General features: G+C 38.5%; 4 protein-coding genes across 7 annotated transcripts; 2 read left to right on the forward strand and 2 right to left on the reverse strand.

Annotated features, from left to right (window-relative positions):
* Positions 1 to 7,763: 7,763 nt before the first annotated feature.
* CHST10 (carbohydrate sulfotransferase 10) lies at positions 7,764 to 27,335 on the reverse strand. Of its 3 annotated transcripts, XM_032226549.1 has the most exons (7): positions 26,616 to 27,335; positions 20,567 to 20,705; positions 18,900 to 18,991; positions 16,153 to 16,387; positions 14,141 to 14,246; positions 11,499 to 11,896; positions 7,764 to 11,124 (listed from the first exon to the last, which is right to left on the reverse strand). In XM_032226549.1, exons 2-7 carry the CDS (start codon positions 20,664 to 20,666, stop codon positions 11,099 to 11,101), a joined length of 957 nt encoding a protein of 318 aa, XP_032082440.1. In that variant the 5' UTR covers positions 20,667 to 20,705; positions 26,616 to 27,335; the 3' UTR covers positions 7,764 to 11,098. The 3 variants fall into 3 exon arrangements, with proteins under 3 accessions (XP_032082440.1, XP_032082439.1, XP_032082438.1); XM_032226548.1 differs by having other exon boundaries at positions 11,054 to 11,896; positions 20,567 to 20,702; XM_032226547.1 differs by having other exon boundaries at positions 11,054 to 11,896.
* NMS (neuromedin S) lies at positions 27,309 to 37,182 on the forward strand. Of its 2 annotated transcripts, XM_032226551.1 has the most exons (11): positions 27,309 to 27,390; positions 30,429 to 30,484; positions 30,754 to 30,804; positions 31,796 to 31,855; positions 31,948 to 31,974; positions 32,058 to 32,111; positions 32,950 to 33,024; positions 33,789 to 33,824; positions 34,477 to 34,518; positions 35,220 to 35,269; positions 36,829 to 37,182. In XM_032226551.1, exons 1-10 carry the CDS (start codon positions 27,366 to 27,368, stop codon positions 35,256 to 35,258), a joined length of 465 nt encoding a protein of 154 aa, XP_032082442.1. In that variant the 5' UTR covers positions 27,309 to 27,365; the 3' UTR covers positions 35,259 to 35,269; positions 36,829 to 37,182. The 2 variants fall into 2 exon arrangements, with proteins under 2 accessions (XP_032082442.1, XP_032082443.1); XM_032226552.1 differs by lacking the exon at positions 32,950 to 33,024.
* An 8,486-nt stretch (positions 37,183 to 45,668) lies between these two features.
* On the reverse strand, positions 45,669 to 49,092 carry LOC116514513 (histone H2A, sperm-like). Its single transcript, XM_032226079.1, has 2 exons — positions 47,612 to 49,092; positions 45,669 to 46,740 (listed from the first exon to the last, which is right to left on the reverse strand). The coding sequence occupies exon 2, from the start codon at positions 46,731 to 46,733 to the stop codon at positions 46,320 to 46,322; it is 414 nt and encodes a 137-aa protein (XP_032081970.1). The 5' UTR covers positions 46,734 to 46,740; positions 47,612 to 49,092; the 3' UTR covers positions 45,669 to 46,319.
* A 185-nt stretch (positions 49,093 to 49,277) lies between these two features.
* Positions 49,278 to 62,191, forward strand: PDCL3 (phosducin like 3). The gene is made up of 6 exons (XM_032226779.1): positions 49,278 to 49,387; positions 51,510 to 51,642; positions 54,776 to 54,866; positions 59,117 to 59,260; positions 60,303 to 60,511; positions 61,692 to 62,191. The coding sequence occupies exons 1-6, from the start codon at positions 49,382 to 49,384 to the stop codon at positions 61,835 to 61,837; spliced, it is 729 nt and encodes a 242-aa protein (XP_032082670.1). The 5' UTR covers positions 49,278 to 49,381; the 3' UTR covers positions 61,838 to 62,191.
* Positions 62,192 to 127,575: the final 65,384 nt, after the last annotated feature.

Raw genomic sequence — 127,575 nt, forward strand, 5'->3', positions numbered from 1 at the left:
CTTCTCACTAACCTTTACTATCTGCGTATTTTATGATTTGAGATTTCCATTACATCAATACTTTTGAAGTAGTTCATTCATACCCCTTATAACACATTTATCAAGTCTGATATGTATCCCTAAGCCGGAAAAAAAAAACCATTTAACAGTGAAAACATGGAATTTTGAATTCAGGTCACTAGAAAGATAGTGGACTGTTGGAGTTAGGCCGGCGGTTTTGCTTCTTTGCTTGGAATTGAACTTCAATCACCTGTCTTATTTCTGCATCATGAGTGGAAAACAGTGGCAACATGCATTGTTGATCTGCCTTTCCAAATGGCTTAGGCAACACCTGTCTTCCTGAAGCAGAATAGCTGTGTGGGCATCTAGTTGGAGGAAGCTGCACTTATGACTAAATTGCTTGTTTGTCTCTTCAGTGACTTATTTATCTGCTCTGCAAAGGTAAACACTTTGTAATTAGTCAGCAAATAATGCAGTCCCAGGACACTCCTACATGTAGCAAATCAAAATGTGAATCCAAAATGTTCTTGGTTTTTTAATAAATGGAATGAAATACTTTTCCCTTTTTTGATTAAAATTTTGGGTTGCAACAGTGATTTTTTTATTTAATATATTTTGGTTCAAAATATGAACCATGAAGTAATGACTCTTAATATTCAGCATAATTTCAAGACAAATCTCATAGCAAGTTTCACATACCTCCAGAGAAGGCAAGTTTTTTTTTAAATCAACTGGAATTTGAAATGGAGAGTTGGTGGTAAAAAAAAAACCCACAAGGATCAAGGGTCAGAAAAGAGATATTCAATGTTCAGCTCACTATTTGTTAAATTTTGAGTTATTTTTAGCATTAATATGTGTGTTCAAGACTTAACACACTTGTCATATTTAGTTTTCTGTATATAATTAATAAGCAATCATGCCATTATGTTAGGTTATTTGATGTATTTTTTTTGAAAACCCAGAATTGGCATTCAACCAGGAGCTGCCCATCTCTGATTTGCCAGGTGATGATAGAGAGATGATAGCAGAGACCACTTTTAGTTGATTGTGATTAAAATACATACTGGGCAGAAATTACTAAGAAATGTATCTAGTTATAGGGAACTATGAAGTAAATGCTTGCAAATTATAGCCATACCGGTTTGCCTTCTGAGAGCATACATAGATCCGATATCAATGATCTTTATTGGAGAGGTAATCCTTAATAAGACCAGAGGGACCACTGAGAAAGCAAATATTTCATTTCACTTGGAGCTTCTTTTCCCTCACAAAAATATGTGAAGGGTAGATTTGTACAGAGAGCAGGAGTTCCTTATATTCTGATGTAGCTGTCTTTGTGAAAACAGAAAATATTTCAATATAATCAGAGAATTAGCTTGGTTTTGTTGTTCATAGCTGCATATTAGAAATTGCTTCAAATAATTGAGAGCTGTCTATTTATAATGGAATCTACCCTAATCACCCTCTGGTTATCACTGTGGCTAAAACAACTGTATTGCCACTGTGCTGCATCCTTTTCTGAGAACAAAGAAGAGACTCCCTGTAAATTACAATATATTTAAGGATGTCTGAGCCAGCTACAATTGCTACAATTCTGAAGCTAACAATAATTATGATGCATTAATGTTGTATGCCTTAAGGCTAGTTTACTTGTTAAAATGTAGAGTTCCTTTCCATAGGGCAAGGCTGGGCAGGTGTAACAAGATAGGCAAGCAAGTTGGGGAAATAGGGCAGAAGGCAGAGTAACAAAACAAGAAGGTGTCGGACTATTGCTATTATGAAATCAATAATTCCATTTTGGGAAACCAAAGTCATGAAACAGATTGTACCAGATTCCACTGTATTACATAAGGTAAAGATAGTAGCCAAAGCCTAGAAAAACTCAGCGACAAACAATCTTGGGAAATCAAATTCATTTAAATGTGACAGAAAAAGTCAATGAAATCAAGTGTAAACATTTAAAATCGTGTGTTACGTTGACTTAACCTTGATTAGCAACAAAAAATTGGTCCTGATTATGATCGTAAGTTGAGGATTACCTGTAATGTGGTCCAACAGTTCTTGCCAAATACGCAGTTCAGCATGGTACCGGTATTCCCTGCTAGAATTTATCTTTGTTATATTACAATCAACTTTGCAAGGATCTCAGAAATACTTGGCTCCTAAGGTATACTGTATGTAATTTGCTGATCCCACTTTTGATCACCCATGGCAGCAGGATTGGCATAATTAAATGACATAAGAAGTACCATCAAAGGCAATAGGCCCAGAACTCTGGAATTGGAATGATATTATTTGTGCTCCAGTTTCACCAGTATCTGTCATAATTTAAATAAAACAAGCTTGCTTATTTATAAAAGGATTGACTTTTAAATATTCAGTTTACCTTGATGTAATCACTTCATTTAGCTTAGATCAGTTTAGCCTTCTGTGAGAACTAGCATAGCATCCATTTGTGTTTACCCTCTAGAAGCATGATTCATATGCTGAAGAATCTTTTTTTCTTAATGTGATGCTGTCATTTAGAATTTCTTTTCACTTCCTTAAAGCTAAAATGTGATCTCTTGCTCACACGCTGCTGTTCAGTTTGGAAGGCTAATTTGGAATTGACTCATAGGGTGGAAAATAAGTAGCAATTTCACTTGTCGAAGGAATCCGTCAGATGCAGCAGTTAATTTTGGTGATTCGTCAACCTATATAGCATCGGGCAATTGTCCAATGATGCATTCTAGCTGGCAATGTGCTACAAGCAAAAACAGATTGATTTTTCCTATCCCTGCCGATTTGAAGGAACACTCTTTCAGCTGCTAACTGCCTTATATCTCAATCTATGACACATAAACATACAAAGGAGGCTAAAGTATTTTTGGCTATATTCATCATTTTGTAATTCTTCAGAAATGTCAAGAATATTGTTTCTTGCATTGCCCATTAGAGTTAGATTTGGTTAACATCCATATAATCTAGTGATTTTCAATATACATAATACTGTTTCAAAATGCTTTACTATAGTTAATTAAGAATCCAAACAGAAAAATATTTTGCATGATAAACACTAGACTTTTTTTTTACCTGTACACAACTCAGAGTCCCTCTGTACCTAAACCTGATAAATAAGCACACTATTTTTATAGCTTTCTAAAAATATATTAGTCCCAAATTTACCATCAGCAGGGATTAATTTTGCTACTCCCTTCAATTTATTACAAAGATGTGTTTAAAGAAATATTAAATGGGTTTAAAACATATAGTTTCCTTGGGTCAGCAAGCTATGGATCTCCCTTCCTGAATTTTATCTCAGTTAGTCAGCTGTTCAGAAGAATCCCTTTATCTTTAGTGGAGCTTTTAAGGAAGATCATGTATGTTATAGCAGTGGTTCACAAACTTGGCAACTTTAAGACTTGTGGACTTCAACTCCCAGAATTCTCCAGCCAGCAGAACAGAGCTGGCTGGAGAATTCTGGGAGTTGAAGTCCACAAGTCTTAAAGTTGCCAAGTTTGGGAACCACTGTGTTATAGAGAAAGATCTCAGAGTACCTAGTTTGGTAATAATTCAGTTCTAGAGGGCATTATATCTTCTGTTTTTTTACTTTTGGGATTTGGGGATCTAAATTCTGTGCTTTCACATTGTTCTTATTTCTACTTTGGACCCTTGAGATTGCTACTGTTATAATCCACATGCCATAAACTTGCAATTGGCATTTCAGAACATTCTAGGCAAAAATGTTGCCATCATGATTGGGTCTGATATTGTCAAGTGGTATTCTAATGAGTTCCAATTCTTAAATGGGTATTGTTTTTTTTTTCTTTTGAAGAAAGAACAGATAAAATTAATGAAATAATCCTAATTCTTTTAGGTTCAGCTTGTGCCTCCTTTAGGAAATATGTATCTTTAAATGTTGCTGCTACCTCATATCTAGGAAAACAATACTTGGGCAAAATTGGAGATAATTGTTCTTTAAAGTTCCCATCAGCATTTGCATATCTTCAGATTTCTCCCTCTTTTCTCATGTTTAGTGGACTTCCTATCAATACATTTCTCTTTTCCATTTCTGCAGTAATCCTCTTAATAGGGAACCTTACCCATAGCTTCTTTCACTTCAACATTCCACTATTTTTTCTTACCTTCCATTAGGATAATTCTGGAAACTTCTGTTGCATTCCATAGCACTCTTTTTATTGTGTTTCCAATAGTTTCCACATCATCTTCTTTTGGAGATTCTTTTTTTTTTCCTCGTTCATTCTCTTGGCAATAGCTTGTACTTTTTCACACAAGACATACTTTCTCTTCTTGTAGTTTACTTTTTTCATTTTTCCTTTTTCCCAAAGTTCTACTTTTGACACTACTTAGTCTTTCTCACATTCCGAACTTACTCATCCTTGAATTGATCAGTGCTTTCTAACAGAACAAGCTTTTAGATTTATGCTAATTTCATTAAATAAATGGACATGCTTAAAGTTCATATTTGAAACAAACAAACGTGATATTGTACAAAGTAATTATTCATTCTTCAGTGTCTAAATCAGGAGTGTCAAACTGGCAGTGTCACGTCACGTGACTTATTAGGACTTTCCCCCCGTTTGCTAAACCGGGCGTGAGTGTGGTCAGCATGTGACACATCCAGCCCGTGGACCATGGTGACAGTTCTGTTCTAAATGATCAAGACTTTTTAAAAAATTCTTCCATTAATTCTCATCCAACTATTCATATCATTTAACAGAATATTTTTCCCTGAACTACATTCATTCAGAATACGAACAGTGTTTCTCCAAATTCATCCCTAATTTCTCCATTATCACTGTTTGCTGGATTATAACATGCAGCCCGATAGATTCCTATTTTTGTATACGACCACAACTGAGATGATACATTGTTCTTTCCAACGTAAATGTTAGCCTTTTCACTTACAATTAGTTTTATAATTTCAGTTCCTAGCATTTATTCATTAACTCCATAAGATCAGATCACCTTCATGAAGATATTTAGCTGATGCTTTAGCAATACAATTCATCACACAAGTCTGCGTTTAAGGTCCCATAAATATTGTCTTCCCTTGCCCAACATGATGAGCTTGAGACTTTCACATATTTGGGTCAGAATAATAAAGATGTAAATTGAATTATCAGCTTTAGCGGTGTCTGTGGCACATACAGTATTTCCTGCTAACAGTCAGGGGGGGCTTAAATGGGGCTTTTGTTGTGCTTATGGGATACTGCTCAAAATGGTCAATCATTTTGAGCAGTATCCCATAAGCACAACAAAAGCCCCATTTAACCTCAACTAGCATGGTAGCACATGCTAATTAGGATCTCTAACATAACACAAATACCAGTCAAAGAACAAAATGTCTCATCCTTAGATTGTTAAAATAATTTAGTAAGCAAATCCATAAAATCTAACAACTCACAATGGGTTTATATTTTATGAGCTGACATGCAAACTGTAGTCAAGTTATGATCACAATGAAGCCTGCCCATTATGGTTGCATGATGGTGATGACCATTAAGCAAGATGACCTCACTTAATGACCTCCACCCTCCTTTTTCTCTGACGCAGCCATTAAATGCATGAGTTTTTAAGCAGACCATGGAGTACCTCAGGAGTGCCTGCCCTAGGCTGCCCAAGGCTTCGCCTATTCCCTGAGGCATCCATGCTCCACTTCTTGCTTTTTGGGATCCCTGCAGTCCTTCTTAGCCAGTGACTTAGAGGAGATCAGGTTGGTTGGAGTTTAAACCCTCCAGTGACCAAAAAGAGATCAGGCCATCTGCAGCTTGCAATCCTCCTGCTTGTTTCCTTCCCATCCAGAGACTTACAGGTCTTGGCCTTCTCCAGGGCCCAGCAGCATCTACTGTAACTTACATTTCTGTTTTTTGCAGCTTCTTAGAGAAGCGCCCAGCCCAATACAAGATCAGCTTTTTTACATCCTTATGGCACATCAGATATTATTCTCATGAACCTATAGGGGATTCCCTTTTTGAAGAGGCTCCACAAACTAATGAAGTCTCCTTAAAAAAATGAGCCATCTCCAGGATTCTGAGAATAGCACTTGTTTTAGAATAGCCTAAGTTGCAAACTCCAGCTGGCCTGATCTCCTCTTAGTCATTGGGAGGGAAGGAAGCCAGAAGCTTTCAAGATACAGCTGATTCACATGAAGTATAGTTTGCCTGATCTTTGGCTGTATAAGTGGATGCAGGGACCTGGAAGGGGGGGAGGGGGCTGCAAGGTCCTTGAAGTCAGTCGTAAGGGCAGATGACTGAGATTGCTGCAGTGGCCATAACTTTGAAACTGGGTCATAAGTAGCTTTTTTTTGGGGGGGGGGAATGTGTCATAATTTGAAATGATTGCTACATAATAAGCCAATGGCAATCTATATAACATAATCCTATATAGCAATAATGGCTAACGTTTTTGTCCTCGCGTGCCGAAATCGCATGCACAATAGCGTGCACAGACATGCCCATACCCACAATGCAATGTGCCTTAACCCCTGTGCATGCACGCATGATGCCCTGCACTCCCATCCCCTGTGCATGCGCATGAGCCTCTGTGCCCCATTTTGGGCCTAGGAGGCCTCCCTGAAGCCCCCCCTGGGATCAAAAATGGGCTGGGTAGGCACATCAACCCCTCTGCTCTCCCACCCCCTACCTATGCACGCGCATCTCCATATGCAGCAAAGACCCAAAAATCAACTGGCTGATAGGAGGTGCACGACCATGCACTGTGGAGCTGAGCTGGGCGAAGGCTCACATGTCCACAGAGAGGGATTCGCATGCCACCTGTGGCACGCATGCCATAGATTCGCCATCATGGCTATATAATAGTCATTCAGTTTTAATAGGACTCGAGAAAGTCTGATCTGAAATTGTAATCTTAAGTTATTCATCAAAATTAGAAAGCAAGAAGTATCTTGCCCAATTTATAAAAGCTTTGAAAGGTAGGTGATTTTCTTTCTTGGAATAGCCAATCATGTATTTGATCATTACAAAGGCATGGAAAAGGAGAAACAGACCCAACAGGACATAATGGAAACTATCCATAGACACATGAAGCGCACTTCACATAGTTGCATTATTGTGTGCAATTAGGCATTTCCAAATCCACAAAATGCTTGAAAGGGTTGAACACAGATTACATTATTATGTTAAGTAAATCTATCAAGGCTTACTGATCCCAATTGATCTACTCTAAGTATAATTACAACTGATTCTATCCTACAGTTCACTGAAATGTTGCTGCTCATTAGAAGAGTTTCTCTTGCTAATTTTTCTTTTGAGAATTTTTTGTGGTTTGGTTCATTAACAAGAAATTAATTGACCATTACTAGTATTAAAACTCAGGCAGCATCATTGGTTTTAAAAGTAGAGAAAGCACTTGATAACATTGTAGCCTTAAGCAAATCAGCTCTTTTAAGTGCCTGCTCTGGAAAGACAGCCTCTTCACTACAAGGCAAACTGCTACTATGATAAGCATGGCTATAATTCTGGTTGTGGTCACAATAGGCAGAGAGCCTTAAGCAGTTACAGCAAATGACAATAGGGTGAGATAGATAATTAGGCCAGCATATGTTATGGTAATTAAATTACCTAATATGGCATAAGACAGGATGAAAGCATTAAGGAAAAGGCACATCAAAAATATATATATATTCTGGTTTCATCAATACTTGGAATAGTTATTCCATTGTAGACACTGATATAAAAACCTTTAGTTATAACAAAGCATGTGAAATTGATAATCCTTCACATTTAACTTTCCTTTGCTGATCATCTATGAATATAGGATGAGCAAGATCTGGTCTTTTGAAATGTATTGAATGTAAGTTCTAGCAACCTCAAAAACTTGGCATATAGTATGAGGGCCTTGTTGGTGAGCTACATTTGAAGTGTCATGCTTTGCCCATTGGAGTAGTAATATGTAGATTGCAAAGAAATTCACTGCCTATGAATCTGCTCCTGGGTGGTTCTGTCTGTAACATTCTTTAGGATATGACACCTGTTCCAACCCCAATTGGTCCAACTTCATCTACATCATCTAGAAAAAACCCTACTCCTCCACACTGGGAACTAAAGAGAGTTGAAACAAGGAGGTGCTGCTTTTCAGTAGTTGCAGTAATCTTCTAAAGCAGTTTCCTTGTAAATATCAGGTAGGTGCTATCCCAGAGTCCCTTCTTTTAAGATAATGATGTTCCAGAGAACTTTTTAACCAATTTGGAACCATACTTTTCTTCTTTTTAAATTTTTTGCTTAATGTTCATTTTAAATTTAGTTTCTGTGTAAGCCATTGATGGATGAATTCATTGTAGCAGGACACAAATATAATACAAATAAAATAGAATATAAATCTGAAACTGGTCAAATGATTTAAGGCTGCTTTGAGTCTTAACAGCTGAATATTTAGGAATATATAAAATTGGTTAAATGTCATTGAATGAGGGCTGTGCTCATATATATGATTTATATATTTAAGAGACATATGCTGATTTTTAGGAAAAAGTAGGCAAAACAAAACCAATAATTGATTTCATTGACTGAGTACAAAGTGATGTCATGGAGTGGCAAGGGATGCCATCCGTAAACCAACTGTGATATGCATCTTTCTCATTCTTGAGGCAGAGAAATATATTATTTTGAAAGGTGCCCGTATCTTTTATGAGGTAAAAAAAGTCACCACAAAAAATAGATTTGCAGCATAAATACAATCACCTGTATTTTATTTCATATTTATTTTGAGAACAGAGACATGGCTCAATATATTCTGGGCAATTAGAAGGGAAGATTCACTTTTTTATTAGAACTAATTTTTAAGGCCTTAATTTGCTACACATTTCTCACATTATTACATTTTAATTCAGCAGAGACATAACTTGCTCAGCTCATTAATCTTGAAATAAACATATTTTCTCCTACCACTTCATATAAAAATAACTTAAATCTTACTATGTCAGAGATCTTATTAATATCCTTTCTTTAGAAGGACAAGATTGAAGTTTTGTTATTTTCTTGCTAATAGTAAGGGCAGCTTCATATAGAATAATTTTTATAGAGAGATTACTTTTTTAAAGGAAAGCTGTAAGTACATACGCAAGTGGCAGTGTGCACACACAAGCTTTCCACTCATGCACACAACAATGTAATGTGTAATTTTCCTACACAGAATAGGAATCTGTCAGGAAAAAGTCTACATAAAAAATATCCCATAATTCACAATACATAAATTTAAACCATTCTACACATTGCAAAATAAAAATAGCAGTAATCTATGTGGGGGTTATTTTATATGCTTTCTCTAATCACATAGGAAGTGCTAATTTATTGTGATTAAAGGCACCAGGTTAGAGACCAGGAGACTGTGAGTTCTAATCCTGCCTTTGGCATGAAAGCAACCCTCAGCCTTAGGCAGAAGGCAAAGGGAAATCATTCCTGAAAAATGTTGCCAAAGACTTCTCCATCGAATCACCAGGAGTCCAGACTAACTTAAAGGCACCAAAAAAATAAAAAATCCCACAAAAGTTTTGAAGTTTTCTCCAGATTTGCTACAGTTGAGATGGAACGATTGTAAAACAGAACCATTTGTTAATAAATATAATACTGTCTACAGGCCCAGGTATTCCACCTCACCAAATTTGCTTTGTAGGACTTGGGAGAGCACTTATTTACTGTATGTCTTATTGTATTCCTTATTTACATGCAGGGGAGTAGAAAGGACCAAGCAGTTGTACAAACCCACCCCTGCTCATCCACTGTTACATTATGAATTTGATTACCGTTGTTTCTATATTGTGTAGAATGGCTCAGTTTTTAGGAATCTTTCTGAAATTAGCCCTCACTAGTATGGTCTTTATTTCACAGAAAGGAACAGTTTTGGCACTGATTTTTTTTTAAGGTTTACAAATACAAAAGTTAAGAATTATAATCAGTTTAATAGATTTTCTCTTCATTTCCACCATTCTAGCCAAGGTCATTAAGACCTTATTACAGCATTGTAATAGTATTGCTCCAAATTTACTTTTTGATGTACTGCTAACTAAAATTTAATTGGTTTGTTCCTCCTGAAAAACCAAGGGAACAAAGGCATCAACTTTAAGATATTATTGCTGGTGAACTTAAAAGTTTTCTTCATCTAAAAGAAATAACACGCACGTATTATGCTTTTACAATCCTGGGCATTTACATTTTATATTAATATTTCCATTGTTATGCACACAGACATCAATATTTTGGATTAAGCTGGCTGTTTTGATAATTTTATATGGCAAATTCTGCAGTGAAAGTATGAAAAAAAACTCATTTGGAAAAATTGAGTACTTTGGGAGGAAGGATAATTTATTAATTTTATGAACCTGAAATAAATAAACCTAGTGGCCAGTTGTGAAACGTCCACATAAATTATTGGCCATAGGGATGGAATTATGCCTCATTAAGAGTAGAATGCAACATGGCACATGTTTATACCAATAGGCACCTGCTTCTAAATTTTGTAATCCATTTTATAATATCAAGATTTGAGAGATCAAAAATTACTTACATAACATATTACACATGAAATAAATATACCTTATGGCAGCTTGCTGCCTCATCTATATGTATGGTTATTTCTTAAACTAAGAAACCCCAAAAATAAGATGCTAGGTTTCAATAGAACATTGATCTCATTCATTATGGCAACTTTATAATAGCACCACTGTGGGATAGGATTAGCAGACCGTATCAAAATGCATAGACTTAATGATCCCAGTAAATTATGCAGTCAATACTGTACTGGTATTTATTTAAGGTTACAAAGCAAATGAAAAATCATTTTTAGTGTTCTCTAAAATTTCTTCAATGGGATCCATAGCTTATCTGGTTAAAGATTTTTCACCTCATAATAACTCAAGAGTTTACAAATTAAAATTTGTGCAACTATTATTTCTTGAATGAATAACAGTAAGCAACCATCATAAGGCTTTCAGATTGATTCCATGGTCTGGAATCTTTTCCTTAAGTTACACAATACTTACCAATCTGTTTGGCCTCCATAGATTTGTAAGACCATTGACATAAGTGTTATTTCCTGCTCTTTCTAAATGTTTTGTATTCATATCAAGTTTCTTTACAGGTTACTGGTCCATTGATTCTCTATTGGCTAAGGAAAAAAGGAATGTCTGACATTTACTATCTTAGTAATTTTTGCACTGCTTTATCAGTGTCATGTAGTAATACTTTTTTTAGTGACTAATTGGCAGTCCTTTGTGGCTCCTATTGCAAATATTCAACAAATGCAAAGAACATCTAGAAACATTGCAATAATATGAGCCTCAGTTACCCAGTATATGTTTACAGTTAAGATTTAGATTCATTTGCCCAGAATTTCTAGATACTAGTTTAGTAGAAAATCTGGTTCTTGATAGCCAAAAAGGTTAAAATCTCCTTCAAAGCGGGCATAAAGGCGCTTTATGTCTCTCTTGCTTACGCCTGAAAAATAGTGTTCCACTTTTGTTTTGTTATATATCGTTATACCTGGAGGAATTGTAGGATAAGATACCAGATGATCAATTCCTGCTTCCTTTAAGATGTATGGTGCATCTTCCTCCAAAGTTTCATGATGTCCAATTATGCTGTATGTTATTTCACAGGGGGCACATAATTCAACATAGGTTATCCAATGAATTATATGATCTCCAAATTGTATATCTAACCATCGATGATTTGGATCACCTAGGTAGCGCACGAAGTCCTCAAACTGCAGTCCTTTAGTCTCTGTGCGATTTTTTCTATATTTTCGAATAATTCCAGGAGCAATTTCATGTCTATACCAAGGTTCAAATCTAGGATTGTGGACAAATTTATCCTTAAATGCAGAAATAAGCCTCTCAAAAGGATCTCTTACGATGAAAAATTTGAAATACAGTTTCAATCTAAATGGAAAACATAAGCAAAAATAATTGTGGATGTATTTTAGTATTTTAAAATTTACTAAAAATTCAGTTTACAACAGTGCTGATTTGCCATATTAATGACTATAGTAGCAAATGATGTACACTTGAGGCATCACATAGTTAAAGACTTTATAAACAGGTTAAATGTACTTGTTGTGGAAATTTTAAAAGAATATTTTTATTTTGCCGGTAAGCATTTTTGCACATTATTCAACTGAGAAATCTGCAAAAATTAGGATCTTTGATTGCTTCCAGCTACGTTCATCTAATGGCAGAATAGTATTATAGAACAGATGGTCCTCCCTTAATGATGTAATTGGGACAGGCAACTCATGACCATGTTGACTTAAAAAGCACAGTTCCAGCAGTTCCAACTGCTATCATTAGATGACTCCCACTCGGTTGCAGCATCCTGAGGCCATTTGCAGCTTCCTGCCAGCTTCTCCATTGACTTTCCTTGGTGGAAGTTAGCAATGAAAGTTACAAATGCTGTGATCATTGGAATTGCAAGCTGATTGCCAAGTGATCATGATCACATGATCGTGGGACACTCTGACAACCATGAGTGTGACGAACAGTTGTAAATCGCTTTGTTTATCATTACCATAACTTTGAATGGTTGCTGAAAAAAGACTATTGTAATTGGTTCCTAGACTGATAAAAACTGCTAGCTTCTCCATTTTAAGTAAAAGATCTACCTCCTTGCTGGATTATAGAAAGGCTCTTAGAAAGAAAATTGAGACGTTTGTGTCTATCATGCAGGTATCCAATGCTACTAAATGCAGAATGTTGAAATTCTTACAACACTATCCTTTTCTTCTCAATCTTGTTAAGCTCCTTGAGAATATTATTTGGAAAGAATCAAGGCACTGTTAGTTAGGCAATTGCCAAAGAACCTGATAGCAATCTGTCAATAGGATTTACTCAGTGTTGTATGTCTTGTAAATCTGTTCCAAGAAGTGCACAATCAACTTCTGTCCCTGAACAGAAATCTGTTCACTTAATGTGGAATGTACCTGCTAAAATAGCTGACTATTTTAAAAAAGCAAAAAATAAAGATAGAGATTAAATTAAGTCAAATTATACAAAGAGTCCTTAAAAGTCTATTTAAAGAGAAGACAATGTCAACATGTTTTTTTCTTCTTCGCCTGCTCCTAGGACTATACAGGTAATTCTTGCTTAGTGACCCCCTCAGTTAGCAACTTTTTACAATTATGACAGTGATGAAGAAGTAACTTTATGATCAATCCTGACATTTATGGTTTTACTAGTCCCAAATGTAGCAACTAAACAAAGATTTGCCGCACTCAAATTATTTTTTCATAGTTATATCTTATTTTTAAAGATGCAAATGCTATCAAGGCCACTTATGAATGCCATTTATTATCAAGATTAAGAATTATTTTTAAAAAATGACATAATAACTGTAACCATTACTCTGTTTTCACAGAACTATTGCTTGTAAAAAGGTCTCTGTTTTTGTATGTAGGCAGTCAACTCCGTCCTTGCTTCCACATGATTTCTTAGAAATCCCAAAGCAGTACTTTATAGCTATACTCTCTTCTAAAGCCACGATGTGACATGCAAAAATAACAAAAATTGGATTTTATGGCAAACTGATCTTTACTACAATTTTAATGCTTCTCATATAACTGTGAGCCTATACGGAGAAAAGACAGATCATCATCCAAAGCTATAATACAGGTAGACCTAGATTTACAACAGTATTGAAAAAAGTGACTTATGACAATTTTTCATACTTATGATCCTTGCAGCATTCCCATGGTCACATGATTTACATTCAGATGCTTGGCAACTGGTTTCATATTTATGATGGTTATGGTGTCTTGGGATCATATGGTCTCCTTTTGCAACTTTCTGCTAAGCAAAGTTAATGGGGAAGCCAAATTCACTTAATAACTGTGTTACTAACTTAACAACTTCAATGATTCACTTAACAACTGTGGCAAGAAAAATTGTAAAATGGGGCACAACTCACTTCACAAATTTCTCACTTAGCAACATAAATTCTGGACTCAAATTGTGGTTATAAGTCGACGACTACCTGTAAAACCCTTTCTGATTATTGCCTCTATTTAAGAGTCTATGGGAGTGGGCAGCTATAATACAATTTAAATAAATAATCATAAGCTGCACAAATGATCAAAAATGAGATTTTCATAATGGAAAGAGTTTTCAAAGACACATTAAAATACTACTTACCTTTTTTCAATTTCAGAATCACTGAAAGAAGATAAGCGTGGAAGACCATTCTTCTCATGGTCATGCACAATGTTTTCAGGGATCTCGTCGATGGAAGGAAAAGCTCCTGAGGAAATAAGTTAGAACTTGCTCTTACAATAGCACCTTTCATTCCATTCCCATTATGATCTACACTAGTGGCTATTATGATTATTTATTTGTTATTAAGTAAAAAGATAAAGACAAATCAGGCTTTGGTGACTTCATGAAAATGTCCTTCAAATAGTTTGCTGCTGCCTATTTATAGAATACTTTTCTACTTTACGGTCCAGTCTCCATGTCCTGATATTGCTATTAAGTTTCTCATCTTCCTACAATTCAGTCCTGAACCCCAAATTACTCTTTAAAAAATGGAAAGTTCAATGAATTATTTTCATCACAAGTCTCCATGTAACAGCATGTTGTGACAATCTAAGGTTTCTATTCAAAGATCTTGGAATCTGCATATTGGAGTAATTAATGTCAGCATGCCAGATTATAACATTCTATACGTGGATATTTTATCCCAAGTCGGACCAATTGCTGAATCTGGAACTGCAATGGCTGGATCCAAAAATACAGTGGGTCAGTTGTACTAGTTTTTTTTAGAGATGGGCAGAAAGTCAGATTCCTAATTCTGACATGTGTTTAGCCAATTCCCTGATTTCATACTACCTAGACTTATGTGTAGGCCTTACATAAGGCCATTACAGCCTTATGCCTGAAAAGGATATAAGATAGAATATAACCATACAGGTAGTTAGCAAGTTTGGCCTGTCCTTAAGCCAAAGTCTAATATTGTAGAAATCTGTTTATACACTAGAACTTCTTTTTCCTTTACTTGTAATAACAGATCTCTTGTCATCCTATCTCCTCCAAAGGGTCTCGAATTTTTAAGAAAGACTCTTGAGTGTACCTATTTAGGTCCTATTTAGGTCCCTTGTTAGAAGGAATTCCATCAACAGAAGACCTTAATTACAATATTTTAATCAAATTGTTCCCAAAGTCAAATTGTTCAAAGCAATATTGTCTTTCACATAATATCCAAATGGAATTGATCTGATTTTATAATGTAGTAGAGTTAAATCTGTCTCACTGCCTTATGTTAAAATCAAAGGTGCTACTAAAATAAATTAAAATTTTATTACTCTGTTTTATATGTTTCTTGGTGTTTGTTATTTTTACAAATTATTTTAATTTTTTAATTAAATTTGCCCTGAACTAAATGTTACCAATGTTTCAAAATGGATTCAATGAAAATGTGATAACAGATAAAGCATTATCTGTTCCTTCTAAGTAGGATAGGCTGTCAGGCACCCATCTGTCTGAGATAGATGTGGTGCTACTGCTCATGTGATTTAAAATAAAACTGAACAAACATTCTACCAAAAAAACCTGTATATATTCCCTAAATATCGTGTTAGGTTCAAGTAATAATTGATTGCTATATTCTAAAAAAAAAAAAATGGATATACACATTTAAACTATTGACTTGTATTAATTCCAGCCATGGAAACCATCATTTTCCAGTAGAGATTAAAATATGGAAATACATTGCAAACATTTTTGCAATCATCCTTTTCTTTCTCCCTTCTCCAAGCTGCATTTTGATCAAATTTTATGTTGTGAAGAATCCTGGGATCTTGAGAGCTTTAAATTAAACCTTTAAATTCAAGGTACCTGTGATACCTTAGTTGCCTAACTTTAAAAGGTTAGCATAATTTCTCTTTTATTAATCCCAGCACACAATCATTTCACAAAATAACCAGGACAGGAAGTCTATTATATATGTTTTCTTTAGGTGGGCAGTAACACATCTAAGCAGAAGAGCTAGAACCCGGCTAGGATACTCGAAGCAGCTTTCAAGCAAAATATAAAATGCCAAAAACAAAAATGTGTTCCACTAAATCATATTATTTTTATATTTTGCTTTTTGAAATTTTTGAAATCTTTTTTTGTCTAAGCAAACACACATTTGAAATTTAAATAAATACCATTTAAAACAATCAAGACTTTTTTCCACTGAGTATTGCCAACTTTTGGAGTTTGACAGAAGAGGATCTTGTGCTTGTCACATACAAAAATTCGGTCCAAAACAAACTTGGAAACAGGAGTATGGGTGAGGTTTTTCAGAGATGCATCTTGGCAGACATTCCTGAGTAGTTCAAGCCTCTCTATATGGACCAGGCCTTCATGTACAAGGTCTTCAGATAGACCTTTTCCTATTGTCTTGATATAAAAATGGATTGGGATGGCAGAAGAGAAAGACAAAAATTATTTTGCATTTCAACGTTCAACTCATACAAGAAATCTAGCATTTCAAACACATTCAGGTAGTCCTTGACTTACATCCATTTGTTTAATGACCTTTCAAAATTACAACGGTACTGATAAAAGTGACTTAGGACCATTTTCATATGACCATTGTAGCATCTTCATGGTCACATGATTTAAAATTCAGATGCTTGGCAACTGGCATGTATTTATGACAGTTGCAATGTCCCAGGGTCATGTGATCACATTTTGCAACCATCTGACAAGCAAAGTCAATTAGAAACTCAGATTAATTTAACAACTGTTACTGACGTAACCATAGCAGTAATTCACTTAACTGTAGCAAGAAAGGTTGCAAAATGGGGCAAAACTTAATTGTTTTGCTTAGACCTTTTGGGCTCAATTGTGGTCTTAAGTTGAGGACTATATGTATAAGGTTTCTAAAGGTATCGGTATCGCAGTATTACTAAGGTGACCAGACGTCCCGATTTTGGTGGGACAGTCACGATTTATAACAATTTGTCCCGTGTCCCGGGGCATTTTAAAAAAGTCCCGATTTTCTGGCTTCATGTTGAAAGCCCAGTGGATTTGCTTAAGAAATCCTAACCGGGACAAAACAAAAAACACTCTGTCTAAACCCTCTCTCTGTCTCAGTACTTTCATTGAAGATATTAAAACATTAAAACAAGAAAACAGACACCCCCCGCGCCCCTTTTACCTCATTTTATAAGATGACCCAGTACCATAGAGCTGCAGGAAATACTTGGCTAGAGAAGTCGTGAGTGTTCCTTCCTGGATTTCCCAGAGGGGAGGGGCACGGAAGTTGGAAGTCGGCTCGTGTGGAAAAAATGGTGGCAAAGTTTCTTTGAAAAATATTTCCCTGACTAATTTCACCATTTTAATTTGCTCAGTTCTTTGTATTAACATCTACATCATTCTGGATTGACTTGGAGTGCTCACTTGTGCCTGCTGGTAAGTGAGCTGGGGTTTTCTTCTTTTATTTTTTTAATGTATTTTAAAATAATATTTTATTTATTGTGCATAGGATTTTTTAAAATAGTTTTATTCTGTGTGTATTCTTTTTTAAAATTGTCTTAGACTATTTAAAAAAAGATTCTATCCAAAATAAATTGAAGTGAAACCATTTTTAAAAATTCTATGCACAATACTTTGAAATATATTGTGCATAGAATTTTTAAAAATAGTTTTACTTCAATTTATCCTGTGTGGAATAGTTTGAAATGTTTTACTTCAATTTATTCTGTGTGGATTCTTTTTTTAAATTGTCTTAAGACTATTTTAAAAAAGATTCTATCCAAAATACAAAATACCAGCTGCAGTTATTCACTTAAGAACTTTGGCAAGAAAGGTGGTATAGTGACCAAAGTTACAATGGCATTGAAAAAAGTGACTGATGACCATTTTTCACACTTAGCAACCATTTTCACACTTAGCGACCGTTGCAGCATCCTCATGGTCACGTGATTAAAATTTTGATGTTTGGCAACAGTTACAATTTATATTTGTAAATTGTAGTTATGTTGAAATAAAAAAACATTACAATACTATTTTTGCGTTGTATGAAAATTTTTGTTGCTCCGTATAAAATTTTTAATCAAGCCCCCCCCCCCCCGCCCCCGGTCAAAGGTGTCCCTCTTTACCAATCTGAAAATCTGGTCACCTTAAGTATTACTGTCTTCTGAATTAACTATTTCTGTCAAGCTGATACAAAGTAATTTGATTTCAGCAGTAAGGAAACAAAATTTTAGAAACTGAATTACAACTAAATGGGGAACACAAACCAAACAATATTCTAAATGTGAACTAAAATGATTGAATATTTTTTTCTGACCACAGAAATAAAAGGGAAGATGATTTTCACTTTACATCAGCTTCCGTTGCAAACTTTGGATGGTTCTGTATAAACTATACTGATTAAAAATAAAAATTATGCAAAAATGTTGCACAGTAGTTGTGTTAATTTTTTTAATTTAAATGAAAAACTCAAGTAGAATTTAGAAACGTATAGAGCTTCTAGATGTGTTCTAAAAGCTGTTGCAGAAAGTGGTTCTCCAGATTATTGTTGTTATAATCTGTTATTATGTTCAACAGATTCCTAGATAAGCATGTTTAGGAATGTATCCCCAATTATATACACAAATATAAAATACTGTGTTTTAAAAAATGAATATAACCCAATTATGTAACAAAATTTTAATTCATAAAACAATACCAAAGTAGTTTTCAAAACTAAAACTTTTCAATTCCTGGGCAATAAAGCAAGGGAAAATTGCTTTTGAACAGAAGGCAATACAGATGGCTACAGTGATGCTTTGCTCATAAATCTCTATACTATTTGGCTGACTGATTCTAAGAACCAGTTACAATCTAACATAATGAAATATGACATAGAGAACTCTGCAACCATACCATTTATTTAGCCTTTCAACCTGTCCCTTTTATATACCTGGAATTGCCCCGGAAGTCTCTTCTCTTTTGTTATGTGATCTTTTCCTACTTCAGTTATAGTTGTTGGTATTACTGGCTTGGCACCATGAACTAGATGAAGAAAACAGAGCAGCTAAAGAAAAGCAAACTTTTTTTCCCCTTCATACTGCATAAATGATTTGATTGATCACAACTTATACTCACAAGATTATAATTAAATTAGCTGGATACCCATGCTCCGCTACGAAACTATGTGATTGGGTTTGATAAATGGACACTTACAGCTTGAAAATTAATGAGATGATCGGCCTCTCCTCTCCCCTTCTCTCCCTCAGGTTTGCCCCACAGAAGCCTCTCTTCTTCTCTCCCTCAGGCTTGTCCCATAGAGGCCTCTCCTATCTTATCCCTTTCTCTCCCTCAAGCTGATCTCATTATCTAAACTCCAAGCCCGCAAGCCAGATGAGTCATGCACTGGCCACCGCATGCCCAAGTGGCAGTTGGAACAGAATTTTTTACAGATGGGGAGGGGGAGAAGAACGTCTAACTCATTAGCATCAGTGTGTGAGATCTCTCTCTCTCTCTCTCTCTCTTTCTCTTACACACACACACACACACACAGATAATGTATAAGAAATATTAATGATCTGATGGTCATTTTGAAAAACCCTTTCTTAGCAAGTACCTAGAAGCCAAGAGAAACATATGTGCCAAATTTCAAGTTTGTAGGCTTTACAGTTCTGAGATTTCGTGATGAGTGAGTGGATTTGGTGTGTGTGTGTGTGTGTATGTGTGTGTGTGTGTGTGTGTGTATACACTTCAAATCAGGCTGTAATTCAAAGTTTTAAATAGAATGCAAATTATTTAAAAAACAAATTTCATGATTTGGAAACCCTTAGTAGAATAACCTCTGTAAACCAGATTCTCCAAACTTGTCACCTACATGCATTGAGACAATACAGTACTCCCATCTTCTGAGACCGTTATGTTTGTGCTGTTTCTTAAACCAAGTCTGAAAATACATCATTTTTACCACAAGGACTGAATTTTAGACTAGAAGCATAAAAAAGGGAAGTCTCACAAAATTATGTAAGTATTGCAAAGTTAATTGGAAGATGTTAACTTGGTATTGTGTTTCTAATGAATTAAGACCATTCTCCTAGTCTGTAAAAGGAACAGGGATAGAAGTATCTAATAGAACTAAGCAAAAACCTTCCCTACAGGACAGGACATAAGTGATTTTAATGTCTATGCACAAGTATTATAGGTTAAACTGAAAAGGAAAAAATACACAAAATGCTCAGATATGTTAAAATCAGTATCTGTACCTTTCCATATAAAATTAAAAAGCTATTAAATCTTCATTTCACTTTTATTTTCCTAGATAGTGTTCAATGTTGAAAGAAATAAGGAATAATTGTAATATTCAACATTTAGACATTTGCCAAAAACAAAGACAGAAAAAGCCAAGAAAAAGTGGGAATCACTTGCATTAAATATTTCACTGTTACAACTCACAGGCAAGCTGCATAATCATTTAGGTTTATTTTGAAGTCAACATAATGAAAATATGAATGGATAAGAAAAAACAAAACTAGAAGATCTGTTTAATTTTTCTCACACTGTTTTGGACTCAAAAATTGTTCAGCAATTACTTGCATTAATAAGAATAAAGTTGGATCAACTTACCATCAGGATCTTTGAAGGTCAATGTGATGAACTTGCTAGCAACCATGAACATGAATATTACCCAAAAGCATGCAGCTAATAGCAGCCACCGGTGGTGCATGATGTCAGATATGATCCATGTAACGTCTGTTAGTTTCTGCTTTTTAAAAACCAGAAAAATAAAATAATGTGTACCCTTTTGTTTATTTTATGAGCAGTCTCTACAAATAACAAAAGATATCTGAAATACACTATATACACTATTAAGGGTCTCACAGCACAGCCTTTAAACTACCTATGGTGTTTGTCTTCCTGTTGTATTATTATGAATAATACAAAGAGAGAAATCTATTTAGTTGCCCTAAATTTCAGTTTGTTCTCATCTATATGGAGAATTAAAGAAATGCTCCTTATATAACAAAGCAAAGTTTGAATGCAAAAAAAAGCAGCTTAGAGATTTTAATGTATTTTTGCATGGATAGAAGAAAAATGAGGTTTCCCTTCATTGTTATTAAGTTTATTGCATAACCATTCAGATTTAGCAATATTATTCGCCATCCTAAACATATTTGAGTAGGTTAATTTTAAAAATGAGAATTTAGTTTATTATAACTATGTTGGAGAAAAAGACTTTAGCATTAATATCAAAGGTTAGAGAATATAGCTATTGAGCTCAGTAAGCAAGCGAAGTTGATGAGGTATCTTGACATAAAAATAATAATTCCCTAAACTTATTTTTCTAATTTTCTCAAAATTAAAAGGTAATTTTGCAATTAACTTCAAAACTTTCCCCCCATTATCAGGTAATTTTGTAAATACATACACATGCGCTGTGTTTCTAGGAAAGAATCAATCTTCCTTTGAATAATCAGTTTTTAATGAGCCCTATCAACACTGCTGTTTTCACCATGCTCACTCACAACAGATTTGTAAAAGACAACAGCACATAATTGCCAGAATTAAGAAGCCCAATTACCATGCAATCATATATTACTCAGAATAAGTTCAATGGGATTCTGCTCAATGAAGATGCAGATGAAGTGTCTCATATGGAAGTTCAAAAAAGTGGGGCCTATCTCATTGCAGGAGTTCAGAGGTTCGAAAGGGCAGGTGCCATAGCAGAGACCCATCTCCTGCATCCTGCCAGCCAGAATTCCTTGTCTGACAGGGCCTGTAGCATGTCTCCTCTGCTGACACAGGTGTGGTGGGATGCTTATATTACACTGACCTCAGCATAAGACAAAATTGAGTACTAGTGTGTGTCAGCCTCTGCTTTGCTGCTGCTTCGGCTGTCATTGAAACGGGGAGGGGGGGCATGGTATCTGGGAGGGGAATCATTATGTGCTGGAGGAAGTTTCTAGTCACTGATCTGACCACCTTACTGCACATGTGGAAGAGGGGAGTTTCCCGCCAAGGCCAACTGTCCGGCATTCCATTCTGATGACAGTTTTTGAAGTTGTCTCCCACCTGCCAGTTGGGTGCATTATAACTGGACTATGTACAGGGATGCCAAGGGGAGGGGATTGAATTGTACTTGATATTATCTGCTTTCGCGCCTACCGTAATTAACCAGACTCAGCTTTGCTTTGCAACTGTTCATTTATAATTAGTAAAAGTACACTTGATTTCAATTCAAATGGAGTCCAGTGGTTTCCTTTCCTGATTACTAAATGAAGTCAATGCTGACAGTGTGTCTTTTATTAGCAATTTGGCTTAATTATGTATATGAATTTTATAAAATAATTACCATTTTACTGCCCACTGATATAAATTAATCTAATATGGGCAAGGAAAAGACAATTGAAATTAATGTATAATGGAATTTACGACAATTAAGTCCAAAACTTCTGTTGTTAAGTGAGACATTTAAGTGAGTTTTATTCCATTTTGCAATCTTTCTTGCCACATTGATAAGTGAATCACTGCAGTTGATAAGTTAGTAACCCAGTTGTTGAATGAATTTGGTTTCCCCATTGACTTTGCTTGTAAGAAGGCTGCAAAAGGTGATCACATGACCCTGGGATAAAGCAATGGTTCTAAGTATGAGTCAATTGCCAAGCACCTGAATTTTGATTACATAATCATAGGGGTGCTACAAAAGTTGTTAAGTGTGAAAAACGGTGATAAGTCACTTTTTTCAGTGCTGTTGTAACTTTGAACGGTTACTAAATAAACTGTTGTAAGCTGAGTACTACATTGACTTATAACTAGTTGCTTAGCAACTGCTGGAAGTCACAACAGCCCCTCCCCCAAAGATACTTATGATCCCATTCCAAATTTCTGGCAGCTGGTGACATGATCATATTTTGGGCAACTATTAACTGAACAATTTATTTATAGCAATTTCAAGCACCCTGTGGTCACATGATTATCATTTGCAATAGTTTTGCTGAAAATCATCATTTGCTTCCAGTTTTCAGCAAAAATGCCTTATAACAAACAATAGGCTTGCGCAATGATTGTGGTGTTTGTTTAACGTCCGCTGCAAAAAAGGTCATAAAATTGGGTTGGTCATATGATGACTCATACTATAACCTTTATGGCTTATGGCTCTTAATTGGTAGGCTTCATTATAGTCGTAAGTCAAGGACTACGTGTAAAAAGACTCTTGCCTTTGGCCTAAAGAGCAAATTGTATGGAGGGAATGTTTTGATGCAAAAGAAGAGGTTCTCCTTCACCACAGAATTTCCAGCTCCTTTCCTGTTCTAGGGACTGATTAAATAAAAATTAATATGCTCTCTTCTCCTGCTTTACAACATCAGGAAACTCCCTTGTGGCTCACAGCTAAGCAGTCTCAATACCAGATTTTGACAAATGCCTAAATCTATGAGTCTAGCCATCAATCAAAATTTCCCTAGCCCACATTTGGGAGCAGAACTGGTGATTTTTTTTTCCTGCTAGATAGTGAAGTTTTCAGGTGATGTGGGAAATAAAATAAAGCAAATCTATCAGTCACTTTTCCTAACTTGTCCTACAGTAAATCCCATTAATTTGAAATAGGCAGCTATATACATTTGATTAATTTATTAATAAATAACTATAACAGTACTCATGAGGGCTACATAACATATATAGGCCCCTAGGAAAATGATTGTTACAAACTAATGAGAAACAACCTAATAAGTCACAAGTGAGGAATTAGGATTAGACCTAGCACCTCTGCACATTATTAGATATTAGTCATTATTAGTCTGTTCTTACAGCACTACAGCATTGTTCTTGTGTTTTTATTTTTGTATGGAATTTATTTTATAATATATTTTTCATGAGTCACCGATACATTTTTAAAATTCCCAGAATGCAAAGTATATTTAATAAATATCTACTTATTTTGTACTTTAAATTCAACATATTTGGTGCCATTTTGGTAAATATTTTTTTCACTGCAATTAGTGCAGGAAGTGTGATTTTAAAGAACAAATGATAAAAATTCTATTTCTGATAGATTTTGGATGCAAAATGCATTTTTAAAAAAATCAATGAAAAAACAGACCACCAATGTTGCTTTGACTGTGGTTCAGGGAACATTAGCCTTTGGAACGTGCATTGTCTATCAAAAAAGTTTTTCAAGTTTTTTTTTATTAATCAATTTTTGGACAAAACTACCAAAACTTCCATTTATTTCATGCTAGTATTTTGGGTCAAACTTTCAGACATTTGATAATTTGGACTGTTCTCTTAGACAATGACATTTCTTAGTATAAAGGATTGTACAAAATGTTTATAGTTCCTCATCATCTAGTGGAAAAAAAATTCCACAGAAAAATGAGAAATATATGTCAATAAATATGCTGTCAACTGCCTAGTTTTATCATTGGAAAGAACTTATTAACAGAACTTAATGATCTAGCAGAGTATAAACTCCCTAATATAATAGATAAAAAATAACTAGAAATATTCCTATGAAACTAGAGTTGCAAGTAAAACTTTTACAGAATCCCAATTTCTTGACCAAAAGGCAAGATTCCTAAAAAACAGTAGTGATGTGTATCATCCAACATTGGGGTGGGGATATAGTATTCCAAAGAAAAGAGCAGTGTCTGCAAAGAAACATTTCTGTGGTTCCTGATGGTGATAATCTTTAATCATGGGGACGTGTAACTAGTTTTTACTGAATCTTATGGGGTGGACAGATTTTATAGAGAGAAAGCAGCTTAAATCAGGAATGGCTTTAAATTTCACAATAAGCACTCTGGATTTTACTCAGCAGCTCACTGTTAATTTCTGCATTCCTCAGAATTGTTATGTGATTGGCTTAAGGTATACCATCAACATCTGAGCTGCTGCAATCTGGACCAGCTGGAGCTTTTAACGTTCCTCAAGGCAGATTCATGTACTGTGCATTGAACCAATCCAATTGAGAGATGACTAAGGCACAAGTGACACAGAGTTAATGCCTGCTTTCTCAGGCTATTGCTGCTTAAGATGGAGTTACTATATGTAAAGGCCCTCTTTCCCACAGATGCCACCTGCTCTTTGAGATCTTCAAATTGTGAACATCTGGGAAGCACAATCCTGTTCAGACTAATTTCATGTTGAATAGGACCACATCAACCTCTGCAGTAATCATCAATGAAAAGGTCTACTGCTCAACTTTGCCCTCACAACTGTCTCTATCCCTTCAGGAATGAGAATTATATAATATAGTGCTCCCCATTACTGATGCTTGAAGAACAAAAGAATGATAACAAGAAGGTTCTGAAAGCTGCTGAAACCAAGTCCGATCAGAATGATCACTTTCCTGTCCCACCAGAAATCAATGACAGGGGGAACAATGCCTTTTCTATACTGAGCCAAAAGTGAAATGGGTCTAGATAATCTGCTTCTCCAGGGATCTCAAGTTCAAGGCAAAACCCTGCTGTATACTTGCCCCCAAAAAGCTGGAGATTAGATAATATTTATATAGTATATTGGAGTTGAGTGATGGCTTCCGGAGGAGGTATACCACCCTTTTTTCAAAGAAAATGTTTAACTCCTTTCTGAAGGATAGATTTTCTACCATTCTGATTCAGCTTTCAGTCATCTATCTGGAGGCTTTTATTATCTAGGAGTGTTGTAGACTGTGGGGAGCTGAGCTGATACAGGTAAACAGGCAGTCCTTGCTTACTGATTGCCTCATTTAGAGACCAATCAAAATTACAATGGTGTTAAAAAAAACCTGCAGCTTTGTGACCAATTCTCACATTTATAATTGTCACTGTGTCCCACAGTCACATGATTATTTGTGTGCTTCCCTAGTGGCTTGCGACTAGCAAAATTAATGGAGAAAAATTACAAGTTGGGGTTGCAATTGTGTGTCTAAGCAAGAGTGACTTGTACTACAGAGGTAAGATTCACAGTATCAAACTCATCTCAAGATAACTTTGCAAGATGAGACTTCACCTTCTCTGGGCCCACCTAGCTAGATCAAGGTGACCAACTTGAACACTTTACAGCAACTGTATTTAATTAATAAATTGTTTAATCTGTAATTTCCCAATATTGAATATGCTCTTTTTCACAATTATAGCACACTGAGTGTGGGAAACTGAAAATTCCTTTCCTGAGCAATTCAGCCAGTTTTGGACTTCAGGACATATGTAAAGCATTTGTAGAAAAGGACAAATCTGATTGTGAACTATAAGTCTTTACCTATTTGGTTAGTTTATGGTTCAATGTAATGTGCAAATCCAGAAAATGGGTCAATTCAATGAGGTAAAAACATGGTCTGTCAATAGTCAATTGTTCCAAAATAATAAACCAGTTTTCGTTTGGACTGCATATTTAGGCTATGATATTTATGTAAGAAATGACATAGTTTCTTTAACGCTTTAAATTCAAGAATCAGTTGCGTTCTCTATGAACCAGAAAGGTTTTCATCTTGCTTAAACCCAGACCATTGGTGGTTCACTGTATAACGGGAACTCGGAAAACTAGGTTGAGAAAGCAATGATTGAGTCACACAGTAGGTAAGCATGTGACGCAAAGACACCGTTGCTGGTGCTAACTGCCCGCTCCCAGGCGTCTTAACAACCTCTTATTATGCCCGCCACAGGCTCCCCCCGCTGCATACGGAGAAGTCAATACTTACTCCCGAGGAGGATGTGTCAAACGAGCCAATCCCTTTGGGGTCCAAGAGGAACCATTTATTTGCCCACGGCCGAAGGCCAGCGCTTCTGGAGAGAGAGGCCTTCGTGCAACGCGCCTCCCTTGGGTTACATCGCAGCTGGGGTCCTGTCGCCGCCGGGGATCGCGCTGAAAAAGCCTCTTCCCCGGGCCGCAGTTGCTCAGCAACGCAGCGCCGCGTTCGCCTCGCGCGTGGTGCGTGCCATCTTTTTCCAGGGCCGCCCGTCGTGATAGCGTTACCGGCCGGGCTACCGAAAAAGCTTCACTTCAGCCGACCACAGGGACAGCCAAGCTTGGCTGCAGCTGCAATTGTAGCTGCATCGCCCTTGGCTCGGCTCGGCTCGCCTCCGCGGCTTCCAGCAGCAACAGGGCCACCCGCCTGGATGTTCCCTTTAGCGCCGGTTGCCTGGCTGCGCTGAATCGCCACCAACCACTGCCTCCATTTCCTTGCTTGCCTCCAAACTAGCCCCGCGGCGCCCTTCTCTGCGCTGCCTCCCAGGGCAGGCGGGCAGGCCTCTGAGGAGGCGGGGAAGGAAGAGAAAGGCGGGAGGGGGGAGAGGGAGAAGGCGGCCGCCAACCAGACGGGGCTCCCAGCGGGAGGAGGGAAACGTCTTGTGGGGGCTGCGCTGACTCAGCCTCGAAAGGGCGGGCGAAGCAAGGAGGAAAAGCCGGCACCCTGTTCAGTGGAAGTTCAGAAGAAGAGAAGCTTCTTCAAATGCTGCTCCGCCTTGTGGACGGAGGTAGGCGGGAGACAAATCTCGCTTAAACCGCAGTTCCGTTTGTTAGTGAAGCAAAGGCTGACCAGTAATAGCTTTCTTCATAAATGGCGCTTATATGCGCCTCAAGAATGATTGATTGATTGAAAATAGATTGACCCCTCCTCTCTATGGCAGTCCCTCAAATACTGGGACACTGTTATCATGTCATCCCTGATCCTTCTCTTCACTATACTAGCCATGCCCAGTTCCTGCAACCGTTCTTCATATGTTTTAGCCTCCAATCCCCTAATCATCTTTGTTGCTCTTCTCTGCACTCTTTCTATGTCTCAACATCTTTTTTATAGTGTGACCAAATCTGGATGCAGTATTCTATGTGTGATCTTACTTAGGCTTTATAGAGTGGCATTGATACCTCATGTGATCTTGATTGAATTCCTCTGTTAATGCAACTTAGTATTAGATTGGCTTTTTTCACTGCCATTGCACACTGCCAGCTCATATTTAATTGATTATCCACTAGACTCCAAGATACCTATCACAGTTACTGTTATTAAGCCTGGTTTCACCCAATCTATATACTTTTAGTTTTTCTTGCCTAAGTATAAGATTTTACTTTTTTCTACATTGAATTTCATTTTGCTAGATATTGTTTGTTAGATAGTGTTCAAGTCTATCAAGATCCATCTGGATCTTGAACCTGCCATCTGGGGTGTTGGCCCAGTACTCAACATTTTCATAAATGACTTAAATGAGGGAATAGAAGGTGAACTCATCAAATTTGCATGTTTCTAAGCCATATATCTAATCACTATCTCCCAAGTTCCTATTGATTTTGGGTTTCAATAAGGCTTTTCTGTGCTGAATTATTGACTGCCAGCCAGCAAGATAGAAACCCCAGTAATATGTAGGCTCAGGCAGAAAACATCCAGTGAATATGTAGGCTCAGACAAAAATTAATCTTTTTTACTAATATTTTAAGGCAGCAACTATAAATGTAATCACAGGGTTGACTCGGGTTGAGATAAGGAATCTACTAAACAAGTAACAAATCCAAAAAACAAGACAAAACACAAGGTGAGGTGGAAGCTAGATTTTAAGCATGGCATGGCAAGATAAACATGTTAGAACTGCAGTTTGGGGGAGGGGGAAACACCTCAGTATTGGCTCCCAGGGAGTGAGGTCAATAAATCAGGTGTGCTGAGCCGCCATTCAATATATAGTTGTGAGAGTTTACTTTTCAATATTGGTTCTTCTGCAAGGTAGAAGTCTCTCATATGTGCTGAGTTCTGTCCTCTGAGTTCTGTCCTCCTGTCCACATGCTCACATTTGCAAACCGGTAGCGAAGGTAAGTTGATTTCACCCCTGCTGTTGAATTACAAATAATAATAATTGCTTCCTTTTTGCTTTCTTAACATATGAGCCATTGTGGCACAGTTGTTAGAATGCAGTACTGCAGGCTACTTCTGCTGAGTGCCAACTGCCTGTAGTTTGGCAGTTTGATTCTTACCAGCTCAAAGTTGACTTAGCCTTCCATCCTTCCAAGGCTGGTAAAATGAGGACTCAGATTGTTGGGGGCAATATGCTGACTAGTGGTGGGTTGCTAACCAGTTTACTACTGGTTCACTTGTGATCTCCCTCGCGCACCGCTTCTGCGCATGCCTCCTGCCGCTGCTAATACCGGTTTGGCCGAACCAGGAGCAACCCACCTGTGATGCTGACTGTGTAAACTGCTTAGAGAGGGGTGTAAAGCACTGTGAAATGGTAGAGAAGTCTAAGTCTAATATAGAAATTGATTTCAGAGTCTGTTGGAAGTATGATTAAGTCTGTATCCAATTGTCCTGCTGGGACTGCTTATTTGAGCCACACTATTTCACCAGAGAAATTTAAAGGCACTTCCCTTTCCACCCTGGCTATGTCCTAGTCCCCCTCGCCTCTCTGTCCTTTTAAAGGACTTTCAATCTGTATATAAAGATCTAACTAATTGGTAGACTTGCTGAGAGTTGATGGGGGGAAACTTTGCTTCTTAAATAAAAACACAGCATGAAGCTTAATGAGAAACGAGGATACTGTGAGGCCCTGATTGGTTCTTTTTTCAGTGTTGGAAATAAAGATGCCCCTCGAGTTTAGACTAGGCATAGAAAGATTAGTAGCAACCTGGCTGCTTCATGAACTTAAATTGGTGGTACAGAAAAGCTTGGATTTGATTTGGTGGATGAAAATGAAACAGTCATTTCCTCCTTTCCCTTTGGTCTTTGTAATCTGCTTTTGCACAGGACAATTCATTTCAGGTAATCATTTTTACTCCATATCTATTTAAGATGTTTGTGTATTGTCCAAACGTTAGGGTGATTTACTGTACAAATTAAAAATACCTTGTAGATATCCTGTCTGTGTATGGTGTACTCCTTGTTTCTATAAGTTTTAGAAGTCAAAGACCTAACATGGAATTCTTGTTTTAAGAACTTTACCATAAAAGATACAACTCTTGTGCTGAATAAATGAGATACTGATTATCCTTGAGTCATATTTAACACTTTTAGTGCTTTTCAATCAATGGACTAAGAATGATTAACAGGCTTTGCATTTCTTTTCTTGCACAAATTCAGTGCAAGTGAACTTCCAATCTCTGAGCTATCCAAGGTCCTGAATAGAACATGGCAGCCATGTCCATTTCTATGGATAATTTTTTAGATAAAAGTTTTGGTTGAAACAATTCATCAAAATTAATTAATGAAAACCAGATCACAAGTCTTTAAAGTATGCATTCATTTCTTCCTTCTCAGTTACATAATATTGGTTTATTTTTGTATCTCAATTTAAAGGTGTTTGTTCTTTTATAAGCGAGGGTGGGAGTTAATTACAGAATGAACTTTTTAAATGCTAAATTCAAATTTAAAGTTCTAGGAAAAGAAGTGATATGATTCTCTGATCAGAGGATTTTGTTTGATCTATAATATACAAGTTTTTTCAGGAGTGTACGCATTTTCTTTATGTTAATTCAGATGAAATCAGTCATGCTTTACTACATCAAATGCTCACCTATTATTTCACTTTAACAGGATTTCCTCAGACTTTTGCCAGCTATCTGGATGAATCAAATGTTTCTAAAAACGAGGTACATAACATTTAACATATTTTCCATGTTTCTTCCAGAAAAATATAAATAATAGTACATCCCTGGAAAATACAAAATCTACTGCAGTTAAAGAAGAAAGGCCATATACAGTAGTGGTTGCTGTGTGCCAATGCATGTTAATAAATGGTTATAGGAGCAAAATATACAAATATGGACTGCATATCAACTAATGTTAGAACTTATAATATAATGTTTTGCACAAGTTTTTACTAGATTAGAAGTTTCTCTTTTTCCTACTTTTGCTCTAGAGGCTGGCACTATGTTTCAGTCAGTGGACAGAACTCTTTGAACAACCTCAGGTAAAAATGTCTAATTAGTTTAGAACTATAGAGTAATCATCAATGTAAATACATTCAAAATGTGTGCATATTCACCCACATATTATTAATTTTATTTTTCTAAACACCTCTTTCAAGCAAATAATTCATGTAAATTATTTGTTCTTCTCTAATACTGAAACTTAAGCACTTGTTTTTTCTTCAGCAATTTTCAGTAAAATTGCTATATTTCACAACCTATCCATGTACATATAGTTCATATTAACTAACTACACTTTCCAGCCTATGTACCATTTGGATATGGGTCATCTAATCAACTAACATTGTTGGAACCACAACCCCACATAAAAAACAGTGTGAAAATAACACAACATAAGGAATAATCTAACATTCAGTCTTAGTGTCTGAATGTGAGTATAAAAAGTAATTTTATATTTAAAAGTATTTATTAAAAGCTGTTGATTTATTTTGAACTCTTCTTTGACTGTCTTTGGCTACTTTATAGATCATACATCTATAAAATGATCTATTGTAAACCTTTATATTCTGCTAATATATGTTTTAACATTCCAGTCTATTTTTATAGTGATCATGCCACTGGTAAGAGATGAATAATTAACATGTTTCACATTTTAAACTGTTGCTTCATAAAACGTTTTTATAATATGTTAATAAATGATGCAATAAAGTGTAGAAAATGGCAAATATTTACTAATAAGCAGCTGTGGGAATTATAAAAAATAATATAAATGTTTTGTATGTTACTATTCTTATTAATATATTAATTTAACACTAAAATTAGTTTAGAAGTTCTTTTTATTTATTTTTTTAAAAAGCTTACATCTATAATAATATATCATAGTGATCCTGAAGAACTCTCCCTTTGATCAGTTTGGACAATTATTCTCAAAATTTCTAACTCTCATGGATGGATGGGAATATTTCAGGGAAAATTGAGGTCAAATAATATCATCAACAGTAGAATTATTTTTGAAATACATTTTCCCTCCAGATTTCCAATGCATTTTTGGATTTTTGTAACTCCATGTTTGACAGCCTGCAGATAGATGAGGTAAGGTGATTGTTCCTCTTGCAAACGGTACCATAATATTGTGTTGGTAATAGTTATTATTAATCTAATATGATCATCATTGTCTTTCTTAGGAAAATAATCAGGAATTGTATAAAAGAGTGAGTATTAATTTTTTAAAATAGAATTGATATGCACAATATTTTAATTGAAACTCTATACTAAAATAGATCTTTTTATGCAGTTTTTATTTCACTACTCTAGAGCTCAAGACCCAACATATCCACTTAAAACTGGGGTTAGTACTTTAACATATTCATTTGTTATACATTTTTAACATACAAAAAGTAGACAAAAATATGTAAAATAACACATCTCTCTTCAGTGTATTTATAATTTCTTTAAGCAGCATGTCAGTAAAGTAAAATGAAAGGATCTTCCATGGATATTTTCAAAGAGGGGCAAATAATGCATTTTTCATTATTTTAATGAACTCTTGGTATGCTGCAGATGCTTGATGTAATTTATATTCTAATTTCAGGATTCAATTTTTTTTACTACCGGTGCTGTGGGCGTGGCATGGCTTGGTGGGCATGGCAGGGGAAGTATCCTGTAAAATCTTCATTCCCACCTCACTCCAGGGGAAGGTTACTGCAAAATCCCCATTCCCTCCCGATCAGCTGGGACTCTGAGAGGCAGAGAATCGATGGGGGGGGGGCAGTCAGAGGTCGTATTTACCAGTTCTCCGAACTACTACTACTACGCCAAACTACTCCAAACTACTCAAAATGTCCGCTACCAGTTCTCAAGAACTGTTCAGAATCTGCTGAATATCACCACTGGGTTCAGTTAAAGGCAGAGAGCAAAGATGGGTGATATAGATAGAAAAATAGCACAAACAAGACGTCCAGACTTGATATGCAGCTTCATCCTCAGGTGGACTCAGATTTATCTGCATGCAACTCTTGTCCCCAGTCAGTATGTCTGTTCCAGACCTCTAAAAGGCTCCAATTTATGGATGGTTACATTAGAAATATTCATGCATCAAACCGGTTAGCTGGTATCTAGATTTTAGATACTACTTATTCTAATATTCTAATATCTAAAGTAGCATTCACAATATCTTTTTGTTATAGTCATTCCCTCTACATCCTTTAATGAGCCTCGCTCCAAAGCTCTCGGACAGAAGAAAGAAAAGGTTCCTTAATCCAGTATGCATTCAGATGTTCCATATTATTTTGCGTCTTTTAATTTACATTTTAACCTTTTTAAAGTCATTGTGTCAAGTGATCAGCTTGTGAGCAATTACTAAAGAAAAATACTATTCCCCTTCCCTTCTTTTCTTCAACATTTTTCTTTCTTTCTACGTATATTCCATCCTTTCTATCTTCCCAGTCTTTCTCACTTTGCTGTTTATTTAAACTCAGTCACAATAATAAATGTTATGCCTGTTATGAATAGTGGCTAACCCTTGATACTCTTCATGTTTAAGGCTTCAAATCCATATATTGTCCATATTCTATTCTCTTTGTTGGTACAGGAGCATAATACCCTGTATTATCATGATATGATAGAGCACTTGTCTAAACTGAGTTATAATAATCATAAACTGGCAACAAGTTCAATAAATAAAAATGATTAATTATAACTTGTGACTGGGTTAAAATTCAGTAAATAATAAAAGAGAGGAGGGAGCAAAGGTCCTAGCACAAATAAAAAAATATAAGATATGACTGCTATTGAGATTTCTATTATGTTCAGGAGCATGTGTCTGCTATTTTGGTTTAAGTGGCCAAAGCATGTTTGTAACATGGTCAAAAAATTATTTCCAATAAATTAAAGATGTTTATTATCCTCACTCTGTTTCTTTGGTTTTTTGAATGCTCTGTTTAATATAGTACAATGGAACAACTATTAACAGGATACAAATTGAAGACATTTAGCTAATGAAATTCACCTGTGTTCTCTCCTGCAGGGATGGCAGATTGCTGCAACAGAATTCATGAAAAAGGTAATGTTAAAATGCAGATCTTATTGTTATATATAAACATTATTGCCAATTCCCAACCTTTTGATGGGGATTTGGACTGATTGATCACAATCAGCAAATTAAAGATACAGATGCCAGGAACCATGTTTTGTATTGTATGTGAGACCTCTGAATCTTATACCATCTATTATATCTCACAGCCCATTGTTATGTGTGCATATATTATGGCCTTGGGCTATTGGATGAAGACTTGCAGCTCCAAAATGTTTGTTACCACTTTCCTCTGAAGTATTTGTTATTTTTAATGTCAGAGGGAAGGAGAGAGGGAGAGAGAGGGAGAGAGAGAGCACATGGCATCATGTTTCTGTCACACACAGTGGAGCCAAGGTGGCGCAGTGGTTAAATGCAGCACTGCAGGCTACTGCTAGATCAGCAGGTCAGCGGTTCAAATCTCACCGGCTCAGGGTTGACTCAGCCTTCCATCCTTCTGAGGTGGGTAAAATGAGGACCCAGATTGTTGGGGGCAATATGCTGACTCTCTGTAAACCGCTTAGAGAGGCCTGAAAGGCCTATGAAGCGGTATATAAGTCTACTGCTATTGCTATTGCTATAACTGTTTCACTTATATTGAGTTTTAAAGTATTTTATTAAATCTCTCTTATTTATTTTACAGGATGGTTTGGATGATTTAGGACGATCCTTTTTTCTTTTCAGGGTATTAATTTTTCTGTTTCCTTGTAAGAAGAACTTCATTTTAATTTACAGCCATTTTGTTATAAAATAAAAATGGAAACCATATTTATAGGTTATAACAAATTATATAAACCCTACATAAATGAATTTCTGTTCCCCAAAATTAAAAAGCTAATATATTATACTAATTAAAAGCTTGATGAGGAATAAAATAGCCTAGTCAAGAAATCTAATTAAAATATTTCTGTGCATAATATCAAAATATAATTAGGTTTAGTAGTCTCTCCTTTGAAATTGACTGAGGAAGAAGCCAAAATAAGCTATTACATTGTACTAGTTGAGTCGTAATATGGCACTCCCATTATTTAAGTGGAATAAATGATGTTGAGACAGGGAGGGAGTATGCAATAGGATGGTGAAGGAGGGATTAATTGAAACATAGGGCCATCTTTCTTGCTAACTTGGCAGTTTAATTCTCACTGGATCAAGGTTGACTCAGCCTTCCATCATCCTGACATTGGTAAAATGAGGACCCAAATTGTTGGGGACAATATGCTGACTCTGTAAACTGAGAGAGAGCTGTAAGCACTGTGAAGTCTAAGTGTTATTGATAATGTTAATTACCTAGTGCTTAATTTTATTGCAAATTAAGTACAAAGGTTTTCTTTCCCCTGGTATCTAATAAGGAATACTATCAAGCACCATTTTATTATTCATTTTCAGCCTAGAAATGGAAGAACTGTTGATACAGATGACAAATAGGCTACTAGAAGGTGATTTTTATTTATTTATAAGAATAGTATTTCTTTATTCATATAATAACATACTTTCTGTCCTTGGAAATGTTATCATAAGATGCAGCTTGGAACAAATTGTTACGTATTTATTTACTCCTTGTAGCATTTTCATGGGACATTGTATTTGTCCTGCATGAATCATTTTTAACAGCATCATCTGTAGGATCTATATGATCATACATATTCCTACCTATAAAGGTATTATTCATGTTGCTTATGTCTTATTCATCAGGAAGAGCTGTAGGCACTGCTATGCTTCTCTAACATGCTGCCTTTGTAATACTTCGCAACATTCATTCATTCACTCCTCAACAGATAATTCTATATCCATAATCATTTATGTGAGTTGATGTTTTGCAATGTGTACTTACTACTACTGAGTAGCTTTAGTCTGTAGAAAGCAAGGTTTCTAAAATCTCCTATGCTATATTGTAGCTACGAATGCTGCATGGAGATGTTATTAAGTCATCAGGAGTTGAGTTTCATTTGAAGGAAGTTCTATTTAATTTATTGATGTTAATTATTATTATTATTTTTCTTCCTAAAACTACCGTATTTTTGGAGTATAAGACGCACTGGAGTATAAGACGCACCAAGATTTTCAAGAAGCAAATTTAAAAAAAAGTGTTTGCACTCTGTAGACCTCCCAAAAATGGTCAGTTTTTTTGCAAAAATGGGCCCATCCCCCCCCCAAAAGGCATGAATAGCCTTTAGGGGGCTTGCAGAGTGCTCCTGGGAGGGAAGCAAAAACAAGCAAAAAATGGCCCGTTTCTTGCAAAAATTGACCCGTTTTTCATTTTAAAAAAGGCACGGATAGCCTTTAGAAAGCTTATAGAGTGCTCCTGGGGGCTGGCGGGGTAAAAGTGAGCAAAAAACGGCCGTTTTTCCACTCATTTCTGCCTTCCCCAGCCCCAGGAGCTCTCTAAAAGCTTCCTAGAGGGTCTGCATGGACGTTTTGGTTAAGGGGGCGTGGTTTCTGGTGGCAAAAAATGCTGTATTCAGTGTATAAGATGCACCCAGATTTTCAGCCTCTTTTTTGAGGGAAAAGGGTGCGTCTTATACTCTGAAAAATACGGTAATTGTTGGAAATATGGACCATTTTCAAAAACAACATAGGCTGAATCTGGCCCAAGGTGGTTATAATTTAGGGGTTCTCAATTGATCCTTTATTAAAGATTACTTGCTTGAGCTATAAATTACTTCACATAAAGTATTTATGCGTGTTATATATTAATCCTTATTTTTGTAGTAATGTGTGTACTAGAACTGTCATAAAATTAAAGGACTGAACCACTGGTCTCAATCAGAAATAACATTAAGAAATAATACGGTTTGATTTCAGCTTAGCTTTATGACTCCCAGGCTGATCGCTCCCTCATATGCAGAGCACAATCTTAGTATACAAATTAATATTTCATCAGAGATTCACATAGTAAATAATGGTGCATTTGGATAGGAAAGTTTGTTTACATCATATTTTAAGTTCTTATAGTTCTCTAAAGACTGAACATAATTTAAAATGTAATTCTTTTCAGATTTCTGCAGAAGATATATCCATGTTTGGCTGATTTGCTCCTTTACTTTCTACTATGAAAACTATGAATATTAACAGAGATTGTTCTGTATCATGTGAAGTCACATACAATAAATTTGCACCTATACATTTTGTTGGAAAAATGTGTGTGGGTGCTCAAAGATAATCTTTTCAGCTTCACTTCATTTCCAAATTAATTATTATAAAGATTTGCATATGACCAATTCAACAAATTACTTAGAACTAAAAATCAAGTTTACAGTTGGTTAACCCGAATAATATGAAATTTAGAAGATAAAAGTGGATATTCGCTGAGTTACAATCCAATTTATCATGCTTGTTCCGTTTTAAGTTAATTCAATGGCAAAAGCTATCACAATAAAGTAATGAGATTGCTTAAAAGGAAATTTGCATTCTTCTTTGAAGGCATTAATTTAGATTGTACAAAAATGCTATTGAATACAAAATAATTACATAGTTTCTCTTTAATGCAGTCTGGAGATACATACAAGGTGCTTCAGATCAGATGGGCATGCAAACCTAGGTTAGAATTGTTTGGCTAAAGGTTAAGTTCTTCCTCGTCAGGAAACAGATTACTCTGAAAAGAAATAAAAAAACCCAAGCATTTAGATTTGTAGATTTGTAGATTTTATTTGGTTTGTATGCCGCCCTATTCCCAAGAGACTCAGGGCGGCTAACAATAAAAAGGGGAGGGGATACAAAAATAAAATAAAAAACAACAATTTAAAATTCAACAGCAGTCGTAACCTCGAATGGGGCTGGATAGTTCAACAGCCCCAGGCCTGCCGGAACAGCCAGGTCTTAGTTGCTTTGCGGAAGGCCGGAAGGGTAGTAAGGGTCCAGATCTCAACGGGGAGATCGTTCCAGAGGGCCGGAGCAGCCACAGAGAAGGCCCTCCCCGAGGAGCTGCCAGCCGACATTGGCTGGCAGATGGAATTCAGAGGAGGCCTAGTCTGTGGGATCTGATAGGTCTTTGGGAGGTGACTGGCAGGAGGCGGTCTTTCAAGTACCCAGGTCCGATACCATGTAGGGCTTTAAAAGTAACGACTAGCACCTTGAAGCGTGTCCGGAGACCAATGGGCAGCCAGTGCAGCTCGCGGAGGATAGGTGTAACATGGGTGCTTTCTGGACAAGCTGAAGTCTTTGAACACTCCTCAAGGGCAGCCCCATGTAGAGCGTGTTACAGTAGTCCAGTCTTGAGATGACGAGGGCGTGAGTGATTCTCCAAAGGGCCTCCCGGTCCAGGTAGGGCCGCAATTGGTGCACCAGGAGAACCTGGGCAAAGGTCCCCCTGGTCACAGATGACAGATGATGTTCTAAAGTCAGCTGCAGATCCAGGAGGACTCCCAAATTGTGAGCCCTCTCTGAGGGGCGTATAATTTCACCCCCCAGGCTGAGAGATGGAATAGCTGGACCATATTTGGGAGGGAACATCAATAGCCACTCGGTCTTGTCGGGGTTGAGTGCCAGCTTGTTCGTTCCCATCCAGACCCTGACAGCTTCCAGGCACTGGCACATCACTTCTACCACTTCACTGAGTTGGCATGGGGCGGACAGATACAACTGTGTATCATCTGCATATTGATGATATTTAATCCCATGCCGGCGTATGATCTCACCCAGCGGCTTCATGTAGTTGTTAAATAGGAGGGGGGACAGGACCGAACCCTGCGGCACCCCATAATTGAGGTGCCTAGGGGTCAATCTCTGCCCTCCGACCAACACCGACTGCAACCTGTCCGAGAGGTAGGAGGAGAACCAGCAAAGAACGGTGCCTCCCACTCCCACCTCCCACAACCGTCGCAGAAGGATACCATGGTTGATGGTATCAAAGGCCGCTGAGAGGTCAAGAAACACAAGGATAGAGGAATGACCCCTATCCCTGGCTCGCCAGAGATCATCGATCAGTGCGACCAAAGCAGTTTCCATGCTGTAACCAGGCCTGAAACCGGACTGAAAGGGATCCATATAATCGGTTTCATCCAAGGACCGTCGGAGTTGAAAGGCCACCACTTTCTCAACAACTTCCCAACAAAGGGGAGGTTGGAGACTAGACGATAGTTACTCAAAATGGCTGGATGCAGAGGTTTCTTCAGGAGGGGTCTTACCACCGCATCCTTTAGGAGGTGCGGGAAGGACCCCTCCTGGAGAGAGGAGTTAACTATCATCTGGAGCCAGCCACGTGTCACCTCCCTGCTGGTCGAAACCAGCAAGGAAGGACACGGGTCCAGTATGCAGGTGGAGGCATTCACCGCTCCCATGGCCTTGTCCACTTCCTCAGGAGCGACAAGTTGAAACTCGCTCCATAAAATTCACTCAAGACCTTCCCCCGGTACCTCGGCTGGTACCGTGCAATTGGAGTCCAGATCTGTCCGAATCCGAGCGACTTTATCTGTTAGAAACTGAACAAATTCCTCAGCCCTACCTTGTAAAGGGTCGTCCGCATCCCTCTCCTTCAAGAGAGAGCGGGCTATTCTAAACAAGGCGGTTGGGCGTGATTCAGTGGATGCAATAAGGACGGCAAAATACGCAGAGTTCGCCGCCCGTATTGCCACGAGATGGGTCCTGATAAAGGTTCTCATCAGTGCTCAGTCTGACTCGGAGTTACTGGCCCTCCAGCGGCGCTCTAGGCGTCTCTTTTGGCGCTTCATCTCCCGGAGTTCCTCAGTAAACCAAGGAGCTCTCCTGGATCCACTACTTCAGAGAGGTCGTAAAGGCGCAATCTGGTTTAGAGCCCCCGCCGCCGCTGTATTCCAAGCAGCGACTCAGGACTCTACCGGATTGTGGACGAGAGTGTCAGGTATTTCTCCAAGCGCCGTCTGAAATCCCATAGGATCCATCAGGCACCTGGGGTGGAACCACCTAATCGGTTCCTCCTCCCTACAGTGGGGGATTGGTCTCCGAAAGTCAAGTCTCAGTAGGAAGTGATCAGACCATGACAAGGGCAAGATCTTAATGCCCCTCAAATCTAGATCACGTCTTCACTGCTCCAAGAGGAATACGAGGTCAAGTGTGTGCCCCGCTGAGTGAGTCGGACCCTGGATTACTTGGGTCAAGTCCATGGCTGTCATGGAAGCCATGAACTCCTGCGCCCCATCAGAGTGTCCACCGAGCAAAGGCAGGTTGAAGTCCCCCAGCACCATAAGCCTGGGGAACTCTACCGCCAGCTCAGCTACTGACTCGAGGAGCGAGGGGAGGGCTGTTGCAACGCTGTTGGGAGGAAGGTATGTTAGCAACAGGCCCACTTGACCCTCAAGGTCCAACTTCACCAACAAGGACTCACAACCAACAAGCTCCGGAGCAGGGATCCTACGAGGAACTAATGACCCTCGGATGATGATAGCCACTCCCCCACCCCTTCACTGGGGTCACAGCTGATAAAGCACCTGAACCCCTTCTGGGCACATTTCAGTGAGGGGGACTTCTCCCTCCGGGCCCAGCCAGGTTTCAGTAATACATGCCAGGTCTGCCCCCTCATCTAATATTAGGTCCCGGATGAGGGGAGCCTTGTGAACCACAGACCTGGCATTTACCAACAACAGCCTGAGACCAGGGCCCTGACCACTCTCGCCATCTGGTCCTGGAGTGGAACTAACAGGGCCGGAAGGAGGGATCGCTGCGACGTAGTGGACCCTCCTTCCCCGGTAATGGCTAGCCCTGAAGTTCCCGCCGTACCTGCCCCTTCCCATCGTGACCGTAATGTTCCGGCCCACTCCCGCACCCGTAGACCCCGTTTTCCCCCCTGTAGCCTCCGCTCTCTCCGGCAGGCCATTAATCTCAATCATTCTAGGATGGGAGATAGGCCTGGGCCCCCTACCACTTCTGCAATGGCACTCAGTGGAGGAGGCACCCGGCTGTTCTCCCAGTCCCCTCATGCATACACAGTCACTCACTCATACAGTCCCCACAAAGTCAATTAAAAATTACAAAATACAGTGACAATAAAATAATAAAAGTGGGTACAAACATCAAGCACCCATCACATACATACCACATACATATCCCATGCAAAAGAAAAAAGAAAAAAAATTGCACAGATGTTAAAGTCAGTAATAGGACATGAGAGAAAAAGTCTTTACGCTCGGGAGCTCCTCTTCCGCTGGGTCAAATAGAAGGGACAAAGTTCTACAATTTAGAGTAGGTGGGTGTCTAATCCCGGTCGCAAGGGGAGAGGGCAAATTCCCTACCCACGTCCTCTTTGTCCTCCGCTTTCCTTTTCTGCAAGAGTTGTAAATACAGAATGGCATGCAAAGCTCTTGGCGAAAATGGAGATCAAAGAACTCCATGGCCGAGCAGCAGCAGCCAGAGTGGCAGGGGGGAGAGCGGTCGAAAGATGGAAACAGTTCAGGTGGAAACAGTTCAAGGAGACAGCGTCGTCTGAAGAGGCAAACCAGGAACAATCACGGATGGTAGCAGCGGTAGTAGTGGGAGTCGGAGGCAAAAAGTCGGCCACAGGAATCACAAGCCAGAATTGTAGAGACTGATTTGTGACAGCGATAATTAGATGATAATTAAAGTCAGAAAGCCGCGATGGAGGGTGGGGGGAACGACTAGGATCAATCCCGGCGATGACGAGAAGGCCAGTCGCACGGATCCACAGTGCAGAGTGATAAATTCCCCAACCCCACCCAATCCCCTAGGGCAGCAGCCGGCCCAGCTGCGTCCCACCGATGAAAAACAGGGCCACAAACTCAAATCAAAACAAACTGCCACCAGATGAAAAGAGCCGTCGCTTGCAGGGGGGCGCACCCACAGATTGTTCACCAGCACCCCCAGAGACCATCCACAGCCGTCAAAGTACTGCCCTCCAAGCAAGGTGTCCCTCCACTTGTTGATAGCCGGAGGACCGCCATTCATGAGGGGGGGGCACCCGCCCCACAGGCCGTCGGATGCCGCCCACCCACGCAGCAAGATCGTTCAAGCCGCAGGATCGTTCAAGCCGCAGCAGCACTTTCCAGTCACTTTCCAAGCACTTTCCGAGGCAAACCAGCAAAGTGCCATCCGAAACTCAGCCAGCGCCGCCCCGAGTTCAGCCAGGCTCGTCCCCAGTTCGCCGCTAGCTGGGAAGCCGCCGTCTGTATGAGGGAGGAGGGGGGGAGCACCCGACAATGCCAAAGGCCGCTTGAGATGAACTTTGGGGACATACAGGTAGATAAATCAGGGAAAGATAAAAGCCTGAAACATTGCAAACATACTGTGCTTAAGCTTTAGCTGGAAGGGACCTTAGAGGTCTTCTAGTCCAATCCCCTGCTGAAGCAGGGGGACCTATATCATTTCAGAAAAGTGACTGTCTAAACCAGGGGAGTCAAACTCATTGCCTGCAGGCACCACACGCTGGCCACGCCCATCCCATTTAGCAAGGGGGGGGAAGTCAAGTGGCAATTTGACAACACGAGTTTGACACCCCTGATCTAGGCTCTTAAAATATCCAGTGATGGAGTGCCCACGATTTCTGGAGGAAAGTATTCCACTGGTTAATTGTCCTCACTGTTAAAAAGTTTCTCCTTAATTCCAGGTTGCTTCTCTTTTTGATTAATTTTCAACCAGTTTCTTGTCCTGCCCTCTAGGGCTTCGGAGCACAAAATTGCACGAGCACCGAACTGGCAGTAATGCCGGCAGAAACCCACCCCTGTTCCAGATGTCACATTCCCACCACCCAGCACCAGTTCAGTGGTTCCTTCCCCCCACCAGGAGGGAGGGGGGAGAGAAACAGAAAGAGGCAGAGAGAAGGAGGGAGAGAAAGATAAGGAGGGAAAGAGAGAGAAGGAGGGAGAGAGGGAAAGAGAAATAGGGAGACAGAGAGGGAGGAGGGAATGGTAAAGAGAGAAAGATATAGAAATAGAGAGGGAGGGAAAGAGAAACAGTAGCAGAAGGAGAGAGGGAGGGAAAGGGAGAGAGAGGGAGGTGGAGGGAAAGAGAGAAAGAAACAGGCAGAGAGAGGGAGGAAAAGAAAAATGGAGGAAAAGAGAGAGGGAGAGGGGAAAGATGATATTACAAAAGCTTTTCTTTATTGTTGCTAAACATAATATTTCAAAAGCAGAAAAAAATAAAGGTGTATAAAAGTGCATTTATCACATTTTTCTTATTATCTGAACTCTGCATTGTTTATCATTATTTTAGGTTGTAAAACCTCATTATTCAGGTTAATTGCCATGTTGGCACTTTGTGATAAATAAGTGGGTTTTGGGTTGCAGTTTTGCCATTCGGTCTCTAAAAGGGCTGCCATCACTGACATAGAACATAAAGTAGAATAATGAGATTGGAACGGACCTTGGAGATCTTCTAGTCTAATCCTCTGCTGAAGCAGAAGATCATATATCATTCTGGACAAATGGTTGTCCAGTCCCTTGTTGAAAAGCTTCAGTGATGGCACAACCACAACTTCCAGAGGCAAGCTGTTCCACTGATTTAGTTGTTCTCACTGCCAGGAAATTTCTTTTCACTTCCAAGTTGGACCATTCTTTAATGATCTTCCACACTTTACTTCAATGTACATTTTGTATAGTACAGAGAAATAAGATAGACTTTGAATTCTAACATAGGAAAACAAAGTTCATATTTAACACAATATTCTTATATGCTTACCTATCTTTTCAGATGTAACTGATTCCCGAAAACATTCCCTCTGCCTCACTCCCTAATTAACTTTTTGGAATCTCCAGGATGAGAGAAGATCTTCCCTAATCCTGGAGATTCCAGGAAGTTCTCTCTGAGGCCCTTAAATATAAGTAGTTTTTGACCTATGACCACAATTGAGTCCAACATTTATGAAGTTAAACCTTTGTTAAGTGAATTTTGCCCCATTTTACGACCTTTCCTGCCACAGTTGTTAAGTAAATCGTTGTAGTTATTCAGTTAGTAACCCAGTTGTTAAGTGATTTTGGCTTCCCCATTCACTTTGCTTGTCAGAAGATTATAAAAAGTGATTACAAGACCTCAGGATTTTTCGACCGTCATGAATCAGTTGCCAAACTTCTGAATTTTAATCATGTGACCAAGTAGATGCTGCAATGATCAGAGGGTAGAAAATGGCCATGTCACTCTTTTCTGTGCCGTTATAACTTTGATCAGTCACTAAATAAACTATTGTATCTTGAGGTCTATGTGTAAGACAGAATTCTAAACTTTTTTCCAGACTTGTGTGGCTGCAGGTTGATATTGACAACAAAGTGATATGTGTTTAATTTTCAATGGCTGGAAAAAGTATCCTGTTTAAAGTGCATTTGGCTATGAAATACAATTTTAAGTTAATCAAATAACGGCATTTTGTTAAAAATACTAAAAATGAAAAATAAAATTTAGCATAAATATCAAATATTATATTAGTTTCTACTGATAGGTCACAAAAAGTTTTGGGAGTTCCAGAATTTACTTGCAAGAAACTTCAAGCTAGGTAATCCATACCAGTGGTTGCAGGCGGTACGCCCCGGAACGGGCGTACCAGAGCCTGCCCGGAGCACCAGGTACCGTTCCGGTATGGTGCTCTGGAGGGCCCACCTACCTGAGCTCCTTACCTGTCCTTTAAGCCTTGGCACTTCCGTGCACGGCACGTATGGTGCCTGCACGATGCTCTGCCAAGCAGTTGGAGTGTCATGGAGGCTTGCGGAAGCATCGCAGGCAAGTATGATGCATGTGTGCACCATGTGCGTGTGCGTGCACACTCCACGCGTCCATGTGGGTGACGCCAGGGCCATTCCAACTGTACTGGTTGGAACGGAATCCAGAACCCACCACTGATCTATACCCTGAATATACAATGTACAGGTTTCAAGGGCAAATGCTTCGAATGCAATCCTAACAATTTAACAAAATAGGAAGGCAAGTTATAGGTGATAAAGCCAAACTGAATTATTTTTATATCTCTCCGCACTATTTACACTGAAGTTGTATGGATATACATACAGCTGTTTTAACTCCTTCCCTTGAGATGGCACTATAGCGCGTTGTATTCTAAATCTAGACACAGGGACAATTTCTCATGCCATCTCACTGCTGAACAGCTAATTCTTGCAGCTGGGAAAACACAGTGGCTATTAAGTTTTTGGCCTAATGTATATATAATGTTAACCCATAGGGTGTGGCTGCAGTATTATTTATCCCTTTTATTGGTTGTATTATAGTCTGTTGTTTTGCAAGTATACTGAATGCTTCTGTATCAGAGACAAATTCCTTGTCTAACCACACTCGACCAAATAAATAAAGTATAAAATAAAGTTGAAACCTTAAATACCATATATTTGGGAACAAATGTGTTTCATTGGAGTGAACTCACATGGTTAAAATTGTATTAGAAATATATTTATACTATAATTAATTTCCAAACTATGACATCTGTGCCATCAAATGTGACTTGGAGTTCATTAATATTCTGAAAGCACTCAATATCTATAGAATACATTTACACAGTTATCTCCAACCCAATCATTTGGGTTTAAAATCATTTGAGGAAGATCAATCAATTATGGGATGCCAGATTCAACATTCATCTCTTCATTTCTGCATGCTTGCTCATAGACAGATAAATGCAGCTAGTTCTAGGTAAACGAAGCATGAATTAGGAAGCTGCCTTTTATTACCAATGTTCACTTAGTACCAAGCCATGGTTTGTTTAAAAAAATACATGATGGACTCACACAACAAACTTAATCAGAACCAAACAAACCACATTATGGATTAGCACAATTTGAAATTATTAATCCATCTAGGCCAGCATTGTTGATAATGCTAACAAGGGGTCCCAGAGATCCAACTTGGGAGCTTTGCTCAAAAAGCATGTTCTCTGCTTTTGAGTTATAAAACTTTTTGGACACATTTGCAAGTGAGGTACATTTTTAATTATGAATTCATTACATAAAGGGTTTGTATTAGATGAAACAAATAGTCAAGAAGAATTTTTATCAATTCAATGACAAACTTGTCTGAAATGGGGAACTCATCTAAAAGTACATGACGTAAAAGCTAACAAGTGCCCCATATCATAAAAATTAAGACTATAAATGCAAAAAAGAATGTAACTCAGTTCTATTTCACAATCATAATTCTTAATACAAGTACATAAATTTAAAGTGCCAAATGGGGCAAAACCTTGATGAATATAAGAATGGTTTTGCTAATACCAATCATTTTACTTATGGTTGAAAAAACAGGAAAAACATTTAAGTTGTGAGTTTGAAGAATTACATATCTGAAAGATAACCAGGTTAACACAAGACATCATCTATGCTTTCTGCAACAAGATTCCCACAACACTATAAATGATGATCACTAATATTTAGTCTGTGTGGAAATAGAAAGGTATGCACCATTAGTTCTCTGCCCCAGGACTAAAAGCCATTTATATTAGCTAGATGGACATTGCTCCTCTTTTGAGGACTGTGGGGGATAACTAGTGGAAACTGCTACAAACAGAACCAATTTTCAGTCTTTTCCTTTTAGCAGAGTCTGTTCTTGCAAGATAAAATGTTAAATGTTTCAGAATTCCTGGGACTGAGCATCCCCATTGACTTCTTTCAGCAATGCTGTTTTTTTAGGAAGAAGAATGGCTTGGATGTTGGGGAGCACTCCTCCTTCAGGAATGGTCACATGTGAAAACAACTTGTTCAACTCTTCATCATTCCTTATTGCCATCTGGATATGGCGTGGTCCAATCCGCTTCTTCTTGTTCTGATGAGCAGCACTCCCAGCTAATTCTATGACCTCTGCAGACAGATATTCCAAGACTGCGGCCAGGTACACCGAGGCTCCTGGACTTATTCTTTCGGCATAATGGCCCTGTTTTAGGAACCGATGAATTCGGCCCACAGGAAACTGCAAGCCACATTTTTTTGTCTTGGTGATTCTGGCAGGCAGTGCAGGCTTTGGGTGTTTCTTACCACGCCCAGACATTCTGTTCCTATAAACAAAGACAACCTTTCATTACTTCAATTTAACTCTGCAATTTAATAGAGCTTAATAGACTATTCTGCTCACAAACTTAAGCACTGGCCATTAAACATGCATTCTACAAGTAAGAATACAAGCCCAGTTACCATATTTCTATAAAAGACTGTTAAAAGTAATACTATTTTTTAAATAGTACTCCTGTCTTTTCATTGGAAGATAATCAAGGTAAACAGCTTTGCTACTGATGTTATCAGGTTCAGTCAGTTTGGAAAAATCTGGCAAATATTTTCAGAATAACATTAAAGGCATCAACTGCAGTTCAGTATAATAAGAATAAATTATTAAGATTTAACTTTAACCCAGCAAATACAATACAGTTTTAGAGTGGAACCATTACATAGTCTAGGAATATGCTTTGTAGCTGTATAAAACTTCTGTATAAAACTATGAAATCTCTTGGTTCATCATCATTATCCACAACACAGTTTGTTTCATATTGGCTGTGTGTGTGTGTCTGTGTGTGTGTGTGTGTGTGTGTGTATTCTCAGTGGATTATATTTAATTACAGTTTATTGAATAAACCACCATTTAGTACAATGTATTAAATGGGATACTAAAAAGCAGGTTTCTTTGTATAGATATAAAATATTAGACGTTTATTACTTAAATCTGCTATTAGATAACTGCTACAGAACAGTTAAAATGTTTCTGGCCAGTATTGCAACATTTTAAATAAAACATCTAGTTCTATTATTTTTTTTAAATCAACATTCTCTATAATATAAGGCTAACTATATGTTCTTATTTTGTCAGATAATATTAAGCAATCCAAAAACCAAAGTTAGCATTTATAACTTTAAAAAAATCCCAAAAGTACTTACTGCTTATGTTACTCTATAGTGTCGTTATACAGCCAAATACTTCCTTCTTGCTTGAGGCAGATACTGCCTCTTTTTAAACACCTCTATTTATAATTAGTGTGGATTTAAGCAGCTGCATCTATTTCACTATTAATACTAATTGTAATTGTGCTGATTTTTCCTTAGCAACAAAACTACAATCCCGTTTTACAATAGAAAATGTATGGTCAGCAGGATGTTTACCACAACTGTATATTCATAACCAGCTTAAAGACCAAAGCTGATGTGCTAGAAATACATGAGATGCAGATATATCTAGCTTTAAGTTAGTAAAAATGCGCTGTAAGCATTCTTTGCTTTCTTCTTCCTCTCCTTCTAGCTATTTAAATCATCTTTTGAAAATTAATTTCTAGATTAAAGCTAAATTTACACAATACACTAAACTACAAATTAACACTCATTTTAGCTTAACATGAATACAAACTAATCTATATGTTTTCTTGCTTAGTAAATTATGCAAATCCAGACAACTGGATTCATTGGGAACCTATGAATAAGTGTGCTTTCCAAATCTGACTATTGGGAAACTGTAACTTAATATTAATTCCATTTCCTGAAAGAAAACAATGAACAGTAACTATTTCTGTTCTGCTGCTAAGAAAAGCATCTGGAGGCTTCCACATAGTTTCCAAAAGTAAGATGTATTTCTTGTGCTGAATTAATAGTATGCTGAACACCCAGGTCATTCATTAACCACTCTCCTCCATTCTCAAGGTCCTTACTTAATAGGAAAAAAATATTTAAATTTACTATTTACTAGATGTTTTATTTCTAATTCTTTCTAATACTTGAAACCTGCTTTGGAAAATTATCTTTACAACCACAATATAATTTATAATCAATAGTCAAATCTAGGGGCTGAGTTTGTTTGCATGCAGACATTACCCAACTAGGTCCTAATGTTCACTGATGTTACCTAATCAGATTATGAAACGCCTGCAAGCAACTCACCAAATTTAAGAATCATAGTTCAACCCTGAGCTACATATACTTTTTTAATGGGGTTCATGTTTCTGTTGATATGTATTCATTTTGCATTTATATTTTTACTGTATTTACTGTAGATGGACCTAACAGCGGTGTTCTCAACCAAAAATCAACATATAATTAAAAAAAATGCATGGGTATAGCTGGCACAATACACATTAGCCAGTAACCAGCCATGCCTCCTGGTGTCTCCCCCCACCCCCCCCAAAAAAGTTGAGCTGCAAGAGAACTGTGTCTATGATTTATCAATCCGTCTCACTGCTGAACACAAGTGTACTAAGAAAAAGTGTGGACATTAAATGCACTTTCTTGGATATCATTTAATTCAGGGGTCCCCAAACTTGGCCACTTTAAGACTTGTGGACTTCAACTCCCAGAATTTTCGGAGTTGAAGTCCACAAGTCTTAAAGTGGCCAACTTTGAAGACTTCTGATTTAGTGCCTCATAAAAACAGCTCCTCCGACTGCAAGAAGCCCCCCGCCCTCCTCCTCCTCCTCCTCCTTGTGCATAGCAGCACAATCGCTGCCGGATTACTTCGCCGCCCAGGCCAGGGGTGAAAAATGCCCGGATGAAGCCTAATAAGGAGACGTCAGGACGGACAGTGGGCGGGTTAGTAGCGTGTGTGCAACGCCCGCTTGGGTTCCTCCCACTGATCCGCCGGGACGCGCGTGGGCTACCCGCATCGATTCGCCGGGATCTGGGCCTTTCGGCGGCGGCAACAGCAACGAGAGACCTTCCCCCAAAATGCAGGTTAGCCAAATTAGGAAAAAAGAAGAAAGTCTCGAGTGCCTGCCTAATAGGAGCGAGATTTCGAGGGAGGGTTAACCGCCGGGGAGGTGAGAATCCGGAATCCGGATTGATTAGCTGCATATAAATCTTCATGGGTGCGTCGATTTAGCGTTGTATTTCTCAGGTTTGGCAGTCTGGGGATATGTGGACTTCAACTCCTCCCAACATTCGCCCACCCTGGAGGAATCCTGGGAATTGAAGTCCACATATTTACAAATGGCCAAGCTTGAGAAACACTGGAGGAAGCTACACGTGGTGGCGACTCTTCGCCTGTGTTTCTGTTTGCTGAATGTTCGTTCAGCGCATGCTCCGTGACCGCTTTTCCGGGTACCCAGGATGAGTGTACAGAAGTTGAAGTATGTGTTCAAGAGTGTGAGAGCACTGATGATGTTACCTAGTTTGGATAATGAAACGTCTGCAAGCAAGCAACCCAAGCTCAGAGGGCACCAAGAACCCCTCATTTCAATCTGAGCTACAAACTCTCTCCTTTATTAGGGTATATTCTTAGGACTCTCCTAAGTTCTTGCAGTAATTGCTCCTGTGTTTGGAGGAGTAGAAAGAATAAAGTCTGGTTTTGTTTTCGTTTATCTGCCTTCCTCTTGTAAATGATAGGGAAGGGAAAAGCTGAAAATTGTAACCAGACTATATATTAGTTGATTAGAGAAGATGGATTGGGTGCCTGAATTCACAAACAGTTGTGTCCTCTGGGGTAATGTAATTTTAATCCAACATAATGACTTTAAAGCTGCAAAGTATAATTAGTAAAATGACCCTTTAAAACAGACCTGTTAAACTGGAGGCCCACGGGTTGGATGCATCACGCACAGGCCACGCTTACCCTGGCTCCACAAAGGGAAAAAACATCACGATATATCATCATGTGACACTATTGAGTTTGACACACAGTGCTTTAAAGAAAAGAGGATAGCAACAGGGCTTCCCCCAATATTCCCAGTACTGTTTCTTAATACCGTAAGATAAATTATTTATTATTTAGCAAATTTATATAGCTGCCCATCTCACAAATTGACTTTGGGCAGCATACAACAAAACGGATAGTTAAAACAAGTATGCAAGTACAAAATCCAGAAACAATTTCCAAATAGAAAATTAAATATATTCTCTTTCTTCTTTGGATGAAGGAATCAATTTAACCATCTCTGGTTTTCCATGCAGAGGTTGTGAGCAGCTTTCTCTGGGAGATGGCAGACATTTATTCTTTATTGTTGCATCTGTAATATCTCATCCCAGCATCTTTTGTTATGATAGCACACTTGATTATAGTTGAAAGTCCAAGAAAGGTTTATTTAATGTCAGTTCTTAAAAGCCAGAGTACATCTCTTGTTACATAAAAGGATGTCCCAGAATTGATCTGTTCTTTTTCTTTTTTGTGTGTTTTCATACAATCCATACTTCCAGTATTATCACTTGAATTTTACTTTATTGAATTTTGCCCATCAAGGAGAGCATGTGTTAGTTTTCTGCTGGTCTTTTGATTGCATAAGAAACAGCATGAAATGATTAAACTTTTTGATTCCCATGCTTAATGCATTTTTAGCCACTATTATGATTTTGCTGGCATAATGACGCTGTGGTCACTTACATTGCCATGTCTTTATTTTCTCCTGTATGCAAATATTACTAAAAACACTTATATTAACTATTGGTTGAAAAATATTGCTGTTTTTTATATCTTAAGGCATATATTTGTACTGCAGTTTTATTATTTTTAGCTATTGGTTGCTTTTCTGTAGATTTTTTCTTATGGAAGCAGCTTGGATATTTACTCTGATACAAAAAATGTCCCTCTGGGTTCAACTGAATTTTCTCCCTTAATTGTCTCTCTTTAAAGAGAACTATAGGATTAGCTGAAATATTTCATTTACTATGCACTATATCTGTGCAGAGATGCAAATTGGATTGTAGTCATGGGGTTTTGTATTCCTTCAATAATCCACTATATTTTTCAAAGGATTCTTCAAACTTTGTGGTGAAGTTGGTACAGTCTTAATATGTAGGGAGGTGAAATAAGATTGTCATGTTGGCATATGATGATGGTGCTCTTTATCGTTTTATGTTCTAGGATCCTAATGAAGATACAGAATGGAATGACATTTTGCGTAAAAAAGGCATTCTTCCTTCCAAAGAAAAGCTGAAAGAGCAAGAACAGGCAGAAGAAGAAAAGGAGCAGCAGATCCTCCAGCAAAAATCAGTTGGCAAGTAGTCTAGTTTAGAATGCTGAATTAATATGGAACTACTATTACGCAGGTTGCTGGGTTATTTATCACCTCAAAATATAGGAGCCTTCTCACTGCACACAAGGGCCTCATTAACTTCAGTGGCCCTTGTGTAATCATTGTATTTTGGATTTGTGATGTCTTGGGTGAAAAGTTTTCAAAATTAATTCTTGTACTTGAAAAGTAAGGATCAGGAGTGTCTATGGAGATTCTCAAGTCATCCAAGTCATGGTTGTCCCAAAGGTGCTTTTTCAAGAGGCAACTGGACTTTCTGATTTTTCTTTGAAGACGTTTTGCTTCCCATCCAAGAAGCTTCCATCCATCCTTTCATTCCCCATCATTCAGTGAGAGCTGAAGAAGCATCTTGGATGAGAAGTGAAACATCTTCAAAGAAAAACCAGAAAGTCCAGTTGCCTCTTGAAAAAGCACCTTTGGGATAAGGAGCAGGAGAAATATTCAAAATTGTTTGTGTTTCTAATGGCAGGTTAAACTCAACTGAATTTCCAAATGCTGTCTACATTGTAGGCTGGGGTTTAATTCTCATGATTTATAATTGATAGACTTTGATCTACATATATAATTTTAATGAAATACAGGTAACCTTCAATGTATGACTAATTAAGGCCAGAATTACACTGGTAAGTCATGCTGGTTGTTAAGCAGATCAACATGTAGTCACGCCTGATTTTACATCCCTTTTTGTAATGGTTGTTAAGTGAATCACCATAGTCACTAAGTGAATACCATGGTTTTTAAAAATGCTGCAGTCATTAAATCAATCCATTATCTGCAATTAACCTTTTTCTCTGGAAAGAGGAAGGTAATGCAATTTTTTGGCAAAAAACCCACTGCAATTTGACTTTGTAAACAACCATAAATGAGACTAGTTGTTGAGTGACCAAAATATGGTCCCATGACCGGTCGTAAAATTATTAGAACTTCAAATCCAGGTCATCCCTAGTCTTGGGGAGCTTCAATGGAACTTCAAATTGTTGCTAAGCATTTGTAAATATTGTTAATTGAGGAGTACCTGTATAATTTGATATAAGTATAAGTATGATTTTATTGCTTATTTTTATCCTATGACTATCATTAAGTGTTGTACCTTATGATTCATGACAAATTCATCTTCTCTTTTATGTACACTGAGAATATATAAAGAGAAGTTCCTTATGTGTCCAATCACACTTGGCCAATAAAGAATTCCATTCTATGCTATGCTATGCTTGGCTATTCTATTCTATTCTATTCTTAGCAGTGAAGGTACTCGGATAGCACAGGACTGTGGTATTCATTCATCTACCACCATTATAGAATGTCTCCTCTAGAACAAATTTCCAAACTTGGCCTGTTTCAAACTAAGGAGAGTAACATATTTAGGAAATTTGACTTAGATCAACTAATATAACTGGTAAGGTTGTTCATGGGACTGGAGAGATGGCCTTAGTATGTGATCAGCAGTAAGATTATTGTTTTTGAACCCATTTGCTTGATTCATGGGGTGCTCTTTTCAGAGTTAAAAATTCTTTTATTGAGCAAGATTGTCCCCCTTGGGAAGGATTATAATTGCCTTTCTTATTATACGTCATTTAAAAAAGAAGCAGATGATTGCTGCCTAAAATAAGAATTGGCTCAGTTGGAGCAGTAGCCTTGTAGCAAATGAATACTCCCAGCAAGTCAGTTGCAGGAGCAAAGTTAATGAGATGGCATCATTCTGAGGGCAATAACAATTAGGTTCAAGTCTGTGTAGAAGTGATTCACTTTTCCTTTTGCAACATGTTTGATACATGAACATCTAATGAAGAGAACTGTGCCTAATTTAACAAACCATCATTTTCACAGCATGGTCAACATTAGGATTTCCCAGCTTTAGCAACTTAAAAACCTGTGGACCTCAACTGCCAGAATTCCCAAACCAACAAGTCCATAGGTCTTAAAGTTGCCAAGTGTAGTTGCTCTACACCACGAGTGTCAAACTCGTGTCATCATGGCGTCATCATATGACCTATAAGGACTTTTTCCCCCTTCGCTAAACCTGGCGGGGGCAGGCCAGCACATGACGCATCTGACCCACGGGCCGCTCATTTGACACCACTGTTCTACACTGTCCTACTGCAAAGTTTCTTAATGAGTTTCAACTATAAGCTCACCTGGAAGGATATTGAAATTGACACTCATCTGTTACTTCCCCAGTTTTTGGACTGCCTCCCTTGCTGAGATGAGCCTGGCACAACTATTTACATTTTTAAAGCCTTTAAGCCATTTTTTTCTTATTTAAACTATTGGTTAATATTACTTTTTTTATTGGATTCAGTTGGTGGCTTTCACTTAAACCAATTTAAGTAAGAAAATATTAGAAAGATAAGGATGAAATATATAAGATAAGATGAAGTACAGTGTGTCCTCTCCTCCTGCTGCCCTACCCCTTGTGCTTTCTGACTTACTGAAATACAAATAATGTTCCTACCATCTGGACCCATGTTAAATCAGAACCTTGGATGGTATGAACTCTAAAGTGCATTCAATCAGAGAAATAAAATTCTCCTTTAGGGCTTTTTGCAGAGGTTGAGAGAGCAACAGATGGTACAGGAAGAATGCAAGATTATGCTGGCTAAGGGACAAACTCACAAAGAGGACTGTTATTTATTTCTGCCAACACAACGGTGTCCAGAGCAAAAATTTGGTCGACATAACATGCAAGCTGTTTTTAAAGGGCTTCTATTCATACAATTTATATGATTCATATTCAAAAGAGATCTCCGTGTGTAATTAATGGTGGGATTCAAATTTTTTTACTACCAGGAGAAGGATACTATAAAAATTTCCACTACTTCCCCACCCCAGGTAAACGTTACTGCAAAATCCCCATTTCCTCCCCATCAGCTGGGACTCGGGAAGCAGACAATAGATGGGAGCGGGGCCAGTCAGAGGTGGTATTTACCAGTTCTCAGAACTACTCAAAATTTCTGCTAACGGTTCTCCAGAAATGGTCAGAACCTGCTGAATACCACCTCTGTGTGTAATTCTGTATTGTCTACAATCTGAAATTTGTCCTTGGTAAGAGTTACCAAACTCTTGTTTGTACTGATGACCCTGTATTTCTCCATATCAGTTAAGACCTATGAAGATATGACTCTGGAGGAACTTGAAGAAAATGAAGATGAATTCAATGAGGAGGATGAACGTGCTATAGAAATGTACAGGTTAGACTATTCTGTTAAATGTGCCATAAATAAAGATATAGTTATAATTGGAAATTATTGTTGACTTTATAAGGTATGGTAAAGAACTCTGGATAAACTTTCCAATTTTAGCCAAGTCAAGCCTTCTTTTATAACTTATAAAATAACTATTTGTATACCGGAAGTCCTTGTTTCAGACTGCCTCAAAGCAGCCATTTGCATTTAAAACAACAATGAAAAAGCAACTTTAGAAACAATCCTTGAAATATAGGTAACCTTTGAGGGCCTATAAAGCAAAAAAAGAAGAAGAAGCTAAAATTAGATCATAAGTACGGTTGTGGTCTCACTTAGTGGCTGCCTCAATTAGTGACCAAGTTGCCAGTCTGAATTATTGCTAAAGGAGGACTACTTGTATGTACAAATTCACAGAAACAGTGCCTACATAAGTGTAATCTAGCAGTAGGATCATTGGCACTCAGATCTGTACAAAGCATTTGAAAAAAAGAATGGTTGGCAATATATAGGATTGTGTGCAAACAGCTTGTTTCCAATTCCTGACCACATCTTTTACAAGGATTGTGGATTGCTTTGGAAATTATTCCTACTGTCTCTACGTGCACTGAGCAAAATAGCCGTGCGTATGTATGCCAATGTGTCATAGCATATAAGAACAGAAAATTCATATCAAATTAATGAATATTATAGAAGATATCTATAATTTACAAAAATGAATTAAGCGACTTACTCAAAAATTAGAGTAATTTATATTATACTTAAACCAGTCAAACCCATAAAAATAAACAGGTTTTCAGTGTTCCAAGTAACACCCCCAACGAAAGAAGACTCCAAGGCTTGAGTTTCCTCAAAGTTCCATTTTATTAGAGATGTCATATTGGCACATCTGGGAAAAATCCGAATCTGAAAGTTTCCAGGTTTTCCTCACCCAAATGAAAGTTCAAGTCCCTGCCCAGCACCCGCATGTCCGTCACATGATCCAATCAGGCACCATCCAAAACTGGAGATGCCTCCCAGTCATATAATCGCAGCTTCAGGGCAAGGTGTGGACTCTGAGAAAGAATGTTATTTTGACTATATCTCACCCATACTCCATATAATCCCCCCTCCAGTGTTCCCTCTAAGGTGCGCGCCTGCGCGGCCGCACACATAATATGGAAACACCGTGCAGCAGTTTCCAAGTGCCGCGCATAATTTTCAATGTTACACTTCCTGTTAGATGAGAGGCCACTCTCCGCTCCCGGCGCTAACTTTTGCGCTCCTGGGCTTTCTTTGCATAATGGTTGGAGTCCCTGCCGATTCTGCTCCAAGCTACGGAACATCCAGGCTGATTTATTTCACAGAAGTTATACCTCTCCACTCTCGGGGCGGAGGCAGGGAAAGTTTTGCTCTGTGGTTGGTTGTGCAGCCAGACTTAGGCGGCGGGGAGAGAAAGCGGGCGTCTTCCGCCCTCTCTTGCTCACACTTGCCGGTTCCCAGGACAATCTAGAGCCACCAGGGAACGAGCGACGGCTGTTGGCTCCCATTCGGATTGGATTGCGCCCACCCCCTCCTGGCAGAGGCTTCACTTGACTGAAGTGGGGAAGCTAATTAACCGGCCGCTTTGGGGGGGTTCCAGCTGGCTTTCGGGGCACAGTGGTATGGGGCACCAGGCAGAGAAGGCGCCTTTTTTCCTGTTCCTCTTGGTGTTGGTGGGTGAATCTTGGGGAGGGAGGAGGAAAAGTGGCTGCTGAACTGAGGCGGAGGGGGAGATTTTAGTGGGTGTGAGATCATGCTTTTTGCAAGATGGAGGGTGACGGTCTGGAGCCCTCAATAAAGTAGTAAACAATAAACACCCCCTGCCCCCTCCCTCCTTAGCAATGAATTAAAAACATTTATCTTGAGTTTTCACATTTCAGTAAAACAGTAAAAAAAATGGGCATTTGCAACGGCTCCTTTAAGAGGTGCATGTAATTATTGTGAACTTTCCAGTTGAAAGATTTTTAGGAGAGGGGGAGGGAATGTTATCTTTTTTGTTCCTGCTGTGTTTTGGGGAATGTCTCCCCCAGTATGGAATACTCAGTTTTTGCGCACAACATGCAAAATACTAATTACTATCAATTACTTAAATGTCTTTAAAAAGCATAATCACTTACCCTATTTATTTGCCAAATGCAAATAGTTGCAAGATATACTGAGTGTCAAGAAAAATATTGAAATTAGGAGATACAAGCAACAATAATAGCTTTAGAATAATTGGTCATCCTCTGCCAAACCTAGCAGATATAAATATGAACTGTTATTCATAAATACTAGGAAAATGTCCTTTCATGAAAAATTACTTTTTCAGTTAACTCTGCCTGGCATTAGTTGGGGGAACAGAAATATTAGTTGGCCAATTCTTAAAGAGAGCACCACAAAGAACTTAAAAGATTTTTAAGAGAGCTGGGTTTTTCATTTATATTATATGTATGAACAGAATTAACACAAATTGCAGATACCAATCAAAAATAAAGAAAAAAAGGATGAAATAATGCTCATTTTTAAAAACTCAATGAAAATAAAAACAATGTACCAAGAAGGTGGCATACTGGTTGTGATTTGATCTCTTCGGGGGATCCCGGGGATCCCCTATACAAGTATTTTAATATTGCAGACTTGCAGTATTATAAGTCATACTGATATTATAGAACACTTTAATTAAGCGGGTCCCTTGAATAAACATAACTTTGAGTTTCAAATAACACTGATTTCGTTGTTGTCTTAGGTGACATCTGTGAAAAAAATTCAGGTGCTCAGGCATGAAAATGTACCGCTCAAACACTATACTTTTCCGCTCACACTGAAAAAAAATTAGAGGGAACATTGCCCCCCTCCCATTTTCCCGCAATAGAAATTGTGGCAGGCCTGAAGGCCCAGTGCAAAAGATGGCTTCCAGGTGTGACACAGGTATTTTGCATGTGCAATAAACCTTCAGTTAACTTTGACATTGCCTGACATAATGATAAATGTTCTTATAAGGGACAAAATGAATGTAACAGTGAATTTAAAAAAATATTTGCTCTATACAAGATGCAGGTGAAGCTTCTGCTTCTAAATCAATAAAACACTTAAGATTTTGGCATTCATTCAAGAAGAAACCTAACCCCAGTAAATGTATTATGTAGCCAACTTTATCTGGGAAATTATATTTCCAAATAAGTAATTGAAATGTTATCATTAAAATGAGAATTAGATAAATTAGAGGGTATTGCAGTAGTGCCCTTCCTTGGGTATAAGCCTCTTTTAGCAGTTTACTTATAAGTATAGATAATTGAAGAAAGATAAATGTTTGCCTGTGCAGTTCCTAAATCCTTTAGCTGGATCAGTGCGAGTACCAGTTTTTTAGCCCTTCAAAGCACTTGCTCAGCTTTTTTAAAGGACCCAGACTTGTCCATAACTGCTAATATTGTATAATGTATATAATACATATTTTATAAAGTTTAGTATTGGGATGATAAGAAAGGCAAGGTATCTCTGTCAGATACCTAGGACAGCCTGTGTCAAAGTGGACAATACATGACTGGTATATAAAACAACTTCCTGCCTCTATTATAATCTATAAGATCTGATATTTCTCTTTTACAGTTTGGGGCTACTGAATCTAAGTGATATTTAAACAATTAAAAACTAGAACCAAAATTAGTGGATGTACTGCAGTTGGTGATGAAGACTTTCCTGAATCTGGAGACACGTTGCATCTGGAGAGTAGTTTTAAATATCCTTCCACGCCCCACCCCCTTCTCTACTACTCTTAATATTTCTTTATGCCTTGTTTTAATCTCTCAAAAATGTTTATCTCCCTTATATTTTGATGTATAAAGGGGAAGAACCATGGTTTATGACATAATGTGAGTGGTAAGCCTGATTACTGGGATTTGTTTAACCATCCATTGTAAAAACAAACATAGTTTCAGAGGATAAATGGACTACTGATAGTTCTAAACAGTTTGTTGTCTTTTAAATATTTGCTTGTAATATTGGGATAAGAGCATTGCCCTGCATTCATTAAAATTGTCAAAGTTTTATTGCGATGTTATGTATTAGATCTCCTGCTAAATATGGTCTGAACAAGGAATGATCACTCTGGATAGAAATTCTGGGATTAGCAGCCCCAGGCATCTGAAGGACTCAGATTGGAGAAAATTGGCTCTATTCTGAATAACTAAACATTTTTTTATAAAGAGAAAATATTTTTATATGTATATGTTTCTTTTCTTGATTCTTATATTGTGCAGGCAACAGAGAATAGCTGAATGGAAAATGTCCCAAGCAAAGAATCAATTTGGACAAGTTTTGGAAATCTCGGGACAGGATTATATTCAGGAAATTACAAAAGCTGGCGAAAATATCTGGGTGATACTGCATCTTTACAAGCAAGGGTAAACAAGCATTTCAAGGCTTTTTCGTCTTCCTGGATAATTTTTCTCTAGTAGATCTGATCATTGTGCTGCAGTATGGCACATGCTGCTAATTGTTGTCCAAAGAGAGGCATTAAAAGTATAATTTCTCCTTTTATGCCCAATTCAGTTGCAAATCAATAGAGGTTGCAATAGAGTTTATTTTATTTTTTTTTTTTTTGTAGAGATTTTATTAATATTTGTAGGCCGCCCTTTTCCCTGAGGGGACTCAGGGCGGCTCACATAAAATCGGGGAAGGGGAGATACAGACATTAAGATAAGACATATAATAAAATAATAAACAACATACATTCATCATTCGGGAGGGGAACTATCCTTGTCCCCAGGCCTGACGGGCGAGCCAGTTCTTCAAGGCTGTGCGGAAGGCCTGGACGGTGGCGAGGGTGCGAATCTCTACGGGGAGCTCGTTCCAAAGGGTCGGGGCTACTACTGAGAAGGCCCTCCTCCTTGTAGTTGCCAGCCGACACTGGCTGGCCGATGGTATACGGAGGAGGCCTAATCTATGTGATCTTATTGGTCGCAGGGATGTAATTGGCAGAATGGACGAGTTTTCCGCTTAACATTGTAATAGTCTTAACCATGTGGAAATGAGGATGGTTTCCAATTCAACATGAGAGATCCCCTTCCCTTTTTCTCAACATAACCATTCATATAGTGATCATTCTAAACTACAATGGCATGGAAAAAAGTAACTTACAATCAGTCCTCACATTAGCCCTGTCGCAGTGTCCCTTGGTCAAAATTAGTTTATTTGGCAACTGCCATTTTTTATAATGGCAAAAAAAGTTGTAAAATCGGCTATGAGTCACTAAACCTTGTTTAGCGATGGAAATTCTGGACCCAATTGTGATTGTAAATTGAAGACTACTTTAATAGGCAGTCTGCTGACACATGTAGATACAGTTCTATTTGTAAACAGTAGCTGCAATTCATGAATATTGCCCATTATGGACATCTGCTTTCTTTTGCATATGGGTCTTTGTTTTTCTTTCTTCAAATGTAGTATTCCCCTCTGTGCCTTGATAAACCAACACTTAAGTGGACTTGCCAAGAAGTTCCAGGATGTCAAGTTTGTCAAAGCTATTTCTACAACTTGCATACCCAACTATCCTGATAGAAACCTCCCTACAATCTTTGTCTACTTGGAAGGTGACATCAAGGCCCAGTTTATTGGGCCATTGGTATTTGGAGGCATGAATTTGACAAGAGATGGTGAGTGTCTATTTCACAGTAATCAGAATAATTTTCTGCAAGAAAATTGGTTAAGGTAGTCTGCGACCAAACTTCAGTGTATTCTTATTTTATTTCCTTAAATAATCTCCATATCAAAAAAGTTAAGGTTGCAAAAAATAAATCTATTAAATAAAAGAGATTTTGGTTTTTGGAGATAGTGGTACTCCTTTCCTTCTGCTTTACCAGTTACTGTTCCTATATTTCCTATCAACTGAAGCTGTGCTGAATTGGCATGGATAAATGGTGTGCTAGTTTTTAAAATTGATTGATTTGAATCTTAAATAATAAAAAATGTTTGGCTTCCTTTTTTCGGGAGCCCCGATTACATCAGCATAGTAGGCAAGACTTGTTATATTTGGCACATCTTGGCAATTGTGTATGATGCATGTAATCAATGCTTTTTTTTGTAGGAGGAAAACTCTGACTATTAACATCAGTCCTTTTCTAGTATGTGTTAGATAAACTGTATTATAGAAGCAAAATGAACATACTTTTCTAACATAGAAATAGGGACGAGTGCTCCCCTCTTAATGTTGTCTACTTCATTTTGTTCTCTTATCCCTTCCTCCCCCTAGTTCTTTAGTTACTTTAATCATCACATCTGTAGAACTAGTCTTGAGTAGAAAATCCAGATCATGCTAATTTTCCTTTTAAGCTAACATAAATGAGATTGACTGATTAGGTTGCCCACAGAGTTAACAGTGTGATATCTGATTAACTTGTACTATTGACTTGCTTTCATTTCTGGGATGTAAGCCAGTGTGAACATGTGCAATAAAAACCTGCTGCTACATGGAAAATATCTGTTTTGTTGCTGTAAAGAAATAAGCAGGGAATTGGGTGTTTATGTCTTATGAACTCTACAGAAGATGCTCCCCTCCATTCCAAACAGTAGTCGTAGTTCCAAATAAATTACAAACAAGATAAAGGAGGTGAGATGAAGTGTCCATTCTTGGCTAGCTGTGGCATGTCAGTTAATGTCCTGAAGGCTGCTTCAAGGAGTTTGTGTAGAACTTAAGCCCTATAGTAAAAGTGGAAAAGAAAACAACAGATGGAATTGTTCAGAGGGAGAAGGAACATGGTGATACTTTCTTCTTTCCAACTTCACAAGGCATTCACAATGTGTCATTTCTCCCTGTTGTTTATCTCTTACATTTAGAATTAGAATGGAAAATTTCTGAGTCAGGTGCCATTAAGACAGACCTGGAAGAGAACCCCAGGAAACAAATTCAAGACCAGATGATGACGTCCATCAAGTGCTCTGTTCCAACAAAGAGAGATGAAAGTGACTCAGAGGAGGATTAAGGCCACCACATGTGCAGCTCTATTTGCTGTGCCCAATTACTCTTTAATGAAACCAGAATATTTATTACTATAAAATAATGAGTTTTATTTCAGCCTAAGGAATATCGGTGGTGGTAAAAAGAAACTTCATTATTCGTACAGGAATAAAGTGAAAGCAATTTTTAAACTTGACGTGCCATTGAAATCACTTGTGATGGATCATCTTGCCTACAAATGTGGTATCTGCTTGTACTCTAACTGTGCTATACTCTCCCCTTTGCTGCAGTGTCACTTTAGGACTTGATAAAAATTGTATGATAAATTTTGGGAGAGCTACATTGATGGTTGCAGGCCTGTATTGATGATTAACCTAACCTGCAATAGGTTAATATTAACATAAAGTTATCTAAATCAGTGGGTTTATCTGCATATTTGTTTAAAAATCCTGAAATCTGATCAAGTACAGGTAGTTCTCAACTTACAACTATTCATTTAGTGACTGTTTGAAGTTACAACAGCACTTTAAAAGGGGACTTATGACCAGTTTTCACATGACCGCTGCAGCATCCCCATGGTCAGGTGATCAAAATTTGCCCACTTGGCAATGGGCACGTATTTATGACTGTCCAAGGGACATATAATCAACATTTGTAAAGTTCTCAGCAATTCTCTTGGCTTGCTTCTGACAAGCAAAATCAATGGGATAAGCCAGATTCACTTAACAACTATATGATTCATTTAACAACTGGCTCATTGACATTTTGAATTCAATTGTGGTTGTAAATAGAGAATTCCCTGTAAAGGAAATACAGAACAGTTTGAAATAAAAATTGAATCTGTTTTTCCTTCTCTGTATTCATGAGTTAGACTTAATTTATAACAACTGTAACTATACTTTATGGATCATTAATAACACAATGATTTTAAACTGTAAAACACTATTTCTTCAAATTTTGGATATTTAAGTAATAATGGTCAAATGTGCAGAAAACATTGGCTTGGATGATTTCAGACTAGCAGTTAAGAGTAATAGGAATATTCACTGTTGCACTGTTGTAAACAATCTTGAAATTACATTTTCTATAAATTTTAAGCATAAAATGTTTTGTTTACTAGTAAAACAAGGATAATGATTTATTTAAATCTTGTCTCCTATGCTGAAAGGACTTACCTGCAATTAGTATAGAAGAAACCAGGAGAAACATGATAGCAGTGTTTCAGTATTTGAAGGGCTGCCACAAGAAGGGGTCAACCTATTTCCCAAAGCACCCAAAGCCAAGACAAGAAACAATGAATGGAAACTCATCAAACAGAGATCCAATCTAAAGCTAAGGAGAAATTTCCTGGCAGAATAATCAACCACTGAACAGCTTGTCTTTAGAAGTTGTGGGTACTCCATCACTGGAGTTTTTTTAAGAGGAGACTGGACAGCCACCTGTCTGAAATGGTATAGGATCTCCTGCTTGAACAGGGGGTTGGATTAGAATATCTCCAAGGTCCCTTCCAACTCTGATATTTTATGTTCTAAACCTCAATCAATTAGTCACTGATAACATAACGATTGTATTTAAAAAGTATCAGCTTAAATGCATGTGTTCAGTTTACAAACTCATGACATTTTTTCATTTTTTGCTTGAATTTCAGACTGCTTGAGTTGGACTAATAGAATGATTTTGTAATTCCTTGAATTCCAAGTATCAAGAATTTAGTTCCTTTCCTGGCAAATTCCATAACAAAACCTTAATTGATTGCACAACTATCTCTGTAAAAGAGACACGGTTCACTCCTTTCTGATCTCAAATGGACCTTTACAATACATAGAGCTCTTGTGAAGTTCCCAAGAGATGTCCTAATTAATTTACGAGCCTCGAGACAGAGTTCAAATAAAACCCCTTCATTTATTAGGATCAACATCTTAGCATTACTTCTGTGGAGCCTAAACTGACTTACCCTTAATTGCGTTTGAACTTTATCCTCCTAACTTCCCCCTTCTGTCCTGCGTCATAAATCATATTCTCCAACTAGATTGTAGAAATATGAGACCGAAGGTATGCATGGAATTCTCCCTTCTAAAATTGATAGAAGTCATGGAAACACTTTAGACGTTGACATCCGTCCCCCCTTACTTCCTGAAAGCGATCTGAGTAAAATGAAGCAAGTTGAGTATAGGTGTATAACTTAGGGATGTATCCCTCCCCCAGGCTTGCTGGGATTTTCTGCATGGAATTTTGCTATAAGATAATCAGCCTGGATATTTCTACTTTTCACCCAAGATGCCTCTGATAAGGGGTAGCACTTCCACTTGATTAAGTATTGGAGTCATCTCCTGTGCCACCTTGAATTGAGGATTCGTTGAACTTCATAATGGGTTTGGCCCCCTATGACCATAGGGCCCGGGGGCTCCCAGGGTAGCGGTCTCAGAGTGGATCCAATCACAGGTTTCAAGAGGCTACTATGAAATGCTGGGTGTATCTTCCACAACAATCGAGGTAGTTTTAATTGTATTGTGTCTGGGTTGATGATCTTTACTATGGGGAATGGTCCCATAAACTTCGGCCCCAGTTTCTTGCTAGGCAGTTTTAATCTCAGATATTTTGTGGAGAGAGAAACCTTCTCTCCCACCCGGAATGGCGGTTGCAGAGCCCAGTGTTTATATGCCTGTTTCTTATAGCAGAGGTGGGTTCCTACCAGTTCGCACCTATTCAGTAGAACCGGTTCGTCAAATCTACCGAACCGGTTAGAAGAGGTTCCACCAGTGGACCCGGAAAGCAAGCCATAGCTACAGAAGAGGTTCCAAAAAATTTTGAAACCCACCACTGGTCCTTGGATATGATTATTCTACACTATCATGCTCATATTTATAAAACTCAGTGCCTCTGTGAAAGGTAAGAATGACTACTGCGTTTGTGGTATAATCAGAACATTGCGTGTGTTGAAGTTGTTTTAACGCAAACCAAAGATGCCTTTTAAAAAATAAGTTTACATCGTATTCTTATGCATGCCAGTGTTGTGTATGAGGTAATTTAAGGTGGTTCTGACAAGTGTCATCGGCATCTCCATATCCGGTCACATGGGCTGCAAGCCACTCCCATCCGGTCACATGGGCGGCAAGCCACTCACACAAAGGAGGCCACACCCACAGAGTAGGTTCGAACAATTTTTGAAACCCACCACTGTATTATAGGTTTGTGCCGCTTTAGCCAGTGCCCTTCTGACATTTTCCCAGGTTGCTTTCAGCATCGACATGCAATCAGTCAAGCTGACTGAGGAGAGGGGGTCCCTTGGCTACTCAGGCATTGGACGAAGTCCATACCACTCACTATTTTGAATGCTGTGAGTCCTGTGCTACTGTGAACAGCATTATTGTACAACAGCATTATTGAGAGACCGCCTCCTGCCAATTACCTCCCTGCGACCTATTCGATCGCACAGATTAGGCCTCCTCCGAGTTCCATCTGCCAGTCAGTGCCGACTGGCAACTACGCGGAGGAGAGCCTTTTCAGTAGTAGCTCCGACCCTCTGGAACGAGCTCCCCGTGGAGATTCGTACCCTCACCACCCTCCAGACCTTCCGCACAGCCCTCAAGACCTGGCTATCCCGTCAGGCCTGGGGATAAAGATCGTAACCTGCCCCCACCCGAATGATGAATGTTGTGTTTTATTTTTATTTGCACTGTTTTCATGTTTATTGTTTTATTGTCTTGTACCCCCCCTTCCCTATAAATTGTAAGCCGCCCTGAGTCCCCTCAGGGAAAAGGGCGGCCTATAAATAATAAACTCATAAACTCATAAACTCATACACAACCTCAGCAAAAGATAAAAGGTCAGCCCAATTGGACTGCTGATCACGTAGCACCTCAGGTACTGCTCTATCATGGCGTTCAGTCTCTGATGTCCCATTAGTGCTTGGATGAAAAGCTGAACTAAGACCCTGAGATGACCCAATGGACCGCAGGAACTCCCTCCAGACTTAGCCGTGAACTGGACCCCTCTGTCTGAGATAATTCTTCGAGGTACTCCATGCAGTCGGTAGATATGCTTCACGAACAGTTTAGCCAGCTTGTGAGCCGAGGGTAGTCCGCTACAGAGTATGAAGTGTGCCTGTTTGGAGAACAGGTCTATTACAGTCCAACTCACTGTTTCCCCCATTTTTTGGCAACTCTACTATAAAGTCCATTGCGATCATCTCCCACGGCCACTTTTGGCTTTGATCCCCAGTTTCAGGACTGTAGTTAGGTTGATCAAGCACCTTGTGCAGCCTGAGTCTATTAGGGCTTGAAAATCCCCCTGATTTCCTGTTTTGGGAGCTGTGAGGCATATTGGACAAAGGAAAGGGTGAATTGATTTACTCATCATTGGGTCATTTTCTCCCTCGTCCTTGCTGACACATGATTCAGGTAACTAGTTGTCGTTGCCTGGGGTTCCACCTCTTTCGCTTGAGGGGGAAGTGGCCTCTGCAGCCTGGAGGGCTTTCCCGGACGTGTTGGTGGTCCGTTTGGGCCATCATTCTGGTTGTGCCCTGGGTGGTGGGTTTGGGGCTGAGGTTGGGCATGCAGCTGCCATGTGGCCCATCCCCCCACATCTGTAGCATTTCAGCGGACTTCAAGGGAGGGCTGGTCTCGGGGCCTGCTGTGGTGTTGTGGTTCCCCGCTGGCTGGGTGATTTCAGGTCAGGTTGACCTCTCTTGTGTGTCCGGTTTCTTTGTCATGTCATTGGTGCGCAACCAGCTGTCGACTTTTGTTGCTACTCGGAGTTGATTTGGGATGTCGCAGTGCGCAGTTATCTGGGCAATTTGCTTATCCAGGATTGTTCTGAAAAAATGCACCAGCAGCTGCTCTGGTAAAGGGCATAAACTTCCTATGACCCTCCTAAATTCACTGATGTGCTCTTTGATAGGGTGGCCCATCTACTTTCAGTTGCTGAGTTCCTCTTCCGCATATGGGTCCTCCTCTACCTCCTCAAATCTGGCCTCTAGTAGTTGCAGGAAGTCATCTATGTCTTGCAATTGGGGGGCTCTCTTCTTGTGGAGGGCTGCTAGCCATTACCTTGCTTCTCCCTCTAGACCCTGTGCAATGGTATTCACCATGGCTTTGGGGGATGGGTAGAGGTGCCCATAGTGTTCTAGGTGGATATCAGCTGAATCAAGGAATAGGGCTAGCTGGTCTGAGTCTCTGTCAAACTTTCACCTGAATTGGGGTGGGTCGTTCACCCCTACTCCTCCAACCTCCTGTTGGCCTCTGTATGCTTGTGCCTGATATGGCTGGCCATCTTCTTCACCCCTAGTTTGGAGAGAGGGGGGGATTTCCTGCTCTTGGCAGCCTGCCTACTGCGTGGGAGAGGCACTGGTTGCCATTTTGGGCTCCTCCTTCTATCAGAAGGGGGAGGGGGGCTGCACTCCAGTCTGCATCTCCTCCTTTCAACAGGATCAGATGTCCCTCCCCTCTCTTTTGGGTGGCATGATGGCCCCTCAACATGAAGGGTGGCTCGATCAAAATCCTCCCTCAGTTGCTCTTTTGCACTCTTTAGGGCAGCAATGGTGAACCTTTTTTGGCTTGCGTGCCATAAGTGGGAGGAGCGCAGGGGGGTCTTGTGCGGGCGTGCTGCACCCATAATGCAATGTGCAACCCCCCAGTGCACATGCACCCACTACAGGCGCGACCCCTCCATTTTTGCATGCTTTTTTCGCCCTCCCCAGGCTCCAGAGGCTTTATAGGAGCCTGGGAAGGGCAAAAACAGCCTCCACCGCTCCCCTCCCCAGGAAGCCCTCCAGAGGCTTCAGGGACCTTCAGGAGGCTTTCCTGAAGCCCCCGAAGCAGTCAAAATTACCCTTTGAGCAAACTGGAAGTCCGTTCCTGAACTTCCGGTTTGCCCGTATGGCCGTTTTTTGTGCTCCGGAGGCTTCAGGGAAGCTTATGAAGCCTCCAGGGGGGGGAGGCTCTTTTCGCCCTCCCCAGGCTCCTATAAAGCCTCTGGAGCCTGGGGAGGGCGAAAAATGGCTTTAAAAAAGGGTGAACTCAGCTGACAGGGCAGCGCCTCGCGTGCCCTGACAAATGGCTCTGTGTGCCACCGCTGTTTGCCATCACTGTCCTAGTGATTCCATCTGGGGCTTTGGGAGCCTGGCTTGTTTCCAGTCCCACCTCCAGTCCACCCTTGTCAGCTTGCTTGAGTTCCCTGTATCTGGGAATTGGGATAAGGGAACTCAGCTGCCTTAGGAGTTAATTTCCAAAAATATTCATCCTTTCTTGCTTCTGCTGCTGGGGAAGACCTCTACAGCATGGTAGTGTGGAGCTCTGATGGGGGGGGGGGGGGCTGGCCGACTTCCTCCAGTTGAAATCAAGCTTTCTCCTGATAATCCACCTTCTGCCATGGTTGCTGATTTTCTCTCCAAGCACCCCAAATATTGGGGGAGTGCTTGGAGAGCCTGAGATTCAGGAAACCCGGAAATCTTGATAGATTTTTAAAAGTCAGTTTAGGCTCTCTGTGAAGTTCTCAAGAGATGACCTAATTAATTTACAAGCCTCAAGACAGAGTTCAAACAAACCCCCTTCATTTATTAGGATCAACATCTTAGCATTACTTCTGTGGAGTCTAAACTGACTTTGTGTTGAACTTTACCCTCCTAACTCCCCCCTTCTGTCCTGCATCATAAATCATATTCTCCAACTAGATTGTAGAAATATGAGACCGAAAATATGCATGGAATTCTCCCTTCTAAAATTGATAGTAGTCATGGAAACGCTTTAGATGTTGACAACAACATTATTTCAGCCTTATAATGTAGTGGCAGCAAGTATGTTATTGGGAATCCCTGTGTAAAGCTGTTTAGGGATCAGGTTTTAACTTAAATTCTCAGTCTATATCCCAGATTCATTGCTTAACAAATATTTTCACAACCCATTGTAGAGTCAGAAGAAAAGTTGTAGATTTGGAACTGTTTTTATATAGATTCTGAGTCAAGGCCTGAAGGTTGTGGGAGTCTGGATAGGAAGAATAGAGCCAAATTCAACATTAGTAATGCCAAGTGAATATAGTCATGATCACCTGATCTGGATATTTTCCATCTTTGATTGTAAATGAGATCCAGACAATCAAGTGCATAAATTGGGGAAAACCACCGCCACCATGGATGTTCTAGTCCTAACTGAACAGCAGATGGTGGCCATGTATTGGAGGACCTTGTGTTCAGATTTTCATAAATCTGTTCTGTGCACATTCCTGGCTTATCCATTGTCACCCAAAACTTGATAACCTCTCATCTGGGTTATTGCCTTGTGCTTTGAAGAACACTTGAAAGCTATAGTTGGTCCAGATTGCAGGAGTGTAGGTGTCCATGTGACACTACTACTTCACAAGTTGTACTGGTAACCAATTTATTTCCAGGTGAATTCAAACTATTGGATATTACAATATAATGTCCTTCAAGGAACAGGGCCTCTTTATTTTCTGGACCTATTTCTGATTATCTCTGCCCATCTGTAGGATATAACAACTGCACACTCTAGGTCCCTTTCTCCTAAGGTATGTCATCTAGTGAGATTTGATACCCTGAACTATCTATCTGAATCATGTCTAGACCCGGCTGAGGAATTCTGGGAGTTGAAGTCTATCCATCTTGCCAAGGTTGAGAAATACTCTAGAGAGTGACTGCTGTATGTAGATTCACTAAACAACAAAACCCTTTTGAGTGTTCAGTTTAAATAATAAGGAAGATCTAGTGGAGATGTGGAAAGTAAAGGCCAAAGTGGTTCTAATGGCGGGAGGAGCACTCATAAACTGGGGGAGTGGCCCCAACAGACCCCAGGAACAGCTCTTTCCAGAAGAGTGCAGTGCTAGGAGCAGCTAAGATCTTACAAGAACCCTCAAACTCCCAGGCCTTGGTAGAGGATTTGCCATTGAGAGAGACACCACCCTGTGTGTGTGTGTGTGTGTGTATTGCTCTGTAAATGGTAAAATGACAGTTAAAATATTTCACCTGTCTTGTGAAAAAGGCCCTTGAATTATCTCTGGCATTAGTGAAGAAATATTGAAGAAATTAGGTATGTCCTGAAGATGGCACTGTTTACCATGGAAAGTCCATTGTCCTCTACAAACAATCCTGGGGATATTTATTAGATGATAGACTTTCTCCAGTTGCCAAGTTGGCATACAGTAGTGACAGGCAATTTGCTATTACTAGTGTATTCTGTGTCTGTTGCTTATGCTCCAAATAATCGCCCATTACTTTCTCTCCAATGTAATGGATAACAAAGCTTAACAGATTTTGTATACAGTACCTCAAGTTCAACCAGAGGTGGGCTTCTGCCAGTTCGCCCCGGACCAGGCAAACCGGTGGTGGTGGTGGAAGTTTTTGCCCACCCACCTGGACGCTTCTCCGCATGTGTAGAAGTGTTGCACAAGCGCACACAAGCAAAACGGTAGTAAAATACATTTTGAGAGTAAATAAGACAAGAAACACAATGTATATTGTCCTACCTTGAATGAAATGCAAGACAGAAGATACATGGATGATACAGACAGAGATAGATAGATAGATAGATAGATAGATAGATAGATAGATAGATAGATAGATAGATAGATGATAGATAGTTGATAGATAGATAGACAGACAGACAGACATGAGATAGATATAGATACACATACACACACACACAGATATACAGAGGTGAGTTTCCATTTTTTTTACCACTGGTTCACATGTGCACATGTGCAGAAGCGTCCTGGCAGGCTTTGCCACTACCGCTTTTCCCGATATACACAAAGAGAAGGGGGGGGGGGCAAGCAGGCAGAATAAATCTAGATCTGAGGTAAACTGAGACCTCATGGGGCCTTCTGCAGAAATTTTTCAGCTGTAGATATATTTGTAGAAATTACTACCTGCTTTATTCAGATTTTAATTCCTTTGTGGCGGGGGGGGGGGGGGAAGGGGGCATCATGAATGGAAAAGTGGAGCTGTTAGAAGGAAAATGAGTACATGACCTTAGTGTCTGATCCTACTCATGGCTTGCAAGAAATCAAGTTCTGGGTCAGAGATGACTAAAATGTACAAAGAATTTCAGTGGCCTTTTGACAGGATAGCATAAACTGAAGAGTAATAATTCTAACCATTATGAAAAGAAATGGTATAAATGTTGAGTAATTGATAAAAGCCATGCTTGGCAGAATGAGGGAGAAAAGTGCATAAATACAGAAAGCAACATATGGAAATCCATAGGGCTATTTTTCAGAATAACACTGCAACAGTCTAGGTAACCTGAAGGATTTGCAATCAGATTAATTATCTGGCGGTCAATTAAGTATTTGTACAGGTAGTCCTCGACTTATGATCAGAATTGAGTCCAAAATTTATGTTGTTAAATGAAACATTTGTTAAGTGCCACAGTTGTCTTGCCACAGTTGTTAAGTGAATCACTGCAGTTAATAAGTTTGTAATCTGGTTATTAAGTGAATCTGGCTTCCCCATTGACTTTGCTTGTCAGAATGTTGCAAAAGACGGTCACATGACCATGGGACTCAGCAAAGTCATAAGTATGAACCAGTTGCCAAGCATCTGAATTTTGATCACAGGAACGTGTATATAAATTACAACATGTGTCTTGCAACTTCATGACCCAAATTCTGACAATTTTGGGCTTGTATTGCAATGTCACACGCAAATGCATAAAAAGTAATGCTTGTATCATAATTTCACACAATGCATCTTTTGACAAAGTCTCAGCTGGTTGCAGGTGCCTCCTCAAAGCATACATACATCTTTCTATTGCAAAGTCCGAATGAAGTTGCCTTCATCTCAACTTCAGTCCATGAAGAAGATAGCCTTATGGGTAAATTGGAGTAAAAGTAGTATTTCTCCCTTTATTCTAGCATAATCCTGAGGCAAACTCAAGATATACAAAATCTGTTTGTATTTTCACACATTATCTTGGGAGAAAGACAGTTTTGTGGGGACCAGAAATTAAAAGCAGGAGAGGAATCATATATTGTCCATTCAGGTGAGGAAATGTCCAAAAAATTCTTATCCTCTAGTTCTCTTTACATTAATATATAATATACCATTGTTAGACAAAAGTGTAGTTTCAGTTTTGACATGAACGAGCCCCTAGAGATAAAGCAGTGTTGTGTTATTAATCCTTATGTCTTCTTGTTTTCATAGGAGCTTTGTTTCAATATACGTACACCAGAGGTGGGTTCCTGCCAGTTAGCACCAGTTCGGTAGAACCAGTTTGTCAAATCTACCGAACCGGTTAGAAGAGGTTCCACCAGTGGACCTGGAAAGCAGACCACACCTACAGAAGTGGTTCCAAAAATTTTTGAAACCCACCACTGAGACACACACACACACACACACACACACACACACACACAGAGAGAGAGACTCACACAGAGAGAGAAAGAGAAAGAAAGAAAAAAAGAAAGAAAAAGTGAGAGAGATGAAAGAAAAAAGGAAAAAGGGATAGAGAGACAAAAGGAAGGAGAGAGAGAGAGAGAGAGAGAGAGAGAACACAAACACATGGCCCGCAAGCCACTCCCACCAGGTCATATGGCCGGCAAGCCACTCCCACAAAGGAGGCCACACCCACAAAGTAGGTTCGAAAATTTTTTGAAACCCACTACTGATGTACACCATTTGAAAGATAAGGGAAATATGAAGGAACTTAGCCCAAGCAGTAAAGAGCAGACAGTTCCAGCTGCTCTAGTGCTAATTATACTGTCATTTCTCTGTTCATCTGGACTACTGGAAGAATTGCAAAAAGAGGAGAGCTCAGCAGACAATCAAAACAGCCCATAGTCATCTTGAACACATTATATATTAAAATCAGAAGAGTTGGAAGACAGGTGGCTCATAATTAAGATTAGGGTATTAATGGTATTTTAGGGACCACACCAGAGGTGGTATTCAGCAGGTTCTGACTAGTTCTGGAGAACCGGTAGTGGAAATTTTGAGAAGTTCAGAGAACTGGTAAATACCATCTCTGATTGGTCCATCTATTCTCTGCCTCCCAAGCCCCATCTGATGGGGAGGAAATGGGGATTTTGCAGTAACCTTCCCCTGCCATGCCCACCAAGCCATGCCCACAGAACCGGTAGTAAAAAAATTTGAATCCCACCACTGGATCACACCTCCCCTCAGATTCTCCAGAGAGGATATGTTATGGCTCCATTGATTAAGGACTGTCATTTGATGGAGCCCCCCCAAAAAGAACAATTTCTAACACAATGCCCACCCTTTGGAATATCACCTCTATCTTAAATATTAGATTGCTCCTGCTTGCCTTTTGAAATGCTCTAAAGACATGGCTCTGTCAATGGGCCTGGGATCTGGTTATGATTTGGAGCCTAATACATGGCTAAACCGATTGACCTGTTACTTGTTGCCACCATCATAAATACATGCTGGTTGCTATGTGCCCAAACTTTGATCATGTGACCATGGAGATGCCGCAATGGTTGTAAGTGCAAGGATCAATCATGTCACTTTTTAATGCCATTGTAACTTTGACTGGTTGCTAAATGAATGGTTGTATGTCGGGGACTATGTGTGTTGGTTGTGTTTTTTGAGTGTTGTTAACTAAATCTGCTTCTCAGAGTCACAAATCTGAGATGGATGTGTCTAGAATGAATCAATTAATTACCATAATTAATTAATGATGGAAAACAAGAACCATTTCTGTCCAAAGCTATCATGATTACATCACTGTCTTTTCTATGGCAACCTTGGCCGTTGAAATTAAAAAAAACTTTGAAATCCAGCCCTGGTTGTTTAATGATGGCAATTTATGGTTTATACAGTGGTGGAGAAATACACCCATCTGACACATAAGCTTTGCTATTATTATATAATTAAAATGTATAACTTCCTAGCAATAAATAAGATCTACTGAATGTCCTTAATAGGATTTGAAGCCAGCAGGTGGTTAAGGTAAAGTACAGATTGTTACCTCAACAGCAAATCAGTTCCTAATAATAAAAAGCATTCCCAAGATATAACATCTGCAATATGAAAGTGATGTGACAACCACACATGCATGCTGACTCCTTTATTACTTAGTATTACTGAAGCCCTCTTTATATTGCATGGTAAGTGTATTTTCAGTCCTTCAAAGAGTTCTGCACTTCCTTTTGCAAAGAACTTACTTATGCTCTTTGAACTTCAAGGTAGAAAAAGAATTCAAAGGCAATGGTACTGTCTCTCTGGAGTTTCTGGCCTACTTTGTAGAGATCTATTCTTTTCTTCAACAGAAACAGTGCCAGAAATACATATTCTGTCTTTTGATAATAATTTATTCTTTTAATATTGTGCAAGTTGTTCAAGAGACAGAATCTAACAGACATTCACAGAGCTGTAGGGTGACCTGAACAAATGAAGCTTCCTTAGAAGATAGATTGTCAGGGAAATACTTTAAGAGCTGACCAGCTGCCATGATGTTGTAATGCTGTAATGATGATACAATGGTAGTAATGAGTCAGCAGGGTTATTTGACTGTTACCACTTTAAGAGAGGGTATTATAAGAGAAGCCCTGTTAGGGCATTTCTCTCTCTTCGTGTGTGCTTCTGTGCTATAGTTGATGATTGATTGCCTGACTTTGCCTAGTACATGTACATATATATTCCTTGTAGATCACTATTTGAAAGACAAACCTCTGTTTACTGTATTTTGCTCCTGGGTTGTCTCAAAATAGTCACACTGTGTGCACTCTGACAGGTTATGGTCCCAGTCCAAAGAGAAGGCCACAGTGACTAGAGAAACCAGAGAGAAGAGAAACCTTGCACCAGAGGCAGAGAGGCTGTGCATTGTGGTTAGTTAGTGGTTAGTGCTTGTAACAGAAACAAGCAACATGGATTACATCAGCATAATGGGAGGAGGTTTCGTAGTATCTTAGATGAATGAGACAAACTACCTCTCCTGGAGTGTAAATATGGAGAGGTACCTGCAAAGGGAGGAGTTGTGGATGATGCTTAGTCATTCATCAGCAGTCCTAGATGATGGGGACCGGAGAAGAAATGAAAAGGCACTAGCCAGAATAATTCTGGTTTTAGAAGACAGTAAGCTGATACAAATGAGGGGTCTCCAGTCTGCAAAGGAGTGCTAGGAGGTTTTGCCCACTGTGTATTTTAGAGAGACTGCAGACAGTGAAGTGTTGCTGACAAGGAGACTGTATAAAGCACAACAGAAGCCAGGGGAGAGCATGTTCACACATCTGCAGGCTATGAAAAAGACTGTCAGGGTTCCAAAAAGCACCCCCTAATGAAATAAAACTCTGAGGCTTGTGTTTCCTCAAAGTTCCACTTTATTAGAGATTTCATGTTGGCACATCTGGGAAAACCCGAATCTGAAAGCTTCCAGTTTTCCCCACCCAGTTGAAAGTTCAAGATCCTGTCCCAACACCCACACGTTCATCACATGGTCCAATCTTCCACTGCCATGAAGACAGATTCCTCCTGTCCAGATCCGGTCAGGTGCAGAGACAAAGATGACATTGACTTTCTAAGAAGAATGTTATTATGGGTACATATCATCCAACTCCATATAATCTCCTCTCCCATTTTCCCACAGTAGAAAGTGTGGCAGGCCTAAAGTCCAAAAAGAAAAGATGGCTGGCAGGCATGACAAGGACATTCCTAGAATTAAAGGAAAGAGGAATGACGTTTCCTTAGGCACACAAGGTACATGTGGAGCTCAGTTCATTGGACACTTCATGGGACGTTCTAGTGACTAGTCTAGAGTCTATACAAGAGGGGGACTTAACCATGAGGTATTTGATTGTTGGAGGAAGAATAGCAACAGCTGGAGAAGGAATAGGAATGGGAGGAGATCATGCTCAGCACAGGACAACAACTGCCACATCCCAGGATGCCAGCAGAGCAGCTGAGACTGTTTACACAGGGAAGTGGTTTCACACATGTGGTTCTACAAAGCATTTCCAGAGACACTGCCTAAGAGGAGAAACAGAGGAGCAGCAAGACAACGGCATAGGGCTACGAAACCCATGAGGTGTGGTCCTTCATCATCATCTTTTCCCCTGGCAGCAACAGCGTCTGAAAACACTAGAAACACTTGGTTGTTGGACAGTGGGACAAGTCAGCATATTGCTAATAACCCACAAACGTTTTCTGGTTTGAGACTAGCTAGGCAAACATTTGTTAGTTTGGCTAATGGACAATGTTGTTGTTAAAGGGAAAAGTAAAGTCTATGTACCTGAGATTAGGGAAATATTAGACAATGTATTATACGTACCTGAATTAGATCGCAATCTGTTAAGTATTTCCAGGTTAGATCGCCAAGGGTATGAAAAACTGTTTGCTAGAGGACAATACATCATCAGGAAAATTGGAAGAATTTGTGTACGAGGGGTTAAGAAGGATAGTCTGTACATTCTATGTGACCTGCACTGGGTTCTTGTTTCCTTCTAAGTCCAATTAAAGCTCTTCATGGCATAGAACCAGACTACCAGAGGAACCATCTTGTCCCAATTATATTGACCTGTCTCTCCCAGGCAGGCAGGGAGGGTATGTTGCAGTCCTGTTGGTTAAACTATTTTTACTAGCAAAATCTAGAAAGAAAACCTCTGCCACTGTCCCTGTCTAGGTAACCCTAACCCTGACCCCAGAAATGAGGTGGGCCCCACTCTACCCTAAGGTGCTTGGTGGTCTGAGGCCTTTCTCTCTCCACCATTTAATTCAGCTTTTTAATTCTGGTTTTATTCTGTTCTTCATTCTTTTTTTGTCTTTAATTATGTCTCTTTTATATGGTTTTTGTAAACTGCCCAGAGCCATTTGGATAGTGAGATAGGCAATGTCTAAATTTGATAAGTAAATCAATAAAATAATAATAACATAATAAAATAATAATAATATTTATCTCCCAGCATCTACACTAATATTTTCATTCTTTGCTTTAAGATACTGTAAATATCATGAACTTCCTGAATTTGTTTCTGTCTTTGTTATACATGGATAAGTTAATTTCAAGATGAATAATTCTTATGGAGGTGTCTGTTGCTAGTTTAAATTTGCTTGCCTTTGCCACAGATACTTGATTTGTGAAACTTACTAAATACATAAAGCACAAAATCTGAGAGTTTGGATTTTATGGTGTGGAAATTATAGTAACTGATTCTAATATTTAGGAATAAAAGTATTCTGAGTAATTTTTGTGGTATATTAAATGGTAAATGGAATGAAGAAGATTGCAACTGTGAAGTGCTTAATTATTTAGTTTTTCTAAATATTTTTTTACTTTAAAACAACAAAATAATGTTTTATTTTGAGTCAGTCTTTAATTTATGGAAATACAAAGATTTCCATAAATACATAAATATGTTTAAATTAACTGTCTTAAATGGGTTGCTTTCAACTGACTGATCAACAGCCTGGGAGGATGCTAGTTGCAATTGGAAATTACTCACATTAATTTTCGTCACTCTATCAGTGTGACTTTGTTTATGTCTCTAAATTCGGTTCTTTCAAAATGTGTACAGATCTACTAGGCATTATATCTATTGAGCTTTCTTTGAATATTGTATATGTCAGGTTTTAAGCAATGAAAAATGTAGGTAATTCTGAAACATTTTTGAATTTATTTCTCCATCATTTCATTTATTAGGTTTATATCCTGTCTTTTCCACAGGTTTTCCAGGCATTTTATGGAGTTCTATGTTATGCAATTCTCTGTCTCATAATTTCTATATAAACAATTTATTTCATGGGGTCTCTCCCCAACTTCCTTTTTTGCCATTCTGATCTCCCTTAAGTAAAATGAGTGAAAACTTTTGAAAAAAGGTTTTTGCTGTTTTGAAAAATGCTAAAACTATAATGTAAGCAGTAAAATAGGAACACATATAAACACAGAAGAGAATTTCCAAACTAACCATTCCCACAGTGTGTTGATGACCCAACTCTTTGGTGAAACTCAACACACAAAATTGGCTTTTTAAGTCTGCCTTTTGTCCATTCCTGCTTTATATGTTAGCCTGAAACTTTGATCCAATCAAACCTTCACAAGACTGCACAGATTTCAGTAAAGTAGCTTTAATCATCAATAGTGACCCTTGGGAATTATAGGAAAAAAAATTGTAGCCTCATTTATAGTGGTTAGTTTGACTGAATCTCTTTGAATATTCTAAGACCTGAGCTGAGTTGTCGTTTATAAGAGAAGTCTTGTGACTCATCTGCCATTTTTTCTCTTCATTTCTCAGCCTCCCCACAAACTTCCACTAGCATCTAAAGGATCACATCTGCCACATTATAGAAAGCCAAGAACAAATTATTCATTTTTATAGAAACATTTTTATAGAATGCACAGAGAGAACCTCTTGGTTTGCATTCAAAATAAATTAGTTTTCTAATCTGCCATTTTCACAGCTTTCTTTTGCTTTGCCATATCTGTAACCTCTCTGTGACCTATGTGTTCTGTTTCATGCTGAATATCTAAAACAGACCAAAAATTTCAGTGGAAATTAATGAAGAAGACTCAGAACAAATAAAATAAGATTACATATATATTTTAGTATAAAAATAATTATTAATAGGCAGATATATATGTGTGTGTGTGTTTATATGTATGTATATATATCACTAATAGTAGCACCATCAACACATGTTCCCTAAATAGTTTAGTAAACAAGAACAATGGGAGTTAATAATTACAAACCATCCAAACTGTAGCCTGGCAAATTATAAGAATAAAGATATCTGGTGGGATTAATTTGAAATTCATTTTTAATGCATTATAAATTCCTGCCTGTGTTTTCCATTATATACTTAAAAGCAGGTAGAATGCAGGTTAATAATCTCTAAAATAGTAAATGTGGATTAGATTAGATTACTGTTGGATGGATTCACAGTTGTCTGAATTGGGTACAAAGAGTGCTTATTAATGGCTCTATTTCAGCTTGGTCGGAAATGTGAAAGGGATGGAAGGAGGGTATGTCCCATGTCCTTGGTCCTGTGCTGTACATTTGTATCAATGACCTGGATAAGGGAGATAAAGAGTCTTTAAATGAACAAAATTGTGAAGATTAACTAATACTTTAGATGAAAGGAAGAGATTCAAAATGATCTAGGAGAATTAAGTCAGGGCTCAGGAACAGGATGGAAAGACATAACTTGGCAATAGTACATGCGAAAAGGATTGGGGTGTTCTTGTTGACTGCATTTTTATAGACACAATATGAAATCAATAAAAGTGCTATTGGGGGTGTATTAGAGGTAAAGGTTCCCCTTGCACATATGTGCTAGTCGTCTCCGACTCTAGGGGGCAGGGCTCATCTCCATTTCGGCCAAAGTGCCAACGCTGTCCAAAGATATCTCTGTGGTCATGTGGTCGGCATGATTAAACACCAAAGGCACATGGAACGCTGTTACCTTCCCACCAAAGATGGTTCCTATTTTTCTACTTGCATTTTTACATGCTTTCAAACTGCTAGTTTGGCAGAAGCTGGGACAAGTAATGGGAGCTCACCCTGTTACACGGTGCTAGGGATTCGAACTGCCGAACTGCTGACCTTTCTGATCAACAAGTTCAGCGTCTTAGCCACTGAGCCACCGCGTCCCTTGGGGGTGTGTTAGCTGTTGATAAAAACAGTGACAGACAGAAGTATGTTCAAAGAAGGGTTATCACAATGGTGAAAGATCTAGAAACCAAGGTCTTTGAAGAATGGTTAAAGAATCAGGGCTTGTTTAGTACATCTTCAGATATCTCAAGTGTTTCACAAAGAAAAAGATGTTGATTTATTCTGCTATCCAATGAACAATACAGAATGAATGGACTTAAATTACAAAGAACCAGATTCAGACTAGAGAGTGAGAAGAACTTCCTGGCTTTGTGAATTATCAGTTGGTGGGTTCATCAAACAAAGGCTCAAGAGTCATCTGTCAGTATTGCTATTGTGGATCCTATACTGATTAGGGTCAGACCGGATCCCTCAAATGTGTAAGAAACAAAATAATAGTAACAGTATCTCAGAAAAATGACAGGCTTAAGGAATACATTCTCTGGTGGGATTCATTTGAAATTTATATCTTAAAAATACTATCCCAACTCTTAGTTTGTATGCGACTATCATATGCAGGGGAAAGTAAATGAAGTATTTTTCCTATGAGTCAGTTTTAAACAGAACTTCATATACTTGCACCAATGATACTATTGTTGTCTGTGTATGCCATTTCTTTAAACTTTTGATGTTCTGTATCATTGGCTTGTGCTTTTTACTGTACTTGGTGAACTGATTTCTAGAGACAGTGTAACTTGGAGGGAAAGGATTAAATTGTCAGTCAGCTCACTGACTATGCATGTATAATATATTCTCTGGCTATGATAGCACTTTGAAAACATTTGTTTTTTAGGCGGATTGTGGTCTTTTCTTTTATTCCTTCAATCCACTTTCTACATAATTATTTCAACAACAGGTTATTGAAGAGAAGGCGAAGATTGCTTTCCCTCACTGATTGATTCAATAAGGCTTCTTTCCTCTCATTTTCACTATGTATTAGCCATAAAGCAAAACTGCATTCTATTTCTTGTTCTAAAGAAGAGAAATTCCAAATAACTCTGTAGAACACTTTCACAATTAAACAAGAATGTACCTAAATTAACAATCCACTACGCTGGGCTTGATTAAAAAGCAGAACAAAACAATTAAACTAAATTGTTATTCTTCTAATGGCTTTTATCTCAAAATGTCAAACACAATTCATGGATGAAAAGAAAAATCCTTTTTCAGGGATACCAACTTGTAGCAGTCAGAAACAGAAAAGTAGGTCAGTAGGTCACAAATGTAAAACTGCACTGAAATAGATTTTCTGAACTGCTCTATTGTGAAAGAGCTAATGGAAGGAATGTGAACAGATACATTTAAAATATTTTAAGACACAGAGCATTCCCTGGAATTTCATTCCAAATTCAAATAATAAAAAGTGAAAATGCTGGAAATGTAGTTCTGTAAGAAAACTACGTTTCAAATATCACAGAACCTTAATGAACTATCAATTTCTTTCTTTCTTTCTTTCTTTCTTTCTTTCTCTCTCTCTCTCTCTCTCTCTCTCTCTCTCTCTCTCTCTCTCTCTCTCTCACACACACACACACACACACACACACACACACACACAGACACCTAGACAAACTGGTTACTTTTTAATTATTAATTTCTTAATTGTACATAAAGAATTGATTATACATGTCATCTTAATATATGCATTATTTAATGGGTTCTTAATTATTGTAAAATGTTCTACATACAAGAACTGATTACCCAGATTAATTATTAGGCTGATTCAACCATAGTAACAATGCCTAATTATCTATTATACAATGGAACACCTTTAACCTATCACCCCAAATCTCTAGCTGGAGCTGATAAAAGTTAAAATCAGAGTATTTGAAACAGCACAAATTTGTGTTCCTGGCTTAAAACAACAAATAGTCTGGAGGAAAAGAAGAAAATTTTGATCAAGAATTATGTCTCCATATTCTTAGATTGATTTGTATTTGGTTATAATTACCAATTATATTTGGTTATAATGTTCTACAGTGAGGAAGGCATTCATTAAATGGTGACATTGAGGGGTATCAAGGAACATCAGATGGAGGAAAACAGTGTTGCAACTTCATAACACAAGTCTTTCCACTCTTTTACATGGGTCCAAAGGAATCCAGCTTTCATCCATCCAAAAAGGGTGCAGCTTTAAGACAAAAGTAATAGGATCCACTGACACTTCTGTTACTTCATAATAACACTTCTGATGCACACAAGGATCATGCCAAAGGAGAAAACCTAATAAGGTAATTTCTTGTCCAATGCAAGCAACCAGATATTCACGTGTAGGATTCAAGCCAACTACTTTATTACATTCCGCTAATTATACAGGAATCTCCCCAAGCTGCCAGCCTTCAATTGGGACAAGATAAATGAGACTCTGTGGAGTTTAAGGGAGGGTCGGTTCTGGATCGCTTGCATTTGCACAAGATTTGAGGCTATTTCTGGGAGCCTCTTTGCCTGGTTGGGTGTTTCCCAATATTTCTGGTCCTGGTTTATTTCTATTGATATTATGGATTATAAGTTTCATGAGATAACTAAAATTTATAAGAACTATCACTCACAATAACTTGAATGATTCTGGTCACAAATTCATACCATAATCAATAGTTAAGACTAGCTTTTCTAGGTTCATTGATAATTGTAGGCTTCATTGATAATTGTTCATTGATAATTATAGGCATTCTCAGGGCACATCTACATCCTACAGTTTTCATTCCCTGGCAGCTTGAAACTGACCTGTGACCTTCTTCACTTTTGCCAACTCCAGCCCTTTGCCCCTGGTCCATGTTCCTGCATTAAAGGAAAATTAAAACAATTTGCTGATGCCCATCTTATACTTTTAATATGCATTATATCAAATTTTTGGGTCATCTGTGTGTTGTGGTGGTGGTGGGAATAACTTGCTATGAAACAATACTTTCTTACTGCAGATCCTGCTCCTCCTTTCCATTTTAAAGCCTTTTACAAGCTATGATGTGCAATGACAGCAGAGTTGGCATTTTTACAGCTAGATCTTTTCTTCAGCATCTCCAACCTTGGTTGCATGTTGCTATGGCAGCTGAAAAGAGCAAAGAGCAGTATTGTTTAGAAGATCCATAGATATGTCCCAGAAACAGATGAAAAAAATCCAAAGACTCTTGTACAACACAGGGAAGCAATAATATAGAAGTAGAATGAGATAGACATGGAAAATATATGTGTGTATATATCTTGTGACAAGTCGATTGACAGATAATGGAAGCAGTTAGCTTCCTCCCATAATTGGGGCTTACCAGGGGTTGTGACACTATATATATATATATATATATATATATATATATATATATATATATATATATATATATATGGAAAACACACACACACACACACACACACACACACACACACACACACACACACATATATATATATATATATATATATATATATATATATATATACTTAAAGTCACAACCCCTGGTATGCCCAAGTATGGGAGGAAGGTCACACTTCCACTCTCTGTCATTAGGCTCGTCACAAGAGACCATCCAGACAGAAACCCAATATTTTTTTACTGTTGCCTTTTTGCTACATTTGTTATATTTATGCTGATAAATAAATAAAGGGAGACTAGTATAGATCTATTTCAAGCTATTTAGCTCTCATCAGCTAGCCATACCCAAGTTTGGGAATCGAACCTGTGCTCCATTGCCTCCCAGGCAGGGAGTTAACCATTTGAGCTACAGAGAATGACTCCTTTATCAGCCAGCCAGGGTGGGTGGTATATACTTAAAGTCACAACCCCTGGTATGCCCAAGTATGGGAGGAAGGTCACACTTCCACTCTCTGTCATGAGCTTCGATGTCATATCCCTCTTCACCCAAGTGCCTATAAAAGAAGCCTTGACAGCTATCCAGAACAAACACAACCCCCCTAAACACATCCTGCACCTGACCAACCACTGCCTAACCAACACATACTTCATCCATAATGGACAAAGATACAAACAGATAGAAGGAACACCCATGGGATCACCCCTCTCACCCATCATCAGAAACATATACATGGAACATTTTGAAACTAACACCTTAGATAAATCTGAACACAAACCCAAACTCTGGCTTAGATATGTTGATGACACTTTCGTGATTTGGCCACAAGGGAAAGAAAAACTGGACAACTTCCTCACACATCTCAACAGCCTACAACCAAAATACAATTCACTATGGAAATAGAAGCAAACAGCCAACTTCCCTTTTTGGATGTCCTAATCTACAAAAAACCCAATGGCTCCCTAGGGCACACCATCTACCAGAAAAAAACACACACAAATCACTACTTAAACACACAATCCCATCACCACCCTGCACAGATCAACTCTGTAGCCAAGACCCTCATCTCCAGAACCAACCACCTAGGCAACAAAGACCACCTGAAAACTGAATTACACACTCTCACAAATGTATTAATCTCCAACGGATTCCAAAGAATAACAATTGCCAACCTAATCCAAAGGGAGACTCCCCCCAAAAACCGAGACACAACAGGACAACGGCATCACAGATAAAATCAGCAAAATTCTCCACAAACACAATATCAAGACAGTCTTCAACACTGGCCAAAAAATAGCCAACATATTAAGAAACTCCAAAGACAAAATCCAGCTAGAAAACCAAGGAGTCTACGAAATACCATGCAAAATCTGCCCTGCAACATACATAGGACAAACGAACAGGAGAATAAATGCATGCATTGCAGAACACAAGAATGCAGTAAGAAAAAAAGAAAAAAACTTCCTCCCTTTTCCAGCAGCTTAAGGCTACAGGACATGAAATTAATTTTGAAGGAACCAGGTTAATCTCCAAAACTGAACATCTGGAAAACCAGCCCTAATCAACAAACGAGTCCCACCCACCACCCAGGCCATTACAACACAAAACAACAATGGACACACGGCCAGCACCAATCAGCACCAATCTACCAAACATGATACAGCCACACATCCAATCAATCCACTTACTGAAACAATGCCAGCACTCCATCCCCCTCCATCAAGATTTATAGAAAGACGGCAGCTCTGATCACACTTTAAACTGAAAACACCAGCCTGAGGATGACGAGTGAGACCTCGCTGAAACGTTGCCAAGACAATCTCAATCTTACACGGGAAAAAACCCAAATACAACAAGACCAGCATACCTACACCCGTGAAAATCTACGAAAATACACACACACACACACACACACACACACATATATACAATATATATAATTTCAGTGTTGAAAATGGAAAGTAGCCTTTTCTGCTATACTAAGAACACCATAGCCAAGTCAGCAGTGGTGGGTTCTGGATCCCGTTGCAACCAGTATGATTGCAACGGGCCCGACATCCTCCACATGAATGTGCGTGGTGCACGCATGCATCTTACCATCCAGCAACACCTCTGCAAGCCTCCGCAATGCTTCAGCTGCTAGGTGGAATGTCACTTATGGTGCTGTACACTCCATGCACACGCGCAGAAGTGTTGAAGGGTTTAAAGACAGGCAAGGAGCGCAGGCAGGCAGGTGGGCCCTCTGGAGCACCATAATGGAACAGTACCCAGTGCTCCATGCAGGCTCCGGTATGCCCGTACCGGGGCGTACCGCCTGCAACCCACCACTGCAAGTCAGGAATAAATTGGTTCAACTACCAAACACAGATGACAATGTGAGAGTACACAGCCCATACTGAAGTAAGATGGTAATATACATGAAGGTTGTGTAAACATTTGTGGCTATGCTGGAGGCCAAGAAGTGACTATTGCACCAGCCCAAATCTTATACAAATTACCTGAAACCAGGGGGGAAATGCTACCAGCTTGGACTGGTGTGCCTGAACAGATAGTAAAAAAAACCTACTGGTTCAGGTGAACTGGTATTTCTGATGATCAGCTGTGACACAGAATTTCCTGTTTTCTAGATAATCTAAATCACGTGGCACAGAGGATTCCTCCCCCCCCTTGCTGTTCTACTTATCTTTCAGGTGCAGTTGGTAGCAGGCTCTGCCCACCTGCCTGGACATCATCACGTCCATTTTTGTGCCTGTGCAGAGGTGGCGCGTGCGAGCAGAGTGAGTGCATGCCTGCACATGCTCACATTTACGAATCAGTAGCGAACCAGTTTCACCCCTGCCTGAAACCATCCTTTAGTATAGTCTGGTTCCAGCTATACAGAGCACTCCCTCTTCTTTCTATTTCAGAATGTTTGGTTTGATGTACTACATGAGCAAAATGGAATCCATGCAATGTATATTGAAGACTCACAGAATCATCTTTTCAAACAGAACCTTAAATGAATGTCTTTAAACTAAGAAATCTGAAAAGATTTAACTCCCCCCTCCTTCATGTGGAGCATTGATTTGTAAGTCAATGGTGGCAGCATTCATCCACTGTGTAATCCCATAAAAACTTGAAAATAGCTTTATACAATCCTTGTGTGCCTCTCCCTAAGAAGGAGCATTTCATCCTTGACCTATTTCTGCTTGCTGCACAATAGACTTAATGAGTAATGATGACTTTAGAAAGGGCAGCATAAAAAGAAAAAAGACTTTGAAGGCTTTAAGATGGAAATCTAGAAAAACATCAAGACATGTCTGCCAAATTTAAAAAAAAACTGTGATATTTGAAATAAGAACAGATTGTTGCTTAAAACCTAACAGTTAAAGTTCTGCTGCAAATTGCATTTAAGTTATCATTTTGATTAGAATCCAATTCTCTTATGTTCAACAACTCCTCTTCCATTCTTGCTTCTGAGGCTTCAGCTTTTTCAAGGCTAAGATGATTTATGTCTTTATTTCATTTATTTAGTTTGTCACTCATGTACAAGATAACAGGAATAAGAATAAACATGAATAAGAACACAGGAAATGGGTACAAATAAATGGGGACATTTGGATAAGGACGTTAGGCACGCTGGTGCACTTATGCGTTTTGATGCCTTCTCATTTCTCCTGTATAGAACAGTTGTTTCTTAAGGGAAGGGACCTTATGGTCAGAGTAGAACACATATCACGATACAAGAACTGTGTGTATTTGTGCGTAAGATACAAGTAATAGTTTTCATTTCTATTTGCATGGACTGGGGTGGTCTTTATGCCCTTTATTCTTGCAGTTGTGAAATTTGCAGGGCTGAATGTAGTAGATTGGTTCTTTAATAAGAGGTAGTCCTCATTTTACAACAGTACATTTAGTGACCATTAAAACTTGCAACAGTACTGAAAAAAGTGACTTATGACCAGTGGTGGGTTGCAGGCGGTATGCCCTGATACAGGCATACCGGAGCTTGCCTGGAGCACCAGATACCATTCCGGTACGGTGCTCCAGAGGGCCCACTCACTTTCCCGAGCTCCTTACCTGTCTTTTAAGGCTTCCGCGCACGCACATGGCACGTACAGCGCCTGCGTGATGCTCCGTGGAGCAGCGGGAGTGTCACGGAGGCTCGCGGAGGCGCTAGGACGCATGCATTGGAATGGATCTGGAACCCACCACTGCTTATGACCATTTTTCACACTTATGACCAGTGCAGCATCAACATGGTCACGTGATCAAAATTCAGACCCTTGGCAACAGATTAATATTTATGATGGTTGCAGTATCCTGAGGTCATGTGATCTTTTGAAACCTTTTGCAACCTTCTGGGAAGCAAAATCAATGGGGAAGCCCGATTTGCTTAACAACCATGTTACTAACTTACAAGTACGGCAAGAAATATCATAAAATGGAGGGGAAAAAATCACTTAACTGTCTCGCTTAGCAAAAGAAACTTTAGGTTCAGTTGGGGTCATAAGTCAAGGACTATCTGTATTCTGCATTAAATCCAACCACTGCACTGAAAAGCAAGTGGATGAGCACTAATATCAAGATCTTGACCCAATGATCTGAATTCAAGATAGGGTTGATTCCGATCCCACAAACTAGCCCCCCTTCTGGCTCAGATCCATAGTACCATATTATCTCTCTGAAAATCCTTCCTAAACTCTCTTTCTCACGGAACAGTTTCAGCAGAATATTCAGTTTATCCAGAGCAGCAAAATTGTTGTTGTTGTTGTTTTTCGCTCTGCTCTGCTCAGGACATGCAAAAACAGCCAGGAGTAGCTTCTGAAATAGTTGCATAAAGTTGTTAGTGCTTGCAGATGTTTTACTATTTGACTAAGTGACCTCATCTTTTTGACTATACAGCAGTTTTCCCTGCCAGTTTTGATGGAGGTATAGCAATAGCACTTAGACTTATATACCACTTTACAGTGGTTAGAGAGGTTTACAGTGGTCTAAGTGGTTTACAGAGTCAGCATGATGCCCCCAACAATCTGGGTCCTCATTTTACTGATCTCAGAAGGATAGAAGACTGAGTCAACCTTGAGCCTGATGAGATTTATATTATTATTATTGTACAATTGTATCACAGTGGCCAGTTGTTTCGCCGGATTTGGCATTGGCTACTAGTCGGGCCCCACCCAGAGGCCTAGGACGTCGTAACGTATTTTCGTAATATGCGTGCAGATCCAAGCAGTGCGGCTTTTTGCATTTGACTGATGGTGATTTTGTCAATTTTTAACTGTTTTAAATGTAATTCCAGTGCTTTTGGAATAGCACCCAGTGTGCCAATTACCACTGGAATTGTCACTGCTGGTTTGTGCCATAGTCGTTGAATTTCGATTTTTAAGTCCTGGTATCTTGCGATTTTTTCATGTTCCTTCTCGGCGACCCTGCTATCACCTGGTATTGCGATGTCTATGATTGTGACCTTATTTTTTTTTATTATTATTATTATTATTATTATACAATTGTATCACAGCGGCCAGTTGTTTCACCGGATTTGGCATTGGTTACTAGTCGGGCCCCACCCAGGGGCCTAGGACGTCGTAACGTATTTTCTTAATATGCGTGCAGATCCAAGCAGTGCGGCTTTTTGCATTTGACTGATGGTGATTTTGTCAATTTTTAACTGTTTTAAATGTAATTCCAGTGCTTTTGGAATAGCACCCAGTGTGCCAATTACCACTGGAATTACCACTGCTGGTTTGTGCCATAGTCGTTGAATTTCGATTTTTAAGTCCTGGTATCTTGCGATTTTTTCATGTTCCTTCTCGGCGACCCTGCTATCACCTCGTATTGCGATGTCTATGATTGTGACCTTATTTTTCTCAACCAGTGTGATGTCTGGTGTATTATGCGCCAGTATTTTGTCGGTTTGTATACGGAAATCCCACAAGATCTTGACCATCTGATTTTCTGTGACTTTTTCAGGCTGATGTTCCCACCAGTTTGTTGCTGTTTTAATATTATAATTTTTGCACAAATTCCAATGGATCATTTGTGCTACTGAATTGTGCCGCAATTTAAAATCAGTCTGCGCGGTTTTTTTACAGCAGCTGAGTATGTGATCAACAGTTTCATCAGCTTCTTTGCAAAGTCTGCATTTGGCATCATCAGAGGATTTTTCGATTTTGGCCTTAATGGCATTTGTGCGGATAGCTTGTTCTTGCACAGCCAGGATTAGTGACTCTGTTTATTTCTTTAATGTGCCTGTTGTTAACTATAACCAAGTTTGTTCACTGTCCACTTTATCTTTTTTTTCTCTCCAGAAATTGGCCATGCAGTGCTTTGTTCTGCCCACTCTCCATTCTTGATTTTATCACATCTTTTCTGCATTTTTGTTTCGTCTGTTGGGCCTTCAGTAGATTTTTGTTCTTTACTTCGATTAATAGATGTTCTTGACTTTCTTTTAAATAATCAGCCAGTGCATGTTTTTCTTCTTCAACTGTTTGCTTCACTTGTAATAATCCTCTGCCACCTGATTTTCGTGGCAGGTAAAGTCTATCAGTATCACCACGTGGATGTAAACTGTAGTGCATTGTTATTAGTTTCCTGGTTTTTCGGTCCAAAATATCCAAATCAGCTCGTGTCCAGTTAACTATACCAGCTGTGTATCTTATAACTGGTATTGCCCAGGTATTTATGGCCTTGATTGTATTTCCACCATTCAATTTAGATTTCAAAATTTTCTTAACTCTGTTGGTGTACTCTTGCCTGACAATAGTTTTTACTTGTCCATGCTTGATATTATCCAATTGCAGAGTGTTAAATCGGCGGTAGAAAGTAAGAGGAGGCGTCTGAGGTAACTGTGAACCGTTTATTCGAACAAGAACAACAACTGTGAGTAGACCGGCAGGTCTCTTTCAACCGACAGCCTTTTATACTCGGCTGTCAAAAGGTTCAACCAATTGTCTCTCGTATGACAGCCCGGCAACCGGCAGGCGCGTCTGATTGGCTAAGACGCGCCTGGCTGCTGCCGAGCTGTCATTCGTAAGTCCAAGGACTTACGAGGCTACAACACTCCTTCCCCCCCAGCGATGCGCATGCGTCTGAAATTGTGCAAGCGTAGTCACTGAAATACGCAGGGAAGCGGCGGACACGCCCCGACCGCTGCAGTTGGACTGCAGGCAGAGCTGGAAGAAGATGTCCCTGTCAGAGCTCCTCCCTTCGGGGAGTGAAGCTCCAGGTGACGTCAGAATGACGTCCCGGTTGTGCTGGATGACTGGAAGGAGAAGGTAGGCTGGGCGAAGGGGGCGCGGCCGAGGATGGCAGTGGATTTCGAATAGGCCGGTAGGTGGCCTGGGATTGGGGAGGGCCAGGCCCAAAGAGGCCTACTAACTCGGGCTGGAGGTTTGCGGGCTCGGATTGAGATGGGTTGGATCTGACAGCAAAGGGTGGAGACCCGGAGGCTGGAGTAGGCTGGCCTGCATATGGGAAGGCTGGATGGTGTGGAACTGTTGAGCGTGGTTGCGGAACCGGGGCTGGCTGTGAGATGTCGGCGGCTGGCCCCTGCGGGTCGGATTGAGTTGGCGATTCGGTGTTGTGGCGGCTCCTCAATTGATCCAGGTGCCGCTGCCAAATGGTGCCATCAGGAAGTCTTGCCCTGTAGGAGACGGGTCCCGTTACCTCGATGATGGTGGCAGGCACGCATCGAGGATCACCAGAGTAGTTCCGAGCCCATACCACATCCCCAGGGAGGAAAGATTGGGAGGGAGACCCCAGGTTGCCAGGCTGAATCCCTGAATAGAGGGGGTGCAGTCTATCCAGGGTGGTCCGCAGGCGCCTGTCCATCAGCAGCTCCGCGGGGCTTTTCCGAGTTAGGGGACAAGGAGTGGAGTGCTGTGCCATTAAGTACGCATCCACCCTTGCCTTCCAGTCACCTCGGTTCATACGGCCCAAAGCCTCCTTGGCCGATCGAACCGCCCTCTCTGCCCGGCCATTGCTGGCTGGATGGTAAGGGGCAACAGGCACATGGCGAACCCCTTGGGCGGCCAGGAATGTTTGGAAGGCCGTAGACGAGAATTGTGGACCATTGTCGGACACCACTGTGTCCGGCAACCCATGGGTTGCGAACAAGCGTTGCAAGGCCCGCACAGTGCTTTCGGCTGTGGTGGAGTGCATAAGCATCAGTTCCACCCAGCGAGAGTACGCATCTACAGCCACCAAGAATACCTGGCCGTGGAAGGGGCCTGCAAAGTCAATGTGAATACGGGACCAGGGCCCGCGGGGCATCTCCCACTCCCGGGAGGGAGAGGAGGGGGGAGATGGGCGGGAAAGTGCCGCCCATATAGGTAATCGTGGAAATTTTTAACCCCAGACACCACAGCCAGAGCCTCCTTGTCTATCTGGTTGTAGTTCCTCTCGGCGGAGGAAAGTGTCCAGGAGTAAAAAGCTATGGGGGCTTCTGAGCCATTGGGAAGGACATGGCTCAGAACCGCCCCCAAACCCACGGGGGAGGCATCACAGGCCAAAGTCAGGGGCAGCTTGTCACTGTATTGGACTAAGACTGCCTCTGACGTCAGCAGGGATTTGACAGCCACGAACGCATGCCCTTCGCGGCTGCCCCAGCGCCAGGCCGCGGATCGGTCGAGCAACCGATGCAGCGGCTCGGCTAGTGATGCCTTGTGCGGAATAAATGGCGCGTAAAAATTTAAGAGGCCGAGGAACACTTGAAGCTGCGCCTTCGAGGTTGGGGGGGAGCGTTCCTTATGGCTGCAATTTTGGAAGGGGTGGGGTGGATTCATTTTTGTTGCATTTAATTAGTTGGCCATTGGGCATTTCAATTCCCTCCCATGCAGTGATTTTGCCTCTTATTATGGATACAGTGGCGCATTTTTCCATGCCAAACTGCATTGAAATATCGGTGCTGAATACTCGAACTGTATTTGTCAATGATTGGATTTCTATTTCTGACTTTCCATAGAGTTTCAAATCATCCATATATAGTAAATGCGAATTTTTTTCAGCTTCTTTGGCTGTTTGGTAGCCTAATTTCATTTTTTTTTAAAGATTACTGATAGTGGGATCATTGCAATGATGAAGAGAAGAGGTGAAAGTGAATCACCCTGGAAAATTCCTCGCTTGATATTAACCATTCCGTAGATCTCATTCCCTACTGCCAACTCAGTTCTCCATTGTTTCATCACCTTTTCAGTAAAGGATGTAATATTTTTGCTAATGCCAGTTGTTTCTAAGCATTTTATGATCCAACTATGTGGCAGTGAGTCAAATGCCTTTTTGTAATCAATCCAGACCATATTCAAGTTCGTTTTTCTGTTCTTACAATTTTCTAATATCATTTTATCAATTAGGAGCTGACCTTTTGTGCCCCTGCTCCTTCTTTTGTTGCCTTTTTGCTCTACTGGCAAGATGTTGTTTGTTTCCAAATAATCCATCATGTTATCTGCAATAATGCCTGTGAGTAATTTGAAGGTTGTTGGCAAGCATGTTATTGGTCTGTAGTTTTCAGGTGTTGTTCCTTTAGTTGCATCTTTCTGAATCAAGTATGTTTTTCCAGTTGTCAACCATTCATCAATTTGGCCCTTTTGTAAAATTTCATTCAGTTGCCTGGCCAATATTGCATGTAAACTGGTCAGATATTTGAACCAGAAACCATGTAATTGGTCCTTTCCAGGTGATGTCCAATTCTTTACCTTTTTAACTCGATTTTTGACCATCTCAGTTGTTATTTCTAATTCTTGCATTTGTTTCTTGCCAATGCTTTTCTCAAAGTCATGTATCCACTTTGCTTCCTTATTGTAGTCCTTTGCATTTTCCCACAATTCTTTCCAGAATTCAACTGTGGCCTGCTTTTCTGGTTTTTCACTTTTGGTGCCACCATTCACATTAAGACTTTGATAAAAACGCCGTTGGTCTGATCGAAATTGCTGATTTTGTTTATATTGGATGATTCGTGCCTCATATCTTTCAATTTTTCTAGCTGTTGCTGTTATCCGCTGTTTTACAATCTCTACAACTTCATTGATGTTTCTTGTATCCAATCTATATCTTCTGATTAACCGATCTATGGTTTTGTTATTTTAAGCCGTTGCTCATGCATGTTCTTTAAGTTACTAGCATCTGCCCTTAATTTTTTGACTTTTTGTTCTAATCAGATTTTCCACTTTGGCTTTGATGCTTTTTCTGTTGTGTGACTAGGTACTCTGATTTTAATGCCTAGTTCATTAGTGACTATTACAACTGCGCTGTACATTAACTGGTTCGTTTCCAAGATGGATCCCGATTCAATTGTTGAAAACACTGTATTAACCATTTTCATGATAGGGGCCAAAATTTTCTTAGGCACAGTTTTTAGTGATGGTAAACGTTGCCTTTCCTCATTAAGCAGAAAATGCTCCATGATCTTATCCTTCAATTCTTTTTGTTTTTGAGTTAGTTCATCAGTTGGTTCAGTAATAACTGGTTCTAATGTTGGTGGTGTTATTTCCTCCCCAAGAGCTTCTTCTGGGAGTTCTACTATAATGTCTTTAGTTGTGTCTTGAATATCAGTTATTTCTGCTTGTGATATTGTTTTTTTGGTTTTGCAATTTGCCTGAATTTCCTCAAGTTCAACTTCACTAAACACTTTATTCCGTATAATAAATCGCCTTTGATCTGCTAGTCGTTGTTTGCTAACATTTGAATCTGGATATTGTTGTTTCCATAATTCATACATTCATTTTAAATAACCTCTTTTTTCTGGCTCTGAGTTGTAGTAACAGGCCATTATGGCATGGTTTTCATCTGCACTATATTTTTGTCATTTTGTTGGCTGGTCCACTTGTAGCCCACTTGTCGACGGATGTGCAGGGACCCCAACATCCGCCGCGGCCCTTGTTAACCCGCGCGACGACCGATGTGGTATAAAAATTTTATTCGTTTCTTTCACCATATTGTATGGGCTGGCGAGGTTTATTTATAGGGCCAGTTGCCAACCTGATCCCAACCCTCCTCCTTTCTCATCCGGGCTTGGGACTGGCAACGACGGAGTTATTGTTATTTATAAAATTTATATGCCGCCCAATCCCGAAGGACTTCGGGCGGCTTACAAAAAAGAGAGAGAGAGAGAGGAGAAAAAAACTGCCAAACTTCTGCAGTCAGCAGAAGTAGCCTACAATAATGCACTCTAACTAATGCGTCACCATGTAGTTTTCTTCTTGCAGGTTCCTTGAGTAGCATATTGTTTTCTGCCGGATTATTTGTCTTGTGCTGATCCCTGTTTATCTGAATTTTGACTGTGTGGGCACATATTCTATATTTTTGTTTCTTTTCTTGTTTTTTTAATTGTCACTTTTAATTGCTGCATAATGTGGTTTATCTCTATTGATGGTCGATTTGATCAAATGCCAAGCTTCCAGGGATTCCATCAATAGGCACATACAGATAAGGAATATACAGATAAGGCATTCCATCAATAGACACATAAAGATTTATGTAGCATTTAATTTAAAAGCAACAAACCCTATGCTCATTACACTGATGATGTTATATAGTTGGGTAATGAAATGTCTGCTAGCAAAGAACCAAACTCACCACCACAACCTCCACACTTCAACCACGAGCTACAAATATTCTCTTCTTTTGGAAGAATCTTTCAAGGAACACAACTGCTTTAATTAGTCCTACTGTGTTACTAGTTAACTAAATCTTCCTTCCTCCTTTTCTCTCTCACATATGCACATGGATAACTAAACAGACTCTTTGTCCGCTTTGTCCCTGAGTTGAGTCAATTGTCCATAGATATATATATATGTGTAGTCCTCCCTGAATCTTTTCATTTCATCCCTATACTGGGTCATATCTACCTGTTCCAGGTAATTTTAGTGGTTTTTCTTTTAGTAGGAAATGACAGTGAAGATCATTCAGTTTTGTTCTGGCATCAGGAACTGCTTCAGAATGAAGTGCTGCCCTCCAGTTCCATGTCTTACTACTGCATTCACAGGGGATCCAAGAATATTTTTGGAAAGAAAGATCATAAGTAGCTAAGCACCAACATTTTGTTTCAAAATAATTGTAGCCACCAATACTTCCACAATTAAATTTCACAACAAAATACTAAATATTGTAAGATTTGAATACATAACTGTTTTGGGTGAGTGTGGAGAGTCTTCCTAATTTGAAATAAGCTTTTTCTAGAAAATTAAATATATATGTTTCTTAAGAGAAATAGCAATATTTCAAAGCATTTAAAATACATTGTTTCATGTACCAGAATTGTTTGAAAATATGTAGTATTCTCATTAAATGCTTGCAGTTTCTTAGATTTAAACGTGCCAGTAACTATTCAAGGAAAAAGGAGATAATGAGCAGGAATGGGAGAAACTGAAAATAACTTGCCTAAGAATTTATCTCAAGTTCTTAGGATACATATCTGTCTATGCCATTAATTATAAAAAAAGGCATATGTAAACATCTTCAACTTTGCAGAATGTAGTAATAATCCTTTAAAAAAAATCAGGATATGCTCACTCTTGGGAGGGAAGGAAACATCCTTGCACCCACACATTTATGACAACTATTGCCCATTTCTGAGCAGGATGCTGTGTCAATGCAGTTACACACCTTCTTGTAAAATAATTATTTCGATTATTTGGGTTAAGATGTTGAATGTTTTATCCTTAAATCTCAGTAATTTCCCATTGTAGATATATTCCCTGTTCCCTTTCTAGATATCTGATTTTTTCCTAGTAAGTCTTTTGTCCCACTTCTCTGTTCCCATCTTCTCCCTTTTCTTTATTTTAACACCTCCGTTCCCATCAATTTTCCCCAAGCCATCCTCACAAGAATATTTTATATTTCTCTTTGTTGGGGCATATTCTCCTAGTTCAGTTTTCCTTATGCCACTAACAACTCCCAAAACCACTTTTGTTTGCTTTTTATTCCCTTTTGTTGTGACACCTCCTCTTTTTGCTATTTCCCCTATACCACTGCCAAAACTGATGGAGTTTTTTATCTGCTTTTTATTTCCCTCCATTTCTTCCCCTTTGTTGTCTTGCCCCCCCTTCTTCTTCTTTAAATTCTTTTTAGATCTCTGCTTCTCTGAGTTTAGAATTCTATTTAGGCTTGACTTTAATGATTTATGCATATTTTTTATAATTTCATGTAGTTCTAATAATTCCCAATTTTCCATGATGTCCAGTTCCAAAGTTATAGTTATTTATACAATTCTTGTTTCAGAATTCTAATCTATCTTAAATTTATCTACTTCAACTGCTATGGGGAAAAAGCAATGGGAGCCATCTTAATCTTTTGTTCTTTCTTAATATCCCAAGATTGCAGTTAGTTATACAAATCTTATTTCAAGATTCGGGTCCATCTTAAATTTAGTTAATCAGCTACTTTGAAACTGGAAAAGAAGCTGATGCCATCTTAATCTTTTACAGAAGAAAGAAAAAGACAAAAAAAGACGAGCAAGGAGAAGAGGAAAAAAACTTCGTATTTCCCAGGTCTTGAGTCTGATATTTTTTCTTTCTTTTAATAACTGCTCAAAATAAATCACTTGTAAGAACCTTGTAATCAGTCAAAAGTTTTTCCTTGCCTCCTGTTTTTCCAAATTCTGATTTATGGGAATTGGTTAATTAAAACTTCCCGCACAGTCATTATCCATTATCAGTAAAAAGACCCGTTCTTCCTTAATATCCAGTTCCAAGATTGCAGTTAGTTATACAAATCTTATTTCAAGCTTCTGGTCCACCTTAAGTTTAATTAGTCCAACTACTTTGAAACTTGAAGAGAAGCTGACGCCATCTTAAACTTTTACAGAAGAAAAAAAAGGAAGAAAGATGAAAAAAAAAAAAACCTTCGTATTTCCCAGGTCTGAGTCTGATATTTTTTCTTTTCTCTAATAACTGCTCAAAATAAATCACTTGTAAGAAGCTTGTAATCAGTCAAAAGTTTACCTTTGGCTCTTGCTTTTCCAAATTCTGATTTATGGGAGTTGGTTAATTAAAACTTCCCACACAGTCAAAGTTAAGTTATCCATTATCAGTAAAAAGATGTGTTTTTTATTATATTAACTGGAAGGAATTCAAACAAAGTAAAAGTAAACTTTTTGGGATATTGGTTTCTATTTCAGATAAATCAAATTTAAAGTTTATGATTGAGGGGGTTTTGAGATTTGAGATTTGAGATTTTATTAATATTTATAGGCCACCCTTTTCCCTGAGGGGACTCAGGGCGGCTTACATAAAATGGGGAGGGGAGGGTACAGACAATAGACACAAAATAGTACATAAAAGTAAAATAGTAAACAACATTCATTCATCATTCGGGTGGGGACAGATTATCTTTATCCCCAGGCCTGATGGGCTAGCCAGGTCTTAAGGGCTGTGCGGAAGGTCTGGACGGTGGTGAGGGTACGAATCTCCACGGGGAGATTGTTCCAAAGGGTCGGAGCTTTCTATTCTTCTGTCTGAAACAAAGAGCTTCTGGGGTGGGGGTGTTGCAACGCTCCACCTTCCTTTCTTCCTTATTTTTTGGAAAAAGAAAGTCCCGATTGACCATCAATATTATTTATGTTCTCAAGATTTATTTGCCTTTTCCAGGTTTAATTTATAGTTGTGGATTATATAAATTTTCTTACCCGGTCTTTTATCTCTCCCACTTCCCTCCTGTTCCATTCACTTTGACAAAAAGTCAGCGTCTTGTCAGTCATGCTGAAGGCTGCCGCCCTGACTCCGATTCATAGGCAAATCTCTGACCTGTAAGGAACTGTTGCTTCCCTTCTTCACCCCCACCTTCAGTGTGGGTTCTGATCCAAAAAAGGATCCCTGGTGTTGGTTTGTCAAATAGGGTTCATGTGAAGCTCTTCAGAGGTCACATCCCCCATGTCTGTCCAGCTGGAGAACTTCCTGTCGAATCACAAATTGGGGGCGTGTAAGGATATATAATTATATAAAGATAATGATGCGAATAGCTGGGAATTGTAACCAGGTCTACACCTCTACCAAAATTAGGCTTTTTTTTAAAAAAAAAAAAACGACTATATATGTATACTTTTTTGTTGTATTTTTTTTAAGAAAGGAAGAGAATATATGTTAAAATTAAATATGTATATCGAAAAGGAACTATAAATACCACCAACATAAAATGGAGCTTGCTCAGAAGCTGAAATACACCAAGTAAATGAGATGAAGAGTGGGAAGAAACGGAGAGAGGTAAGGGAAGAAGAGAGGAATAGGAGAGACGGCAAGGAGGGGGGAAGAGGAGGAGGGAAAGGAGGAGTGGAAAGGGGGGAGAGGAGAAGGAGAGAGGAAGTGGAAGTAAAGTAGGGAAGAATGACAGAGGGAAGAAAGGAGGTAGGGAGGGGGAGAAGAGAGGGGAAAGAAAGTGATGAATAAGGACAAATATGATGTATGGAGAGCAGAAGAGCTAAATAATTGTGTTTTGGGAGTTGATGGTAAGATGAATTGATGTAAACATTTAATAACACAAAAGATGCTGGCTATGTAATAATATACATAGGATTATATGTTATGAAAATGAAAAAAAATAAAAAAATTACAGAAAAAAAAGATGTTGAATGTTTTGGTTGCCTTGATGGGTGCCCTCCTAACAGTAAGAGATAAAAGGAGAATGGCTGTTGATCTGGTGGATCACTTAGCTTTTGATATTGTTGACTTGGTATTATTCTCAATGGGTTGGAAATGATTTTACTCACACTCACAAGGAATAACATTGGGTGCTATTCTTTGGTATTTATAATTTGATGTGCCTCTTTTATTACTATATTAATTACTATATTACTATATTAATTACTTAATTACTATATTAAGCTTTCCTTTCTTCCTTCCTTCCTTTTGTCTTTCTCTCTCCTTTCTTTCTTTCTTTCTTTCTTTCTTTCTTTCATTCTTTCTTTCTTTCTTTCATCTCTCTCTCCCACTTTCTTTTTATTTCTTTTTTTCTTCCTTCCTTCCTTTTTTTCTTTTTCTCTCTTTCTCTTTCTGTCTCTCTCTCTTTCTGCGTCTCTCTCTCTCTCTCTCTCTCTCTCTCTGGCTCTTTGTCTCTCTCTCCTCCCTCCCTGTGTGTGTGTATGTATGTCTGTCTGTCTCTAACTCCTCTCTCTCTCTGTGCCTCTCTCTCTCTGGGTCTCTCTCTCTGTCTCTGTCTGTCTCTCTCTCTCTCTCTCACTCACAGACACACCACATACTGTGGTCACCTTGTTGAGTGTTCCAATCGCAGTTGAAACACTCAACAATTGGCCTGTATTTATGTTTTTTGGCAGCATTCTGAAGTCATAGGACCAAAATATATGGTTAAAAGTACCTGGCAGTGGCGTTTTTCCCTGGCGGGCTCCGCACAACATCCTAAGACTGATGCCACCACATCTTCCGTCTTTGGGGACAAGTCCTCTTCAGAAGGATGAGGCCCCCCTGGCCCCCTCATGCTCCTCGTCTTCCAGCCATGACCCCACACCATGTAAAAGATAGGCACAATTACAGGTCCAGAGAGTGAAGCCTCTGCACAAGCATGGGCGAGTGGAAACAAGTTACTAAGGCCAGGCTAAGGGATGGAATCCTTGCCATGGGATAGTAAAGCTCCATCCACCAAAGACAGCAGGACCAAAGCCCCTCTCCCAACTGGCCCTCTCTCCCTCTAAGGATGAGGAACTTGGCTGCCCTGTTGCCTTTGGCTTCCATCTGAGAGTCTCCACTCTCCGGGGCTGTAATTGTGCAGGCTGTACGCATGCATCTATGTTTTCCACAGAGGAGTCATGGATGGGCTCCGGAGTTGCTCCACGCCTTGGAAAACATAGGCGCATGAGCATGGCCTGCGCAATTACAGCCCTGGAGAGCAGACTCTCAGAGGGAAGCCAGAGGCAGTGGGGCAGCCGGGACAAGGGAGCGCAACCCATGTGCCGTGTACAAACAGCAAAAGAAGAAACAGGAGAGGAGTTCGGCTGTTTGAAAAGGGCGGTTTAGTGGCCCGTCTTCTTTGCTCGTTCAAGCGGGGGGAGAAAGAAAGGACACATGTGATAGCTGAGGGCATGGGCTCTCTGGAGGGGGAGGGATGGTTCTTTCCAAATACCTGCTTCTTTCTTTCCCTCCTGCAGATGGCAAAATGATTATTTTCACAGTGGTGGCTGAAGCACAATCCTGGGCAGTCAGTTCCGGCTCTCCCTTCCCCAAGGGATGGGCAGCATTGCCCCCCCCCCACCTCCATGGCCGCCTGCAGCCTCAGAGCCTCGGCTGGGCCGACAAAGAAAGTGGGTGGGCAGTGCAAGTGAGTGAGCAAGTGAGTGGTGACAGGGGGAGCGGGGGAGCGAGCAGGGGGGGGCAGGCTGGCAGAGGCAGCATTCTGGGATGGGGCCTCCGGAAGAAGGGGTATGGGAAGGTACACTAAATTTTACCAACCGGTTCGCCCGTACTGGTGTGAACTGGCTGAAACCCACCCCTGTTACAAACATAGATCCTTTTAGAGCAAAAGGAGTCTTGTCCATTTTCTCGTAATCTTTCTCTGTAGAGGATTGACTATGTGCCTTTTTTGGGAAGAAGTAGCTTATATCTTTTTTCTTTTTTATTTTGATATCTGTCAGTCTGTCAGATCAGTGTGAGAAATAATTCTCATAGCAGCCCAACCAGAACCACAGAACTTTCAAGACACAGTGTTTTTCTTTGACATTTGAGACATTTTTTTTCCATTTCATGCAACACTGCCCTTTAAATTTGTCTCTATTCAGCTTAGCAGTTGGTATTCAGTATTAGTCCCTTTAATCTATTCTGTGAATTAGCTCACAAGAATATCCTGTAATACATATGCAAACTCTTTGGAGTATTTGTTGTTCTTAGATATGTTTGCTTTTATATTGTTCTACTTTTAATTTATTTGTTTACATGCCTGTTATTTGCCCATTCAACTGCAGGAATTATTGGTGTTTCAAAGATATATATCTCATACATACTTAAGAGCTTTTGCTCCATCTGAACATTATATAGAATGGAAATCATCTTGCAAGTTATAAAAACAATATAATGAAAAAATAGGTTTAAAAGCTATGTATTTATGAGCTGTTCTCTTTGTCTATCTCTTCACCCAACATGCCCACCCACACACAGATGCAGTAGGGATAACAGAAACTTAAAAACAAGATTAATCTTCTTTTCAGGATCAAGCAGAGAAAACCCACATGATAGTTTCTTTGTGTGACAAATGTATTGTAGCTCAGAAAATACACCAAATGTGAGCAAATAAATTGCTTTCCATCTAAAGTTTCCTTTCATTAACTATAGCTCAATCGAAAATCCCATTTGTTTTTTAAAAAAAAATAAGAAAAAAAGACTCCAGTTGACATTAATTTGTGATGAGCTGCAAAGAACTGAAGTCTTTCAAAGTACTGGAGCCAATGACTTCTATTAGCAAGAAAGAATAAGTTGGCAAATACTGTGCTATCTTACTGTTGAAATTCTGATGCCAATTAGAGTAAGTAATTGTGGGCAAAAAACATACCAATTGTTTCACATTCTCAGGCAGTTCCATATGTTCATAAGTACAGATATCTCATAATGGAACACATCCCTATTAACTGTAATTCGTGGAAAGAGAGACAATTAGTTCAATACCATGGACACTATGCTGAGCCTCTTGAACAGCTGATTTCCATAATCTCTGCGCTCAGCATGATTTGCATAACATTTGTTAGGTTGCTGCAGATTGCGATAATAGTAGCACTCAATAGATACTACTGGCTTTTTACTGGTTTAGTGGGGACGTTTTATATGAAAAACATTTTTGACAGATTATAGTAGAAATGCAATCACTGCATATCATAAAATGTTCCATGTGTATAGTGGAACTCTTAGCATTAATATTGTTACACAACCTAACAAATGTGTTTCATGAAGTCTTAATCTATTTAAACTACAGACATAGACTTTGAAGTTGCATTATTGTCTTAGAATATGAAAAAGGGCTACATTTTAAACAAAGTTACCAGGAGACAGTAAAATTGACACCTCAATAAGGATGTCCCTTATATTTTGGTGCAAATAGCAATCAGATATCATCAGTTTTTAATTCAACACACTAAAAGAGCATAAGAAACCCTTTCGGCACTTTTTTCTGAATGTAGACAACCTTGTATATGACAAGTAGGTTAATTGAAATGAAAGAAAATGTGACCCTCTGTTAGAACTGTTCCTAGAGGTTTGGGGTATAATGTTATTATTATTATTAGAGTGCTCTGAAACATTACAGAGGAAAGCCTAGTGATGAGCTAAACTTAGTTCTTTTCAACCACAGAAACATAACATGATGTAAATTGGACATGACTAAAATGTGCTGCAAGAAATCATTCCTTGAAAATACTTGTAGCTCTTGTAAATATTTTTGAAGTCCTGTATTAAATCAACATTAAGGTTCCCAATGAAGAAAATGGAAAAGACTACAGACTCCGTCCTTTGCTGGGAGCTATTAAATCACAGACAATGCATCAACTTGCCAGAACTGTTACCAAATTCCACAGACATGCTCTATATTACAGGCTGATTTCACAGCCATTTTATGGTGTAGAAACAAGGACAGCTAGGCAATACCACCCAAATCATCAAAACTTCTTTTTAAGATCCATCCAAAGCAAATGAGGAATGCCATCAAATATTTATTTATTTATTTAGCATATGGCACTTCATCAAAGATGTCACGCTTAATGAAAACAGTTCTTGTTTGTCAGATGTGACCTTGACAGCCATTTACAAACTCAGCTTAATACATATAACTAATTTAGGCATAGTTTGATGGGAAATTGTGGGTTATCTTTTTTCCAAAATAAATTATGTGTCTAACAAAACAATTTTTATTGAGGTTCTCAGCTCAAAAAAAATCCAAGAGTGCTTTGAGGATCTGCTTTCTGTACATATAAAGGAGTTTAAAAATATTTACAAGAGCTATAAGTATTTTCAATACACACACCCAGAGAGTATATATACATATCACTTATCACTTGCAGAAGAAGAATATAATACACTATGAAGGTCAAAAGAAATGGGAAACTCAAGGAAGAGATGGAGGTGGATAAACTGGTGCTATGAAGATGAGTAAGAAAAAATAGGCTTATGTCAATGAGGAAGAGAAAGCACTGCAATAATCCATGGTTGTTTTGTGGAAAAATTGGGAGTGAGGGGGATACTAGGCAGCTGGTGGGAAAGAGGAAGATCTGTGAATATTGGTGTAAATATAGATAAGAGAGCAATGGGAAGATGAGGGGCTGAGCAGAATGTTGGGAAAGATAGAAGGTACAACTATTGGTGGGTATGAACTGGGAAGATAGGGGACTGGAGACATGGGGGTAAACTCAGTTTCCCAGGAAATGCAAGGTTAAACTACCATTAAGTATTAGATGTCTCAAACCTCCTTCAAATAGCAGGTGAAAATTCAAAACAATAGAAATTGACTCATTGGCAGTGCTGTCCATGGCGTTCATACATATTCAAATATGTTGCATCTTTGAAATGTTGTTGGAAACATTTGCAGTGTAGCATACTAGTTCCTATAAATCAGCTTGCTGTAGCCTTGGAAAACGTCCATTGTGTTTGACTCTATGCCTGTAATCCCTATTTAACATGACCTTCATTTGTTGAAATCCAGCAATACACATCTGGAGGACACTGGATAGGAAAATGTCATCCTACTTGATAATTATTTCCTATTTCATTTTTTGATCTCAAAGTTTACCCTGCATTTAAAGCTGCATGAAGTGAAATGTGTTCTGTGGAACTTCAATCTTGTATTTTCAACCTGTTGTTATTCAGTTCAATTTAGTAAGTGGATTAGTTTTTACCCTTTGCTATGTTGCTTGATCTTCTTTCTTAAATGTCAGTCACCACTTGTTCTCACTATACATAAAGTGCACAGACAAGGCATGAAGAATGTCCTGATTTCTCTGGAGAAACTAGTATTCTAGCATGGTTAGCTGTTCTGACCCCTCTCATCCCACACCAACACACACTCCAAGCCGAAGATAAGTTACAGCATTTAATTAACAGACAGACAGGTCCTTGGCAGCAAACCGGCACAGATAAGCCTTGGCAGCAATCCAACATAGATAAGCAGTAGCAGCAATCCAGCCTACCAAGCTCACAATAATGTTCTCTGACATTAGTTCCTGCGTTGACTTCTGCAAAAGGGCGTATGCACAAGCAGTCTTTTTATAGTCTGGAGAGGAGCCTAATTACCACCAGCTGAGTGCAATTACCTCCTGTACTTGTGCAACTGTTCTTGATGCCTATTAGCTCTTCGGTGCCGGGCATCCAGGAACAACTCACTGCTGACGTCAGGAACACACTCCATTGTCTCCTCCCCATTGGTCCAAGGTTCAGGCGCCTCCTGGTGGCCAACCAGCCTCTTTGCGCCCTGCTCAGAGTCAGAACCCTGTCTAGGGTCCTCCACATCCTCCAGAGCCGACTCATAGGGCCCCTCGCTGTTGGAGTCTGGTGGCAGCTCCACCGGCTCCTGCTGGGCTACAACAGTTAGCTGTATGTCCTTTTAAGCCAAGAAAAAAGAAGTGAAAACACTGGAGTATTCTTAAAGAATGGTGGATCAATCACAAATGTTGCCATCAAAAGTGTCTTTCGTTAAATGAAAAACATCTATATTTGTCTTACCACACATTTTTCTTGTTTGATTAAACAATATTTTCTTCTTTAATTTTACAATCAAAACAATAGCAATTTGCCCTTGGTCATTCTGTTTTTCTGTTTAGGTAAAAAATATTTTTGAAGTTATATATAATACATATATATTATAATATAATATCCCAACAGCTTTCTAGGTTAATAATTATTATTTCATTGAATTGTAAAACTACAGATGATAGAAACAGTCCTGTGCCCTCAAAAATTAAGTCCTGCCTTTTTCCCTCATTAGAATAAAATAAATGTGTCTTGCTTTAACTTCAAAAACTCAGTTGTTCCCAAGGGACTAGCTGAGATTATGCAGGTAAAACCCTCCAAATGAAATTAACTGGAAACACCATGTACTTATTTTTTTCCATGATAGCCCCATATTAAACTTGTATTGGAGTGAACTTCTTTTGCTGGATGTTCTGCTGAAAAATTTCCATGGTTTTCTATTATACACTTTTGTTTACCCAATTATTCTGAAGTAAAAGAAGATTTGGTTTCTTTTGGAGAACTGGCACTGAAGGTTTGTAGTATTTTATACTATATGAATATATTTACAGATGCATCAGAAGAGATGTTTAGAGGGAGAGATGAAATACTTCAATAGACAAAGTCTAGTCCAGTTTTCCAAAGAATCTTCCAAATATTTCAAGCTACATCTCTATTTTTTTCCAGTCAGGATGTCCAGTGCTTTTAACTCATTTAGCCCAAACTTTTTCCTTTCTACCTCTTACTTTCTATTTCAAAACAGTGGTCTTTTGTTTTCCTCTTAAATTTAAGTATGGGTGGAAGTAAGTATGAGCATCTTATCCAGTCATCTCCTACAGCCTTTCCTTATTTAGTTCAGCAGAATTCAGCCACTGCTGTGTCAATAAAAAGAATTGTCAGCATAATGATACACTGTATTACGTGGTTGTTTAATCTTTTGATTTGCCTGGGCTGCATTGAGTGAAGAGGAATTATCTAGGGATCCATATAAAATATACAACATAGTTAATGTATGTGAATCGGAATTGGAAGACTGCAGGAAAAGAATGTGTAAATCATGGTCTGGGAAATAGATAGGACCAGAGTCTTGAGGACTAGGACTATTGTTTGAGGTTGCCAGGCTATCCTAGCAACTCATAAATTTGTTCAGAGCTTCATAACTAATGAAAACAAGTTGATTGATTCTTCAGCTTCAGAGATTCAAATGATTTTGTTAATTCTGGTATCTTTTCAGATCAGGTTTTTGCAGCAATATCCTATATCATTCATGGATTTTTATAGGAATTCTTAAGTCTATTTGTAGTTTATCTGATTTTTCTCAAATCTTATTCTTGAGGAAAAAAATCATTAAGGAGGAAAAAAAATAGAATATCTGAGCATCATATTCTGACTGATAATAGCTAGTAATTCTGAGCAGATAATATCAGATCAATTAATTTTAAGGAAATCCACAATGTTAAGATAACTGATATAATTAATCAATACAATCAATAATGATATGGTGATATAGGTATTAAACTAACTGTTTTTTCTTTGGCATTAGGCTACTTTTTACAGTTTTACATATGCAAGTCCTGAATCAATGAGGAGGAAATAGGCCTGTGATAGAAAAAATATACTACTTTATATTGTGCTATACTGCCTTGGTAACAATGCCAGTGACTACAGCTACCCTTATGGGAAAACACTGTTGAAATTTACCCACATTATAATTTAAAATAATTTTTTATAAAATTATGTATCATTAGTATATGACTCCAGGAAAATATTCTAGACAGTTACTGTACTTCAAATTTATGCTGGAAGCTTGGACAAATTAAGAGTTATTTAACCATGCCTGGAGGACTTGTAAAAAACCCAGAATATTTTTTTTTGTTGAAAAACATACAGTACAAAGAATTTTAAAGACTCAACTGAAACTCAATATTTTCAGTTGAATATTAGAAACTGAATCTTTTTTGCTGGGACAAATGAACAGACAATTATAAAAGAGCCCTGGAAGATTTAAAAAAAAAATATGATCAGTACTGTGGGACTACTACATGCACAAAAATGACAAGATTTTGAAATATCCACAAGGTGAAGATAAATGAATGAGCAGAGATGGCAAAATTAGTTTCCTCAGAGAAAGATCAATGACTGTATTTATTAGCGACTGGAAAAAACTATGGACTTTTTGCTGGAAAAAAATGAACTGGTGGATTTGATGATTAGAACAAGTAGATTATGGGAAGAAGGAAATTATAACTGAATATTAGAGTTAGAGAAGGTAAATTATAAACATACTTATAATTGCTGTTAAGACTGAAAGCTGCTTCTTTATTACTTTTTCTTTTTTCTTTTCTATTTCTTTTACTTAGTATCTTTTTCACTTTCTTATTACTTTATTCTTTTTCTCTTCAATTCAAAAGCAATTCAGTTGATTTTATTTTGTTCAAAACTTCCTCAATAAAATTAATAACAGTAATAAAGTAACAAAGTCTTTATGTCAACCTGAAAAAAGATGCTGGTGATTTAATAAGCATCAAAAGAGCTTGCCACTTGCACAAAGTTTGAAGCATTTCTAAATCAGTTGAAAAATCTACAACTGTTTTAGAAACTCTTTAGAGGGGGGGTTGCATTTGGATAATGGTTTGTTGATACTTTATTTAATATTCCTTTTGTCCAGAATATGTTTATTGTCTTCTTTTGCTTCAGGACTAATAAAGTTTTGGAGGGGAATGCCTTTGAGTTGATGTTGACTGCCTGAACAAATCTCTGCAGTTTTCTTGGTAAAATTTCACAAGTGTTGCCATTGCCTGCTTTTTCCTAGGACTGAGAATGACTGGCTCAAAGTCACCTAGGTGGCTTTGTGCCTAAGGCAGGACTAGAACTCATGGTCCTCTGCCTTGTGCCTTAACCACTACATCAAAGGGTTTCCTCCCTAATAAGATTACTATAATATGTGATCTTCTGTCATAAACATGGGTGACTGCAGCAGTTTGAGTCCTACTAAGTCCTGTTCTGAAGTATTATTTATAGTACAGTGGTAAGAACATTTACTCAAAACAAAATCTCACAGTGTGTCTCAATGGGACTTAATTTTGGATGAGTGTGTAGAGTATTGCAGCCTGCCAATCACAAGGGGGTAATCAGCAGCGGTCGTCTCCTCTTTCTGAAGCCTACAGAATCCCAAAAGTCCCATTTACTTTTCTCAGTTGGCCAGTTTTTAGTCTGCAGTTGGTGTTAGGAATTAACATGTTCTTTTCTTGCTGGTAATCACATTGGGGAAAACAATCTGGGACAGAACAGATAGGAAAAAGTGGAGCAATTCTTTAGTCTCTTGCCAGCAACCATGTTCCAATTCAGTGTTTCTCTGAATTAGTCAGAACACTAAAAATAAACCATCAGGATCAAAAGGACATGTAATGTGAAAGAAATAAAAAATATATAGAGGGCTGACAGGAGAAAAAAAAATTCTAGAAGGAATGTACAGTAATCGAAACTTCGATATCTGAGCTGCAACAATCCAGTGACCATTAGATAACAGCAAAGAGGCATTTTCTAAATCTGTCTGCTGCCACCAACTGGTTGTCCAGGTTGTTTTTTCTCCCAATAAAGATGTGGCTTGCCTATTCTAGCAACAAGAGACCAGTGGAAGTAGTATGGTTTGAGGATAAACAATTCCCAGTCCATGGAGAGACAGCGCAAAGGAATTTCTGTGTGAAAAATGCAAGACTGGAAGTAAATCTTAGGGAATTTGTACTATGGTTGCTGTGACGACACAGATCCTCTCTATCAACAATCTTGTGGGAATTTAACTTCCGTTTCTGAACATAACCAGAGAGGCTGCATTGAAAAGAAGCAATTAGTAGCAATTTCCATAGAGAATTAAAAAGAGAAGTAGGATCTCTCTCTCTTATGTGCGTATCTGTAACTAAGGAAGCATACATAACACCGGTTGAAATTCCATATGTATGTTTACTTGTGGTTCATGTGTGTTGTCATTCCATACCAACTAAGTTATTTTTAAAATGTTGTACATTCTCAAATTGTTCATTTGAACTTTCCTGCCCACACTTGCATATCAACTGTGATCCCTAAGGTAAAAAGAGGGTATTTTGAGAATTGAGTGGCTGAAAAATGTTTAGTTTTCAAATATATAAAGCCCTCCCCCCTCCTGGGACATTAGAAATAGGAGTCAGATCCCATTATCTATGTGGAGGCAGTAATAGAATATATTCTATAGGAAGGCACAAATGGAAAGGAACTGCTTCATTTGAATGTGCATTTATTTCAATTTGGATGCCATCAACTTGAATAAATTGTGATAATAAATAATAAACAATAAAATCACACAAAAACAGCAAAGTGCAGCACATTAAACAAAAACAAGAACAAAAATAAATGTAAAACGTGTAGTTATTATGAGGTATTATTGTGTAGTTATTTTGCAACATCACTAGATAATTTGGTGATAAAAAGTAGCCCTTATACATGTGAGTTGCATTCACTACCATACCTGAGATGCTCCCTATCCATGTTTAAAGTGTAAGAACACCGCAAGCTGAATTGACCTTGAGTGGTAACAAAAGGAAGAGTCAGTCTGTAGCCCAATAAACCAAACTGTTTGTATTCATTGACCATATTTCAGAGATAGCATAGGTGACATGCTGACCTAATAATAGGAAGGGATAAATTATAAGAAGGTCACCCAGATGTTTTTATCAAAAACATTCCAAAGTCATGATGTAATTTACATTGTTTCTGCTTCTGTCTTGTTTTTGCAATGGAGTTGGCCAAGAGTATATAACCGTGTTGGCAAACCTACGGCACGTGTGCCACAACAGGGGCATACTATTCATCCTACTTGAGGGGGGCTTTCCATGCCATCAGATTGGGAACCATGGTGGGTGGAGGGACATCATTTACAAGGCAGTGACTGCTACAAAGAAGATACACTTCCTGATTCCTGAAAGATAACTGTGCTTAATTAAGAGGAATCAAGTGTACAGTACTCACTCTGCTGGATTGTAATAGCTCTCTGGGTGTTTTACAATAAAATTTAATCCTCCCTTTATTTTTCCATTTAGAATTCCTTCCATTTAGAGTTTCTACTACTACTAGGCTAGCTCTTACTAGTCATATACTTACGGCTGGTTCACAAACACCATGTTATTCTTGATTATTGTACAAGTAATACACTGACTGTGAGGATACTTTAGAGAGGTATAAGTGAGCTGTCTGATGTTATTGCTGCAATTGATAACCCAATTCCAATGCAAAAATAATCTGAGATTGATTTAGAATCAGGTAATTGACATAATTACTGGGATCTGCCCTCAGTGCCCTTGGCACCCTGGAAGGATATGGGAGTCAACAGAGATTGCTGAGAAAACTAGAAGAACAATGGTAGTCATGATCTCTCTATCCAACTCCTGACAGAGGTCATGCAAGAGAATAAGCAGCATGTTTCATACTGGGGCTTATCAAGAGTCTAGATAATCATTATCTTCCAAGGTCAATTGTAGCCCCATCACTTTCTTAACAACTTTTTCCAAAAAGAGGAGATTGAGACCAAACAAGGCTTATCCATTACATTGGGTTCCAGGCTTGGATTCATTTCTGGAATGGAATAGGAAGGCCCATAGATCTTTCAAAGCTGCTAAAATCTTTCCCTTCCAGTTCCCTCCTTGGACACTTTCCATAGCCAAGTGCAATAGAGGTTTGATCCATATCTACAGTTACAGAGAATGATGTCCACTTTCTTGAAATCAACAGGGTCTAAAACCAGATGTCACTTTTATCAACAAAGAAAATTCCAATCACCCAAACATGGCCATCCAACATAAAATGAATGTAAGCAATTTCATCCATGAAATAGCTGATCAGATAATAACAATTTTCATTAATCCATTAGATACAGTGTAGGGCTTGTGATGTTTATAAATTAAACTATCACTGGATTTTATAAATTTAGTTTCTTTTTCAGGACAAATATTTTTAATTTTCCAGTTATCCTAGTTGCCTAAGTGAGTAGTTAATCAGATTATCTATTAAAACATATATTACATATTTAAGAAACACTTCTTCTTCTTTACTTCCTCCTTTACCACTTCAGATATCAAGGGAGATACAAAGTTCTGGTTCTTGTACTTCTGATAGCCTCAATCATTGTTATTTGATGCTGTTGTAGTGTGTCTTTGATGTTATGAATCATGGTGGTGCAGTGGTTAGAGTGCAGTATTGCAGGTTACTTCTGCTGACTGCCAGGTGCCTGCAAGTTCAATTTGGCAGTTCAAATCCCACCACGCTCAAGGTTGACTCAACCTTCCATCCTTTCAAGGTGGGTAAAATGAGGACCCAGATTATTGGGGGCAATATGTTGATTCTGTAAACCGTTTAAAGAGGGCTGTCAAGCACTGTAAAGCAGTATATAAGTCTAAATGCTATTGCTATTGCTATATTGTCTCTCCATCTTCTTCTGGGTCTACCTTGTGATCTTCTCCTCTTTGTCATACCATACATGTCATGTATGGTATAGAATCCCCAATAAATAGAGCAAAGCCAATATTTTGTTTTGAAGAGCATTCAATGTGAGTTTCATAACTGCACTTATTTTAACATATGTAACTTTATTTAATCACAAAATGAAACTTTTCAGAACAAAAACAATTCTTTATATATTTATTTCTATTTGTTAAATGTATGTGACCCATCTCATCCAGTGTCAATAATAGAGTCAATATTGAAGAGTTTGAATTTCATGATTTGGAATGCATTTTTATTATGAATTAAATTCAAACAAACATTAAATTTTGGATGTCTGTATGGCTATTGCAGAACTGCTAAGGAGTATGATGAAGCTGAGCCTCTGCAGGTATGGTGGAAGCACCAGACACTCAAGATATGCCATCCCTTATTACAGGTAGTTCTTAACGTTTGGCTTTAATTGAGCCCAGAATTATGGTTATAATCTGTGGCAATTGTTAAGCAGGTGACTATATGATTGTTAAGCAGGTAACTACACTCAATTTTATGATTTTTTTTGCAGTGGATCCATTATACCTAATGGGTATTATTTTGCCAGAAACTGAAAAGAAATGCTGGAAACCAGCAAAAACTGCCAAAAATTGCAGTCACATGACTGTAAGACACTGCAAATGGTGGTAAATATGGGGAGGGTCCATCACATAGGAATAATAGCTGTAGTTTCATGGAAAGAAAGGGCTTTCCCACCCTGAACCTAATACACACACACACACACACACACACAAACACACACAAACTACCTTCAAATAAGCAAAAAAACATTTAAGCCATAGAATTTTTAGGTATAAGGTTTGAAGATAAATTCTTCTCTCCCTGACAGTCATAATGAGTTCAATCAATAGTGCGGAAAATTTAGAGTGCAGCTAACAATGAGACTTAATTGTTGAAAGAAAGTGTGGGATCAAGAGCTAATTTCTCAGGAGAATCCATTTTCACACTATCAATGTTTGTAATACTTAAGGGAAGGAAGGTTGGCTGAATCAATGAGCTGTCTTACAATTCTTAGCAGAGAAATATACATATTTCCACTCTTTTTATGTTGCCTTCATTGATTAAAAATCAGCTTTTGATTCTCTCCCCAGAGAAAGATTCTCGTGGAAGTTGTTTGATTCACTCATCCATCCATATTTTGGATATTACTTTAGGCTTGGATGCAGCACAAAACTGCAGTTCTATGGGTCAGAAGTGGTAGTAGCAGTTATTTCTCTGCAGATACCAGTTACATATTTACAGAGGTAAATATAGTCTACAAAGAAAAGGGCCATATGATCAACCAGGCCATATGTGTCTTGTTAAATTTATTCTACTTTAGTTAAGTAGTGTCCATTGAATTCACATAGACCTGTTACTCATCCTTTCTGAAGTGACATACCTACCCATGTTTCCTTGAAAATAAGACCCAGTCTTATATTACTTTTTTCTCAAAAAATGTGTTAGGGCTTATTTTCAAGTTAGGTCTAATTTTGGGAAAATATGTTACTTAAATATGTCCATATGGGTGACGATCTTAACTGGGTGTTATTTTGGGAGTTGGGTCTTATTTTTGGGGAAACACGGTACTGCTCTAGAACTCTTTAAAGCCAAATCCATTTCCTAGCTATTGTGGTTCTTAAGTATGTGCATATTGTATAATAATAAATATTATATTATTTAGTCCAGACTATTCTTTAGCACTACATTTAAAAACTGGAATGATCCTGTTGGAATTCAAAGTCCTCAAATGTCAGCTCTATTTCTGGCTCAAACTTCACTTTTCTAGCAATTTCTGGACTACCTTGATCCCTTTCTTGAAAGTCAAAATTGTGAATGATTATGTCTTACTTGCCACCAAACAGAATAGATTTGTGTGTTTGTGTGTGTGTGTGTGTGTACTCATACTCATTTAGTAGTTTAACATTTACTATGTTAGTATTTTATTTATAAACTGGCTTTATAATCTAATCAATTTTAAGTATTTAGATTTTTAATATTCTACTATTTTTGTTCATAGAGTCTAGTAGAGTAAGTCATTTTTTTACTGTGACAGGCATTTTAGAAAATGTAAATACATTTCAACTTAAGCCTTGAAACCTTTTACAAAAATTGTATAAAATTCCTGCCAATGATCATAAAAATAATACTGCTAATGATTGCAGTATTGATTCCAAGTAATGATATTGTTGCAATCAGACATTCTATGCTTTGATCAAGAAAAATATAACATCTAAAAATAGTCTTCAAAGCAGCAGAAATACAGGCTCACCCACTATCTGCAGTAATTATGGCATGAGTCCAACTTCCGTGGTTGCATGATATTGTCTTCTAATTCATGGTCCAAGAATGAAACAGCTTAAAGTTATCACTAAGTACTACTGATAATTAAGTTGTATACCCTCACCTGAACCTACACAGGCTTTAAGAAGAATTGTATTTGCAATGCTTTGCCACTCTTTCTCTTGGAGGTGAGATCAGATATTACCTGTTGTGAAATGTGACCAGAAGTGTGTTTTGAGATTGTTGGGAGGTGCTGACAAGCCCTCCCTTTTAGTCACTAGCCAGCCTATCAACAACATTCCTCCACCAATGCTTGCCCTATTAGCACCTTCAGAGTTTCTTTTAGTTTTGCCTCTTCTTATTTTTGGAACTATCTCAGTTCAAACTGCCAGCAAAGTTCAGAATAGGAGAGACCTGCACTATTTTATCCATGGAAAGTAGATAGCTATAGAATAGAATTCTTTATTGGCCAAGTGTGATTGGACACACAAGGAATTTGTCTTTGGTGCATATGCTTTCAGTGTACTTAAGGAGAATAAAATACCTTTTATTAATCAAGAATAAAAGATACACTTAGTGATAGTCAAGGTTACTAGTAAGCTATCAAATCATACTAGGAAACAAATAAAAACAATATAAATTGTAAAGATTTATATTGTAACAAAATGGTTACAGTTATAAGTGGGAAGAGATAGATGCTAGGAAGGAAGAGAAGAATAATAGTAATACAGTCTTAATAAATTATTTGACAGTGTAGTGGGAATTAGTTGTTTAGCAGAGTGATGGCATTCGGGGAAAAACTATCCTTGTGTCCAGTTGTTCTGGTGTGCAGTGTCCTATAGCATCGTTTTGAGGATAGAAGCTGAAACAATTTATGTCCAGGATGTGAGGGGTCTGTAGTTATTTTCACAGCCCTCTTTTTGACTCATGCAGTATACAGATCCTCAATGAAAGGCAGGTTGGTAGCAATTGTTTTTTCTGCAGTTCTAATTATCCGTTGAACCAGACAGTTATGGAGGTGCAGATGACAGACTCAATAATATGTTATGTGAAATAACTAGATAGCCATGTTTATATTTAATGAATATTTATTTATTTATTTATTACATCTAGGGTCCAGAAAACAATTATGAATTTTAAGGAAACTTCTATTCCTAATTTCTCTGTATTTTTTAGTTCCAGTCACTTTCCTTCTTGTCCTTTGAAGTCAGAAACATACTGCCCAGCAACCAGTCAATTTCAATTCTCTTCTTATATTACAGTGGTTCTCCAAAATATTACTTTATATTCTTAAAAATGACTGAGGATCCCAAAGAGGTGTGCTTTATGGGGGTTATATCTATCAATATGTACTGTATAAGAAACTGAAGCTGAGAAAATGTAAAATGTTTATTTATTTGACTTTGCAGGCCAGCTGAAATACCATATTTCGGAACTGCTACTCTAGAAGTCCTATCTAATTAAATAATTGTGGTAGCATCTGTCTCTCTCCTTTCTATGGGGCTACTTCTGTTCCACTGCCCACCTCTATTTCTTAATTCCATGGTATTTTGATCTGGAGATGTCATACTGGAATGCAAGCAGAGAGACAGACAAATCAGCCTAGAGAAGTGCCAGAAAAGTCCTAGTCAGATCCATGACATTTGTATTACAATATTCCATTGGTGGATATTTTCTCTGCTAGCAGATGAATTGATGACATCAACTAATTCCTTAGATCTTAAGAAGACCAGAACATGAAAGGTACAAAAAACAAGCCTAAGGGAAAAAAGTAGGCTAAAGAAGCAACAGGACAAGAAAAGCAAAATATGTTTAAGAACAAAGAAAAGGGGAAAAGGCTGGGCATGAATTTGAAGAGGAAAAAGGGAAATCTGACCCAGAAAATAATCCAGATAACTGCAGAAGGAAGACGCACTTAGCATTTCAATAAACTTTCAGTCCTGGATATAGTTCTTTAGTGTGTGAAGGCAAATTTGATTGGATGACAAAACGTACTTCTTTTGGGGGCAAGAAAGAAGCCAGGTGTCAATACTCACATAAGCCTGCTCCAGTTCTTCACTACAGATCAGTGGTGGGTTGCAGGCGGTTCGCCTTGGTACGGGGCCTGCCCGGAGCACTGGATACCATTCCAGTATGGTGCTCCGGAGGGCCCATCTGACCTCCTTACCTGTCTTTTAAGGCTTCCACGTACTGCATGGAGCGTACAGCACCTGTGTGACACTCCGCGGAGCAGCTGGAGCATCGCGGAGGCTCTTGGAGGCACTAAGACAGCATCCATGTGAACTCTGCTGGGCCCGTTCCAACTGTACCAGTTGGAACAGGATACGGAACCCACCACTGCTACTGATCCACTACTACAGATGAGAAGGCAGGCAGGTGATAAGTAGTTCTGAGGTCTCTTTCCTCCACAAACCAGAGCCATGATCAGTGCCCTATGGGGAAAATATCTGAAGGGAGACAAAGAAAAGGAGAGGAAGCCATCGAATACACTCTTACCTGCTCAGATCCTGCTCAGGATGTTTCCTTCCTCCCTATAAGGCTCCTCCTCCTAGTTGGATGGATCCTTGTAGAGAAGAAAAGTCTGCCAAAGGGACTCTGAATCATAATTAGTTCCATTAGGGCCATTGCTATCAATTCTAGAAATAGTTGTGACTGCCTTCTTTTGTAAATTAAAGAAATGTTAAAGAAATAAAATGATCACCTGCTTGATTTTTTAGCAGACCCTGGAGACCTTAAATACTCTTTTTTTCCCTTGCACTGAATGCGTAATCACTGGACAGCATGGACAGCAAGTGTGCCAGCATTGGGCAGCATGGAATTCCAAATTACTCCACTCCCCCATTCTTGCACTCTTGTGATGGTCTTCATGCTTCCCAGCCCACCCATCCCCCTACATAATAGACATTTGCCGACCTCCATTTGTTGCATTTATTCTTCTATTTTCCATTTAATGAGTGTGCATTTATTTCAAGTGTAAACCTAACTAATATCAAGTGCAAAACCAAGGGCTTATAATTGGGTTCCTAGAGATTACTGCTGTGTTGCTTTGAACCACGATCCCATCACAGGAAGGGACAAACGTGCTCTAATTTTGTTTACAGTAATTAACAGCAATGGATAATGGCAATGATATGGTATTCTTGAAAGCTTCCTGCATTTTTGTGGTGATATAAAGGCCTCTGCAATCCATTGTGCGCTCATAACTTACCGAGGCAGGCAGTAAACCTTTAGGAAGGCAGAGCCTGTCGTATTTTGTTGCTGAGTGCTGTACTGCTGGTTATAAATAAACATGTTCCTAATAATAGTTTATCTGTTTTGTCATGATCTGACTCACTCATGTTGCTCGGGATTCAAATGAAGGAATTGTTGTAAGTAAAGAAAAAAAAAAGATTTAGCACCGTAGAATGAAGCAACACCATGGAATATTGCGAACTGCATTTCTCCCCTCTGCCACATTTTAAATACATTTGCTATTTTGTATATAACCTGCTACAGAATCTCACAATGTTAATCTGCATTTGACAGGAAAGAAAATGAATAATGTTCTCTGTCTCATTACAAATTACACTGACATCTAGCCACACTTCAATATCAAAAACCATCATTAGTGTTTTGTATTGGTCAGGAACAGTGCAGGGAAACAGAGAATCTCTGAAGAAGTTTTAGAATTGTGTTTTAATATGGTGCATTCAGCAACAATAGCTTCTGGCAAACTTTGTTTTCTTCAGCCAATATCTAAATTCTGCATAGTAAATAAAAGGCACTATGCAAATATCTTTGAATTGTTAACAACATAGAGAAAGCCAGAGAAATTGCAAAATTATAGAACCTACATTCTAAATAGATCATTTTAATTAAGTTGATGAAACTGACATCCATAACATTTGGAGAGCTTCAGAATGTCCTAAGTAGAAACCTCATTCCTACGGTATTCAACATAAGCCTTCCTTTTCCTCTGGCTCTTTACTCTTGCCTATTCTAAATGTGAGTCCTCAACTTCACAGTAACGGTGTCTACATCTGGCCTTCCAGTGCTAGAATACCATGGCAGCCAAGGAAACAAATAGATAGATCACAGAACAAATCAACTTGATTTAATAAAACAACCAGAGAACTGAATTATTTCTATCTTCCTTTCCAAGAGCCAATTTGATGTAGTGGCTCATCCACCAAACTAGAATCTATGAGTCTAGTCTCACCATGAAGTGAATGAGACTCAGTGGTGGGTTCCTACCGGTTCGGACCGGTTTGGCTGAACCGATAGTGTTTTGGTGGCCTGGGTCACTGCCTGCCATGCTCTCGAACCAGTCCTCCGGGTGATGCCATAGGCACCGCCATCTTGCAAGTGTAGTGCCTGCCAGAACCCACCTCTGGTGAGACTAGAACTCAAGTGGCTGTTGATCTTTCACTCTCAGCCCTACAAAGGAGGCAATGGCAAATCACTTCCCCCCAAAAAAGAAAACTGCAGGGATTAATCCAGGCAGTCACCAGGAGTTAACAATGACTCAAAGACTCAAAAAAGAAAGCAAGAGAAGAAAATGGGAGGGTAGGGTGGGAAGAGAAAATGAGGGAAAGAAAGAAAAGAAAAGGAAAAGAAAAGGGGAAAGGAAAACTTCCTTTTGGCTTTTAGGCTCAGATTAAATAAAATATCTCATTCAATAATGTTGTGACGTAAATATGAAACAATAGTCATGCAAGAACAGTAATTCCAATTTTGATTATTCTTAGTGTACTAAACTGATGGGAAATTGCTGGTGGGCTGTCCGCCTCTTTACTCATTGACCTTTTGTATATGCATATCCCTTCATTATGGATCAAAGCAATACAGATGGAAGTAATTATCAACACTATCAAGAGGCCTGGTGCTAAATCCAGTTCGGAACATTGCATGAAAAAGGATGCCAAATAAATTGTGTTCTTTTCTGTGTTTTGGGAATTTCATGAACAGATGGAAAGACAAGGGAAATCATTGAGGACTATGTTGACTGCTTATTAATGTTAATCTAATGATCTAGTGATACAGAAATGCATGCATAAGCACACACACCAGCACCACCACTCAACATTATTATCTTTTTTTTCAGGAGATTTGAAAGTAATACTCATTATGTGAAGGCTCTGAATAATTATAACAGATAGAAAATGCAGTATTTTGTCAAAAGTCTTCTTCTAATGTATCTGAGGATCAACTTAGATGTTACAATATATGTATGTATTCAAAATGTGTATGTTTAAACATTTCAGGAGTTAAGCCTCTCTACCATCCTAGTGAAATATACCCCATTGTTTGGGATTGAGGAGTATGAAAGATTTACCTTTATTTCCCAACTGCTACTGACATTTAAAGCGGGACGCTAAGACACTGAGCTTGTTGATCAGAAAGGTCGCAATTCAGTGATTCGAATCCCTAGCGCCGCGTAATGGAGTAAGCTCCTGTTACTTGTCCCACCTTTTTGCCAACCTAGCAGTTTGAAAGCATGTAAACTGTAAGAAGAAAAAATAGGAACCACCTTTGGTGAGAAGGTAACAAGAGTTCTGTTCACCTTCGGTGTTTAGTCATGCCGGCCACATGATCATGGAGACGTCTTCAGACAGCGCTGGCTCTTAGGCTTTGAAACAGAGATGAGCACTGCCCCCTAGAGTTGGGAACAACTAGCACATATGTGCAAGGGGAACCTTTACCTTACTGATATTTAAGAATTCTCATGTCAAATCAAATATATCCTTAATGTCATATCACACTTAGTTTCCATATTGACTCTCAGTTCCTAAGACAGCATGCTTCTTTGAGGTTGAACAGAGTTTGTAGTCTTAACCTATTGAGTGGGCATCAAAGTTGCAACAAATCCTCTTTGTGTTCATTCAGAGTGTAAGAAGTAATACATATATTCTGAAGCCATGTCTGACTTTACTTTCTTATCCAGGATCTATTTTATAGTTAGATGAGAGGCAGACGCTTAGCTTTTAAATTTGAAACACACTTGGCCTTTCCACTACTAAGCTGTGTTTAGGCTCAATTCCAATGAAGCTTATGTGTAGCAAAACAATTCCACTTTATACCTATAGTGATTAGTGACCTACAGGGAAGAGAGGTATGATGTGACAGGATATGTATCATGACATCATTTTCTCATAATCTCATTGTATCTTGGACCGGGTCTAGGAAGGTGATATGCTATATTTTAAATGAGCTTATAATTTGAAGCAGAACATGTGTTGATTTTTTTTTTTTAAGAAAGGATTGGAAAATTTACCAGAAAGCAATTACAAAGTATGGAATGGTGCTCTTATCAACATAATGTTACTTGTAGGCTTGTTACAACTCATTTGAAGCTCTCAGCATCTCCCCACAGTCTTGACTCAGTACAATTAGTAGTATCCCATGTAGCAAACAGCATATGGCGTGCAAATATAATTAGTATATCACAAATGATGCAGTTGGCAGCACTGTGTGCAGCTCCTTCCAACATTGCACTCTGCCATGTTTTCCACTCTAACGGATGGGAGAAAATTGTAAGAGCATTAGATCAGTGTTTCTCAACCTTGGCGATTTTAAGTCCTGTGGACTTCAACTCCCAGAATTCCCCAGCCAGCTGTGCTGAAGTCCACAAGACTTAAAGTCGCCAAGGTTGAGAAACACTGCATTAGATAAAGAATATAACATGACTTTGTTTTCTCACTGCAGAAGCTGTGTCATTATCTGCGCACCCCTCGATTAAGATACTCTTTTTCTATTATTCCATGGAATGATTATCACACACTTCTATTCTTCAGTTTGATGTAATCCATTTTACCACTGTACACACACAATATTGTGAAAGCTGTAATATTTAAAGAATGCTCAGTTTTGCCTCTGTGTAAAAATATTTGTCAGAAAACATAGCACTCTTTCTAAAATTTCATCTTTAGTTGACAAATTTCAGGGAGCAATTCAAGTATCTTGTACTAATGGAGTTAGAGGAAAATTATACAAATGAATCATTTTTTTGAAGCTTTGAAGCTACATATGTACATCTATCTTTTGGAAAACAGAAGCTGTGAATTCCTAGTACAGAGAGAAATGTAAGAATGCAACTTCTCATATTCTAGAATAAATCCAAAGAGAGAGTCAGATCATGTCTTCTGTCTCTTTTGCAGTTTCAGGATGCTATTTCCTAATGGAATGATAGAATGCAGGGACAACAAATCAAAATGTTTCACAGACAAAGCAATTCATATCAGGTAAACCAGGATCAATTCACTTACATCTGGGCCTATCTTGTTCCCAAAATTGCAGTGTTATTTCATGCACTGAGTTATTTTAAGTGGGAGGATTATGACAGGATTAAGAAGAGTTAAATTTCTCTTATGAAGCAGAGCTTCTCTGAAAGTTCTATTTGCATAATGATTTGAATTGTCATTTGCAATACCACAATTAATCTTACTTTTAGTTCTTTCCCCCTTCTAAACTTTTGAATTGGGTTTTTCTTTCTCTAAACAGCTTCAGAGAATTTGCTAGATTCAGAATGTTCAGTGGAATTTAATTCCTGGTTCAATTTTAACTTGATACAGGAATCAATTCAGGATATAAATATGAGCTGACTCTAGCTACTTAGCTATATTCTCTGACTATACAGAACATGCTGAAAACATGAAATTATTCATATTTGAGAAATTACTAACTTGTGCAACCCTAAATTACTAATATAAATTTTTTCTTATGCTCATCTCTCTCCCCTATCATTGTTGATTAATAAATGTTTCATAGCATTTACCTAAAGGAATACCTTAACAGCTAATTATACAGACACAGTCCAAGTTTGGATTCAAGGAAAAAAGCAATTGATCACAATTTGCAAGGCTAGAAACGATAACCATAGAAACATGTTTACCTCTTGATCTGCTGCATATACAGACATGTTAATTGGGTGATTCAAATATGGTGATACATATTAACTATGCCAGATATATAATTTATATTGTTCCTCTTCATCTGAGCTATATGTATAGGTAACCTGCAGAAGAAAGATGGACATGCAATGATTCTGCACTAGCGTGAATATTAAATTCAGTAATTTGATGACTCAATAAACTCATAATTTATTGTCAATAATGATTAACGCAAAATCATACCTATTATTTACTGTTCCCTATTTTCTGATAAACATACAAAGGACATGTTGAAGAACATATGAAATATAATCATGAATACTATTACTCTTAAGAAAGGAAGGCTCATGAAGGCAAAAGTGCCCAGGGGCCACAAATTCAAAATGTGGCCCTACCCAAGCAGGTGCTATAAAATGGAGAGCTCCAGGCTTAATTTTCTCAATCATTCATTATTGTGCTGCGCTTGATTCGTGACATCCTTAATATAATTAATTTGGGATATATCTCTGGCTCATGATATTAATGTACTGGGATGTAGGAATGACCTTGAGAGGGGGGAAGAGATGAGGCTTAGGGAGTGAGAGACAAAAAAGGTTGCATAAGGAAGAGAAATTTTGAAGGACCCGCCGTAATTGATCAAGCTGTAAAAAGAAGTTGGCGGTTTATACTTTGAGACTTGCAAACCTACCTTACAATAAAGTAGAATTGCTTCATCTGATTGTGTTTCCTGTCTAGTTTATCTCGGAGGGTTGACAGTTAATGAGGAAAGCACTACCGGTAATATGATATATAAAAGGTATACTGAGCAGTTGGGAAAAGAATTATAAATATCTTGATTGCAATTGTTGTTAGTCCCAGCATCTTTAGATGTAAAATAATAACCATTTTATTCTTCTATGGCCACTTAAGTTAGCATTGGGGGTTTTTGTTGGATAGAAAATAGAGAAGTAGGTTTTGTTCAACTTGGAAATTAAACTACTTCTAGAATCTGAAAAAAGACTGCACAGAATAGCTAAATTTAATTGGCATTCCAGGCAATGCAATCCAAAAATGGAGGTGGGGAGTGGGGAGAAGAATATTAAATTATATTAGCAAAAAAATAAATAATGATGTTATTCATATCAACGAATGAGTTGACTAATAAACACCCAGTCAGTGGAATAATCAGTAGCAAGTGTGAACATTTATATAACACTCTTACACATAACCTCTTGTACACAGTAACATGCCTTCTCTCTCATTATGCATCAATGTACATTTAATAAGCAAAGTAGTTATCTCTACTCCCTGCCAGAAAATTATCTGTAAATCTTGGTTTCTCACAAAGGAAAACAATTTCAGCTAGAGTACTATGAAGGGGTGAAAAGCTAGCCTATTCTTCCTCATCTTGACTTTTCCACTTGTTAAATTGAAGTGCTGTTCACCCATCCTTAGACTGACAGAAGACCATGCTGGCATGAAATTTGCTTTTATTGCCTTTATTCTATGAAACCAGCTAGGATGATAATGATGGAGGAGGAGGAGAAGCAGAAAGAGGAGGAGGAGGAGAAGAAGAAGAAGAAGGAATTTCCAGGGACAGAAATCTCCAAGAAAGATTTTCCTTCCCCCCTCCCCGAAATATTTTTATGAACTAAATACACAAAATAAACAATAAAATTGCAAAAAAAAAGAAAGAAAAGGTTGAAACAAAAACAAAAAAACATATATGGCATAGAGTCCATAAACACACACACATGTATAAAAGTTGTAAAATAAACATTTCAATAAATAGAAGAAATAATTCATTCTGATCATCTATTTTCAATCTATATCAATAGGTTATTGGTTTGTAAATTGCTTATAACTCCAGTTCTGCAGTCTACCTGATAGCTGGGCCATACATTTATGTTCCTAATAAGATCAATTAATCTTTCAGATGTAAGTATGATACTGAAAATCAACTTTCTTGGTCCAGATAGGATTGGATTGCAAGTTGCTTGGGTAAGTGTCCTTCATTCACACACTCTCCCCAGCATGTTTATCCTCACACTGAAGTGTCCATCTGCACATCCCCATACAACCTTTCCAGGGATGGGTTCCGGATTCTTTTACTGCCGGTTCGCTCAGGGATGCACTTTGGGTGCATGCACTTGATGCATGCACATGCATGCATAGTGAAAAAAATGCTTTTGTGCATGTGCAGACAAAAAACAAGAGATCAGTGCCTATGGCGCCGCTGATAGAACTGGTTGGGGTGTGGGCAGCCGAGTTACTACCTACTTGGCTGAACCAGTCAGAACCGGTAGGAACCCACCTCTGAACCTTCCCAATGCATGCAGCACCCCCCCACACCATCTTCTACTCCTCCTGATTTCTCGCACACTCCCATGATGCTTTCTAATTTGTACCATACCCCTGGACATCCACCCTGATTCACAATGCACCTCTTGACCACTCCATTTACTTTTTCTGATTTGTGCTGTACCACTTGTGATTCATTATGCACTCCCCAGCATCAATCTGGGTTGGTTTCTTTCACTCAGTCCTAGGAAGAAGCAATCCATGGCAAACCACATTCAAAGTCTTTCCAAGTAAATTTCAGGGATTTGTCCAGAAAATTTAGAAGTCAAGATTAATAAACAAATACCCACAAAAAAGCCCCCCTAAGACTGTTGGAAAACTTTGGTGGAGAATATTAGTGTTAAAAGCATTTGGAGACAGCAATTTGTCTAACCCAGCATTAGTCTGACATTGTCAAAATATAGTTTGGAAGTTTTTGAAGGGCATTTACTTCTCTTTTGAAGTCTTTTGACTTTAATAGTTTATTGGTTTGAACATATACATAATAAATGAGAATATTGTAATCCTATATAATAATGGAGAGTCCCCAATATTATAGATTGCTTTGCTTGCTTAGTAGTTAAGCACAGGTTTAATAGGAAATTGGAATCAATGCATATATCTGATTGCTCATTCAGTTTTGATTTTACATTTAAAATGGTACACCAATGAAGTTTGAAGGCTGACATTTACAGAGTTTTAAGAAATCATATTTTACCCTGCATTAGACATATAAATTAATAAACCTTCAGTTCTTGCTTATCTTATACTTTATTTCTTTGCACATATTTAGTTCTCTAAAGGATTATTTAATCACTACTGTCAATCTCCAGCAAGGGGAGGGAAAGAGTTTCAGCTGAAGAAATAAAATACATTCTTTTTTAATATGTTTAAATACTAGATTTAATCTGATTATGATTATAACTTGATTCTCAAAGCAAGGGACAAAGAATGCAAAAAACAACAAAAGGCCTATATTTTTGTGCTACAGAAAGAAATAATTAAACATGATATTCCAATTCTTTGTAACATGAACAAAATCCACTTCATTCATTTGAACTGCAAGTTAATTATATAAATTTGCAGCACACACTGTATGTTGGCTAGCTTTCAAAGGAATATTAGTAACAAATCTGAGAAATACAGATATTGACCTATTTTTCTTCTTCTTCAAAATAACTCTGAGAAACCATTTACTCAAACTGACAATGTGACATTGGATAGCCAAATAAAGTTACTATTTATGCTTTGAGGAAAGGCAACAGAGAACCCTGCAGTTTTGCATTCTGCTGGGATACACATCAACACCTCCAATCACTTCTACCCATTGAGTTCAGATGAGAAGGGTTCTTAAAGTAAATAACTCCCCTTGCTAAACTTATAAATAATTTAACCACTAATTGTATATGCATCTAACTAGAGTTAAATCCTACTGAATTCACTGTTCCCAAGAATATATAGCTAATTATAATTTGAGTCGGGAGAATCACACACACACACACACACACACACACACACACACACACACACACCACACTCCTAAATTTATGTAGCAAAATGTTTATAATTCAAGAAATATATAAAACTATATAGAAATTCCCATTGGGCATTTGTAATAGTTGAGGTTTAGTTTTTGTCACCTCCATTTTCAGATGAAGCTCGTAAATTCTGAACTATAGGAATATCTTAGCTGCTGAGTAGGCTACAAACATCTTTGTGTAACCAAGAATCACATAAAGCCCTCTTATGAAGAATTTGTGGATGTGTTTTCCCTCTGTTTCCACCCTTTTTAATGGAGACTAACCATACTGGAAATATGTATGACTCAAAATCCTAAATAATAAGCAATAAGAAGGAAAAACCCCAAATAGCATCTTGATCATTCACAAACAAGCTGAGAAGCAAAAGAAGATATAGAGTATAGGAAACAAAATAGAAACTAATAACAAAGGAGGAGTCTAAAGGATAACTAAAACCTATAGGCTAAAATTCAGAGATAAGTCTGATTTGATGCTTTCAAAATACATATAGTAAAACAAAATTGGATTGTCTAAAGTAAAATATTGCAGTGAATCACTATTAATTTATTGTGCAGAGAAGTAGTAATAAAAAGTAAGGAGAAAGAAAAACTACTTAATATATTCTTTATGAGAGAGCAAGCTATTTTTAATATTTCTGAGGAAAGGATATTAATACACCTCAACGATGATAAATGAAAAAAAAAACCTTAAATCAAAATGTCAAGTCTGTAGGGACAGGTGAATCAGTTGCTAGGCTTTGGAGTAGTGGTGGAATTTTTTTTGAAAGACTAGTGATATAATTAAAAACTGGACAACAACAAAATCCCAACATTCAAAAAGAAGAAGAAAGAAGATGGAAGAGAATAAAGAACAGTCAGTTTGATGTTTGTACTCTGCAAGGTTCTAAAACAGATTGTCAAGTAACAGGTTTGTTTGTGTTTAGAAAAGGATGTCGTTATAAGGAGGGAAAAAAGATTTGTCAAAAACAAGGTACAAACACACACACGTAAATAAAAATATTAATTTCTACAGTATAGGCTATGTGTGGTGGTGGTGGTAGTGGTGGTGTGTGTGTGTGTGTGTGTGTGAGAGAGAGAGAAACAGTTGATTTCAATGTGTGATTGGATTTGATAAATTACACATATATTTAGCAGTGTTTGGCAGCCATCACAGTGTATGAAGGAGAAAGAAGAGGCAGGTATTTAACCCCAGCAGCTAATGTCTCCCTCTCCACCTCTCACTGCAGTTGACTTGGAAGAGGAACTGCTGGGTGATGACAAGCACAGAATTCAGTAGAGATGAGGAATTCAAACATTTCTTCTTTGCATAATCCTGCTCTGATTCTGTCAGTCCTGTGTTTTTCAAAATGTGACTGCTATAATAAATGCATTCATTCATCCTTACTTTTCCTTGAGGAAACCTGAGTTGATGTGTTGCAGAATGGCAGTGGAGGTGGTGTGGCTATGGAGATAGTAAGTACTCATTGTTTACTTGCTACCTATTATATAGAGTAATGCAGGACTATGGCATCATAACCATAGCACCAGCAGTTATGATACCTGCTTTCTTGCAATGGGTTACTCAACTATAGCGGTCAAATAACTTAAGCGGATTGGAGATTACTTCTAGTATCATACTAAATATTCTTAGTATACAGGTAGTCCTCAACTTACAACCACAATTGAGGTGAAATTTATGTTGTTAAGTGAAAAAATTGTTAAGTGAATTTGTCCAGTGTTTAAATTAGTAACATGGTTGTTAAAGGCATCTGGGTTCTCCATTGACTTTGCTTGTCAGAAGGTCACAAAATGATTCCCGAACACTGCAACCGTCATCTATATGAGTCAGTTGTCAAGCATAATGAATGTAAATCACATGACCATTGAGATGCTTGCAATGGTCATAAATGTGAAATATGGTAATAAGTCCCTATTTTCAGCGCCGTTGTAACTTCAACAGTCACTAAATGAATTTTTGTAAGTCGGAGACTCTCTTTAGATGATTACATTTTTAAACAACTCTTGCAGTTGACTTTAACATACACTTTTTTAGACTATTCACTGCAGCTGTATCCCTTGGTCTGTAATGTTGAGGCTGATCATATTTTCTGGGGCTTAATGTAAATTTCAACTAATCTTACTTCTAGGCCAACCATGATACCTGTGGGAAATTATATCTTGTAAAAAACCTAAGGATCGTGTAAGCTCCATTTTTAATACTAGAATTTAGTGACCTCACCTTTTATAAAGAACATTAGAATGCATGATACTAGAATGAACTCTAAAAGCAATTAGTCCGAATGTTACAGAGGTATTTTATTTTTAATTGCTTCTCTTCAAATTATGCATATCTTGTAGCTGCTCCCTTTTCTTTTGCTGTCTTTATTTCTCACTATCTTTTTTACTTGCTGGATATGAACATGAAAGAAGTGTGGGGATATTGTATTTCAATAATAATAAAACATTTTAATCAAGTTTTTAGTGTTAAAAGTGTCACATAATTTGAATCCAGCAATTGTTGGGATTTGTTTAAAAACTACAAAACTAATTCATTAAAAAAAAACATAGCACTTTTAATCTCACAGATGAGCTCAACCTATTATAATTATATTTGTGAGTGTACTAGTTGTCTAACAGCAGAGAAATTTAATTCATCTTGAAACTTTTTACCAAAATTAGGAAACTTATTCCTGGAAGTTTAATAGAAAGTCCAGAATCTGAAGTTTTTAAAAAAATGAAACCTGAATTTTGAATTAAAAAAATAAATAAATTCAAAAAATAAATAAATTCATTTTCGTAGG

The sequence above is a fragment of the Thamnophis elegans genome, chromosome 11, assembly GCF_009769535.1.
Source record: "Thamnophis elegans isolate rThaEle1 chromosome 11, rThaEle1.pri, whole genome shotgun sequence".
Lineage (NCBI taxonomy): Eukaryota > Metazoa > Chordata > Lepidosauria > Squamata > Colubridae > Thamnophis > Thamnophis elegans.

What these genes read in the sequence shown, in the direction of transcription:
- CHST10 (XM_032226548.1), bottom strand. Translation starts at nt 20,666, where the DNA reads ATGCACCACCGGTGGCTGCTATTAGCTGCATGCTTTTGGGTAATATTC. An exon ending in GACTTCCGGGGCAATTCCAG is followed by an intron (nt 16,388 to 18,899) that starts GTATATAAAAGG and finishes TTTTATATCAAG; the next exon opens with ACAATAGGAAAAGGTCTATC. An exon ending in AGTCTTGATTGTTTTAAATG is followed by an intron (nt 14,247 to 16,152) that starts GTATTTATTTAA and finishes TTATTTCCTCAG; the next exon opens with GAGCTTTTCCTTCCATCGAC.
- NMS (XM_032226551.1), top strand. Translation starts at nt 27,366, where the DNA reads ATGCTGCTCCGCCTTGTGGACGGAG. An exon ending in AACTCTTTGAACAACCTCAG is followed by an intron (nt 30,805 to 31,795) that starts GTAAAAATGTCT and finishes TTTTCCCTCCAG; the next exon opens with ATTTCCAATGCATTTTTGGA. An exon ending in CAACAGAATTCATGAAAAAG is followed by an intron (nt 33,825 to 34,476) that starts GTAATGTTAAAA and finishes TTTATTTTACAG; the next exon opens with GATGGTTTGGATGATTTAGG.
- LOC116514513 (XM_032226079.1), bottom strand. Translation starts at nt 46,733, where the DNA reads ATGTCTGGGCGTGGTAAGAAACACCCAAAGCCTGCACTGCCTGCCAGA.
- PDCL3 (XM_032226779.1), top strand. An exon ending in CCTCCAGCAAAAATCAGTTG is followed by an intron (nt 51,643 to 54,775) that starts GCAAGTAGTCTA and finishes TCTCCATATCAG; the next exon opens with TTAAGACCTATGAAGATATG. An exon ending in CGTGCTATAGAAATGTACAG is followed by an intron (nt 54,867 to 59,116) that starts GTTAGACTATTC and finishes TATATTGTGCAG; the next exon opens with GCAACAGAGAATAGCTGAAT.